At 39.8% G+C, this 135,836-nt stretch overlaps 5 protein-coding genes across 5 annotated transcripts; 2 read left to right on the top strand and 3 right to left on the bottom strand.

Annotated features, from left to right (window-relative positions):
* Nucleotides 1-34,479: 34,479 nt before the first annotated feature.
* rpa1 (replication protein A1) lies at nt 34,480-89,539 on the bottom strand. The gene is made up of 17 exons (XM_056271075.1): nt 89,378-89,539; nt 88,869-88,916; nt 88,220-88,298; nt 87,713-87,821; nt 86,980-87,068; nt 85,571-85,651; nt 80,616-80,733; nt 80,403-80,505; nt 80,260-80,328; nt 79,951-80,143; nt 79,254-79,390; nt 75,452-75,600; nt 51,021-51,150; nt 41,604-41,780; nt 40,896-41,003; nt 40,498-40,584; nt 34,480-35,145 (listed from the first exon to the last, which is right to left on the bottom strand). Exons 1-17 carry the CDS (start codon nt 89,408-89,410, stop codon nt 35,041-35,043), a joined length of 1,815 nt encoding a protein of 604 aa, XP_056127050.1. The 5' UTR covers nt 89,411-89,539; the 3' UTR covers nt 34,480-35,040.
* A 1,090-nt stretch (nt 89,540-90,629) lies between these two features.
* serpinf2b (serpin peptidase inhibitor, clade F (alpha-2 antiplasmin, pigment epithelium derived factor), member 2b) lies at nt 90,630-94,522 on the bottom strand. Its single transcript, XM_056271081.1, has 9 exons — nt 94,395-94,522; nt 93,494-93,565; nt 93,327-93,404; nt 92,948-93,239; nt 92,676-92,819; nt 91,888-92,076; nt 91,571-91,713; nt 91,282-91,486; nt 90,630-91,087 (listed from the first exon to the last, which is right to left on the bottom strand). The coding sequence occupies exons 2-9, from the start codon at nt 93,548-93,550 to the stop codon at nt 90,756-90,758; spliced, it is 1,440 nt and encodes a 479-aa protein (XP_056127056.1). The 5' UTR covers nt 93,551-93,565; nt 94,395-94,522; the 3' UTR covers nt 90,630-90,755.
* A 562-nt stretch (nt 94,523-95,084) lies between these two features.
* wdr81 (WD repeat domain 81) lies at nt 95,085-111,418 on the bottom strand. Its single transcript, XM_056271069.1, has 12 exons — nt 111,195-111,418; nt 109,733-110,141; nt 105,736-109,274; nt 105,491-105,598; nt 105,179-105,372; nt 104,783-104,964; nt 104,497-104,662; nt 100,301-100,466; nt 99,387-100,214; nt 98,567-98,712; nt 98,248-98,430; nt 95,085-97,021 (listed from the first exon to the last, which is right to left on the bottom strand). Exons 2-12 carry the CDS (start codon nt 110,089-110,091, stop codon nt 96,695-96,697), a joined length of 6,198 nt encoding a protein of 2,065 aa, XP_056127044.1. The 5' UTR covers nt 110,092-110,141; nt 111,195-111,418; the 3' UTR covers nt 95,085-96,694.
* A 4,181-nt stretch (nt 111,419-115,599) lies between these two features.
* slc13a5b (solute carrier family 13 member 5b) lies at nt 115,600-123,194 on the top strand. Its single transcript, XM_056271082.1, has 12 exons — nt 115,600-115,778; nt 117,183-117,311; nt 117,400-117,536; nt 117,652-117,863; nt 118,693-118,864; nt 118,955-119,077; nt 119,158-119,370; nt 119,591-119,697; nt 119,814-119,935; nt 120,609-120,770; nt 122,373-122,510; nt 122,842-123,194. The coding sequence occupies exons 1-12, from the start codon at nt 115,677-115,679 to the stop codon at nt 122,962-122,964; spliced, it is 1,740 nt and encodes a 579-aa protein (XP_056127057.1). The 5' UTR covers nt 115,600-115,676; the 3' UTR covers nt 122,965-123,194.
* Nucleotides 123,195-127,712: 4,518 nt separating this feature from the next.
* Nucleotides 127,713-134,942, top strand: slc47a3 (solute carrier family 47 member 3). Its single transcript, XM_056271080.1, has 17 exons — nt 127,713-127,947; nt 129,617-129,718; nt 129,831-129,899; nt 129,986-130,134; nt 130,323-130,365; nt 130,576-130,620; nt 130,695-130,792; nt 130,889-130,986; nt 131,071-131,184; nt 132,299-132,366; nt 132,441-132,549; nt 132,695-132,770; nt 132,950-133,019; nt 133,231-133,363; nt 133,669-133,763; nt 133,866-133,908; nt 133,993-134,942. Exons 1-17 carry the CDS (start codon nt 127,831-127,833, stop codon nt 134,205-134,207), a joined length of 1,644 nt encoding a protein of 547 aa, XP_056127055.1. The 5' UTR covers nt 127,713-127,830; the 3' UTR covers nt 134,208-134,942.
* The last annotated feature ends 894 nt before the right edge of the window (nt 134,943-135,836 follow it).

Raw genomic sequence — 135,836 nt, 5'->3', positions numbered from 1 at the left:
GAACTCGGCTGTTCCAGCGGTACAGCGGAAGTGGCAGGCAGACGGAACGTCTCCGTTCCCTACTCAGGGAACGAGGGTTACATCCGTAACCGAGACATTCCCTTTCGTTGTCACTCCGAGTTCCGTCGGATGACGACGAATGGGGATACCAGTCTAATCACGCCACTTCTCAGCTGTCTTCCAGTGCCCTGCGTAAATCTGAGATCCCTGTCGTGAGACTAGCACGGACGAAGGACTCCTATTTAACACAGGAATACCAAGGTACACTGGGGAGCATATCCCAGATTTTGGGGGAATATGCAATTACTGCCAACCCAGAGGGGGGGACTTAAGAATACACATATGACCCGAGGGATGCATATGGGGAATCACTGGGGTGTCCAGCCGCAGGTGGAATATTTCAACCTCAGGGGTGGCAAGGTGGCTTGCCGAGGGAAAGACACATGCTCAAAGAGGCTTACAGTGGAAATACACATGTGGGGGTAGCTCAGAGGAGGTACCATGCACACGGAAGGCACCTAGCCGACGCGCAGGCAATAGACACTGGCGCCAGCGTCAGCAGTGCTGGAGGAGCTCAGGGCTTTCGGGGAAGCTCACCTGAGGAGAATATCGCACGTATCCAGTCCGTGGAGTGGCATGGCGAGCAAGCGAAGACACCTAACGGGTCCCATGTTAGCTTGAAAAAGACAGTACATGGGAGGAGACTGGCTCCACTCGGAGATTGAAAAATCTGCAAATGTGTTAGGTGTCGCCCAGCCTGCAGCTCTGCAGATGTCTGTTAGCGAGGCGCCATGCGCTAAAGCCCAAGAGGACGCCACACACCGGGTGGAGTGGGCGGTCACACCAAGGGGGCACGGTCGACCTTGCTGCTGGTATGCCAAAGCAATGGCGTCCACTATCCAGTGAGACAACCTTTGCTTGGAGAGAGCCTTTCCCTTCAGCTTCCCACCATAACAGACAAAGAGCTGGTCTGAGGTCCTGAAACACTGCGTTCTGTCTACATAGATGCGAAGAGCACGTACTGGACAGAGCAGTGCCAAGGCTGGGTCTGCCTCCTCCGGGGGCAGCGCTTGCAGGTTCACCACCTGGTCCCGGAAGGGAGTGGTAGGAACCTTGGGCACATATCCAGGCCGGGGTCTCAGGATCACGTGAGAGTAACCCGGCCCGAATTCCAAGCACGCTTCGTCAACGGAGAATGCGTGCAGGTCCCCTACCCTCTTGATGGAGGCCAGTGCAGTCAGAAGCGCTGTCTTCATTGACAGGAAGTTAAGCTCGACCGACTGCAAAGGCTCAAGGGAGCGCTGCGCAGGGCAGTTAAGACCACTGCGAGGTCCCAAGAGGGTACGAGAAGAGAGCGAGGAGGATTCCCTCGCTCCTCTCAGGAACCTGACGATCAGGTCATGGCTCCCCACAGACTTACCTTCTATTGGGTCATGATGTGCGGCAATGGCGGCGACATAGACCTTGAGGGTGGAGGGAGACGGCCTTCGCTCCAACCCTTCTTGAAGAAAGGAAAGCACGACACTGATCGAACATCTCCGGGGGTCTTCTCGGTGAGAAGAGCACCAGTTGACGAAGAGGTTCCACTTCCACGCATAGACGTGTCTCGTGGACGACGCTCTAGCGGAAGTGATGGTAGCCACCACCGCTGGTGGTAGGGTACTCAAACCTGCCTTGTCCCGTCCAGGAGCCACACGTGGAGGTTCCAAAGATCGGGACGAGGGTGCCACAGGGTGCCCCGTCCCTGAGAAAGGAATGCCCCGTCCCTTCCTCAGAGGAATCGGCCAAGGAGGTGCTGTCGCGAGGAGTATGAGTTCGGAGAACCAGGTCCGGGTGGGCCAGTACGGCGCGACCAGAGTCACCTGCTCCTCGTCCTCCCTGACCTTGCACAGGAATTGCGCAAGAAGGCTCACTGGGGGAAACGCATATTTGCGGCCCCGCGGCCAGCTGTGCACCAGTGCATCCGTGCCGAGCGTGCCCTCGGTCAGGGAATAATACAGGGCGCAATGGGTCGAGTCGTGAGAGGCAAACAGATCTATCTGTGCGTCCCCGAACTGGTCCCAAATCAGCTGAACCAACTGGGGATGGAGTCGCCAATCTCCCGGGAGGGGCTGAAGCCGTGAGAGTTCGTCGGCTGCACAGTTCAGGGCTCCGGGGATATAAATGGCACGAAGCGACCTCAGATGCTTCTGACTCCATAAGAGGAGGTGGCGGGCGAGTTGCGACATACAGCGGGAGCGCAGACCACCTTGACGGTTGATGTACGCTACGGTCGCGGTATTGTCTGAACGGACTAGTACATGCTGGCCCCTGAGCACGGCTCGGAAGCGGCACAAGGCGAGCTGTACAGCCAGCAACTCGAGGCAATTGACGTGCCATAGGCGGTGGGGTCCTGTCCAGGAGCCCGCGGCAGCACGTCCATTGCACATGGCACCCCAGCCCGTGGTAGAGGCATCTGTCGTTACGACAATATGCCGGGAAGCTCGTTCCAGGGGCACTCCGGCCCGTAGAAAACTGAGGTTCGACCACGGGGTGAAGGTCTGACGGCAGGTCGGAGTAACTGGTACTCGGAGAGTGTCGTGTTGCCATGCCCACCTCGGGACTCGGTCGCGAAGCCAAAGCTGAAGCGGTCTCATATGAAGTAATCCGAGCGGTGTTGCCACGGCTGCGGCTCCATACCGAGAAAAGAGATCCTCTGCACGGGGCAAAGTTTGCTCTTCTCCCAGTTGACCCGAAGGCCCAGACGGGCTACGTGGCGGAGCACCAAGTCCCTGTATTCGCAAAGCTGATCTCGAGAGTGAGCTAGAATAGCCAGTCGTCGAGATAATTCAGAATGCGAACCCCGTGTTCCCGGAGGGGAACAAGGGCTGCCTCGACGACCTTCGTGAAGACGCGAGGAGACAGGGCTAGCCCGAAAGGGAGAACTGCGTACTGATATGCCTGCCCCTCGAAAGCAAACCGTAGGAACGGTCTGTGTCGAGGGAGGATGGAGACATGAAAGTAGGCGTCCTTCAGGTCGATCGCTGCAAACCAATCCTGGTGCCGCACACATTCGAAAACACGTTTGGCGGTGAGCATTCTTGAACGGCAGCCTGAGAAGGGAGCGGTTCAGAACGCGCAGATCCAGGATTGGCCGTAACCCACCGGTTTTCTTCGGGACAATGAAGTACGGGCTGTAGAAGCCGGTCCTCATTTCGGCTGGAGGGACAGTCTCGATCGCACCCTTCGCCAGCAGGGTAGCAACCTCCGCTCTCATGATAGGGGCATTGCCACCGACCATAGTGGAGCGGACTCCCCTGAAGCGGGGAGGAGACCGCGCGAACTGAATCGCGTAGCCGAGCCTAATCGATCGTGCGACCCAGCGGGACAGGTTGGGAAGCTCTAGCCAGGCTCCCAAGGACTGTACCAGCGGGGTCACGCGAACCACAGACTTCCCGTCGGTGGAGCAGCGAGGCGGTATGGCTGACCCAGACGTGGACGGCATAGCGGCCCGGTGTGGGGGTACAGTCATAGACTGCGTCCTGACAGAGGAGACCAGGGAAGGACGAACGTTCCACGGGGGTCTGCTCTGCCAGGGGTCTGGCGACAGAGGAGGGTGAGAGCGGCACGGTCCGGGGACGGCGCGCACTGTCATCCGGCTCTGGGACAGAGGAGGACGAGGGGTGCACGGCCCGGGGGTGGCGCACCGTGTCGTCCGAGAACTCTGTGTGCTTAGAGATGGGAAGTCAGCTCTCTGGAAAAAGAGGTTCTCCCCCGGCCCTCCACCGGGGAAAGGAGTGGCCCTGCAACCACCTCCTGGAGAACTGCAACCCATCTCTGAGCTGCCCGTAACGGGAGCGCCGCTTTGCCTGGCATTTGGCAGGCTGCGGGGCTGGTACGGGCTGGGGCGCTTTCCTGCGACCACCTCCACGGCGCGGCCCGGAGCTGCTGGGGCCGGGCGGGAGGGGGCGAAAGTCGCAGGAGGGCGCGTTCGGCGGCAAGCTGACTGAGGCGTCTGAGCCGGCGGCAGCAGCTGGCCGCGGGGTCAGAACGTGTTTGGTAGCCTCAGTCTGCTTCTGGGCGGCCGAGAACTGTTGGGCAGAGTCCTCGGCCGCGCCGCCGAAGGGCCAGCCTGGGATATGGGGGAGTTGAGGAAGCGGGTTCGCTCAGCCTCGCGCATATCAACCAGGTTAACCCAGAAATGTCTGACCACACAAGTGGACATCACCTGACCCAGGGAGCGTGCGGTCACCTTCGTCACTCGTAGAGCGAGGTCGGTGGTGGCAGGCAGTCTCTTAGATGAGCCCTGAATCAGCCCTACCCTCGTGCATGTCATTGAGCACCCCGAAGGATGGCAATAACATGCAGTGAGACGGCAGCCTGTCCGCTGCTCTATAGGTCTTTGCCACCGGAGTAGACAAAAAACCTACAGGCATTGGAGGGCTGCTTAGGGTCGCCACGCCAGGTGGAGGCGCTGTGGGGGCACAGATGTGCTGCCACAGAACACTCCACGGGGGGAACCCCAGTGTACCCATGGCCGCGGCCTCTCGAGGGCAGAGAAGGTGGAAGAGGCTGCTGAGCAGTCGCGAAAGTCAAAGGAGACTCTCACGATCTCATGACCTCTTCATGCACATCCGGGTAGAAAGGATTTTAGGTTCGCCTCCCCAAAACCAATCATCAGCCTTGAGTGCTCGAGACATGGCAGAGTAATCCACAAATGCCAGATACTCGCGGCGGCCCGGGAAGCATAGCTGTCAACTCTGGATCAGACTCTCTATGTTGCACACCCGAGAGTGGCAACATAGACGAGCCCTCACTTCCAAAGGACTCCAGCTCACCTTGTGATGCGGCGATAGACATGATTTCATCAGCCGGGGAACTGAATGAGATGCCGGCCCGCCGGCGTCCTCTGGACGCGGCTCTGACAGAACCGTGCGGGTTGCAATGTTAAAGAGAGGGGTGTGGACCGCGGATATTAATCGGCGGATTAGTTCCACAACAGCCATCTCAGGTCACCCTGGCCACCAGCCAAAGTATTCTCTCATGTGGAGAAAATAGATCGGGGTGTGGATGAGGGGACTCTCACTCAGTTGAGTCTTGACCGTTACATTGCGATGGTCATGTTCCTTTTAGGGAACGTGACACATCCGCGAGCGCTGTTCGAACGTGATCGAAGCCCAAACACGTCAAAACAGCGCTCGTGCCCATCAGCTGAATCTATCAGACTACCGCACTCAGAAATGCACGGGCAGATCGTCTTTAAAAAGACACGCCGCGTGCACGCTCTTTTTGTGTGAGAAAAGCTTGCAGCAGTGCTGAAGCGCCCAGGGAGAAGCACACAGCTGTTCAGATCAGCAGGCAGGAATGTGAAACTCGCTGGAACACGCCATCACACCAACACCGACTGGAAGCTGCTCGTCTTGAAGATTCTCGAAGATAGTCAGAGAATAGACTGCAGGAGTGAAGAGAACATCTTGGCTCCGAAGCAAAAACATATCTGCATATTGCCGGCTTTCTCCTTTTATTCCCACGAGGTGGGGCGGAGTTGCGCCATGCAAATTCCGCAGACCCATGGCATTTGTTTGCCATTGGCTCGTTTTGTATACTCGAAGTCGATAGGCTTTCTAAGCGAAACCCCATTCGTCGTCATCCGACGGAACTCGGAGTGACAACGAAAGGGAACAGTGAAATTACATGTGTACAAATATGGCACTAGTGCAAACTGCTGACAAAGGCCTTTGGTCTAACTCCCAGTTTGTACAACATACTGAGGCAAAACAATTTTTTTTTTTTTTTTAGGATTTAAGATTTGTAATATTTCTATATAGATTTTCCCTCTGCCATAATTTTTTTTAAAAGGGAGTGAACTTTTCTGCTACCGTTGCTTTTTTTTGGAGTCAGAAATCAACTTTTCTCTTACAGCGAAATATTTGCCCACTGGATTTGATTTCCAGCGGCATTTTTATATTTCTGATAGCAATTTTCTTTCTAACCCTAAAATAAATGTGTCACCCTCATGTCAAATACTTCAATTAAATCAGTTCCTTAAAATAAATTCTCAATCTTGAGAATTATAAACTCTTATCCATAAATTAAATCAATTTAAACTTACATACAGTATATATGTATAACCAGACATATAACTATGCCTATTTAAAATGTTATGAATAAAAAATGAATTCATTAAAGTTTTTCACTTTTGGAGGCATTTCTGATCCCACATTGTACATAATACGATGCACTTCCAGACTTGCCTGATATTGTTCTTCGATTTCTAGAGCAGCATACAAAAGAGACAAATTATCTATGAATCCAGATCTCATGTTACAAATGCTTTTAACTTGTTTAACAGATCGAGCTTCACTGCAAAAATCTCATTAGGAATTTTATAACTTTAATATTTGAAGTTCTCCTAATGCTGTCACAACATTTTTTCCACAATAGCCTAATTTGCATCATAAGTGATAAAGGCGTGCATAATGACTCTCATTATACTGATATGACAGGAGAATTCAGGTTCCTTTCAGCGCCTCCTTTATTACGAGACTCGAGCAGCCATGATGATGATTACATGATGATGATGCTGACCTGTACAGTTACCTCTGAATCACACGAAGGAACACACAGAGGAATATACAGCATCAGCAATGACTGAATTTACTTTCGAAAATATGCCTCAGAAATACTTTCAATAAGTGAGTGATATCTTCATGTTTTTGGGACTGAGTTTTCTATTTGCTGAGATGTTCATATGTCTTGTCTGACCTTGTCCCCCAGGACAAGAGAGCCTTGACGCAATGACACATACAAGACACCTCATTTTGGAGAAACAACCACCAGTGCTTTGGCAGAGATCAGGTCAAACGTCTGCCGCTCTCCCCACTTTTTACTTAGCTAAGCATTTTGTCAGGTTGCCAACAAGCCGCACTTTGGACATGACAGAAGGTCGACATTTACAAGGGACCCTGATGACCCCGCTGAACCCCGAGAAGAGAGGCCACGACGACGTCACTCACTAAACCAATGATTCTCTAACCATTCTCATCAGCGCAGACGCAAGAAGGTCGCGCAGACCTTGTAACGGGATAGAGACTAAACGTAATCTGATGAACTGCCATCCAGCCTGAACGAGAGCAGCGTTGAGCTCAGAAAGGTGTCAGAGGGGAGCAGATTCTGACATTAAACAGTAAGAGCATTATCATCTTCACCCTGACAGAGCCAAAGACTAGTTTAAGATGATACCTCTGAGAGGGTTTAATGTCACTCGGTGGGAGAGCTTAACAATACCACCAGCTGTCAGACAGGATGTGCAAAGATCCTGTGAGGGCAGTCAGATGTCCTACATCAGAATCTAGAGGATGTTTCTCATTTGACCTCCTGAAAGGTGGGGGGGTTCATGCACTTCACAAGAAGAAGGATTAACCTTCCATGCAGCAGCAGGGGAAAGAATTAACAACGGTGAGGAAGAAATTCACTATTCTGCTTCACACTGATATTATTAGATCAGCAGTGAGTAATTCTACGAAAATAGGGACCATGAACTTGAATTAATAGTCAACATACTGCAGAATTGTAATTCAAAATTCATTTTATTCTGAATAAAAGAATTAATTTCTTTCTAAAGTCAAGCTTACTTTCCCTAAACTTTTTAAACTTTCACCCCATAGAACGTTTTACAGAATTTTACAGACTTTAAAGTCTTTTTCAAATAAATGCTGTTCTTTTGAGCTCTTTATTCATCAAAGAATCCTGGGGAAAATATTATGGTTTACACAAAAAAAAATATCAAGCAGCACAATTGTTCTCAACATTGATTAAGAAATGTTTTATTTGGCAGCAAAACAGCATATTAGAATGATTTCTGAAGGATCATGTGACTCTCGAGGACTGGAGTAAAGGCCGCAGAAAATTCAGCTTTGCCATCACAGGAATCAATTACATTTTAAAATACATTAAAATAGAAAAGAGTTATATTAAATAATAATGATATCTCACATTAATGCTGTTTTAATGTATTTTTGATGAAATATATACATGGATTTCTCGGCAACGTCATCACTGCTTGCGCACGCAACCGGGAGGCAGAAAAAAGACGTGTTTCGTGTAGTAGTAGCATAGTGGTGGTGTCTTTAACGTAAACAAGCGTAACTTAACTTATATAAAAGCAAATTCGGGCTGTCCAGTAGATGCTGCACTGCTAACATTGGCTATTACATTACTAGCCTAACATGATAATTTATACATATATCACAGTAACACTGCAAAATTAAAGACAGACAAACAGATCCAACTAAAATGAGTCGGCAGTTATATAAACAATACAAACAATAAGGAAAGCTTCAATAAGGTTGTTGCAGTAGCAGACCAGCTCACCAATCTGGCCTTCTGCCTCTGGTATGCGCACGCACCCTGTAATGTTTGTAAACAGGAAACGAATCGGTTACCTAACGTAACCTCGGTTCTCTCTAGATGAGGGAACGAGAATTGCGTAAGCTAGCTTACGCTACGGGAAAGATTCATCTAGCCGGACGTCTTTGCCACCTTCAGCCGTCCTGCAAACTGAAGGTGGCGAAGAAGGTGGCGAAGAACCTCTCGTAAGAGAACCCGTGTATGTAGCATTGGTGAGCATAAGAGACTTTTTTTTTTTTAAAGCTACCTGTAACATTTTGCCAATATATTCTCTCAAATATACTGTAGTTGTTTCCCCAACCTTATTATCATCATATTTGTTCTCTTGTAAAGTAATGGTTTATTCAATAACTGACAAAACATGTAAAATAGTTTTCTATTTAAGGACCAGTTCAAGTGTCCCCTCTTTTTGTTCACTTTATGTTATTTTATGTCAAGAAAATCACCATGATTTTGTACAGTAAAAAAAACTAAAGCACTTTGTGGCCCTGAGTTTAATGCCTAACCTAAAAATTGTTAGAAAGAAACCATTGGCTTCCATAGTTCCAAAAAAAACAAAATTTCTCAAAATATCTTTTTTTATGTTCCACAAATACATACTGGTTTGGTAAGACATTAGGGTGAGTAAATTATCATAGAATTTTCATTTTTGGGTGAACTATCAATTTAATACTCAAGAAAAGCCCAGAAAACACACACTCATATTTTTGATAGCGTCCACACTAAAAAAGCAAATCAACCGATCGATATTTGCACTAAACATAAATACACAGGCTCTTGTAAGCTAGCTGTTTCTTCTGCAGGCCATAAATATTGTGCTTAATGAGGGGGCATTTATAGCTCTAGTCTGGACACCGCACATCACTAAAGCTCCAGTTACACTGCAGATCTTGATGCCCAATTCCAATGTGTTGACTATATCCAATTTTTTTTACCACCAGTTTACATCTTCTTTTAAAAGTGACCCATATCAGATATCTGCATTTACTCTGGCGAAACAACCCAAGGTAGACTTACTGACCCAGAAATTTGCTTAGGCTGAAAAGAAAGTAAAAACAGCGCAATTTGCAATGGACAGACAAAATTATAACACAATCTTTTGCTTTCCGCACCATCTTTAAGGTCAACAAAACATTGGTTTAAGCCTTCGTCCTCCATTGCCGCATTGAAAAGAGTCACGCGATCTGGGTTTGTGTCCAGAGTTGACATCATTCGCCAACATTGCTTTTTTTAATGACGTATGACTCGCATTGACAGCCGAATATCCAATCTGTCCACTTGCATGGCAGATGCAAATGCACATAGCTGATTCATATCAGATTTATTTCCACATATGAATGAGGCTTAAAACCGATCTGAGAATATCGAAATCCATGTGCTTTTTTCCTGCGTTTGTGGGACATGTCCGATCTGTGCAACATGGGAGAAAAAAAAAACAGAATTGGGTCGCTTGAACATGTAATTTAAATGTGGCCTAACTGACAGAGACTGAGGCCAATAAAAAGTCAGCGCCACATCAACACATGAATCAGCTGAACCAGCCGCACAGCATTCACTTCACGATGACCAGACACCGGGTTAAATATCCAAAGAGCACCGTGGAATGAATGACTGTAATTGCAGCGTAACCTGGCCTTGTCTTACTCACTGCTGAGGGAATTTTACCCGTGTTTTTTTCCTAGGCGCCCATGAGGTTATTTAGAAAAACGATTTCACCGACAACAAGGGTTGTGGTGTCCGGGGAATCATTTGATTCCGTGTCAGACTCTGTGTGCGAATTCTTTGATCACTGGGCAGAATCTCTAAGCTACCACTGGTCATGTGATTATCCTCGAACAACCTGTTACTCTCAGTTTCTGACCTAATCCTATCTTCCCCTCACAGTCCTTTTATCTGGCTCCCATCTCCCATCTCTGCTTCATCTAGAAGCACTTTCATTCCACACCACCTCCCAATCTTACTGTCTTACTTAGGCCACAGTCCATTGAAAAGCCATCTGAAGCCATAATCAATTCCAGCTGAATCAATAACACTTGGCTAGGAGGAGCAGGAGGTGACAGAGTGCTCATTGAGCTGTCAATCAAATACTTACTCCAATCTCAAAGTCCACAGCATCCATAGCCCTGGGCAGGGTGGATGCCGAATGAAGAAAAAACTGCAGAGCTCCCTAGCGCAATGTTTGAAATTCCAGGCGAGTAACGAAAACACTTCAATTCATGCCATCAAATGCAGAGTAATCGAAAACAGTTCTGTTGGAGTGTAATCTTTATTACCCCTTGTATATGTTTATCAACGTAGGATTTGAAGCGATTTGATGGAAAGTGGCGTGATTTTTAACTTGGATGAGTGTTTTTGTGAAACATGCCTGTTGTCAGTAAGATAATTGCTTGGTGTTTTTAAGCTTACTAGCCAGTGCAAAGTTTCAGGGAAACAGGGAAAAAACAGGGAGAACAGAACAAAGAGTGCCAACAATGCATTTGTTCACCTGAATTGGTACTTTTGTCTTCACTAGACAGAACAATGTGTCTGGTGGGAATATAAAGCTAACTTTTTCTAAGGTGCACACACACACACACACACACACACACACGGATGACTAAATTATGTTGTTCTTAACAGACTGTTAGCCTTGGTTCTTTTTCCAAAAAAGGCTGCGAAAGGACCAACCACAGAGTCAGAAAATCGCTGTTATAAATCTTCTTTTTATTCAGTGAAATCTGAAGCCTGTGGATACTCACATCTAATGTTTATGTCTAAAATAATTACCTTAAGGAAAGAAAATCTTCTTTTCACAAAATGATGAATATTGTCACAAAAACTTGAAATGCTCTAACCAGGGTGCAAAAATAGCTTTTTTTTTCTTGCATTTCAGGGACAAACAGCAGAGGTCACTGTCACTTGAGATGAGGCAGTCTCTTCATATGAAATCTGGCACAAAAACATAAAAACACCATGTTTTGGTGAGGAATATTCAATAAGTTTTTCCACATAGAGTTCTGTGGGTAAAGGAAGTGATGTTTTTATGATCACCACAGTCATGAATCTGATCTGAACTACACTATTAAAAAATAAGGGTTCAAAAGGGTGTCATAGAAGAACTGTTCACCTGTTTTTGGTTGTGCTTCATCTCTGCATGATTGTGCAGGTGAATATGCTTCCCTACTGCTCATAAAACATTCACTTGGATTAAGTGATATAACCAGTTTAGATGGAAAGGACCTCAAGCTGATTAGCTGAAGATGTTACTGTTGCTATACCTTGACTATGTACTTCCTACATAAATTCCAGCACAGCACTACAACACCTATAATAAAATGACCCTTCATTCTCAAAAATTCTTTAATGGCATCTGTGGTTCCTTGAAGAACCTTAAAGTAAACCTCCATAGAACCTTTTTGTTGCACAAAAGGTTCTTTATTGGAAAAGGGCTCTGTAAATTATTAAAAAGAAAATTGTTACTTTCAGACCTGTTCACTGAAAGGTTCTTTAGGAAACCAAAACTGCTTTATCTGTTCACTAAATACATCTGAACAGCTCTCAGTTCTCGCCATCTCTAATAAAGCCAAGCCAATGTTGATTCTTGTTTTATTACGAGCTCTGTCGCTGATCTTTTTGTCAGCAAACTCTCCTGTTCTGCGTTTTTTTTAAAACAGGTGATTCCCCGGAGATTGGAGATTTATGTGCTTCATGTCACCCTTCTCGCTCGTTGTAATATCTAACCTATGCTAATCCCACACCACACACTCGTCAAAGTAGCCGGAGCAACTTTTCTCTATTTGCGGATATGATGAGAGTCTGAGACACACATGGGCAAGTGACATGGCGAAATCCATCCCGCCCCATCTAAAATATAAAAACTTATAATAGGCTTTCCATAGTGGATCAAGGTAAGACAAAAACAAGTTTTGGAAGAAGGAGTGATGAAGTTTTTTTAATTAACAGATTGAACAAAAAAAGTTAAATAGTGTAGTGTTAAAAAAAAAACTCTTAGTCTGAAGAACATTTTAATAATCTAAACCACTATAATTTGTGTACTGGAAATGTTCCATGGGTGTAAAAGGTTCTTCATATTTTTGTTTATGAATATTATTTATATATTTTTATCATTTGTTTGTAAATATAATTAACATAATGTAATTAAAAAATGTTTATTGATTGATATAAGTCTAGAGACATAATTGAGATCATTTAGGAAAGGCCTTTTTGTGGGGACCATGCTGCCTAAATATGCTGCTGTTTTGGAGCAAAGCAAATGTGTTAGACATTATTATTTCCACTCACGATAGCTTAAGATGAAAGTGAATGACTGTGAGGTAGGCTATATATTATTTTAGAACAATCTGAATTTTTCATTATAACCCTTCTTAATAACTTAAATGCTCTTTTGATTCTCAAGCGTGTTGCATTTGACTAGAAACTTTAGGCAATCTACAATAATTGTATATATTTATGTACAGGGAGAAAAAGAAAAGGAGACACACTAATGATGCCAAAAGATGTTGCCCTTAGCCTAACATATCCCACCTCTCTTTATCTGTGTAATTCAGGTTTCAATGATAGCTGCTGTTTGTTTTTCACATTATGTTCTGCCAGATCTCCCACACGGAGCCACAGGAGAATCTGGGGACAAGACCTGGAAAGAAAACCAACACCGTGGGCTTGAAAGGCTGGATTTAGTTCAGGGCTCGCCTGCTGCTCAGAACAGCTTTGAAGCCTCGAGTCGGCCCTTCGTCACACTGCCCACAGCGTCACTTTCTGTGGCAGAGCTCACAGTAAACCTTTGCTAACAAGACATTGTCGCGGCTTCCAAACAGACATATCTCTTTCTTGACAGGTCTGTGCAGTCCTATCACGTTCCAGAGCAGACTGCAGGACAGGCTGTGCTTCTGATCTTACAGCGGTCTGCCAACAACATCAATTGGCCACTAGGAAACAGAGGGTCACCAGTGGGCCAATTTAGGACACAATGTTTCAGCATAAGATGGGAGATTATTACTACAGATGTAGTGCCTATGGCTGTGATGGTTAGACCTTGCCTCCTCGCTGTCTTATCTCTCATTTTACAGGCCTCTATTTTTGGTATTGGTTGCTTTCCAGTGATTATATCCACTCAAAGTTATGCAGTGGCATAACTTTGGTTTTTTCTTCCTTGATGCTTGTCGCAAAGACACAATAAACACACCATTGCTCTCAACACCATGCACAGCCTGGGTCTGTTAGCTCATTTGGCAGTGAGCTTACTTAGCCAAGCGGGTCTGTAAATAATGCTCCACAACAAGCAAAGTATCTGCCAAACAAAAACTAATTTGCCCAACTGCATTTACATTGATAATTAAAAAGATTTCTGGATTTGTTGGGCCACTGCCTTTTGTCTCTGTGGAGAGAAAACAATGGCAAAAAAACATCATGAAATGGCATTTACAACCAATTGAACCTTATGAACTTGGCACACTTCTGAGTGTTAAATGAAATGCAGTGGCAAATAAATATATATACAAGGAGGGATTTGAGTGGATTACAATCAAAGCAATCAGCTTGATACATGAATTAGGTGGTGCCCAGTAGTCCTAACTGGGGGAAAATGGAGCACTCGCCATGGCAAAACCATCTTGAAAACATCTTGGGATTTACAACCAATTTAACATTAATTCAGAATTATGTCAAACTCATAATGTCGAGAACAGGCGCGCTCAACTCCCAAACCGTTTTGTCGGCATGAAAGTTACAATAGTTTTTCTTCCCTGTTGTGTCATATCTGAGTGAAACGGCTTCTCGGAAAGAGAAATCAGGGCAGGACTTGATTTTGTCCATTGGGAATAGCGTGGTGCAGGTATGATGTCAGAACCTGGAAGACTAATTTGCCACTGGTTCCTCCAAAATTTTCCTATGGGGTTTTTTAATGAGGTTTTTACATTTTTGCGTAAAATAAAACCTGTGGTAAACTTAACTTGACTATACTTTGACGTTTTGTTCAACGCCGTAAATTCCACACACACCCATAGCGAAAACGAGAATTTTGAAACAGTTATGTTCATTTTTGAAAACGTACGTTTTTAATAAGTAACTAGAAAAGGCAGCTTGGGGTGTGAGTGTGTGCAGTTTACATTTTAGAACAAAAAGTCAAAGTATAGTGAAGTTATGTTCACCACAGGGCAGGCTTTATTTTACACATAAATCCAAAAAACCCATTATAAAACTTTTTTACTTTTTCATTATAAAACAATTAGGAAAATCGAAGGAACCAGCTACGAATTAGACTACCGGTTTCTGACATCATACCTGCACCACTCTATTGATTGGATGGTTGAATCATTGTGGGGATCTCATGTGAGTGACAGGTTGTCCCACCTTCTGTCCAGTAAAAACTTCATCGGAGAAGAGAATAGGGCTGTGTTCAAAATCACCTCCTATATAAACAGGGCCCTATTTGAGGGAACAGCCATTTGGTATCCGAAACCATAGTGGATGATGTTGAGTGCACTCATTCATTCCCATAATGCACCACAATAATGAGTGTACAACAATGTAAACTCAACCGTTAGAGAAGAACCACAATGTGTCTGTGTCTCGCCAGAAGATGGGAGATACAGTATATCCAGCTGCGGAACCACAGGTCCGCTCCTCACTTCTGTCCTGTGGCTGCTGGTCTGAAACTGCTGGTGCTGCATTTCTGGTCCAATGTGGGTACAGCGTAATATCATACAGGTGTAAATTAAAATTTTATAAAAGTGATAATTCAATTTATAATTAAGGTTTATATATAGTTTCCATGACAGAGTTCAAGAAAAATCTTATCTTAAAATTTTATTACTACTGGAGTTCCCAGTTAGCTAAGTTTCAAATGATTTTTAAACAGCAAGTACAAACTATGCAAAAGCTAGACAGAAAAAGGGATTTTACTGTGTATGTTCTTTAGCAAAGCAAAAGTATAGGCTTTCTGGCAATACTGTCTAAAACAGTGGTCTAAAATGTTAAAGCTGCAGTCGGCAGTTTTTCCTCTTTGTCGCCATCTCTGTTCGAAATCTGCAATTGCAGTCATTCGCGGAATTGTCAACTTTACGTGAGTTGTACCTCGGCACCGCACAGCGCGGATGAATCCAATGTTTTGAGGAGAATGTGCAGCTGTCAGTCACCGTGCCGGTGTGGACACTGTCATTCAGAATCACAGATTCTACTTTTTGGAAGAAAGACCAACGTAAGAATTTTCACCCTAAAATGGCACCTGAACAAGTAAGTAACATCCACTTTTGTTCTTCTGACCAACTAACTGAAAAAAAGCATTGCAGTAAATCGAGCTGATTAAATCTAACGATCGCTTATCATATCACGTCAAACCGTGCAAATTATACTTTGTTCTCAAATTGTTAATGTTAACAACATCAGCATTGCATGACTACATTTAAAGCCCTTCCGGTATTTATCCTTGTTTTCGCATGGGCCGGTTGCAGTCTCTTTTTCCAAACTCTCAGTCCAAAGTCTTTTGCATTTTACAACGGGTGAATCTCCAGTTGTCACTGGTGATTGTCGTTTGAACCTTTCTGGATCCGCCATCAAATTGAAAAGTTTAATTATATCAAGTGCTGTGAGAAAAGGCTATAAATCTCCACCTCCAACATCCTCACTCGCAATATAGCTTATACTAGCCGAGACTCCTTCTTTATGTGTACAGATGTGACGTAATGACGCAAAGACATGCTCGAATCTCCCGCGGAAATCCACCAGTACCACTGGAATTAAAAACATTATTACAAGCTTACCGTTTTGAATCGAGCTAAGGCAAGCAGAGAGTTTTGAACACTGGCTGGTTATGTACTTGCTCAAAAATGTATTTTGGATCATTTTTAACCCAAAAAAGTTACGGACTGGAGCTTTAATTAATATTTACCTCTTGATTTTCTGTTAAAAAGCAATATCATACTCACAATTGTGCTGTTCGTCTTAAATATGTCAATATAAAACCAACTTGGTTACGTTACCTAAAATAGCAGTAGAGAGATTGTTGATTATAGGTAATTAAATCAAACTTTTTCGTTAGAAAAGAATGCACTTATAAATCGTTCACAATAAAACAATTGACATTTATTTAGAAAGTGCATTTTGATGTCATAATTTCTTTTCCACATATGTTTGGTGGGACCCAAGGAGGATCGTGAATTCATATATTAACTGACAGATGGAGTGGAAACAGAGGAGATAAGAGTAATGTCTGACAGCACTGCAGAGGATTCTGTCATTGTAGTACTCCACGTTTCAACTCAGTCATCATCTGTCTGTCTTCTCCCCGGCCCACTCTCAACCATACTCATGAGTGACTGGAGGGATCCTCTCAAATCTGCCTTTGCTTTTAAAATCTAAAATCAAATGTCAGATTCTCTCCCACTGACCTGGAGTAAAGATATCTGAGTGTGCTTTAAGTGAGACACAACATTCATAATAGACATAGACAGATTTCCCCACTCATCTTGAGAAGGTTTAACTGACAGAGAGAAAATGAGCCCACTTCTTTCAAGTGTATGAGGTGGTCATGAACTAACGGCGGGGGGATAGAGTGCAGAAAAATTGCACTGATCAAACCATAATATCACACTAAGATTAGACAAAAGTACAGAAAGTGAGAATTCAATTCACTTCAGACATGTTCTTTTGTGATTGTACCATCTTTATGATTTTTTGAAGGGGAAAAAACTATCATGGAGCCAAAGGAATAAATACTGAACTATATGACTCCAGGCGAATAACGCAGAAATCATCAGTGTATCAAACGAATGCGAAAGAAAACCGGTTCAAACAATCTTCAAACATTTTTGGGTGACCTATAGGCCTTAGCATGTTCTGATGTACAATTAAACTGTATGAATAGAGGGGACAGTTACATAATCATATGTCTGTAGAGAAGCCTGCAGAGCTGTTTTAAAGCAGTTTACTGAAGTCCATAGATGTTAAGAGCTTTTCTGGATGGTGTAACCACTGCAGCAGGCAGTCATGAAAGTGAAGCGAATAAAAATTGAGAAGAGAGAAATTAAATGAAGTGAAAACATTTCTTCCATTGAGCCATTCTGCCAGTTATTGTCAATATGAAAAGGCCACTATTTTCTTGTAAAAATAACCTTTTTTACAATAAATAAATAAATATACTGTAAATATTTATATATTATATTTCAATAATACTTTTAATATTTTATATATATATTATAAATTGTATTATTTTTAAAGCTTTAATCTTGTCATTGTTTCATCAGTTGTGTAAACCTTTTTTATTTCTTATATCAAATTTGATAAATGTGTTAAAATTGTTTAAAAAAACATTTTAAAACCTTAGTTTTACTCTCAAATACTCCAGCTTCCCCTTCCGTCCCAGTTTGAAAACCTTTGTCTTATGATAATATAGTTTCTTCTTATTCCACCAGCAAGATTATGTCTGAACAAAACTATTATATTTTCTGATTTCAAAAGTATACTATTGATCTTGTACAATGATATTACCTTTCATTCAACATCCATGGAAAAAAAGCTCATGTAAACTCAAATAAAAGTTAAACACACATCATCTACAACATCTGCATACATCTAAAAATAAAACATCAAAAGATTTTTTGAGATTATCAAAAGTTGGACTATACGACTTCAAAGTTAGGTTTTAAGGAGAATGTAGACGCGCCAGTGATGTGACACAACTTTGATGTTCTGCCTTTGTATTATGTTTCTTTTATGATTTATCTCACTTTCCAAAGCCTTCACCTGCTTAGGGCAAAGAAACAAAACCTCTTGACAAACACATTTTTGACAAACACAAATCCGTCCACATTCTCCAGACACAATAAATAACAACAGAATAGGTGTTTTATCATAATGGCACTATTAGTCTCCATCTCATAAACTGCACCCTGTGTCTATTTATCTCTGTTCAGGACAAGGCAGTTTAGCTCGGTTAACTGAATTGCAATTTGAGTCACGTGGTCTAGTGCTGGAGGACCAGAACAAAAATGATCAGTCTTGGACTGAACTCATAACTCAAACTCTGGGCTGTCAGATAATTTTGTAACCATTTAGCGGATATTAAATATTCATTCATTACAGCGGCACACTTTAAATTGCTCACTGCAGTCTCCTCATCCATACATTACAGTGATATATGCATTCTAATAGTCCTGCAAGGGTTTAAGGCAGCTGAACATATGGTAAGTCCTCAAAGCCTTTTTGTTTGAATTGCATGAGCCTATTTTATGATAATGCATACAGACTTTTACAACATTTTGTGACAAAATATAAACAGCTAAATTTAAATAGTAATTTTAGCATCCCATATTTTTATTACATTTTTAAGCAATGCACAGCATGATCGCTTAACTTTATCTTGCCTGTGTGTTTAGGGGCAATTGTAGCACTATTTAAATACAATAGTATTACTGAATAAAAAATTGAATCTGTAAAATATGTAATGAACATTATTTAAAGCTGAAAATTCAGCTTTGCCATCACATGAATAAATTACATTTTAAAATGGTGAAAGATTTTCAGTGTCTTCAAATACAAGCTGTTTGAACACGGTTTTGAAAAATTTGTGCCTCTGTTGCTACAAAATTCCATCCACATTCAAATTATTGTCACAAGGGTTGTGGGGATGGGAAGGATGCTCTGTGAAATTTGATTTATTTTCACAGACTGACACTTACACAAGGATTTACAGACTAAAGCTGAATAAAAAGGAATGATCCACATTTGGAGTAAAAAAGCTCCTGTGTGACAGATATAGATGCTGCACAGGGAAATAACAACGCTCACCCCTGTTGCTGCCAAAATGTATTATTTATTGGCATGAAAGAAGACATCTGAGTAATCCGGTGTCTGACAATAGAAAACAAAAACACTATCTAGAGCCTAATCCAATTACAGAAGAAAACAGGAGAGGAGTCACAATGTCATTTGTATCTGCAAATTCAATCTCAGCCACTTTTTTCGCAGGATACGCAGACGGTTTTCTTTTTATCTCAACAATTATAAAAAGTATCTGCCTTGCAACTGCCAACCACGTAACAGTCTGTGGAATTTTCAAAATCTAATTGAAAGGACAGGACAATATAACTAAGTTACGCTAACAGCATAAATGTTTTGTCTATCTATGGCGATGTTGATGTGTGCATCTCAAACCCAGCTCAGACTATAAGTCTTACTGACACCCGCTTTCTCTCTCTCTCTCTGATTCCTCTTCTCCAAGCCTCCGCATCTGCAGCAGGCCCATGAATCTTAAGTGAGACGCCCACATACTGTTCTCCCCTCTCCATTCATTACAATTATGGTCTCCCATCTGAAGGCTATCTCTGCATTTGTCTCGGGCATGCTGCCATCATCAGTACTGCTGCTTTACAGTCTGTTTAAGAGTCAAATCACATGAACACAAACGGAGGCAACCACTTCCAAAACACATGTGTGATTCTATTTGCATCATTATTATTCCACTAGTGACACCAAACTATGGAAGCCAGTTTCCACCTCAGAGTAAAAAATAGAAGAGGACAGTTAATATATAATAAAATATCAGTTTTGCCTTTAAAAATAAAAGAGGAAAGTTAAATAAAATAATAATAAAATGAAAATGCCGCTAGTGGCACCAAACTATGGAAGACAGTTTCAACTCAAGAGTAAAAAATAGTAAAATAAATAAATAAAATAAAAACATAAATAAATGAAAAAGTAAACAAATAAATGAAAAGTAAATTAATAAATTACTACAAATAAATAAATGATAACATTAATTAATAAAAATAAATACAAGAAACAGTCACTCGGTGAGATATAAATTCAGTTTAAAGAAACAGCCACATTGTGAAAAGTAATTATGAGAAATAAATTTGTAATTTGTGAGATGTAAAGTCACTTTAAAAAAAAGTTGCAGTTATGATATACAAAGTTGCAATTACCTTTATTATCTTTTTTAATCCTATAAACCTGGTTTATAGGATTACTTACTGGTCCGCACATTAAACTGGGCTGAGAGAACATATTTTAACAGTACAAAAAAACACAAAATCCACCTTTAAGGGAAGGCAAGTGGAAAAGATGCCATTAGCTGAATTCCCACAACGCCCTTCACAGTTAAAGGGATAGTTCACCCAAAAATGAAAATTCTGTCATCATTTACTCACCCTCAAATTGTTCCAAACCTGTATGAATTTCTTTCTTGAACTATCCCTTTAAAGTTAAAGTTTGGTGCAGAAGGTGTGTGCATCAACTTCATTTGATAGAATGAAAACACTTGGCGCACTATCTGTGCTTCTCAGCCTTGTCACAAGAAGCAGGGCTAGACCAGTGCAAGCCTAAAAGATAATCTTCATCGCTCCCCTGAGCCAAATCACTGTTTAAGGTCTTAATCAGGGTGGAAGGCCTCAGCGCAATGCAAAAAAACAACTCCAAGCAACCAGGCAACGGGCATCTTCATTACCACACACATCTTCCTTTATCTGCCGTTCTGAGACCTGCCAAGAGCCCTTTCGTAGTCTGGGTAATAGCAGAGTGCATCTCTCTCCAAGGAGTCTCCGATAATCCTCCTGCAGAAACTTCTTCACCACTCTCTTCTCAGCGGTTATCACTTCAGTGGATTTATAAGACTTTTCATGGTAGATTTTGTTAAGTGCAGCTGACAAACCGTTTATCTGTTTGGCTTCATCAGGAGATGTCACTGAAGAATACAAACATGAACGAACAATATAATGACGCAATATAGAGTACAAAATGGTTAGAGATTCTGTCAAAAATTTTCAAATATAATGTAAAGAAATGTAGACTGATATAGAAGAATAAAAACGTTTTATTTGTTTATATTGAGGTAATGGTGCCTTTGTTTACTGTTTTTCCCCTTTGCAATTGAATTGTCATTATATATGAACTACTGTGCACAATCAGATATTTTCAAATATAAATGTAGGGAAAGGTGGATTATTTATTTAGTTGCTTTATTTATTAATTGTATTTATTATTTTATTTTATTAGTGTTTTATATTTTCATAATGAGGTATTTCAGTTGTCATTATATTTGAACTTAATATATTGTGCACAATTAAAAAATAAATGCTTTTATCCACACCATGCTTGAATACAAATTAGACCCAGAGAAATACAAACAATTCCAATTTTTCATTTTAAATTATTGTTTGATGTTCATACTAATGTTTATGCATGTTAAGTTCATAGCCTAATGAGTCAATTAAATAAAATACTCTGAAAGCATAATGATCTTAAGGCGAGACACTACAGGGAAAAACACTTTTTTTCATGCATCTGTAAATTATGAGATTTTGGGCTTTTTATAAAGTTGTTTTTAGATAAGTGGAAAGAAAACATCCAAAATACACTTTTAAGTGTATCTTTTAGCACTTTATCTATTTGCGTCTGCAGATTTCATTTACAGTACATATCTTTAAAGGCTGTTTTCTCAAAATGAGTTTTCTCCTTTCTCCTGAGTCAGAAATCTCCACTCCAGTAGCATTAACATACACCAAAATTTACAGTTTTATGCATATCTATATTCTGAAGGTTTTTACAGAGGGGTTGTCACGGGATGGGTAAATCAGGAAGCGAGGATCCAAGTGCAGGAAGGATATTTATTAAACAAACAAAACAAACTACAAACCAAAACTATCCCATAGGGGAAAACAAGAGAGAACTTGGGTATGCACTGAAAACACAAGGGAAACATAGATAACGAACCAGCACAGGACTGCAAACACAGGGAGACTAAATAGGTAACAAACAAAGGAACATAATGAGGCAGGCAGGTGAGGGACATTAAACAATAACGAGATAACAAGATGGGCGGGGTTTGACAATTGACAGGAGAGCACATGGCACAAGGAAATAACATGACAGCCATGTGCTCACAACAGACCAGACTAACACAAACACATGACAAACCGGGAGTGTCACAGCTCTGTCACTATACCAAGAGAAAACACAGACAAGGGTGACAGAACTGTGACAGGGGTTTGTTCTTATATTTGCCTGGTTTTATAAATTTTATTCCTATTTTTTATTTTTGAAAATGTCCAAAATCCCCTCAGTAAAAATCTTTGACTCTAATGTCAACACAATGAAATAAGAATTTTGAACCTGGCTTTATCCAATGGTCAAATATTTGCTCTAGAAATGTATGCAAATTGTTGTATTTTTAATAAGATAATGCCTCATTTGCATATTTAAACAGAACATTTCAGAAAAATTGTAATACAACATTTTTGTTGCACTTATTAATGTAATCAATCAACTGGGGTGTCAGGGTTCTGTCACTTCTGTCTGGGTTATATTCTGGTTGGTGACAGAGCTCTGACATTCCCAGTTTGTCCTGTGTTTATGTTTAGTCTGGTTCATTGTGAGCACATGGCTTGTCTTGTATTCCTTGTGCCATGTGCTCTCCTGTCAATTGTCTAGCCCCTCCCATCTCGTTTCCTGATTATTGATTAATTTGCCCCACCTGCTTTTCTCGTTACCCTCTTTTGTATGCTTCCCTATTTAGTCTCCCTGTGTTTGCAGTCCTGTGCTGGTTTGTTGTCCATGTTCCCTCGTGTTTCTTGTTTAATGCCATATGCCTGTTTTGTTTTCTCCCACAGGGAGTTTTGGTTTGTAGTTTTGTTTTGTTTATTTATTTAATAAATATCCTATCTGCACTTGAATCCTCGCTTCACTTTTTGACCTTCCGTGACAGAACGAACCAGCCACTATGAGGATTCAGCGGAAGGATTCACGTCAGCCACCAGCCTCTCCTATTTCCTGCCCGCGTTATGAACGCATAATAAAGTTCACCGCCTTGAGTTCCCTTCGTCAGAAGGGGACGAATGTAAGGGACCTTGCCCTGGATTTCAGCTTCGCTGCAGAGGGGCTGGGGCTAGGTGAGATGGCCCTTAAAGACCTTTTTAACTACGCCCTTGAGGAGCCCATCGATGTTTGGACAATGGCAGGACTGGAGCACTTGACGTTCTGGAATTCCCTTTCGTTGTCACTCCGAGTTACGTCGGATGACGACGAATGGGGTTTCGCTTAGAAAGCCTATCGACTTCGAGTATACAAAAACGAGCCAATGGCAAAGAAATTCCATGGGTCTGCGGAATTTGCATAGCGTATCTCCGCCTTACCTCGTGGGTATAAAAGGAGGACGCCGGCAATATGCAGATATGTTTTCGCTTCGGAGCCAAGAGTATCTCTTCACTCCACAGCCATTTCTGACTTCGCTCTACGAGACGAGCCACTCTCTCCGGTGTTGGTGTGACGGCGATCTGCAGCGAGTTCACATTGCCTGCTGATCTGTGTAGTGATCTGCCAGTGAGTTTGTTTCTCCCTGCTCGCTTCAACATCGCAGAGTTTTTTCTCCTCTCACAAAAGAGCTCGCACGCGGCACTTCTTTTTAAAGACGGCTCGCCCATGCATTTCTGGTTGCGGTCGACTCATTTCCGATTTTGATGGGCACATTCTCTGCTCTGAGTGCTTGTGCTTGATCACGCTAGAGCAGCGTTTGTGGATGACTCACGTTCTCCCCGCGGGAACGTGACCATCGCGTCATTACAGTCGAGATTCCATCGTGTCATCTACTCGTCTCCATACCGGCGTGATTACTTCGACTTCCAACCAGATGGAATTGGATAAATACTCTAAATGTTCCGATCCAATCTGACTTGTAATGCTGCCCGAATCATACACCGTTCCTTCGTTGGCCAGAGGAGAACTGGCCCCCGACTGAGTCTGGGTTCTCCCAAGGTTTTTTTCTCCTTTCTGTCACCTGATGGAGTTTTGGTTCAGCTTTGGCTTTGCGACCGAGTCCCGAGGTGGGCATGGCAACACGGCGTGCTCTGAGTACCAGTTACTCCGGACTGCCGTCAGACCTTCACCCCGTGGTCGAACCTCAGTTTCTACGGGTTAGCAGGGGAGCTAGACGAGGAGCAGGTCATTCTGGTCGCGCCGCACCGGCCCACCCGGACCTGGTTCTCCGAACTTGTACTCCTCGCGACAGCACCTCCCTGGCCAATTCCTCTGAGGAAGGACCTCCTTTCTCAGGGACGGGCACCCCATGGCACCCTCGTCCCGATCTTTGGAACCTCCACGTGTGGCTCCTGGGCGGGACGAGGCAGGTTAGAGTACCCTACCACCAGTGGTGGTGGCTACCATCACTTCCGCTAGAGCGTCGTCCACGAGACACCTCTACGCGTTGAAGTGGAACCTCTTCATCAACTGGTGCCAAGAAGAGCCCTGGAGATGTTCGATCAGTGTCGTGCTTTCCTTCCTTCAAGATGGGTTGGAGCGAAGGCTGTCTCCCTCCACCCTCAAAGTATACGTTGCCGCTATTGCCGCACACCATGATACGGTAGAAGGTAAGTCTGTTGGGAAGCACAACCTGATCGTCAGGTTCCTGAGAGGAGCGAGGAGACTGAATCCTCCTCGCCCTCCTCTCGGTCCCTCTTGGGACCTCTCAGTGGTTCTAACTGCCCTGCAGAGTGCTCCCCTTGAGCCTTTGCAATCAGTGGAGCTTAAGTTCCTGTCAATGAAGACAGCGCTCCTGGTTGCATTGGCCTCCAAGAGGGTAGGGGACCTGCACGCATTCTCCGTTGATGAAGCGTGCCTGGAATTTGGGCCGGCTTACTCTCACGTGATCCTGAGACCCCGGCCTGGATATGTGCCCAAGGTTCCCACCACTCCCTTCTGGGACCAGGCGGTGAACCTGCAGGCGCTGCCACTGGAGGAGGCAGACCCAGCCTTGGCACTGCTCTGTCCAGTACGTGCTCTCCGCGCCTATGTAGACAGAACGCAGTGTTTCAGGACCTCAGACCAGCTCTTTGTCTGTTATGGTGGGAAGCTGAAGGGAAAGGCTCTCTCCAAGCAAAGGCTGTCTCACTGGATAGTGGACACCATTGCTTTGGCATACCAGCAGCAAGGTCGACCGTGCCCCCTTGGTGACTGCCCACTCCAACCGGAGTGTGGCGTCCACTTGGGCTCTAGCGCATGGCGCCTCGCTAACAGACATCTGCAGAGCTGCAGGCTGGGCGACACCCAACACATTCGCCAGATTCTACAATCTCCGAGTGGAGCCTGTGTCCTCTCATGTACTCGCTTCAACCAGCTAGTTCTGGACCCGCTCAGGTTTCTTCGGTTGCTCGCCATTCCACTCCACGGACTGGATACGTGCGATATTCTCCTCAGGTGAGCTTTCCCCGAAAGCCCTGAGTTCCTCCAGCACTCCTGACGTCGGCGCCAGTGTCTATTGCCTGTGTGTCGGCTAGGTGCCTCCCGTGTGCATGGTCCCTCCCCTGCGTGACCCACACATGTGTATTTCCACTGTAAGCCTCTCTGAGCATGTGTCTTTCCCTTGGCAAGCCCCCCCCTCTGGGTTGGCATTAATTGCATATTTCTCTGACATATGAGATATGCTCCCCAGTGTACCTTGTTATTCCTGTGCTAAATAGGAATCCTTCGTCCGTGCTAGTCTCATGACAGGGATCTCAGATTTACGCAGGGCACTGGAAGACAGCTGTGAAGGTGGCGTGATTAGACTGGTAACCCCATTCGTCGTCATCCGACGTAACTCGGAGTGACAACGAAAGGGAACGTCTCGGTTACGTATGTAACCCTCGTTCCCTGAGTAGGGAACGGAGACGTTACGTCTGCCTGCCACTTCCGCTGTACCGCGGGGATCGCCTTAGCTCAGTCTTGGCTCCTCAGCGAAGAAACATATCTGCATATTGCCGGCGTCCTCCTTTTATACCCACGAGGTAAGGCGGAGATACGCTATGCAAATTCCGCAGACCCATGGCATTTCTTTGCCATTGGCTCGTTTTTGTATACTCGAAGTTGATGGGCTAAGCGAAACCCCATTCGTCATCATCCGACGTAACGTCTCCGTTCCCTACTCAGGGAACGAGGGTTACATACGTAACATACGTAACCGAGACGGTTCGTAGCTTTTCTGGACCGACGAAAGAGCCCTCCAGTGAGGCAGGCTGCAGTGCTCTCAGGGGGTTCCGAAGAAGCTGCAGCGCCCGCAGAGGCGGTAAGCTTGGTGCCACCACCTCGCCATCAGAAACGGAGGAAGTGGAGGAAGCAGACGTCCACCGTTCCGGAGTCCGTCCCCGAGCAGCCCGCTGTTGTCCCGAAGGCCGTCTCGGAGCAACCCGCTATCGTCAGGGAGGACGCGACTTCGGTGGTCCCAAGCCCGGTGGTCCGGGAGGACCCGACTTCGGGGGTCCCAAGTCTGGTGGTCCGGGAAGACCCGACGTCGGGGGTCTCAAGTCCGGTGGTCCGGGTGGACCCGACTTCGGGGGTGTCAAGTCCGGTGGTCTGGGAGGACCCGATTTCGGTTGTCCCAGAGCTGTCCATTCTCCCTGTTGCACTCCCAGTGGTGGCAAAAGAGGCTGCAGTAACGTCGCGACCTCGTAAACGGAGAAGGACGAGGAGGAGGAAGGCGTCTTCTATCCCACAGGGCCTGGTGGCCATCCCCAAGCTCCTTGCCCTGCCGGCACCGCCCAAGCTCCTTGCCCTGCCTAAACATTAAGTCAGCTACACTGTTTACTTCTGAAGTAAAAAAGTAGCGATTTTTTTTTTTAGAGAAATGTAGCGATTCTTTTCAAGGTTGTTATTATGCATTTATTACAATGTAATTATACGTTTATTACAATGTAATTATACATTAATTACAGTGTTATTATACATTTGTTACATTATTATTATTATACATTTGTTACATTATTCTTTTTTTAAAAAGTAGCAATTCTTTTTGAAAAAGTAGCGGTTCTTTTTGAAAAAGTAGCGAATCTTTTTTGGAAAAGTAGCAATTCTTTCAGAAAAAGGTAGCATTCTTTTTGAAAGTAGCCATTCTTTTTGAAAAAGTAGCAATTCTTTTTGGAAAAGTAGTGTAAAAATGTTTTATTATACATTTATTACAATGTAATTATACGTTTATTAAAATGTAATTATACATTACAGTCTTATTATACATTTATTACAATGTATTTATACGTTTATTACAATGTAATCATACATTTATTACAGTGTTATTATAGATTTATTACAATGTAATTATACATTTATTACAATGTAATTATACATTACAGTCTTATTATACATTTATTACAATGTATTTATACGTTTATTACAATGTAATCATACATTTATTACAGTGTTATTATACATTTATTACAATGTAATTATACGTTTATTACAGTGTTATTATAGATTTGTTTTATTATTATACATTTGTTACATTATTATTTTGTTACATTCTTTTTGAAAAAAGTACCGATTCTTTTTGAATAAAGTAGTGATTCTTTTCTGAAAAAGTAGCGATTTTTAAAAAAAAAGTAGCGATTCTTTTTGGTAAAAGTAGCGATTCCTTTTGAAAAAAGTAGCGATTCTCTTTGAAAAAGTAGCGATTCTTGAAGAAAGTAACGATTCTTTTTGGAAAAAGTAGCGATTCTTTTTGAAAAAGTAGTTAAATGTAATTATACATTTGTTAGTCTTATTATACATTTATTACAATGTATTTATGCTTATTACAATGTATTTATACATTTATTACAATGTTATTATACATTTGTTTTATTATTATTATACATTTTGTTACATTATTATTTTGTTACATTATTCTTTTTGAAAAAGTAGGGATTCTTTTAGAAAAAAGTAGCGATTCTTTTTGAAAAAATAGCGATTCGATTCTTTTTGAAAAAGTAGCGATTCTTTTTGAAACGCTTAACGTTATCGTTTTCTCAGAGTTTAGGCTCCTGTGTAATAGTAGCCTAGGCTATTCAGCAACTCAAACATACCAAACCAACAATTACTAAAAACACACAAAAACTGATTTTGCACGGGCATTGCACTATTCTATCTATAAATTACAGGAACGTCTGTCTGTCTGTCTGTCTGTCTGTCTGTGTGTCTGTCTGTCTGTTAATTGAATATTTCTCGAACCGTTAGTCAGTTGGATTTCAAACGTGACAGGTGTCTTGCTACAGGCACGAGTAAGTGCAGTGCCGAGTTTGACTTTGTTTGGATTAGAAATGCAAAAGATATCGTTAAATATATCAGTAAAAGAAGCAAACATTGAAATTGTGGTTTAAAAATAAACATTCTGACATTAGAGTGGGTTGTGGTTTAAAAATTGTGGTTTAAAAATAAACATTCTGTCAGCTAAACATTAAGTCAGCTACACTGTTTACTTCTGAATATTGTAGTTATTCAGAAGTAGTTAGTTGTCAGTAGTTAGTTATGTAGTTCAATTTTCCATATTTATTGTATGGCATTATGTCAGCAGTATTTGCTTTCAACCATGCACAAATAAAAATGTCACTGAACTTTGGCTGTGTAATTGTAACAATGAGCACTCAAACACACCAAACCAACAATTACTAAAAACACACACAAAAACTGCTTTTGCACATACATACTGTCAAATCGATTAATCGCGATTAAAAAAAATTACAGTACACACACACGTATAATATACAGTATATATAAATATAATATAGCCTATACACAGACACATACATCTATCTATAAATTACAGAAACGTCTGTCTGTGTGTCTGTTATTCGCATATCTCGGTAAAAGAAGCACACATTGAAGATGTTTAGAAGGTTGTGATTTAAAAATAAACATTCTGACATTAGAGGGTTGTGGTTTAAAAATATCTGAAAATTATATTTTATTCTGGTGCGCTTAACGTTATCGCTACTGTGTAATAGTAGCCTATGCTATTCACCAACTAAACATAAAAGACGCTAACTGCCTTTCATTGTCTCTATAATTGGACAACAAAGTTGACACTAATGTAAATCTAATCTAATCTAAACTCCTGCTACCTGTACACAGATACCCAAATACTGTACATGTAACCTAATATCACCATTATAAATTGTTTTGCAACCATGTAGTTAAATTTTCCATATTTATTGTATGTTATTATGTCAGTATCAGTATTTGCTTTCTACCATGCACAAATAAAAATGTCACTGAACTTTTGCTGTGTAATTGTAACAATAAACACACCAAACCAACAATTACTAAAAACTGATTTTGAACGGGCATATCTGTTATTCACATATCTCTCGAACTGTTAGTCTGATGGATTTCAAACTTGACAGGTGTCTTGCTACGAGCACGAGTAAGTGCACTGCCAAGTTTGACATTGTTTGGATTAGAAATGCAAAAGATATCATTAAATATATCGGTAAAAGAAGCATACATTTGGCTTTTGTCACTCTAGCCGCTGGCCACTCTGGCTCACACTGCACACCGAGGCCACCCCCCTCTCACACTGCACACTGAGCCCACCCCCCTCTCACACTGCACACTGAGTGGCCACTCCCCCTCTCACACTGCACACTGAGTGGCCACTCCCCCTCTCACACTGCACACTGAGTGGCCACTCCCCCTCTCACACTGCACACTGAGGCCACCCCCCTCTCACACTGCACACTGAGCCCACCCCCCTCTCACACTGCACACTGAGTGGCCACTCCCCTCTCACGCTGCACACTGAGTGGCCACTCCCCCTCTCACACTGCACACTGAGTGGCCACCCTCCTCTCACACTGCACACTAAGTGGCCACTCCCCCTCTCACACTGCACACTGAGTGGCCACCCCCCTCTCACACTGCACATTGAGTGGCCACTCCCCCTCTCACACTGCGTGGCCACTCCCCCTCTCACACTGCACACTGAGGCCACTCCCCCTCTCACACTGCACACTGAGGCCACCCCCCTCTCACACTGCACACTGAGTGGCCACTCCCCCTCTCACACTGCACACTGAGTGGCCACTCTCCCTCTCACACTGCACACTGAGGCCACCCCCCTCTCACACTGCACACTGAGTGGCCACTCCCCCTCTCACACTGCACACTGAGTGGCCACTCCCCCTCTCACACTGCACACTGAGTGGCCACCCTCCTCTCACACTGCACACTAAGTGGCCACTCCCCCTCTCACACTGCACACTGAGTGGCCACCCCCTCTCACACTGCACATTGAGTGGCCACTCCCCCTCTCACACTGCGTGGCCACTCCCCCTCTTACACTGTACACTGAGGCCACCCCCCTCTCACACTGCACACTGAGTGGCCACTCCCCCTCTCACACTGCACACTGAGGCCACCCCCCTCTCACACTGCACACTGCGTGGCCACTCCCCCTCTTACACTGTACACTGAGGCCACCCCCCTCTCACACTCCACACTGAGTGGCCACTCCCCCTCTCACACTGCACACTGAGGCCACCCCCCTCTCACACTGCACACTGAGTGGCCACTCTCCCTCTCACACTGCACACTGAGGCCACCCCCCTCTCACACTGCACACTGAGTGGCCACTCCCCCTCTCACACTGCACAATGAGTGGCCACTCCCCCTCTCACACTGCACACTGAGGCCACCCCCCTCTCACACTGCACACTGAGTGGCCACTCCCCCTCTCACACTGCACACTGAGTGGCCACTCCCCCTCTCACACTTCACACTGAGTGGCCACCCCCCTCTCACACTGCACACTGAGTGGCCACTCCCCCTCTCACACTGCACACTGAGTGGCCACCCCCCTCTCCCACTGCACACTGAGTGGCCACTCGCCCTCTCACACTGCACACTGAGGCCACTCCCCTCTCACACTGCACACTGAGTGGCCACTCCCCCTCTCACACTGCACACTGAGTGGCCACTCCCCCTCTCACACTGCACACTGAGGCCACCCCCTCTCACACTACACACTGAGTGGCCACTCCCCCTCTCACACTGCACACTGAGTGGCCACCCCCCTCTCACACTGCACACTGAGTGGCCACCCCCCTCTCACACTGCACACTGAGTGGCCACTCCCCCCTCACACTGTGTGGCCACTCCCCCTCTCACACTCCACACTGAGGCCACCCCCCTCTCACACTGAGGCCACCCCCCTCTCACACTGCACACTGAGTGGCCACCCCCCTCTCACACTGCACACTGAGTGGCCACTCCCCCTCTCACACTGCACACTGAGTGGCCACCCCCCTCTCACACTGCACACTGAGTGGCCACCCCCCTCTCACACTGCACACTGAGTGGCCACCCCCCTCTCACACTGCACACTGAGTGGGCACTCCCCCTCTCACACTGAGTGGCCACCCCCCTCTCACACTCCACACTGAGTGGCCACTCCCCCTTTCACACTGCACACTGAGTGGCCACTCCTCCTCTCACACTGCACACTGAGTGGCCACTCCCCCTCTCACACTGCACACTGAGTGGCCACTCCCCCTCTCACACTGCACACTGAGTGGCCACTCCCCCTCTCACACTGCACACTGAGGCCACCCCCCTCTCACACTGCACACTGAGGCCACCCCCCTCTCACACTGCACACTGAGTGGCCACCCCCCTCTCACACTGCACACTGAGTGGCCACTCCCCCTCTCACACTGCACACTGAGTGGCCACTCCCCCTCTCACACTGCACACTGAGTGGCCAATCCCCAAAATAAACATTCTGACATTAGAGGGTTGTGGTTTAAAAATATCTGAATATTATATTTTATTCACAGCCATCATTTGTAGAAGCCTATTCACAAACTGTTTGCTCAAGCATAACGTTTTCTCGGAGTTCACTGTGTAGCCGCTCCCTGAATTGTCGTGCTTATTCATTTGTGGATGTTAACTGAATCTGTAAGTCAGCTACACTGTTTAATTCTGAATATTATATTTTATTCTGGTGCGCTTAACGTTATCGTTTTCTCAGAGTTTAGGCTCCTGTGTAATAGTAGCCTAGGCTATTCAGCAACTCAAACATACCAAACCAATAATTAATAAAAACACAAAAACAGATTTTGCACGGGCATTGCACTAGTAACCCTTAATGCATGAATGTTTCGCCAATTATTATTACATATTCTGGTCTTTAGCAAACCGGATCTATATCTAACACTGATGGATGAATCTCTACCTGTTGCGATAATATAAAACTCTTCTGATATTATAGTAACAATTACAGAAGAACAAAATAAAGCATATTTTGTTACCTTTTGGAGCTTGGAAGGGTTCAGATTGAGCAGATGTTTTAACATCACTGTTATCGAGGTTATTTCAAAGTAGGCCTACATTCAGCATCTGGCTCATATTCTTCATCTCAAACATATTCTCAAAACTTATTTTTCAACATCTTCACCAGATCCACTGTTGTGACAGTGGCACTATTATTCAATTGTGTTCATACTTGCTCTGCAGTAAATCGCTGAGCCATTTCAAGTTTTGCTGATGATACTTCTTTTGTTTTCTGCCTGCGGTAACTGAATGAAACGTCTCTTCATCATTTTGTATGACATTGCCACCTTGTGGAATAAAGGTGGATTGCACTTATTCAATCATTGTGCAGAAAAAAAATCTTTACACGGTCACACATCTCGGATTGTTAGCGACCCTATACGATTTTTAAAGAAAATGAATGGGAAAATGGGCATTCTTTTAGAATTTTGTCATTTTTTTCTTGTTATATTGTTTATAATTAATTGATTGAGGAATACTAATAAGGTTGATGTCGAACTTAAAAAAAAAAATGAATGAGAGGGGGGTAGTGAATGACATCCGGGGTCACTAAAGACCCGAGGTAAGCGTTTAAGGGTTAGCAGTTTGTGTGAGCCTTAGGAATATAAACGCAACTGGGAATTTAATTCTTAAATTGTAATGTGAAGAAACACAAGCTCAAATACCACTTTGCCAGTACAACGTAATTGGATTTGAATGGAATATACAGACTTCAGATGGAAATATTCATATTGACTAAAGTGAGTTCAACATCACATAAAAAAAAGAGAAATTAAGCCATTTTTCAATGCTGTTCTTAACAGCCAGGGGCAAACTTAGAGGCGCAGACTTGCACCGTATGCGCCCGCCTCCATCCCAAGCCTGGACTTGCCCTGAGGCTTAAACAAAATACATATCACTCATTATGTCTCTATGCCTCATGAAAACCAAGTTGCATTGATACGAAGCATTAAGTGATGCTATGGATGCAGTTTTTACTCAAATGTCTTTAAATAGTGCGCAAGTCGCCGTGACGCTCGCTTCTCTCCTCGCGCAGATTGTTACGCGTGAATATCAGGAATTAATATGAGCAGGCCTTAGTATTCACAAACAGATTTGTCAACTAGACCTAAAGAACAGGAATAATACCACTAAAAACTACAAATCACAGCAGGCTGGTGAAGGATGTGCCAAGGTGAGGTGACGAAGAAAGAAAAAAATAATAAAAGGAAAACAGGCTGTTTGGCCTTCACGCAGGATACAACAAAGTACCTCTGATGTTAACAGTGTGCCAGAACGATGTTTATGTTGTGTGGTTTGCTGCTGGGGGATTTTACCAGCGCAGGTTATCATCAGACAGCTATAGACAGACAGAAACCGTTTTAAGGGGCCTTTTTAGAGATGTCTTGTCTCCAAATAAGAGATTTTGTATTCATCAGATATACTGTAATAGGAGGAAAAAACAAGTCTTACTGCTGCTCCCCTCAGAAAGTCCAGAAAACCAGACTTAAATAGATGCACCATGCACACAATCTTTAAACATAACTTCCAACAATACAGGTGAATGGCGGACAAATTTAAAAGACAACACTTTATAAAGCAGTGTGGAGGAAGCATTATAGCTTCCAAGGTCTGCATAAACACCATAAACTTGAAATGTGGTGACTGAAGGTAAAAAAAAAAATGCACCAAAATGTATAGATTTAACTCATCACCATGATGCCAGGGTGTTGCAATCCAGAAAATAGGGTATTATGATTCTAACTAAGTTAAACTTTTTGGTTCTTATATATGGCTGGCCTTCTTTAATCAATAAGTATCACACTACTTAAGGTGCATGTAATACGGTGTTTATGTTAATACTTAGTGTTTGTGCTGTAAAGTCCGTCTCATACACCTTTAAGAAGGGGTTAAATAAATAATTAAAGCGCAGTTAGAGTTAGCCTGTGCACAAAATTCACAAGTGTGGATACCCTGAAAATTCACAAACACATTCACAAAATGTGACTGCACATTTAAGCTCCCAACCCATTTTATGAAGCAGAAAATTCAGAACGTAAAATAAAGCCACAAAAATAGACTCGAGAACACAAACAGCTTTATTACTTGTACAACAGAATTAGCAGACGTACAGTGCATCTCTATATAAATACAGTGTGTGCAATGTAAGCACACGAGTATGAATAGGCTTATCAAGGTTCTGCAGGCTTGGTCCAGACATTCTTACACAAAAACAGGGGTTGTACTTTCCTCTAGCCAACCTAAGATCACAGCAGCTGACCTCTGAATGTACACGATCTATGATTCTCCAAACTCCAAGTCCATTTCTTTTTCCATTTGTCTCCTACAATTCCGCCTCTACTTTATCACAAACCGCATCAGCATTTAAACTTCAGGGCCTTTTCAATCAGTCAATTCTGGTGAACAACTGCACAAGCTAATCTGGTCCTGCAGCATTTTTAAAAAATGGGGGGAAAAAAGTTTTTTTTTGTGAAATTAAATGGCAGAAATACAAAATGGGGAAAAACAGCAACAGAAAAGAAAAGAACAAAAATTAGTACACACGATACTGTAATAAACTCAAAAGAAGCCACACAATGGCTGTGGGATTTGTTCTATGTAACTATAGCAGTTCTTCTACTGTGCAGCCATCTTCCTTATGTTGATGATCAGCCGTTTGCTGTATTCTCGGTGGTCCACAGGCTTGGCATCCACCACTGTCACTTTAATGCGAGATTCATCCTATGAAGACAAAACAAAAGGGATTACAATCCATGTGCCCAAATTTTACAACTCAATCCCATTCAAGAGTAGTTGTAAATAGGGATGTCCTGATCGAGTTTTTTGTGCCCTCAATCCGATCCGAGTCATTGAATATTGAGTAGGCATATTGAATATGAAAATTTTGGCCGAGACCAGCAACAGATAATTCTTTATATTTGAAAGCCGATAACCGATATATTGGCCGATAAATCTAAATCCTAATTTTTATATAATTTTTGAGCCTGATTACAAAAAAAAGTCTCACCATTAAAAACCACGTCCCAAACACACAATTATAATCTTCTCATATGACAGACTTGCGCTGCACATGTTGCACTGAACTGTATTTTAATTTTTGCAGTAATTTCAATCATATTTCAAGCAATTTAAAACCATCATGTTGAACAGTGCGCATCTGAAGCATCTCAGCTGAAGAAAATAACCCATTATTTATCAGCTTTAATAGGCCAAATTTTCTTATCGGGCCGATAACAATAACATTAAAAATTAACATATATCGGCCGATACCGATATATGGTGGCCAATATATCGGGCATCTCTAATATTGAGTATCTGCAAATACAGAGTCCCGATCCCGATTGTGAATAATATGAGACTACTGATATAAACTTCTTGTAATTTATTTGAACAATAAGCAAAATTGCTAATTGAAAAGAAAGTGGATTTAAGGTTAGAAAGCATGAAGCTCGCATTGCCAGAATGCCAGTCTGTCAGCCAATGGCTGCACGACAGCTGGCGTAAAATAAATGATTTGGCTTAAGATAGCCGAAACGGCTCAGTTAAATAAATGCTTAAATCGCCCCGATACCAATCCTTGAGATTGGCTCGGGATATCCCTAGTTGTAAGCTCTCTCAAGGGAACAAATGTTTTCAGTTTGAATATGATTTATGAAGCAAGTAGAAAAAGCTGAGATTTACCTGTAAATATAATACACTTTTTTTTTGTAAAAATGATGAGCATCTTCTAATAACCCCTGTGGAAATTCTTACCATCATTTGTTTAACCTAAAAACCCATTTAGCCACAACTGCAGGCATTAAACATCTTTAAATGTGATATTGGCTTAGAGACAGAAAGGGCAGACTAAAAGCAAATCTGCCATACATTAATAAGCTTTAATAAAGTTATTTTTATTAAAAACCATAGGATACAAAAATAAATCAAATGACATGAACCTGAATAAGAAGCATTTAAAAGATTCTTTTTTTTTTTGGCACTGCAGAACTAGGGTTTGCACAAGCTTTATTGCTGAATGCAGATGATGGGCAAAAAGACAATCCACTACCTGTATTTTAGCAATCTTGATGTAGTCATTTGTAGATTTAAACTTCCTTCTTGAGTCCTTGATTACATGAAACCCAACCAACCATATTAGAGCTGGGTATTTGCAAGGGCCTCGCGACATTTGTGTTCTTCGCTGAATTCAAGCGCTTCTCACTGGATCTCGTAACCGAGACCGATCCGAGTAAACGCATCTGCTCTAGTGAGTAGAGGCCTGCATTTCAGCCCGAGCCCGACGGGCCCCGACTTATTTATGCTCCTAGGGCCGGGCTTCGGGCCAATTTTCACGTCATAGTTCACACGCGGGCCGGGCCTCGGGCCTGTTTTAGGCTTATCTTTTTTATAGCCTATTTTAGACATTAATTAAAATAAAACATGAGAAGATGACGATTGAAAAGCAAACATAGAAAGACGTTTTATAACCTATCACACTGACATAAGACTGACACATGACAGTCTGCTCATGCTCACGCTCACGCACACACACACACACACACACAGGTTTCCCGGCGGCGCGATCTGAGATTCGCGCGACCGGCTCGTTCTAGTGTCCCGCTATGGTAGCGAGCGTGACTTCAGCGCAGCTGGAAAAAGTACGACTGGATTAAAACCTTCCACTGTGGATGCTGTGCTTTTTCTTCACGATGCTCTGAGACTGTTCTTAGCCATGTTAGGAGGAGGTTGTTTTTTGTTTGATTGGACTTTATTTTCATGAGTCTGTTGGAAACTATTGGAAATGGCCATGTTCTGTAGTGAAGACTTGATTTTTGAGGTAAGATAACCTGCATGTTTGTTTTTAATGTAATTTATTTGATTTGTTTAGATTGCATTCTCTGTATTGTAGCCTATATTATAAATTCATTTAGTTTGCGAGCGCTGTTGCGACTGAGCAGCAGAGCAGTTTGCCTCAGCTTTTCAAAAATGACAATAAACGTTTAAACTAACGTTAACTGTCTGTGTGATATGCTTAAGTTGTTTTATATCTATGGATTTTATTGTAGCCAAGTAAAGTGTTGATTTGAGAGGCTATAAATCAATCAATGGATCAAACATGTTTAACTCGCTGTCGGCTGCTTGGTCGTCATAAATTTTGTTTTTTGTTTTTTCTTAATTAACTTTATAAAGAAATGAAAATAAACCTACCGGTAAATACTTTGCCATTGAAAACAAAATATATCTGGTTGGTTTACTGACTGCAACATAGGTCAGGCTGTTTATCTTTTTTTTTTTTTTTTTTTTTTTACGGGCTCGGGTCGGACTCGGGCTGATCATTCTGATGAGCTGTCGGACACGGGCCGGGCTAGGGCCTGAGCGTCTCGGGGCAGGGCCGGGCTAGGGCCTAGATTTGAGGCCCGTGCAGGGCTCTACTAGTGAGCTCGCGCTGCGCTTTGGACTTTGAGCAGAGCGGATAAATGGTCGTGTGGCGCGCATTTCAAATGAGCTTCGTTCCGCTTTTGGCGCATAAACATTAATCGAACATTTATCGAACTCTTGAAATCATCGTTTTATCGAGAAAAAATGATATCGCGATAATTATCGTTTTATCGCCCAGGGCAAATTCATATTGATTAATAATTTCCACTAATTTTCCAGGTTTTTAATACTCCAAACAAACTCATGTCTGTATCTGGAGAAAATCCTAAATCGGATAAAATCCATATTTTTTTATACACCCAAGTTAAAGGTGACTTTCACGAGTGCTGATTGGCCTTGTATTCTGATTTTATTACCTGAACATGCAATTTTACGATCTCCAGCAATCTGATGGCTGGAAATTTGGATACTGATACAGCATTTCAGACGCATACTAATTTCCCTGCAGAATAATAAATCGCATTACACAAAGACCGACTGCAGTTTCGCTATATGTCCAACTCGATTAAAGAAATAAGCTAGCCAATTTAAGGCTATACATTATATGTAGCTAATATGGAATGTTAAAATTAAGTTGATTTGAAATTTGAGAAGTAACATGAAAATCAACTCAAGATTATCAGAAGGAAAAAAAGGTGATGGAAAAGAAAATAGCCCTGAGATGTTCTTTGCATTGGGTTTTGTGACCAGGTGTGTTTGAGGAAGGCAAATGAAGTAGGTGGGGGTTTTGGCTTCAGGTTCACAGAAACGATACAAACATCCTTAATATTCACAGCTAATCTGTCAATGGAGTTCTTACGCCGATCTCATGTAGCACGTCATGCGGAGAAAGAACAAGGCACAGAGCAATTTTCATCAGCAACGCTGTGATGGACAGGGTGGCAGAGATGCTGTGTCAATTTCCATAAATCTCAATCACATGAAAGGTGCAAAAAACATTGTGATACACGTTTTGTTGAACTTCAAAAAAAGATTCCTTCCACCCTGATCACTATGCAATTTTAGCAAATATTTTGTCTTGAAAAGTAACAATGAAAATAGAAAGAGATACAGCATGGGTTTTCAAAAAATTTCAGGCCAAGGACCCCATTGGTGAAGAGAGATGGAGCAGTTTGTTACAGTGTGCATAAAATGTGTTGCATTTTACATCTAGCTTCTAACATTAGGTCAGCACCAATATGAACATTTTGGCCGATACCACAAATTCTTTATATTTGAAAGCCGATATCCGATATATTCAAACTGAACAATACAGTTGCCTTGTTTGAACCAGTGTAAGATTCCTTAGCTTAAAAATAATTTTACACTGCGTTGGACAATTGTTTTTTAATAATCTATTGCCTTACAAAAAAAATTAAATAATGCCTAAATAATGCAAACATGTGATTGGAAAACACGCATGAAGAATAAAAATGCATTTGCCATGGATAAATAAAATGGAATAGCCTACGCACGGACAATGACGACATTATTTTAATTAAACCATATTGTTGATGAAAATAATATGAAAAAAAAGTTAGTTAATGCATCAATATTTTTTGAAAAAGAAACTAAATCTAAAATTAATATAACCGTTTTAAATGACAGCATTGCTGTTTGAGCTGCGCTGAAGTACTGAAGTGCTGTTAGCGGGTTAATTAACTCAAAACGCATCAGATATTTATAAAACAAACATAAAATCTTAAGTTACATGCTAGTCAGAATGTGTAATTCTCGATGTGGATGCGCTCTTCCCGTAACAACCCACTGTATGCAAACTAAACCCAAATAATTTACGTTGTGATGTTTAAGCTGCATTCGCTAAAGATGGTCATGCTTTACTACCACATGAACTAACCTTACCAAACGCATCCTATATAAGATCAGATATAGAGATATATATATATAAAATGTATGTAACTTATATGGCAGACTTGTGCTGCAGATGTTGCACTTAACTTTTGCACTTAATTGCACAGAGTGATTCCAATAATATTTTAAGCAATTCAAAACCAGAACAGAAGTGAAGTGAATCAGCTGAAGAAAAAAATCCATTATTTATCAGGTTTAATATATCGTCCTAATTTTCTTATAGGGTTGTTAATATTAAAAATGAACATATATTGACCAATACCCATATGATGGCCGATATATTGTGCATCCCTAAATAACATGCATATATTTATGTGCATTACTTTTCAAAAGTTTTAAAAGAAGTCTCTTATGCTCACCAAGGCATTCATTTGATTAGAAATGTAGTAGTATTTTGTCAAATATTACAATTTTTAAACTTCAGAAATCATTTTAGTATGCAGATTTAGTGTAATACAAACAATTCTCATTATCACTGTTTTTGCAGGATTCTCTGAATAGAAAGTTTTTCTTAAAAAACTAGACTTAATTTAAATATTTTCTAAAACATTATGAAAGTATGGTACTACTGTCACTGAATACATCTTTTCTATATACAATGATGACTTTATATTGAAATAGTTATATTTACTTTTACTTAATACATTTTAAAGTTTGAGGGACAATGAAACGAGACAACTTTTTTGGTTATTTTTTTCCTTAAAATATTAGTATTAGGTCAAACTGTAATTGGCCAACACCCAGCTGTACCTATATAGACCACATGCTGAAGGCCCCTGAGATGTTTTTATCAGCTAAACTTACATTGTAGGTCTCCAGCTTCACTCGGTTCCGGAAGACAAAAGTATTGAAGTTTGCATGCTGAAAGACCTCGTCAAATGCAGCTTCGTTCTGTAAAAGCAAGGCAAGACAAGACAATATTACAAGAGGCTTATAAACAAAACATTTTAAAATAACAATTTTTGTCTCTTAATATAGGACCACTCCATGAGAGATTGAATCAACCTCTCGGAGTAAGATCTCGTTAAAAATCCTTGGGCTTGAATGCCTAGATCCTAAACGCACCACAAAAAGAACTCCAAATTGATACACAATGTGCTGCTCTTCAGAGTGTCTCGAGGCCAATCCTCAAGGCCACACTTTTATGTACCATCAGGATGGAAAACATGGGAACGAAAAAAAGACAGGAAGAAGAAACTCACCGAGTCCTTGAGTTGGCCAAGATAACTTGAGTTTTGGCCCAGAAGGGTCTCAGCACTGTCCTGAAAGCAAGTCACCCATTGGTTGTCTCCAAAATCAGCGACGTTGGCCTGACAGAGAATGAGGGGACAATTAATAAAAAGCACAAAAGAATGAATTCACACCTAATTCATTAGAAGTCGCATCCAACAAAAAATCAGTAGATTTGGCAGTGAGATTCAGAAAAGTGAGACAGGCCCTTAACATCAGAGCCTCTAGCGTTAAAGACAGTGATGTGCTTTGTAGAAGAGACAAAAACAACAACAAAAAATGACTTTTCAACATCTCTGGAAGCCTAAATGGAGTTAATAACATTAAACGTCTATTTTTAAAACATTTTTGGCTGCAGACCAGCAGTAAGGATTTATTTGCCCATTCCTGCCCTGTCCCAGAATTCAAGATGCAGCTTTAAATACAAAAAGGAGCAATTAACAAAACACTGAGCTGATTAACAGCAAAACAGAAACAAAGTGGCCTCAAATGAGCGATGCATTTAGAGCCGGAAAACAGCAACAAACTCTGCTACCATTCATTTCAGAAATTACTATTTTCAGAGAGCATAAAGAGGATGGCAGAGATATTTATTTTATAGGACAACCAGAGAATACTAACTGGAGGAGCTCAATGTATTATTTCAGAAGGGGCAAAAGAGCCAAGGACAAGTCCCTTACCGAGAGCATGAGGCGATATTTGAAGTCTGGGAACTCTTTGTCACATTTCTCACAGCGGTACATGCCATTCTGCTGGTCCACCACCTTCTTGTTGCAGTCTTTACTGGGACAGGCCTGATACATGCAGTTCTCTTTTCGGATGTAGACTATGGTGGCGATGCAAGAGAAATAATCAGCCTGGGAAAAGACAGAAGACATCACAATTTAAGTTTATAGGATTTTTTTTTATAGAAGCATAAAAGGAGACATTAGTACTGTTTCTATTACAGTACTAATGTTTAAAGCCAATTCTATTAAACACAGTAGCAATTTATTACTATTTTGCACATAACGAATAGTAAAGACAGAGAGGGTGTGTCTAAACGTTTGACTGGTAATGTATAAAATCTTAAAAGTTTTAGTGATCTATGCAGGACTTGCATAACATAATATATAGAGTAAAAAAAAAAAAACACCTAGTTGCAAAATGGGTCAAGTAGAAAGCCATATAAAAACCCTATAGTTACATTGATATATAGACTTTTAAAAGTGGGATATGCAAAGCAGAGCATAATGCATAAACATAAAAAGGGCTTCTGAACAGGACTGGAGTCAGAAAGAAAAGAGCAGCCGTAGAGCACCTGGAGGGGAGGTCAAAGGCTCTGCGCTAAATGTATGCAGAAGAGACAATAGGAGTACAGGAAGTTCAAAGCCATTGGGGCTGGAGATGAAAATGGAGACAGCAATACTAGGAATTATTTTGTGCAGTTGCCACTTTCACCGAATACGGTACACTTTGGTGTCCCAATGACTTTTCTGAAAGCCTTAGAGGCACACCATGTTTTTGTTGTGACAACTATTAGATGAGCCAAATAAACTATCATCTAAAAAAATAACACCATAAGAGTTTTGCATGAGACGATTTGAAATCTTTTTAAACATTTAGTCATTGTAAGAAAAAAAAATTCAAATAATGCTCCCTTTAATATCTGGGAAATTTGTTTATCAACAACTACAAACCAACATTTGGTCCTAAACATAACCCCCAACTGATAGCTTAACGGGTAAAAAGATTAGAAAATTTGTACACCAAAAATAAAATCGCCATTTTTGGCCCTATTCTGTAGCCTTTTCCAGTCGATTAATTGGTCGATACGTTCTGGTTCGACCAAAATTCTGATTGGTCGATTTTTTGCCGCGTTCATTTCATCAGTTTTGCCGCGCTGAGGCACGCTCATTTCATCAAGTGGAAAGCACTAACTGCTAATGGGGGTGTCAGAGTATCCGTGTTTCACAGGTAACCGTCTGTCTTCAGAACACCCCCCTTGTATTCACCTTTTTTGGATTAGCCCAACCCAAGAAAGAACGATAAGTAGGCTATAGAAGGTTTGATACTGTATATTATTTATTTAATTGTGAGAGCGTTTAATAGTCAGTCCTCTTCTAACATGTCAACAACAAAGAAATTGACAGTGTGGCAGCATTTTGTTAAAATTGATAACGGGAAAAAGGTCGAATGCAAAGTTTGCAAGCAACAGTTTTCCACAGCTCGATGACAAACATGACATATCATCTAAAAATGGTAAGCTCACTTGTCTGCGTTAGCTTGCCCTGTCTGTTTTGAGTAGGCTATATGAACATATCAGAATTTGCATATTTCAATGTTTTAGTGTGATAACCTAACTTTTTTTTTTTTTTTTTTGGAGCCTAATGCGCAATTGCGCTGTGCTTGTGTTAGTTTTGAGCCTAAGATGCTTTATTTTTCAGTTATGCACTTTATTTCGTTTCTGCTCTTGATCTGGTTTGTTTAATAAATATTCTTTTTTTATTAAAGTGGACGTGCCTTTTGTGTTTATTAAGAGTAAAAGCTTTAAGTTAATAGTCTATTTGTGTCTCAGCCGCGAAGCTGAGCTCCTAAAGCCCGCTCGGTGCGAGGACATGCACAGAGCGGCTGAAATGATAGTGTCTGACAGTTATAACTTATTATTATAACATATGACATAAATAATTGTCTAAATTATGTTGAATATTCCTCAACAGTTCTTGTGATATCACTAGTTGACAACATAGTACTATTTTCAGAAATCATAGGCTATGATATTGCGCAGGTGCACATTATGCAACGCTGTCAGAGCCGACAGACTCGTGTGTCAGACTTATTTCAGTGCAAAATAATTCGGTCAAAAACGATTTAATATACTGCAAATAGCCTACTAGTTTTTTATGTTTATTTATAATTCATTTAGGTGTTCAACAAGGCTACCAAGTACTGCGCACTGTGCGCAGCTAATTCATTTAACGTTTTTTTTTTTTCTAACGTCATTTTTAGTCGATTTTCAGTCGAAAATTTCAGGACTTCAGTCGACGAAGATTTTCTTTGGTTGAGTACAGCCCTAGAAAGTACCTCATCTAGCACAGTAAATGGAGGATGAGAAGAGAAAGGAGGTGAAACAAAGTCTTAAAGAATCAGCTAAGGGCACCTTACTATTTTCTACACATCGCACATTAAGAAAAAAAGATGGAGGACAGAAACAGGAGACTGCGGATTACAAGGTGAAAAAGGGGTCAGCGGCTGGATCTGAGCATGACTCTGCTCGTCACAAGGCTCTGGAGAAACACATTAAATCAATTTTCCTACACACACAGCACCCATGTTTACCCTGGTGACAACGGTGCTGATGAGAGCATTAAGATAAAAAACCCTGCAATGACGAAAAAAACGTTGCTCAGAAACCCAGGTCTTGATTCATATTTCTGCAGTAAAACGGACTCTTTAATGAAATGCAAAAAAAAAGGGCACTCTGCCTTTCCATGGCGGACTGAGAATTAAGCTCGCAGTGGATTTATCATCTCTCTTTAGACCATAATCTATACAGAGCCTCTGGCAAAGTCTTAACCCCATATTTTCTAAGGAAATGGGATAACAAAAGCAACAACAAATGGCAAAAATGTGTTACTACTGACTGTAATTGATTTCTCTTCTAACAGGTTTAAAGCTGACCACCCAGTTGTTTCGCTTTGAGAATTTAACCCCAATTAACTTCTCAAAGGGCTAGAATTGATATTCCATGTCACTTCAAATAAATAAAAAGCCTATCAGGAAATGTGAACGACAAAGGCAGAAAGCATAGAGAAAAATAGGCTTGAAATTCAATAAGTGAAATATCATCATAAATTACTGTCATGTCACTTAGTGACAAAAAATACCTCTAAACATTTCTGCATCTCTGAAATACAATAACTAATCCAGTAAATTCCTATGTAATTATTGTCACATTTGATTGGTAAGTGAATGGGTCCTCACAGACGGTGCAGAGAAGAACACTATTTCTAGTTTTCTGTCAATGTGGCTGACAAATTAACTTATTTTATACAAGATAGAGTTGCTGTTTGTGAAGTCAGAGCAAAGTTGTTTCATCAATCAGCATAGAAGGAAAAATGCATATGTACCATTAACTGAATCAAACATCATGAAAACCTCTTGTTTCCTATATTTCTTTTAAAAACTGCACTATTTTCAATAAGAACCTGTTTTAAAGCAGCAGTCCATACCTTTTTTTGAGTTCAAAATGTACAAAATTTATATAAGGTAGTACATCATGAATCCATTTTTGTCTTATCCTGAGTCACAACTGTACACCTATATTAAGTGTTTATATTCAGGCTATTTTAGACTGGTAAGGTAGTACCACAGCGGAGTAGCCCAGTACCTGCATGACTCGTCATAGATATAAACAGAGAAGTAACTCCGGCTACAATGTTTCTCCGCAAGATGCATGCAGTTCTGTTTATTTAAAAGTTACGGACTAGCTTTAAATTCCCAATTTGATTTCCATACCCTTTAAACATTTTATTTCCACGATTTTTCCTGATTTTTGATACTGGATAAGAACGAAAAGGATAATATCTTCATAAATATTTCTCAAAGTGCAATTCCTTGCTGATATATGAAATATTTAAAAAATGAATGCGAAATAACCATGACTTCTCCAGGCCTGGAAATCAATTTTAAAATTCTTTTCAAATAACTTTGACAAGGAGTTCCATTATGGCAGCATGGGACAGAAAACTAGGACAAACTTTTTTCGAGGAATGTAGTTAATTACAAAGAACTGGCTGTGAGCTTTTAGCGACCTGACCTTATGTCCCAACAGAGCAAAAAGGATTAGATCAGGGTGAAAACATGAGAGGTTCTTATCTCAGAGAAGAAACTTTTATGAGGTTAACGCACCTCATGTGATAGGCTGTGGTCTATCACAGCCAGGTATTTAAGCAAGTATAGACTTAAAAAACATCCAGTGTCTCTGTGCTAAATCAAATACTTGTTCACAGTACAGAAAGCATACATCAGAGATTTACAATGATGAGAACACAGTACTCCCATTTTTCACTCTCTCATCTGATTGAAACAATGGAGTCAATATGGCAATCGCCATCTCTTAAAAAAAAAAGTCATAGATATTAACATTACAATAATAAACTCTCTCCAACCAAACAAGACCAAGTTAGGTAAATAAAACTAAATAAATAAATATTAATTTGTTTAATCATTTAATTTAGAAAAATAAGTTAAATTATTTCTAAACTAAAATTATTTTGCTGCGATATTCAAATTGGCATTTACAATTGTGAAATTTCTCTGTTACTGGTCTCATCCACAACGTTGGTATTGTGACAACCGCACTCCCACATACATGCCAGAAAAAAAAATTGAAATAGGCAGCAGACAAGGTCAGACTTATTATGCAGCTTATCTAGTATAATCTCTTAATTATTAGGCTCAGTAAATGGAGTCCTGCTAATCTCCATTCTTTATCTCCAGCGCTGAATGTGAGTAATGCTTAAGCACACACCTTGTGAAGATGGGAAGGGCATTACAATGTGTGATTAATGAGCAAAGAAAAAAGTAACAGTGTAACTAAATGACTGCATCCCTGTGTCTTTTGTTTTAGAACATGCACCACGCAGGACTGACTGATTACCAACTAATCAGATGAACAGACAATTAAGGTGATGCTCTACAAGACACTTTAGAGGGATTCCTAAATAGGCTCATATTTATGTCTCAACTATTTAATTTTCTGCTTTTGGCACCAAAAAAAATTGTTTTTATATGCCCATTTTGCACCCGCGCGGGAGATCAGCAGAAGAGAAAAGAAAAAACTGCCGTTGCAATGGCGTTCAAGTGCGTGAATAGTGGTTAGCGCTCCACTTAATAAAGCAGCATCGAACGGCAATTACACTGAATCGTTCTTCTTCAGAGCGTTGACTTGTCAATGTTGGAACAAGCCCAACAGAAGTTGCTCGCTATAGAAAAGCACCTCATCAGCGGACCGAATCACAAGCTGCGATTGTAAACGCGCAAACAACTCCGCTGCTTTGCGTGTTCCGTTGAGAAGACGAACAAGAAGCTGAGCTCGTGACGTGAGGCGCTGTCAAAAGCAGTTTATATATATATATATATATATATATATATATATATATATATATATATATTTATTTATTTATTTATTGTTCATCCAAAGCATCACTGAAATGTTTAAATATTTTTGTTTAGTTAAATTAAAAGTTAAGTTCTGTATTATTATTCTCTTACTGTTATATGAAATAATGACATTACAAAGTGAAACTATTGCAGGTGTTTTTACATCTGTGCAGTTTTGCATATACTACGTCGTTAAAAAGTTAATAACGTTATTATTATTAAAACTTCCTTGTGTCATTTAAATGTATGTAGCCTATACAAATCAGTTAATTTGAACCGTTATTATTATAGTAATGTACCAACTGGGGCTCCCAGTATAGTTTACAGCATTAGTTAAAAAATGTGTCATGTACTGTAACTGATATATACTTATCGAATGGAAATCAGAATTGAATTAAGCTAGTGAATCGAAATCGAATCGTAAAATGTGTATACCCAGGCACCCAGCCCTGATACATTAAGGCTTGATCTAGCTCAGCACTGTTTTGAATATTGTGACAAAATAAGGTATTATAAGAGAGGAAATGTTGTGAATTACAAAATGAATAGTTTATCCAAAAATAAAATGTCATAACTTTGCATTATTTTGTTCCATATTCATGACTTACAATAACTGTTTGAATGATGCATTATTCTTATATCTTCTTACCTATACAGTTACATAAATGGTGAATGTCTCTCTGCCTGTTGTCTCATTTTGTGTGCAAAAATATTTATTTTGTATTGTAAAAAATAATTGTATAATAAATGTAATTGTAGTGCTGCCACTAACGACTAATTTTCTAACGACTAATCTTTCGACTAATTTTTCGATTAGTCGACTAATCTAAACGACTAATTTAAAAAAATTAAATTAGAAATTAAAAAATTAAAAAAAGTCCATTTTATTTTGAACTCAACTGAAGGTCCAAAATATAAAATATCATCTGTTGAAAAACATTATGTATTAACAATCTAAGCATAAGTATCTGCATTTCCATTAGGCTATACCATATTAGTCAGTCAGTCAATCAATCAATAATTTATTTATAGAGCACATTTACGACACAACCAAGGTTGACCAAAGTGCTTTACAAAGATTAAAAGACACACAGACCTAGCATTTATAAATACAAACAAAAATAGGTAATCAATAAAAATTCATTTTCAAACAAAAGGTAGCTATATAGTGTTAAAAGCCAAAGAGAATAAATAAGTCTTAAGCTGAGTTTTAAAAGTGGAGATAGATGGAGCATGCCTAATCGACAGAGGAAGGCTGTTCCACAGCCTCAGTCCAGCGGCGGCAAAGGAACGGTCACCACGTTTTTTTAATTTCACTTTAGGGACAGTTAGAAGGCCATGGTCACTGGATCTCAGGTTTCTAGATGGGGTATGTGGTACCAAGAGATCAGTTAGGTATTGCGGTGCTAGATTGTTAAGGGGGCTTTGTAGACGAATATCGTAGTCCTTTGTAGTCCTAATCTAATCCTCTATTAACAAACATGCATGTATTCATTACTTAAATTAGCTCTTTGTTCTGCCTTAAATTAATACATACATTTTTATATGTACATTTCTGAATGCATAACTGATAACATCACTCTGAATTGTAGGCTAAAGTAGATGCAATGCATGCATTTTAGGTAAAGCTGCTTTGAAACAATATGTATTGTGAAAAGCGCAATACAAATAAATTGGAATTGAATTGAAAGAGTGGACTAGCCTACTACGCTTAGCTCTGCCTTATAATGAATCGTGCTGAAAGCAGGCAGGCACGCAGCTATGCAGCTTGCGTTTACACTTGCGTGCATGCCGGGCACGTGCCGCGGTTCGCGTGAATGTGAAAGCAACACGGACTCGGGTGCGCGTTTTAGCTGATTATGTATTTAATTAAATAAAACACATGTAAGGGATGATAGTGTTGATTATTTACCTTGGAAACGAGCGAGAGCGAGTCTGCAGTGTATTCGCGCTTAGCGCGTGGAATAAGGGCAACAAATTTGGAAAAGTCTCTCCTCAAAAGAGTCCGTTTGCAAGCAGCAGAAGGCCACCTTATGCGACACACGCACCTGTGTTGTTCACTCAGCTGCGCATAATAGCACAGAATAATAAAAAATATATATATATTGACCCGCGTTCTGTTTTCTATCATGCGGCGTTCACGTTTGCGATGGCGTAAGATGCACGCAAACACACAAGGGTTCGGTAGAATTAAGTTGAGTGTGAAACCAGACCAATGCTGCGGGGGCACCGGGAACAATCGTGCTCAGACCGCAGCAAACGAGCCCAGTGTGAAAGCACCGTCACCTGCCTCCGCAATTTTTCATATCAAAGCAGTGAAGGCGGGGGAGGGGGAAGGAAGAGGATGGCAGATTAACCAGCAGGGCGCACACAGACTGGTGTGTGGAGGTGAATTACAGTGAGCCGTTTGAGACGGGAGACCAAAAATAAATATGCGGTCAATAGTAAAACGACACGTCGACTAAAAAAAAATTGGCGTCGACTAATTTGCATGGTCGATTATGTCGACTAATCGCGGCAGCACTATGTAATTGCATACAATAATTGTTTGTAGATAACTATTTTAGCCTTCTATGTGTCCTGAAGTAAATGCCCCTTTCTTTCTGTTTCAGTTCTAAGCAAAGCAGTTGGCATTTTGATGACCAGAAGGAGATTGGTCTGTTCAGCTGGCTCGAAGTTCATTAAAAAGACATTTTCAAAAGCTGAAGTTACTGCTTTGTGTTATTTATTAATTAGAATGGATATACTCAATATTTTAACTAACTGCAAAAGCTGAATAATCGATCAGCCTACTGATTAATCAGTGAAATAATCGACAATTCAACCATCGCGGGAGATTGATTGACAGGTGATCTGACCAATTATAACCAGACAGGAGAGTTAGTAGATTAACGTCAGTGAACTCGAAAAATGCAGTGCAGTTGAAACATACGTGTATCTTCTGATGTTTATTTAGGTTAATTTCGTGTTATAGCAAGTAGGAAGAGATGATTGTTCAAGTGCCGCTTGAACTGAAGCGCTACAGTGATCTGTCACGACACATTAAAGAGCCATTAAATGGCATTTATTGTCTGAATTTCTTAGGAAATTAGAGGAAAATTTAAAAGCAGATACTGTTTCATAAAAGTGACCTGCTCTGTCTAGTCTGTCGACGCGTTGTCAGTGTCCTCTTTGCTCTGGAACGTATTTTTCACGCCGTGAGAACATGTGTGGCAACAGTAACTAAAAAAGGGCGAAACTTTGCAAAGGGTCAAAAAAAAAAAAAAAGGAATACTGGGAAATTGTTACAATTTAAAATTCCACAAAAATATTGCTTTCAATATTTGGGACCCTCATTATGCTACCGTGTTAACGTGGGGCTATTTTGAGCCTTGTTAGTGGTATTAACTAGCGATTTTTATTTTTACTTACTCTATGCCCTATATACTAGCGTTATAAGCTAATCTGTGGTTCGAGCTAAAACTGGGTACATTCGATTATCATGAAACCACATCCCAGAGAACGGTCGACTCGGTACCCATTTGTTATTAACCCCTAGGTTCATTTTGCGCCGGAATTGTCCTTTAACATAAAAAAATCTTAATTATTCCAAACTTCTGACCAGTAGTGCACGTATAAAAGTTTGTTATGTTACAGTAAATGTACATAATGACCTTTAATACATTTTATAGTAAGCTTTGGTTATGTATAAATGTGTGCAACCATGTGTTTGGGGTTTCTGACAATAGAAATCTGATGATTTCAGAATGAGCCGCTTTAAAATTATTAAAAAAATATATATATAATTAAATATACATTTTAAATAAATAAAATATATAATCAAAGTTATGTAGATAAATAAATAAATAAAAAATATAATGAAGTAATTTTTTGGAAATGTATTCTAATGTAGTCTCTACACAGACGACAAAATAAATCTCTTTGAGAGTCAACTAAATGTTTGGGCAACATACTTTGTCTCCATGGCCCAAGTGCTCATTCTTGACTTCCGCCAGGGTCTTCCAGTTCGTGTTTCCACCACCACCAGGTCCTCTCAATTCAGTCATCGACTGTCCATCCAAAGCATGTCCTTCCTTATCATACCTGTTTAAAAATAAAAATAGATTTTAATGCTGTCAATCATCAGAAAAATAAATCAGTCAGACATCTGTTCGTCTCTACATACAAGGCAATACCTCGTCTGTTCAGGCAGATAAGTAGCTGATATCTTAACTAGATCTACAGAGACTGAAAGAGGCATTGACTAGCTAGGGAGATACAAGCAAACAACAGCAGCGGTGGATGCAGAGGTGCTGGGGGCTACTTGTGAAACGAATCAAGTGTAGGAATGGTTCAGGGACATGGGGTCAGGGCTGGAATGGTGAAATCAGAAACCCATTTTCACTGACGCTCCAGAGTGGCTGGGAAGGAAAAGAGAGAATAACAAAAAACAAAGCTCTCTCAGGATGAAGCCGTGTGTCTGAGGAATCGATATAGCATTATAATCTAGAGACCGTAGGACTGGGTACCAGAGGGGTAGGACGGGTGGATCGGTAAATACAAGGGTTAAGGGCTTGTTCTGGGATGCACGACTAATTGAAAATATCCACATTAAAAGACAAGCGTGTGGCCCTGGATGAATGGGCTGCGTATTTTTTCCAACTGAAAAATGGGCTTAATTGTAAAGCGCAGTCTCTCACCTATGCTTTCAGCTTCTTTGTTATATCACCACACTTGCGAAATTCCCCAAATAATTCCCTTAAATATAGCGCTAGTCGTGCGTTACAAAAAGGATCAACCTACTTATGATTAAAAATATTTTTTTTGTCCCCACCATTTCCAGCACGATTCAATGAATAGCAGATATTCAGAAAAGTCAGGCCTGTTGTCAAGTGTATTCATACAGTGAGAAAAGTGATACTATGCTGGAATAAAGACAAACTAATTGTGATTCATAAAAATAAACAATACAGCAGAATAAAACAAACGCTTTTCACATAGACAAGACCTGATGGTGTGTGGTAATTGGCTGACTGAGCTCGAATGTATGGATGACGGGCAGTGCCATCGAGGAAGGCAGAATGAACACCAGAGGAGCAAATTGGAAATGGCATGTGCTTTAGAGCAGTGGAGTGACAGGCTGGCGCTCAGTGCAGCGTGTCTGAACTGAGCAGACAACAAGAGGAAAGCAGCGAGATTGAGCACTGAACGGAGTGTCACATGTCAGAGGACATGAAATACTTGTGACTGGAATAGTAAGAGGCAAAAAAATAATAATACGCATGAATCTATCAGGGTCTGCCATTAATAAGGTCTTGGTTTAACTAGGTCCTTCACCTAAAAGAAGTAGATAATTAACGTACTGATCAAAACCAAATATACAATGCATGTCATAAAAGGGACCAGGGGCATTATGCACATAGTATTTTGGAGGGGGCAACACTCATGTGGGGGAAAAACCCAAATAAAAAAAGGGTTATTCTTTAGAATAAAACTTTACTTTAGCTTTCATTGTAATAATATCCGATTATACTTTTGAATTATCAAAGCGAGAACATACATTAGGCCTATTGATGCATTTACTGTCGCTATTCCAGAATATTAAGAATATTAGGACTATAAATCCTGCATCGATTCAGTCTTACATGTATTTTGTAGCTTATAGAAACAAACTAATTTAAAGCATAAGCACTGACACCACAAGGCAAATTATTCATGCAAAAATTCATTTTGCATGAATTATCTACTACGAAATTCGAACACTTTGGGGTACTATTAATTTTGTACTACCTGCAATATTAAGTTTAAAGTAAAGTTTCCAATGTGTATATTGGATATCAGTGAATATTTTACAAACTATACATGCTTTTTGCTAGTTATCTGTATTTAAATGTCGAAAACAAAAAAATAAACATTACATGGTTGAAAACACTGAACAGTTGTGATATATAACGAGACTTGAGCGTGTCCGCCTCTGGCTCAGCCAAAGCATGAAAGCAGATTTGAACTTAGTAATTGATAATGTGAAGCACAGCAGTGCGATTGTATGCTTCAAAGAGTTAATTATCGAATGTAAAAATAGTATTATTTGTCTTTTGGAAGCTGCATTCAAATCCATGAGGCTCAAAAATCTGAAGGGGGCGTGTGCCCCCTCGTCGGAATGGGCATGACACCTCTGCATGAGACCATTTTGTTTTTCTTCAATGGAGACAAACCTGACATTACAATCCAAAGCCATAATTTCAATTGAACATTAGTGACGTTTTAGATTTTTAAATAAGATACCAGTAAAACAAACTACTTGCGTTTCAGTTTGATTCTCACACAAAGGCTTCAGAAGAGAATATAAACACACCAGACGTATGGACTGCTTTCATGGAGCTTTGCAGTATAAATCCTCTTCTGCTGTATGGAAAAGAATAAACATTCTGCCCAAGATCTCCTTTTGTGTTTCACAGAAGAAAACAACACTGGGTTGGAACAACATGGGGGTGAGTAAACGATAACGTTTTCATTTTGGGGTTAAAAATTCCTTTGACCTGGAAACAGCACGGCAGCCAACGTTCTCTTAAAGCTTATTGTACAGTACAATAGCGTTCCCCAGGGAGAACTTTGGTCATGACAAGTGAGCCAAGCGGACACCACCCAAAATTCCTTTAAACAAAACGGAGTCACTGAGACTCATGACCCTCGCTTAATATCTCACATTGAGTTTGATGGAGATATCTAATGTAGGTACGGCAGGTCCAAGCACAGACAGACTCCTGGGTGTGCGTTAGGGCTGTAACGATACGCGATATAAAATCGAAATCGCGATACTCAGGTCCACGATCCTGTATCGCGATGTGAGAAGGCAGAATCGCGATCACACCCCTTCCAACTCCCAGAATTATCCTTCCTGTCCAGAACCAGGGCTCGAATTTCGGCACGGGAATGCGGGTGCATAATTCTAATCATTCCCGCAGGTCTCCCATTTATAATGCGGGAAATTCCCGCAATCGTAATCCACACAGATAATAAAATCAAATCATTCTTTTAACAACTATCTTCCAGACGCAATTTCACAAACAGCGTGAGTGTTCAGCGGTGCCGCGTCTTCTCTTCTCATAATGTGTTGTGCAAGGCAGGCATCAAGCGCTGCGGCGATCATACACACTCGCGTTTTGGAGTCGGGACCATAGACTGTAAGGTCGGGACATGACGGAATATTCACTTGCACAATCGGGCCAGCAGTGCATCGTGACTGAAGTCTTTTTAAGTCTTACCAGTTTAAACATTCAAGCGATTTTAAACTAATCAGTGCTCGCGCGCTCTCTGAGATTATTTTCTATGCGCACATTCATAGAAAATCCGCCTCAAAAACAGCTTGCCAGTAACTATTTTTCGCAGATTATATTGCTTTAACACGCAAAATTGTCAATTTCGGTCTTTGTGAGTAGGCTATACTCTAAATATAGTCGGTTTTGTCTTTAATAAGCATAAAACGCATGCCAGTATAATGAACACAGGATCCGTGCACTAGCTCTTAAAGTGACGGCAGCCATATGTGTCTGTCATTAATTTTGTTGTCAAAACAACAAAAGATGGCTTTAAGTTAAAGGAATCAGGATTAATAGCCTATGTATTTAATTTATTCAGGACTAAAATACTACCCAGTGTTATTTTACATTTGATTACTTTATTCAGTATCTGTATATGAATACTAGTGTTAGACCTATTCAAAAACTTTTCTCTTTAATTGTCTTTATTTGTATCTTTATTCTATTGTATTTATTTGTGCTACTTTTTTCAATTTAATTAAACAATTTAAATCAAGCTTCCTTGTGATGTGTAAATTCTTAACAACAATAGGCTATTACCCCATTGTAAAAATGCAATGAGCGCAAACATTTAGGCAAGATAAATGTAATAATTTTGTTTGGAAAAAATGCCCCCCCTTTCTCCCCCTCAAACAAAAAAAATCCCCCCCATGAGAATCATCTAAGGGGGGATTTAGTATAGTATAATAATTTGCATAGTTATTATTGTTCTTTGGTGTTTAGATTATACAGGTTTTCCTAATGTTATTTAATAAAAATACCGGTATTTTTTTTCTTCTCTCAAAATCTCTTTTTTCCACCACAAGCCCCGCCCCCTCAAGCCCCGCCCCCGTGATAGAATCACGATACGAATCGAATCGTGGGTCAAAAATCGTGATACGAATCGAATCATGGGTTTGGTGTATCGTTACAGCCCTAGTGTGCGTTGCTTTATTCCGCATGCTGGTTTGAAGGCTCTGACAGGTGGGGTGGAGGCAGGAGAGGTTTCACTGACTCTGAGAAGACTGTCGAAAATGAGCCAGTCAGAGTAATTGGCAACCTATGAGTAAGAGTGCATCAGTGAACGAGAAAGAATGATAATGAACAGGGTGAGAGTGACGGGAGGCATGACCGATGGTGGAGTGTGAAGTCCACTCAGCAGGAGCAGCAGATTGAGAGTGTTTCTAATCTCTGACGCCATCTATTGGACAAAATAATGTTTGCATCATAATGCTGAGATATCCATTACCTAGCAGCATTAAGGGTTAGTTTATATGCTTATGGAAGCTTTGACCAAATGTGTAAACTGACTGCTAGACTAAAACCAACCGAGGCAAGCAGTAATGACCAACATGGGTTTTCCCCAATTACCGATATAAGAACTGGGTCCAGGTGCAATGTGCATATTAAGACAGACACCATTTGACCAATGAAGTTCCAAGCATTTTTCTGTCATTACCGATGACAAAGAGCAATTGTTTGCCAATTAAATATTTTAGAGCTGAGCATAAAAAGAAATATATATATTTACTATAGAAATGACTATGACTTTCCCAGGCTCGGAAACCGCAAATTTAAAATGTCTTGATATATCGGGGAGTGACCAAAAGAGAATTACACAAAACTGACATTTATTTACTCAAAACCATATTTACACATGTGTGTAAACAAAACCATGTGTCTCAACAGACATTTGATCATTAATGGATTTTTAACATTAAATAAAAATCACAGAAGTAGGCAGGAACATGCATTAAACTACATATTCCTTAAATTCCTGCACTATAACTTTCGAAGAAATGAAACGCATTGTCTTGAGTGTCAAATTACACAATGGCAGAAATTCTGACAGTAAAGCAGCACAGCGACGGCACTACACTGAGCTCCGGAGCGTGAGAACGAAGGATCCTCAATCAATGTGATTAATTGGATTGACTTTAAAATGGCAGGCAACATCTGAGTGCCCCAACATGTTCAACTCCACGAGGACCAGACTTCAAGGGTAAATCCCACTGGGCCTACAGCTGAACAGATCAAAGATGGACACGTCATTTAGAGTGAAATGTGTTACTAACACTTTCATTTTGACTTAAATTATGTAATGCATTTCCAAGTAAAACAGGAGACGCAACTGAATAAAACTCAAGAGGAAAAGGAAAAAAAGAACAAAAAAAACCCCAGGATGTGTGACAGATGGTTGGATGGGAGGGGCTAAAAAACAATCGTACTTGGTGATGCTCAGTCACAGGAAATAAAAAAATTCAAAGCAAAGTATTAGACAAACTTTCCTTTGGACTACCGTGCACAATAAGACTGGGAATGTGTATAAAGCAAACATAATTTGGATCATATAAGCTGAACAATTACAGAAGCATTAACAGTAAATACTGTAAAAGACATATTTAGGCAAAGTAATAGTTTGATTATCCAGCAAGTGACCTTAACAGATGAATATTATTTATGGACTTAAAAACAACAACAGTATTTATTTTCTTAGCACATTATTTTAACCACTTATAGCAGTCAAATGGACCGCTACAACAGCTGCAAATTAAAGTTACAACTTCGAGAGGTCTCAGAAGTAGAGAACTGGCACAGTGTGTCAAGTGGCTGAATGAGTCCTTGTACTGCAGACCTCAACACCTCCAGGTTCAAAACACCACTTACTGCAGCTCTGCTAATTGAAGGACATCTATTGATTCCACGGTGGCCCGCTGGACCTTCAGAAATATGGCCAAGAGGCCGTGCACTGCGCAATGGCCCATGATTTGAAAGCTCATTATCACTGGCTTTCCAAGTGAAAAGAGGACAGATGTGAGCCTAGAGACTAAGCGGTTGAACTTACCTACAACTGGATCAGCAAAATTTAAGTTCTGAAACGCTGACAAAGAGCATTTTTAGTCCTTGAAACAATGCAAGGAAATACGCAGTCCAAGTCCTACGCACTGCCATGCAGAGGAACCAGATGCTTTGAGCTGACACTCCAAAACTGTAAGGAAAGCTGATCTACCTCACCCTGTGTTCAGTCACATTCCACTACACTCATTATGTAAATGAAGCCTTCAGATCCCCCCAAAAATAATTACCCTCTCAAAATAGTAGACTAGAGGCTGGCGAAACAGGTTTTAATCGCTTGTCAAAATGTCCAAGAAAGTGGTAGAAAATAAAGTGAATTTCAGTTCTGCAGCCCCTCTTATGCACCACTTTCATCTTATTTCCCTTCAAGGCTGGGGGTCTGTGTTACTGGTAGGTAAATAAATGGAGCACATGGAGAGAAATTGATTGAAACCTGCAGGGAGAATGAAGAGAGACACTCGTGGACTGCTTCGGCCAGGTGGGCTGTTAGGTGGCAAGTATGGATCGTAAACACAGGTGAGAAGTAATTAGTCGGTTTGGCCCTATAAAAAAAAACAGGGTTCGAGGCGGAGTAATACTTCATAGGTAGCATACCAGGGCTCCAGACTGCGACCAAATGGTCACATTTTGCGACCTTTTCTCCTGCCCGTGGGACTAAATTTAGTTAGAGGTCGCACTGGTGCCGCCACTACACTGCCCAACTAATAAGAGCTGCCATTTCTGTTGCATATGAGAAACACGAAACAGCAAACGAAATGAAAGCAGAACGAAACCGTGCTACTCCTTTGAGCTGTGCAGACCGTTTATCAGCTTGGACCAATAACAGACAGTGCAGCGCAAGCTCAGAACAGGTTTACTAATGGTGGGCCAATCTCCAACACGTGACAATACTACATAGTGCTGGGTAATCTATTAAAGTCACACTATGCAAGAATTGTACCTTAAAGGAGCACTTCACCCATTTCAACATTAATCTTTATTGAAAGTGGGTCATATATGTAGTCGAAATGTAAAAGAATTTTTGAATTTGGTGCCCTCTTGACTGAGAAAAGACAGAAAATAACTTTAGGGCGCATTTGCATGTAAGACAACAACTCCCACAATGCACCACATAGCACAGCTCCACAAGCCACTCTCACTAATCCATAACAGCGCAAACATCAGAGAAATCACTCTTTCGTCTACAAGGCTAACGTTAGCTGCCACCAGAGTTAGAAATTCATTTCACACAAAATTTCTAGTTAGTTGGCTGTGGCGAGCAGGACGAGGGCGAGGGACGTGAGAGGACGGCGCGAGGCCGGTGGCGTGAGTGATAATGAACGACACCTGTGAACGACGCCGGTCTCGCATCTCTCACGGAGGAGCGGAAGCATAAAAGGAGGAGCGACGACAGGGCAGATCGAGAGAGGAACAGGCCTGATTTTATGTTGTGTTTTGTTTCTGTTGTGTCCGCGAGGGGCTGCCGGCTTATATTTTTGTTTTGTATTTGTTTATTTTACTATTAAAATGTTTAAATGTTCGCCGGTTCCCGCCTCCTCCTTCCCACAACAACGAACCCCGTTACATTGGCAAACTCATTAGTGAATTAGGGTACTCCTCGTTTGTATTTCTTTCTATATGGTGAATTATTGCACGATACCTGGATGTTCAGTCAGAACATATGCGGTGCGACACTAGGATGGTTCACATCACAACACAAACGTCCGTGTCCTCGTCTGATTCAGAGATTTCGTCCAGGAAATTGCCATCGTTGAAATTCTCTGCAGCAGACTGACTCTATCTGTGTCCGTAGCGCACAGCGAGAGCACAGGCACCATCAGTCTGCCCAGCTCGAGCCACTCCGGGCTCCTCGTCCGCGACAGGCAGCCGCCTCCTGTTCCTCCATCAGCCTCAGCTGCTCTTCACTATATTGCGGCTCGTAAAGATAGCCACGAACATCGGATTCGAGCAGCAGAATTTCAAAATCCTCTTCTTCCATATCATGTTTAGTTTCTTCCGTCATTGTCGTAACTTCCTATCTCCACAGAGCTTGTTAGCTTAGATTCCAAACAAGATGGCTGATATTGATTTCAGTATCTGCAAGTGAAGTCCCACCCACTGATCTGTAATAGGTCTGTAGCGTGAGTGGGTCCCACACCCTGAATAAATGATGAGCTAGTGTTTGTAGTATCTACACTTTTCAATGAAATGTGACTTCCTGCATATTATGACGTAAAATGACGATTTTTACGTCATAATAAGCAGGAAGTAAAACACTAAAATCCTTATTTCTCCCATCTCAGGGAAAAATAAAGGAAAAATCCACGATCATTATAATATATGACTGGGTTTCTAACAATACAAAGCTTAATGCAAATGGGTGAAGTGTCCCTTTAATATAATAGCTTCAAAGTCATTTCGGTGGTAAACAAACTCATAGTAGGGCAAATCATCCTGGTAGTAAAGCTTGGGGGGACGCCACTGGAAAAAGCAGCAATGCAAGTTTGAGAGGAGCGCCCCCGACAAACCTTGCGAGAATCACGACATGCTTTACGGCAACGACGTCACACACATCAACAACAACATATGAAGCACGAAGACACTTGCGCGCATTTCAGACGTGATACTCGACGATGGAAAAAGCAAAGAAAACGCGGTCGGAAGAGACTAGGAAAAGGAAAAGAGAATCTGACCGCGTGAGGAACCGGACAAGAGTCCCACTCGGTCAGGCTTTTCACTTGTTGGTGCGAGCTAAAAAGCAGCACTGGATGCAACAGTGATGCTGACCTGGCGATCTTGTTGATGGACTAGTAAGTAAATCTTTCTAAGTTTGTGTGCATTTTATTTTGTGATTTCACCGGAATGAATAGAGAGTCTCCGCAACGTCGATAGATTGAAGAGCAGGTCCGAGTGAAGACTACGCGCGCGCCGCCACAAGGGACACTATGTATCCATGACACTGATAGCAGCGGACACGAGCGCTCAGGTTGAGTACAGAAACACATCTCTTATTTAAAGGCACACTATGCAAGATTTGTACCTTAATATAACAGCTTCGAAGGGGTGTCAGGCCGTGAGTGCAGAGACGCTCTGCGTGAGTGGTATTTACGACAGTAACGTTAAATACAAGTACTCCTCAGCGACTCTAGGGGTCGCTGTTTGACAAAAACGGAATTCCTGCATAGTGTGCCTTTAAGAGGCATTTAAATTCAGCGTAGATACAGAATTCTCTGTTACAGATATTAGATCAAACAGCGCTGACGTGGAAACCAGGAGAAACATCATGCCATGAACGAACAAGTTATAGAAGGCTTTTCAATCCACAAATCACTAGGAATGGGTATCATTAAGGTGGTATTACTGCTCTTACCGATACTGCTTATCGATCCAGTACTTTAACGGTATTCTTATCGTTTTTTGGGGGTTTTTTTTTTATACAGATAAAAACAAAAGGCTAATTAAGAACATAATTAACATTCCTTTATAATATGAAATGTAAAATATCTAGAGCAAAAGAAACAGCATTGTTTGAACAAAACAAATCCAAAACATCTATTTGTAAATGGACCAGTGCAGGCATTTTTGTGTTTTATATGCATAAGATACAATAAAAACATGAACAAAGAAACAAAGTACAAACAAATGGTCAAATATATATACAATAAAACAAAGATACAAATGAAATGCAGTGCTTTAATTTCAGAAAAGGTCTACTAACATTTAGGGGTGGGAATCTCTAGGTACCTCACGATTCGATTACGATTCAGAGGGCTGCGATTCGATGCTAAAGCGATTATCTGAATCTTTTTGTGTGTGACTATAACTACTTTGCTTCAAAAGTACAAAGTAATGACCCATAAAGAATTAACGTACAATATATTTTATTAACATTGCAAAGAATCAACAGGAAAATAAATGTGTGCCTGAACTAGCAGCATACTTGTAATAAATTAATAATATAACAACGACCGGTTCAGCCGAGTGTTTTTCCTCCTCTGGGTGGAAACGTGTCATGTGGCTTCTCATATTTGTCGTGTTTCCGAAATATTTTAGTTTTATTCTACAAAGCTTATAAATAGTGTGGCTCTTGTCCAGCTCCTTTCCCCCTTCAACTTCATAGAAGCCAAAATATTTCCACACGTCAGCTTTTAACGCGGACGGTGTTTGGATTTCGCGCTCAGCCATCGCGTCTCAGTTATGTGCACGCCACAGACGGTCCGGGCACTGCACTTCTGCGCTTCAGAGTTCCGTCTTTTGCGTTCCACACTGCATAATTTTCACTGTATAAATGGATATATTAATGCTTATTAAAGGCAAAGGTGCAATCGTCAGTAGGTTTATTATGGCACATTTCCACTGCACGGTGCGGTATGGCTCGGCTCACTTTGTGGTGCTTTTCCACTGCATGGTACGGCTCGCTTCGGTTCACTTTAAATGGTACCACCTCTGTTAAGGTTCCAAGCGTACCATACAGATACTAAAATGTGACGTGAAAACACTACAGATCACTGATTAGTCAGAGAGAATTGTCACTACCAGCGTCATTGGATTTGCAACATGAGACACCAAACCCGCTAGATTTGTTTGCACAATTTTTATTAAACGACTTGCTTGAAAAAATAAAATAATAAACTTGAAAAAATAAATGGCTGAATCGTGGTGACTGGTCAGTAGATGGGGTGCAGACAGTCTCGTCGTTGGTAGCCAGGATATTGCGACCAGGAATGAAAAAAACATTTTTCAGCAACTTCAACGAGCAGTCTACAATCCCACCCACTTTGAAGCGGTACTAAACTACAGTGGAAAAGCAAACCGAGCCAAAGCGAGCCGAGCCAAATCAAACCATGCAGTGGAAGAGCAAAGCGTAAAGTAAGCCAAAAGTATAATGTGCTTGTCCATTTTGGAGCGCACACCAGGGCTCCAGACTAACTTTTTTCACCTCCGTCCTGGAACCGTCCTGAAAACCAATTTGAACCGTCCTAAAGTGAATGTCAACCGTCCCAAAATAAAACTGTTGTTTCTGTACTTTGTTATTATGATCTATAGTTATAGTTGGTCGTTTTTTTGTATTCATGCAGAATAATTTGTTTTGTTTTTTTTACATATAGGCTACGAAAATTAAGAGAAAAATACATACAGCTCAAAACGTTTTTGAGTCGGTTGAGTTGGTTGGATTAAACAATAACAAATAAATACTGGTGACTAAATATCTCAAAGTGGTAATGTGTCATAGCTGATCATCTGGAAACGTGTTAATAAGAGAAAGGGCTTTAAAAAGTGTAATATGACTTCCCTAGAACACAGAATTTGGGGGAAATTCTGTTTTCATCTCAGTCTTTGTACTGAGATCTTCGTGCCGGAGAAAACATCTATTAACCTGTTAATATGAATGATTTTAAAGTTTGAACATGCAATACAGATACAGATTTAACTGCTTAAAATATCTTAAAATTAAATAAAACCACTTTTCCTAAAATAGAACAGTCTTCTTTTCAATTAATGATATATGCATTCTTTATAACTACTTGCATACTTAATTTTTTATTCTTTCAAGCAACAGACAGTTATTTGTATGAACTAATTATATTAAATATAACATTAAAGCTATTAACGAGCAGTGAATGCTTTTCTCTTTTTCTTTTGTTGCTTGATCAATATTAAGGACACTGACCGCATTAGGTTTATTACGCACTGTCACTTTAAGACGTCGGATCATGTCTAATGACATGCGGATACAATTGCACTGATGCACATCCGATTCTCTCACAACTGTTTAAGACATAACCAACATAGTTTACATGAATACTCTCCAAAACGGACATTTAGACATAATGTTGTGTGTATTTGTCCACTCAGACACGAAAGAGAGCTTAATCAGTCCTCGCGCGCTGTATAGGCGTCTATGTGCATGGCTGCACGCTTCGGTCGGGTGTGTGCGCACAGAAAACCGAATAAAGCTATTTTTTGCGTCGTCACTCTTATTCAGATATATATATATATATATATACACTCACCGGCCACTTTATTAGGTACCCCATGCTAGTAACGGGTTGGACCCCCTTTTGCCTTCAGAACTGCCTCAATTCTTCGTGGCATAGATTCAACAAGGTGCTGGAAGCATTCCTCAGGGACTTTGGTCCATATTGACATGATGGCATCACACAGTTGCCGCAGATTTGTCGGCTGCACATCCATGATGCAAATCTCCCGTTCCACCACATCCCAAAGATGCTCTATTGGGTTGAGATCTGGTGACTGTGGAGGCCATTTTAGTACAGTGAACTCATTGTCATGTTCAAGAAACCAATTTGAAATGATTAGAGCTTTGTGACATGGTGGAAGTAGCCATCAGAGGATGGGTACATGGTGGCCATAAAGGGATGGACATGGTCAGAAACAATGCTCAGGTAGGCCGTGGCATTTAAACGATGCCCAATTGGCACTAAGGGGCCTAAAGTGTGCCAGGAAAACATCCCCCACACCATTACACCACCACCACCAGCCTGCACAGTGGTAACAAGGCATGATGGTTCCATGTTCTCATTCTGTTTACGCCAAATTCTGACTCTAACATCTGAATGTCTCAACATAAATCGAGACTCATCAGACCAGGCAACATTTTTCCAGTCTTCAACTGTTCAATTTTGGTGAGCTCTTGCAAATTGTAGCCTCTTTTTCCTATTTGTAGTGGAGATGAGTGGTACCCGGTGGAGTCTTCTGCTGTTGTAGCCCATCCGCCTCAAGGTTGTGCGTGTTGTGGCTTCACAAATGCTTTGCTGCATACCTCGGTTGTAACGAGTGGTTATTTCAGTCACTGTTGCCCTTCTATCAGCTCGAACCAGTCTGCCCATTCTCCTCTGACCTCTGGCATCAACAAGGCATTTCCGCCCACAGAACTGCCGCTCACTGGATGTTTTTTCTTTTTCGGACCATTCTCTGTAAACCCTAGAGATGGTTGTGCGTGAAAATCCCAGTAGATTAGCAGTTTCTGAAATACTCAGACCAGCCCTTCTGGCACCAACAATCATGCCACGTTCAAAGTCACTCAAATCAACTTTCTTCCCCATACTGATGCTCGGTTTGAACTGCAGGAGATTGTCTTGACCATGTCTACATGCCTAAATGCACTGAGTTGGCGCCATGTGATTGGCTGCTTAGAAATTAAGTGTTAACGAGCAGTTGGACAGGTGTACCTAATAAAGTGGCCGGTGAGTGTATATATATATATATATCTGCACTACTCATTCTCCCAGACGTTTACATATTTTAACGTTTTATGAAACATGCAGCGCATGTCAACCCGTGTCCCGCTGGGTAGATCAGCACGTTACAGTACAAATGTGCGCAGCTACACGCAGGACATCAGTTATGACTGGATCGCTTCCCAAATCGTCACTATCTAACATTTTTGTCTAGTTTTTATTCGTTGAATATCTGTTGTTTAACCAGCGCAACATATTTACGATGTCATTAAGCCATTTGATAGATGTACCGCGGAACAAGTCTCTGGGTGAGTAGCCGGTGATAGTAACGTTAGGCTATATTATATAGCATGATAAGACGCGCTCCGTTGTAGTCAGCACTTGGTCGGTTAATTTTGACATTTTCTAAGTAAGTTAAGTTAGCCCATAGGCTAGAAATAAATGAACACACCTGGAGAATATTTCTGTTCGTCCTAAACACGTTTTCTATCGTCCCCAGGACGATAGGACGCCGTTAGTCTCGAGCCCTGGCGCACACATACAAAGCTTTGAAGTTGGAAACAGCGTCTCTTGCGCAGTTTGTGCTTTTATTTGCTCTTTTTATTGTCAAACACATTCCGCAATTTAGCAACCATAGAGACTGCATTTTACAGGATTCACCGATTGTGCGGATTCTGACGTAAAGTTTGGGGTTTAGAGAGAAATGACAGCGCACTGCCGTGAAGGGAAGGAAGTTGTGCTAGACGGAACGCAGCTAGTTTTTAATAGTTTTACCTCAAATATCTTTTTTTATAATCATTGGAACCCAAAATCAAAAATAAAATTAGATTAATATCAAAGCACTAAAGTGTAACCAGACTAAATTTTTGTAAAGTTATCTCGGCCATCGTCACTGTTGTTGTGCGCACTGTAGCTCCGTGAGAGAGATCTCTCTTATGGATTGTGAATGGCAAAAATGTATCACATACAAATGGTTTATCGCATATAGAAACAGCTGGCCATACCGATCCTGCTGTCTTTCAATTTAGCACCGGGGCTCATTTAATACCGGGTTTCGGTACTTAATGTAGTAATGCTAACTGTAACCATGCCAAAATAGACAAATGTTTTTACAATATTCATTTCAGGGTTCATGCAAACTTTTAAGAGTGAAATTAAAGCACTTTAAGGACTTTTTGAAGAGCTTTACACTTTTTCCCAGAACTTCAAAGCTCTAAATATCATCCCATTTTAATGTTATTTTTATTGTGATGATTTGTAAAACTAAAAGTTTAAAGATGTAGGAAAACTAACACTGTGGCAAACAAACACTTTAAAAAAAGTCTCATGAAAAACAAAACCTTTTTCAAATTGTGACTGAATTAGACAGAAAGCAAGAGCGTTTCTTTTATAATCACTGAAGCTGTCAGTGATTCCGAATGGTACATTTAATAAGACTAGAATTGTTTTTGCACTTTACTGTAGTTAATAAAAAAAAAAAAATTATCTGCATCTCAATTCAAGCTCTGTGTTTTACGGTCAAATTTCCAGTAAACAAACATGTAATATTTTTAGTGACTGCACTTATTGCAAAAACATAGTAATGAGCCCTGCATACAGACCATTTAAATAGATAGCTCACCCAAAAATTCTCATTTTCATTTACTCACCCTCATTTTGTTCCAAACCTGTATGATTGTATTCTATTTTGAGGAACGTTAGGGTTAACCCTCTAGGCGCCACGGTCGAGTTTACTCTACAAGATGCGGTACTGAATAAAACGACCGATTTTGTCAAATAGGGTGTCAAATTTCGTTCGACCTCCCCTCCACTAGATGGCAGACATGTCATTCTTCATCCCCGACTCAAAAAAACGTCATGCTTCTATACAAAATCTTCGAACTAGAGCACAATGAATCAGTGCGAACAAAAGCGGAGCTAGTGTGCGAGTAAGCCATTTTATCAGAGCCTCTCCGCAATCGCGGCGACAGTATTGTGGTGGAGACTTTGTCTAATGCCACTGGGTATGTTAGATGAGGTCGAAGCATTCATAGGACAGTTAGGGGGCAACGTGGAGGCAGGGTGGGGAGTCGCAATGACAATGACAGTAGTCCGAGCTGCCGCGCTGCTCGTATCATCTCACTCATGATCTGTGCCTTGCCGTGGCGAGTGAGCTTTTGAACTAAACAGGTCTTGTCTACTTGTGTTTGTGTGTCATATGAATAATATATACAGTATGTGCCCCATACTAAGGATGCACCGATCCGATACTCAGTATCGGTATCGGCTCCGATACTGCCATTTTTGCCGGATCGGTTATCGATCAGACGAGGCCGATCCAAATCCGATATTGTGCGTACTAGGGGTGTAACGGTACACAAAAATCAAGGTTCGGGACGTACCTCGGTTTTAAAGTCACGGTTCGGTACGTTTTCGATACAGCAAAAAGAAAGAAATGCCAGAGAAATTTCTTATTTGTTAAAAGAAAAAATATTTTTAAATAACTGAGTTTTCCTACATCTTGAAACTTTCAGGTTTATAAATGGGGGTCATCTTTGAAGGATGAACAAATAATGTTTTGGTCATCACATTAAAAATAAAATTTAAATATATATATATATATTTATTTATATATTATTTGAGTTTTGAAGAGCTGGAAAAAGATGTGTGAAGTACTTGAAAGCAGTTCACTATTCCAGCCAAACTGGTTACAGTTAGTGTTAGCCTACTATATTAAATCCATGGTGAATGTTGCTGCTCTGTGGACGTAAAGTATTACTAGTTCATTCACGGCACAATGTTTCTCCTGGTTTCCACGTCAGCGCTGTTTGATCTAATAGAGATCTACGGTTAATAACGGAGAAATTTGAATGCTTCTCACTAGATCTCGCAGCGATGTTATTACTTCAGTGGCGAATTCAAATGTTTTCTTCACTGGATCTCTTAGCGCTGTGTAGTAACAGTGTCGTTTGATCGAGATCGGCACGCGCTGCACAGATGTTGGTCAAACGATCCGTGAAGCACAATATAATGAGTAGCGCAGTTTCGTTCCGCTTTCATTACGTTTGCCATTTGATGTTGCGCAACGTTGTGGTGATCGCGCCAGCGCGAATTTTGTCGGCAAGAAAAATGGTCCAAGGAATCGTTCGGTTTGTATGCGTACCGAACCGGAAGCCTCGAACCGAAACGGTTCAATACGAATACATGTACCGTTACACCCCTAGTGCGTACACTATTCTGTGTTAGGCTATTGTTAAGCCCCACAAAAGGCACAAAAACATTCTAAAGTACCATAAAGTTTCCGTGCACTCGTGCACCATTAAGTGTTCTGAAGCCATTATGTGAGATAGAAATTAATATTTAAGTCATTAAATTCAAGATCACGTAAACTTTTCCCTCCGCTGCGGCTGTCAGTCATTCTCCATTCAGCATTCAAACAGCGTGTCGCGTTCGGTTACAGTCAACGATGAAACTCTCTTCAAGATGATTAAATGTTAATATTATTATACTTGATCTGTAGATAAAGGTCTATGGTTTCGCATAAAACAACTTTATCTTGCTGGACTTTATTGCTGTAACTTAATCATGTTACTTTCTACCGGGTGTCTGTTAGATCACAACACTAGAGTAGAGTCAGAGCACTAATTGTTCTTCATGCGCACAGTAACTGAAATTTAAAACTGTTAAAAGAAAAGGCTCAATAACCGATTGCATAGATAGATACTGTATAATACACTACGCATCAATATGCATTTCCTTTGTGCTTTGAACTTTTCAATGCAGACTCGACGCGCTGCGCGCTGTGACTCCATGTTGCTTCAAGCGCATCATTCTGCGCTCGGGATGCGCATAAGCGCTTTGTGCCGCAGTGTATTGGAGCCTTTCATATCATAATGCAGTGATGCAATAAAAGATTATTAATAGTCTTTCTTGTTCTGTCCTATCTATCATATGTTGCTGCCTCATTAAACAGCTGTACTATACATTTAAAACATGTCTCAATTTTATAGTAGCCTAGGCTATATCTAAATTAATTTATCTTTTTGATTTTTGTCATCTTGTTTTTCATGAATGTATTTTACAACAATACAAAGAGCAATGTGTATTGTCCACTAATCTAGTTTATAATAGCATTTTTGTCATAGATTATGATCATATATTTTTTTTGATTTGTTGTTTTTCTTTATAATGAAGTTGTCTGTTTTAAGTAGATTGTGTTTAACACACAAAAGAGTGATTATCAGTTCAACACACAGAGTTATAAAAATTCTACTTTATTTAAAAAAAAACTGCGCTGGTATCGGATCGGTATCGGTAGATACTAAGAATTTTTGGTATCGGATCGATTCTGAAAAAGATGGTATCGGTGCATCCCTACCCCATACATGGAATCAGAGTGCCTACTGTATGTAGTAAATGGAAAATCTCTACAGCAAAAGGCCAACCGCTACATGCATTCGGTTTGTTTCTACCATTTATTAGTAATGATTTACACAGTTTGTTTACTACTTACTATTTACCTGAGCATTCAGTATTGTGCAATATAGCATACAGAAGGTGAGGGACATTTTGGGGGAAAAGAAGTGCTGCATTTCATCATTTAAACGTGACTTCATGAAAATTCTATAATCCAAGATTGCCGCCACCATATGACGTCATAATATGCAAATTAGATGGGAAAATGTAATCCCTGCATAAACTTTGGGTCATCCTTAATATTTCTCTAATTTACAGAAAGTCTATCTTATCACTTTTAAGATATAGACTTTTTAAATTAAGATGTCAAAATTAGGGATGCACCGAATATTCGGCCACCGAAGATTTTCGGCCGAAAATAGCCCAAAAAAGCATTGTTGTGAAATGTTGTGATGACGCAAACAGAAACCGCGACCTGCACGTGCTTATCTGAAGCAACATGTCTGCGGTGTGGACGCATTTCAGTATATCTGATGGTGTCACACCAAACGCTAATAGAGCGTCTGGCGCGAATGATTTCAATGTTAAGTCAATGTAAAGACGCATTTACACGCGTCTAGAGGTCCTGCGGCGCGGTAGACGCAAATCAGAGTTTCCGCTAGAAAAAAATGGTGCCGGTCAAGTTTTCGTTTTACGGACATTTTGATGATATGCCGGTCAAATATCGCCTCTTAATTAGTCAAGTTGAGGAAAACTGGAGGCAGGCTATGTAACTTAAAAAAATGACATAATCAGGCCGTATAGAATGCAACATGTTTATTAGCCTACCTTTCAAATAGACGGAAAAAAAACATGAACGTCCGATTGGCGTCAATCAACGCCAATTGTTTTTACTATGGTTTCACATTCATAGTTTAACAAACCAATCCCCCTTCCCCACATAAAATATCTGAATAGTAGCCTATTGTTTTTACTCAAGCGAACTTAATTATACACTCTCAGTATGCGTCTCATTTAGCTGGTGAACTGAACTGGAAAAAAACAAATGACTAGGCCTATAACATTCTCGCGTCATTTTAGGCTACTTTTTACACTGTTTTGCAATGCTGAATTGTGCAGCTGCAGACTAAAAAAAATCCAAACTTCCCAGTGTCTCTCCACAACTTGCAATGCGCATAAGCCGCGTAAAGGCCTGTTCACATATCGCGTCTTTTGTGCACTCAATTCGTTATTTCAAATGTAGGCGCGCGGTATGCGCGCTCATAATGGAAGCGATGCGCTCGTTTTTCCAAGCGCGTCCGCGCCGCATCGAGATAAAAACATCTCTGTGTGGATTGAGGTAGGGCTGCTATTTTTATTTAACGAAAAATCTTAGTCTAACAGAAAAAAAATGCCGGTTTTTGAAAGCTTCGTTCAAACGGATTCGGTGTTTTCTTTTTATCATCTTAATTTGTTAATTATTTAGGTAAAAAAAAAAAATTTAGTGTTGGCCAATTTTGTGTTTTTTTATTTGTATTATTTTATTCTGTTTTTATCTGTTGTCAATGTCAGAAAAGCTGCAGGTCCGTGAAAATTTGATCTGAATCCAGGTTCTGTTGTTGATCTGTTCTGTATGCTGCTGATTGCAATTTGCACGTTAAAATAAACCCTTTGATAAAAAAAAATATAGATATATATATACAGGTCCTTCTCAAAAAATTAGCATATTGTGATAAAGTTCATTATTTTCCATAATGTAATGATAAAAATTAAACTTTCATATATTTTAGATTCATTGCACACCAACTGAAATATTTCAGGTCTTTTGTTTTAATACTGATGATTTTGGCATACAGCTCATGAAAACCCGAAATTCCTATCTAAAAAAATTAGCATATCATGAAAAGGGTCTCTAAATGAGCTATTAACCTAATCATCTGAATCAACTAATTAACTCTAAACACCTGTAAAAGATTCCTGAGGCTTTTAAAAACTCCCAGCCTGTTTCATTACTCAAAACCTCAATCATGGGTAAGACTGCCGACCTGACTGCTGTCCAGAAGGCCATCATTGACACCCTCAAGCAAGAGGGTAAGACAGAAAGAAATTTCTGAACAAATAGGCTGTTCCCAGAGTGCTGTATCAAGGCACCTCAGTGGGAAGTCTGTGGGAAGGAAAAAGTGTGGCAAAAAACGCTGCACAACGAGAAGAGGTGAACGGACCCTGAGGAAGATTGTGGAGAAGGACCGATTCCAGACCTTGGGGGACCTGCGGAAGCAGTGGACTGAGTCTGGAGTAGAAACATCCAGAGCCACCGTGCACAGGCGTGTGCAGGAAATGGGCTACAGGTGCCGCATTCCCCAGGTCAAGCCACTTTTGAACCAGAAACAGCGGCAGAAGCGCCTGACCTGGGCTACAGAGAAGCAGCACTGGACTGTTGCTCAGTTTTGCATGTCATTCGGAAATCAAGGTGCCAGAGTCTGGAGGAAGACTGGGGAGAAGGAAATGCCAAAATGCCTGAAGTCCAGTGTCAAGTACCCACAGTCAGTGATAGTCTGAGGTGCCATGTCAGCTGCTGGTGTTGGTCCACTGTGTTTTATCAAGGGCAGGGTCAATGCAGCTAGCTATCAGGAGATTTTGGAGCACTTCATGCTTCCATCTGCTGAAAAGCTTTATGGAGATGAAGATTTCATTTTTCAGCACGACCTGGCACCTGCTCACAGTGCCAAAACCACTGGTAAATGGTTTACTGACCATGGTATTACTGTGCTCAATTGGCCTGCCAACTCTCCTGACCTGAACCCCATAGAGAATCTGTGGGATATTGTGAAGAGAAAGTTGAGAGACGCAAGACCCAACACTCTGGATGAGCTTAAGGCCGCTATCGAAGCATCCTGGGCCTCCATAACACCTCAGCAGTGCCACAGGCTGATTGCCTCCATGCCACGCCGCATTGAAGCAGTCATTTCTGCAAAAGGATTCCCGAACAAGTATTGAGTGCATAACTGAACATAATTATTTGAAGGTTGACTTTTTTTGTTGACTTTTTTTGTATTAAAAACACTTCTTTTATTGGTCGGATGAAATATGCTAATTTTTTGAGATAGGAATTTTGGGTTTTCATGAGCTGTATGCCAAAATCATCAGTATTAAAACAATAAAAGACCTGAAATATTTCAGTTGGTGTGCAATGAATCTAAAATATATGAAAGTTTAAAGCTGCAGTCCGGAACTTTTCCTCTTTGTCGCCATCTCTCTGTTCGAAATCTGTAACTGCAGTGATTCGCGGAATTATTATCTTTACGTGGGTTGTAAATCGGCATGAAACAGCGCGGATGAACACAGTGCTTTGAGGCGAGTGCTGCTGTCAGTCACCGCGCTGTGTGGATACTGGCATACAGAATCACAGATTCACTTTTTGAAAGTTTGACCAACATAAGAATTTTCATAAGAAAATGTCTTCTGAACAAGTAAGTAAAATCCATTTTTTTTCTGACCAACTAAGGGGGAAAAAGCATTCGACATAAGCTTCGTTAGATTTAATCAACATGATTTACAGCAACCGTGCAAATTATAGCCTACTTTGTTCTCAAATTGTTCATGTTAACAACATCAGCATTGCGTGACTAATGTTAAATTTAATGTGTTTTATGGTTACCTGCGTAGTTCAGAATTCATATTCTCCATAATAGCAAAACGAGAAAGGCACAACAAAGGAAACTCCATAAATGTGTGAATTAAGAAAACGTACTGTTACACGATTGAACTATTGAAATGTCTTACTTGTTCAGCAGAAAAAAGCCGTCTCTTCTTCCGTTTTGAACCCCTTCAAAACACGGAGTTCACGCACTTTTCAAAACCCCCGCCGATGTTTAAATCCTTGTGTTCGCATGAGACGGTTTCTTTCTCTAGCCACCTTAAATCCGAAGTACGAAGTCTTTTGGGTTTTATAACTGCTGAATCTCCAGTTGACACTGATGATTGTTGTTTGGATCTTTCTGGATGCCATAAGTTTAATTATGTAAAGTGCTGCGAGAAAAGCCTATACATCTAAACATCTCGTCACGCGCAGTATAGCCGGCTAGCCGAAACTCCTTCTTTATGTGTACGGGTGTGACGTCATGACGCAAAGACATGCTCGAATTTCCCGCGGAAACCCACCAGTACCACTGGAATTAAAATCATTATTACAAGCTAACCGTTTTGAATCTAGCTATGGCAAGCAGATAGTTTTGACCACTGGCAGAATAAGTTTTTTTTAATATAATTATTTTGGATTATTTTTAACTTAAAAAAGTTACGGACTGGAGCTTTAATTTTTATCATTACATTATGGAAAATAATTAACTTTATCACAATATGCTAATTTTTTGAGAAGGACCTGTGTATATATATATATATATATATATATATATATATATATATATATATATATATATATTTGTATTTTTAACGGGTCACAGATACGCGTCAATTTTATTTTTTATTTAATGCCAATCCAATATTATAATCTTATCAGTTAACGGTTAATAATCGATTAACGAGCGGCGGTTGTCGGTCTGGAAAATTAACCGAAATGAGCATCCCTACTGGAAACATTTCAATGAAATCACATATGTGGACTTCGCAGGCTGTGGAGAAATGCAATCCTCCATAGCCACGGAGCGCTGTCATGACAGCGAGGGCATCACGTCGCAGGCTCACGGCATCGATAAGAGGAGTGGTGTCCGCAGACTCAATGCCTGTAAAATGGCAAATAATCCTTCTGATCGGTCGGTGTATTTTTGCTTTATACATTGTAGGCTTATTCTCAAATTCAGATTGTGTTAGGGGGGCGGGATTATTAGGCCATTTTAATCGGACAATTTGACCGGAGAGATTTAATTTTGTGGGACATTTCATTTTTTTCCCGGCCAATGTCCGGTAATTACCGGAACACGGAAACCCTGAAGTCCCGCGAATTGAGCGTCTGACGTGTTACGCGCGAATGATTTTATTTGGTGCATTCACGCGTTTGATGCGAATTCGCGTCTGACGCCCAAGTTGAAAAATTCTATTTAATTAATAAAGCAGAGAAGCTACTCTTCATCAAGAGAAACCTGCCACTTTACCTCAAAAAGTAGAATGGGCTTGTCTAGTCTTTAAATATTTATTATCCACTTTGCACATCTGCAGATAAAATATGGGCTATGGCAATCTTTGTTTTGATACACTATTACGTTGAAGGCCTACAGAGAAAATATTGTTGTATCTTTAAGCAGTTGCATTTGTTCTGAATGCACTTTCTTGTAGTAGTCCTACAGAGAAACAATTTAAATGTACTTTGTTTTTATGAGAGAACATTTCATTTTAAAACTTTTCGTCAGGCCAGCATGCCAGTTTACATTATTATTTAATGTACACATGAGTTGGGTCAAGTTAAACATTTTAGTTTGAATTTTATTTTATACTGTGCATAGTTGCAATGTGGTAAATAAATATTTGCATAATTTGTTATTGATTTATTCTTTGAAACTTTAATATTAATTTATATAATTGCAATGCCTTGATTTTAGTCAAGTTAGTACACAGTCATAGCCATTAATGCAATGGTACTAATAATTGGCATAATTTATTTCAGTGTTTCGGTTTTCGGCCTTGGTTTCGGCCAAGAATTTTCATTTCGGTGCATCCCTAGTCAAAATCGAACGTTTTAGGAAAAAACCTCTGGCGCCTAAAGAGTTAAAACAACATTAAATTACTATTTGCAGGAAATAAATTATTATACAAACAGTTAAAATTAACTACCTAGTTAAAATATTACACTTCTACCTAGTTTATATTTAAAAGTGGAGCTGTAAAAACAGAGATGATCCCAGTTCATCCGCTGAATTCACATAAAACCACTGCAAAGGGAAAAGCAAATTATTACATGGATTTCAATATTTAGATGACAATTTATGTTTGCCACTGATAGTGCACAATGATTGTGGCTTACTCAAATCATCACAATCTGGTGATTATGTAATAACTGTGACAGGTCTATTCGAGATATTTTAAGACGCATAATTTATTAATTATAAATTTGGCAGCCCCAACACAAACCTAAATTGGCATGAGAAAGCAGAAGAAAACAAGAGTTATTGAGTCATAACAGTTTTTTAATTCCTTCAATAGCCAATAAGAATCTATGATTAGGACAGCCCCTGTGCTCCAAAAACACAGGAAGCCATCATATACTCATTGCTGCTTCCTTGTATGCACGCATTTATAACATCATCTCTCAACAAGGCATTCGGCGCCGTCGTTTCCCCATCTTCCTTGTTTCACATCCCCAGAGCAGAAATAAACATTCCTGTTCTCAAAGGACCCGAGTCACACGAGTTCACCAAGGAAATTGAACATCTTGGCAGGGGATTAGCCATAATTTGCATTCGTTTATCAGCCTGAATGCAAAGCCCACCAGAGTGCCACTGATAGAGTTAATCTTGATATCAAAGGCATGAGCATGCTCACCCTCTCTGAGTTCTGGAGTGTGCATTTTAGTGTCTGCTCTCTGCTCGTCCCAATTCTCACAAGTGGAGAAATAAAAACAGGGGAGCATCAAAACGCATCTGTTTCATCTAAGACAAACACTTAACAACAGATGCAGCGTATATTCTGTATTGTACGATTTGAGAGAAACAGAGAGAAAAAAAGAAGAAAAAAAACACTCACCAGCCCCGCAGTTTGTATGCCTCAGGAATATCGGGGTTGATCATGACTGTGCTGCTGTAGAGAGTTGAGAGAGAACGCCCACCAAAGTCAGATAATCTTGCCCCCTTAATGGCCATGATTGGCTGCCCACTGCCATCAAATGTCTCTGCCTGCAGAGCGAGGAAATAAAATGCGAATAGTTCAGCACTGAAAAAGTGCATATATTCCTTCTACGGTGTAAACATCTTTTACTTGCTAGCAACAGTGCATCAAAAGATCCATAAGGATTTGCCATCTAATTGTGATTTTATGCATTTGGTCTTTCATGGCAAATCCTGATGAGATGTGAATAGCTGAAATGCGAAATAGAAGCTGAAATCTGGCAAATGTAATGGAAGGAGGAAGTTTTTCTCCCAATGCTCGAGAACCTCATCTGGTACAAGATCCTCAGTGTTTTGAGGATTCCAGTCAGCTACCGTCACACTACCGTAGGGGTGGGCGATATGAGCAAAAATTAATATCACGATATTTTTCACTGTCCGGACGATATCGATATTATATCGCGATATGAGAAAAAAAATTGGAATCACATTTTAGTACACCTTAGTTAAATTGCAGGCAAAATATGTATTTTAACACTACATAACTAGAAAAAGGTGAGGCATTTCATTGGACATAGACCTGAAATGTGTTTTTTTTTATTGTGCCATTTTTTTTTCTCAAAAAGTGCAAACGTGCAACATAAGGTAGGCCTGAATGCACTTGTTATGTCTTTCCACTTTTTGCTCGTCTTGTCATAATAAGAACCGGCAGCGAATGAAGACTTTATTGATTTCTGAGTAAGAGCCGTCTTCAAGTGTGCTCTGTCTCCGGGAATATCTGTTGTTATAGTTTTGCTTTTTTAAATTAGTTTTTATTTTAATATCGTTTTCAATTTTGCTTTAAATTTCAGTTTAGTTTTAGCTAGTTTCATTAATGGTTTTGTTAGTTTTTATTTTGCAAACACATTTCTATATAGTTTTTTTTTTATTATTTAGTTTCAGTTTTAGTAATAATAGTTTAGCTTTAGCAGAGCGAGCAGAACACTTCCAGTGTAGACCAAAGCGAAACGTTTCATTTAAGTTTAATGTTTGCACAGATTACAGTTAACTCTTGTGCAGACATCTTAATAATAAAAATAAAATAATGGTTTGAGATTGAACAAAGCACCAAATAAATAGAACTTAAAAGTATACAAGAAAAAAACAATGAACATTTTCATACAAACTAATTCATTAGTGTAAGGAGACAGAATAAAGGCCTACAGTTTGTACAGTATAAACCCCATTACGTCTATGGAGAGTCCCCACACAGATAGTGGACCAGTGTGTGTGTGTATGCGCGCGCTTATGTGTGTGTCGTGTGTATGCGCGTGCTTATGTGTGTGTCGTGTCCTGTTATTCATAGCCTAACGTTACATTGGGGAAATGTCACGTGGATAATAGTATTAGCAGTAAATGTTTTGTAAAAACAAAGTCAAAGATAATAATAGCAGCTTTCAACCTTCATGAAAACATGACGTCTCAAACATAAAGTAGCCTAGAACTTTAATGTTTTTTTTGTGCTTGACGAACTTGTTTTGGCGTTGCACCCGCATCTCGCAAATGAAATGGCATTCTAAAAATGCTGCGCTCAAGTTAAAAGTCAAACTTGCGTCTCATTACCTTGTTGTTTCCCATTCCACCGCAAAAGATGCATCCATCCTTTATGAACAGCCGCTTAGCACTAGCGATGTGTCCGACGTTAAACGGTCCTTCATTGAACGCGTCACAGGACAGCGGTTAATCGCCTCAGCAACTTCACGCGTATGAAGCGCCAAATCAGTCATTTCCTTAAACAGCGCATTCGATTCTGTATCGTCATTAGTGTTCAGTGTTTCCCCTAGGATTTTTTTTCAGGGGGGGGGGCTAACACTGCTAGTGTTGCGGAGCGGGCGTGTTACGGATACGTGGTGTAATTTTTTAGCAATCAAAAAGCATGTCTAATTAACTGAAATAGTGTATTATGAATTATTAAACGTATACAACATTTAAAAAAAAAAATATATGAAAAATTTCACACTAATTCTGTGTTGTGTTTTTTCTGGTAATAAAATGAAGACATAAAACACAAATTTTATCATTTATCATCAATTTTAATCATATGAAATTAAATAAACTTTTTGTCAAATAACGTGCTGCACAATGAGCTTTACTGTTAAAATTAAAACATGGATTATTCCTTAAATTCAGTTTTGATGATAATTTATTTGGATTAGTGTTAGTGTATTATTACATTGGGACATATCTAAATTCTACTGTACAACGGTAATATATCTCTGTCAAGTTAAACCGAACTTTTATTTTGACGGGTTGCCGTGAAGACCTTTTGAGTTTGTGTGTTTGTCATAATGATAGTTTTTCTCAAATGAAGCGGTGAAATGATCACGAAGTGACTTTCGGAGTGGATCTAGAGCCTAGAGAGGAAGTTTATGCATTTGTGTCTTCATATAGGCAAAAAAACAGCGCAAGCGTCACACGTGCTTCAGTGTGTGTGTGTGTGTGTGTGTGTGTGTGTGTGTGTGTGTGGTAAATGAAACTGCGCGTCGGCGGCACCATTCATTCACACAGAACAAGCAGGATTCGTATTTAAATTGTCTTTGTGGTTTAATATCCACACACACTTGTCTACATCGCGATTTGATTTCAAGTGTAACGTTATACTGAACTGCTTTCTATTTATTCCTCAAAAGATTGACAAATTCCATGAAATTCCGCGTTATACAGTAAATTTCTTTTTTATGACTGGATTTCGTCAGCAATTTAGGGGGGGCGGGGGGTCGTTTTGGGGGGGCGGGCCGCCCCCCCAAAACAATGGTAGGGGAAACACTGGTGTTCGTTGTAAAGAGTACCAAATTGAACAAAACAATTTAACTGCAAAATTTGAATTTATGAATACGGTATCCTCGGTATCGCAAAATCCATATCATGGCACAACATAATACCGGTATTCACGTTCCTACCGGTATAGCGCCCACCCCTACACTACCGTTCAAATGTCTGCGGCCAATACTTTTTTAAAAAGAAATTAATACTTTTATTCAGCAAGGATGAATTGAATTGATCAATAGTTTCAGTAAAGACATTTTTGTTACAAAATATTTTTTACTTGAAATAAATGCTGATGTTTTGAACTTGCTACTCAAAAAACACAAAAATATTAGTTTCCAAAAAAAAATTAAGCAACAACCGTTTTCAGCATTGATAATAAAAAAAAACTTTTTTGGGGGGCACCAAATCAGCATATTATAATGATTTCTACAGGATCATGTGACACTGAAAACTGCTGAAAATGTAGCTTTGCAATCACAGGAATGAATAACATTTAAAATAGAAAACAGTTAAACTGTGCTCACATTTCACAGCATTACTTTTTTTTTTTTTTACTGTTTTGGATTAAATGCAGCTTTGGTGAACAAGAGATTTCTTTCAAAAACGACCCCAAACTTTTGTGCAGGCAATGCAATCTGTCATCCATATACATACATATGGTAGAGCTTGGCAATTAGGCTAGCTTTTAAAAATTAAACATTAAAAATCTATACGGTTTTACACTTTTGACAGTATTCTGACAGTCGTATGAAACTTTGTGGTCCAAAAAACTAAATATAAAAGGTAATGGAAAAAAAAGATCACAATATTGATTATTACAAAATCCTAATTTATATTGAGAATATTTGACATTTTACTGTACTAGAAGGCACTGAATAATAATGTAAAATTATTAAGATTAATTAATTACGTACATCATTGCCCCACATGGTGAGCTGGATGACTCTGCCGGACATGTCCATCAATTGGATGTTTCTCTTGGAAACCTCACGACTGTTCTTGGTTGTGATGCGCATCACATCTTCTGTGTTTTTACATACTCCGATCACATCTGTAAACACATGCGCCACACAGGTTTACAACACTGCTACTCCCACAAATTTACCAACAGCAAATAGCTATTGGGAACACTCATCCAAAATGTAATTCCACAACACCCGTCAACGCTCCATTGCAGCGCGCCATCTTAATCCTCTCACATCAGACGCCGTTATGAATCATTTAGCTGCCATTAGGAGCGTTTCACAAATCACTGCCAGCACCTGACTCAAATCTCGGATAAGAAAAATGCCTGCCGCACCTAGACATGCTCTGACTGCTATTACCATAATTAGAGGCATGCTTATTGACTCTTCAGTCTACCAGTGACAGCATCTTTCTCCTCTGGTTCTGCTAGAGCCCGACAGGGACACAAAGTCAATCTGCGCCACAGGCCATTACTGTCATAAGCATTATTAATATTGCGTTCATCATCAACGTTATAATTACCACAACCTCCTGGGCCTCAACACATTTGTTACGCAGAGCCATGCTACTGTCTCCACAGCAGTTAATTATTAAAATGCTGGTTATTGATGATGCCAATCGCACAGGGCAGGGGGAGATGCTCACCTACGATGGTGTCTTTCTCCCGGGACTCCAGGTCAGCAATAGAAATAAACTCGCACTGCAGCATGGGGACATCATGGCTGTCCTCACAAGGGATGATGCTTGTCTCTCCATTGAGAGTCATCTCATAGTCATTCTTAAGTGAAGAGAACTGTTTGTTAGCAATCTTCAGGGTGCCTTTGGAGATGTAGTAGACCTGACGACAACAAGAGAGAAAGAAAATCAGGTCACGTGATCAACAGCTGTTGCGACCTTACATTGCTTAGCCCCACATTATTTGATAACAGCTAACAATTGAGAAGTAGGCCTTACTTTTCCCTGCTCGATGAGTGAGTAGAATTTATCCACCTCGTTATTAAACCCAGTTGCTCTGATCTCCCCCTATAATAAACAAAGCGAGATGTCATTGCAAATTAATACTCTTACAAGTTTCTGATCTGCTGATAAATGCTTACGCTTTCATCCACTAGCTCCATGGAGAAAAGCTTCCCGTCTCCCCTGGAGTTACTCCATGTGCGGATGGCACTCTTGTTGGTGACCCGAGCTCTAACAGTCCACCTAAAGAAAACGCACTCTTATGATCTATGCACAACACAATGTGATATGCAAAGGTCAATTGGACTGAAAAGAGGGAAGTTCAGGAGTGTGGATGTGAAATTTAGACTGACTTTGACTGGTATGGATTGAGGCTGGCAATAGGCACAACTTTAGAGCTGCCTCCAGGGGTGTTGGGGGCAGCCATGGGCTTTTTCCCGAAGCTCTGAGCGGGAGGTCTGTTCATTGAACCTAATGAGAGTAGAGGAGAAAACAACAGATCATCACAAAGAACTAAAACAGAGTCACAAGATAATCAAGATAAAATAGACTGGAACTTTGCATTTATGACATGTTGTCGTGAAAAACACCTCTAAAACAATCTTCGGTGACAATCTTTTAAGTGTGAATTAAAACGGCTGTTTAACACAGCTTGAAAATCCTCACTGAAGTTAAAAATCTCACCAAGAAGATTAAACTGTGCCAAAAATACATGAAATTAAGAAGCCTTCAAATGCTTAAATAAAAAAAATGGGTATATACATGTTAAAGGGAATGAAATAAAGACTTTCTACTAGAGATGCAACAATGCTAAATTTCTCAGCCAATACCAACAGTTTGATTTTCTCAAGGAGGATGCTGTAGAATACTAATGCAAGTAGGGGTGTGCAAAAAAATCGATTCACATTTGAATCGCGATTCAATCTTTACCGATTCAGAATCGATTCATAGAATTCCAAAAATCGATTCATATATTTTTTTTTAATGGCGTGCACGGGCGGAGTGGCAATCGGGTGAGTCGGGACTTTTACCGGTGGTCCGGTAGTGTTTCGAGGCCGCGATCGAGGGCCGGTCTGATAAATAGTTACATTGCAAGTTCTTGCCGCCCGCTGGTCAAACTGTGCAGCCTTTCTGATCAACCCGTAAATAAATGCATCGATCCGAAGATCTTATGTTTGAGTTCTGTAGATCTTTTGCCAAGCGTGTCAGATGTTACGGGTTCTAAACCGCACTCGTATAGTTTTTTCTCTCTCTCATCAAAACCGAATATGTTCATCACGTTTGTGTGCATTTTATTTTGTGATTTTCACCGGAGTCTCCACAACGGCGATAGATTGAAGCGCGCGTCCGAGTGAAGACTGCGTCGCGAGCCACAGAGAACACTCACGCAGTCTCATGAAAGTGCGTATCAATACCACGAATGTTATTTCTCGTGCCATTTATACGCCCAAAATGGTTTTTGCGTGTATATGCTACGCACTGAAAACCCCTTGGGTAGGATTAAGGGGGAGGGGGGAGGGGGATGCGTGTGTATTACACGCCATAAAGTGCGTATCATATGCACGCGAAAACTGCGTATCATATACACGCAACAACTATTTTTGGCGTATAAATGGCGCGAGAAATAACATTCGTGGTATTGATATGCACTTTCATGAGATCGGGCTGGAACACTGTATCCATGACACATAGCAGCGGCAACGAGCGCTCAGCTTGCACTGGATCTAAACAAATCAATCTAACCATAGATGTTACCAGTAGCGGTGGCTTTTGTTAAATCTATTTAAAATAATTTCGCATGGGTTCTATGATATTAGTATATATTTTTAGGAAGTTCAATGTGTCCAGTCGAGTTCACATTTCAACAGTCAACCTGGTAGCTGAAGTAGTCCTTAAACCACATATCTATAATTGTTTGTTTGATCGGACTACAGCACTTAAAGCTAAATGTAAAAGCTTTTTATTTAGGTAAGTTTTATTTTAAACTTGAATTGAATGTATTTGAAAGCTGGCCAAAGCTTGGCACTTTGCACTTTTTAGTTGCAAAAGTTTTTATTTTTGTATGAAGACATATAGCCTAAAGTAATATCAAACTACATGTACATTGTGTCTACTGCAATCAATCACATAGGAAAAAGTAAACTACATTTATATACGGCGAATCGTTTTTTGAATCGAGAATCGTTTTTGAATCGAAAATCGATTTTGAATCGAATCTTGAGACAAAAAAATCGGTATCGAATCGAATCGTGACATTTTCTGAATCGTGCACCCCTAAATGCAAGTGTAGCGTAAACTATACAGGGAACCCTCTCACTTGATACATTACTTTATAAGAGGTTAAAATTAACAACAGAACCCAAACTTTTATATTCTGCTAACTGCTTTAATCATTTATTTTCAGATATAATAATCATACACAAATAAATACCAAAATATTTGCATACAACTCAGTTGCATGTGTAGTTTTTGTAAACACTTGTCTTAATGACAATTTCAAAACAAACATACATATTTTTTAACAAACATAATAAACAGTAAATAAGCTCCTCTATAGTGCTTTTTTATAGCTAACTAACAAACTAAACATTGGAAAACTTTCCTGCGGTAAATGCAACATCAAGTGACATTGTTCACAAGCTGTTTTATTGAGATCTTTCCACGGTTGAAACACAGATTGAAGAATTAAATGAGACATGATACTAGGGCTGACTTCTAATAGTCGAGGATTCGACGATTCGATTCGGAGAGGTCTGATTCGACTGTGAACCTCATAGTCGAATAGTAGGGTAGTGTTATGTAACCAATAGGGGTGTGACGGTTATTATATAACCGTGAGACCGACGGTTATAGTTGAACACCGTCATTAGAACTCTATAACCGCCAAAACCGTACTATTCAAATATTTTTTACAAAAAAAATTTATCATAGAGAATGTTGAAATACTAATATCATCTTACGAGGGAAGCGGAGGCGGAGTTAGAGGTGCGTCGGAGGCTGAGTGCTGGAGATGATTCGGGAGAGGTCTGTGCACCTTTACCGATCAGAGCGCGCGCTGACACGGAGTAAAGCCTTGTTTATACTCGACGCGTCCGCACGAGCGCAAAGGTGCGCACGGCAAAAAATGACGCGTTGGGTGCGCAAGACCGGCAAGACCCCATTTCTCTTGGCTGTGTGCACAGCTTTTTTTGTAACAGCGCGCGCGACACCGCATCCGAGGATGAACGACTTCAAGCCGAATCTGCCCGAGCATGTAGGCTACGTCTCACCGCACCGGCTCGCAGTTTGCGCGTCTAAATTGCAAAGTTCATTGCAAAGTTTTTTTGTTAAGGTTTTGTTTACTGTGTGTGATTTATTTAAAACAAAGCACGTTCATTGCAACGTTTTTTTTTTGTTAAGGATTCATTTAATGGAAAGCACATTCACTTCTAGTTGTCTTGCTGTTCATTTTAAATAAACGTAGAGCGAGTTGTCCTATAACAGACGGACAGTTATTCAACCGAACGTCTAGCTGCTATCTAAAAAAAAAAAAGGTTCGACTATCAGTCGACTACGGCAAAATCTAACGAATCAGATTCGACTATGAAAATCCTTAGTCGAAAACAGCCCTACATGATACAGATTTTGGTAAGTTATACTGTATCTTTTAATATACCTTCTGATGTTCAAACATGTTTTTTCGTGTTATAACTTGTATTAAAGGGATAGTTCACTTTGAAATTAATTTTTGGTATGTTTTAGCTTACCTCAAAGGCATCCAAGATGTAGGTGTCTTTGTTTCCGCAATAGTTTCAATTTTGATATTTTTAGGTCAAACCGTTCTTGTCTGTCAGTCATATAATGCAGGTCTATGGTCACCACCTCAAAGAGCATGCACAGAGAAGTCCAAATTAAACATGATTTAATGACTCGTAAATGTAAGTACACATTGATGGCCTAAGACACAAAACGAGCGGTTTGTGTGAGAAAACGAACCGTATTTATATCGTTTTTACCTCTTGTAACCACAGCCACGACCAAGGGATCTGAGGGCGCGGGCGCTTCGGTCTGCGCAAGCGCCGGAAGTGATCTCTCGCGCGTGTACGTCACTCATTGTTTACACAGAGATTTCGGAAGTGTTACCTTTCACTGTGAAGATCTAAACATATTTAGATATACAGGAAATCGCAATGGAAGACGATTTCGATATATCAACAGACAACGTTGAATTTTTCACAACCATATTTAGATCACTTCCGGCGCTTGCGCAGACCGAAGCGCCCGCGCCCTCAGATCACTTGGACGTGGCTGTGGTTACAAGAGGTAAAAACGATATAAATACTGTTCGTTTTCTCACACAAACCGCTCGTTTTGTGTCTTAGGCCATCAATGTGTACTTACATTTACGAGTCATTAAATCATGTTTAATTTGGACTTCTCTGTGCATGCTCTTTGAGGTGGTGACCATAGACCTGCATTATATGACTGACAGACCAGAACGGTTTGACTTAAAAATATCAAAATTGAAACTACTGCGGAAACAAAGACACCTACATCTTGGATGCCCTTGAGGTAAGCTAAAACATACCAAAAAAAATTCAAAGTGAACTATCCCCTTAAAGTGGAAGAAATTACTCGTGCTCCACGCCGCTGTGCGGCGTTACAGCAATCTGTCACTTCACATTTAAGAGCATCAAAACTCAAAAACATCACAAAAAAAATTTATTGTTTGAATATTATGATAAAATGGACAGAATTTGAAAGCTGAGACGTTGTTTCTTATCAGAAGTTACAAAGCACAAAACTCTTTGCGATTTTTGGATGGAAGTAATACACTACAAATAATATTTGGTGTAGGGAAAAAACTTGGCAACCCTGGCTTGAACTGATTGTGATTCAAAGGTTTAATATGGTTTCTACTTTACTCCCAGTATTCCATGTTTCAAACTGATGCTTTAAAGTGTTTTTTTTATTTTTTATTAACAGGTTGTTTGTCAGTTCACCTTAGAAAACCGTTGGTCAGTGTTTATTTTCAAATCAGTTACCATAGTGAATTTTAAGACATCACTACGTAACACTGCACTGTGTACACCTATGTGTATCTTGAAAATGTGTCAGCTTTCAACTAAAATATTTTAGTAACTATATGGCTATAATCTATAATAATAATATAAAATCTGATAATTTAGCAATTCAGAACTTCATAACACAGCAGTCAGCTAATGCATTACAGCTCAGTAGCACTGTATGTTAATGTAAACATTTGAGGGGTTTTAAACAAACATCTACACTAAATAAATTAAATATATATTTGTGTTCATTTCTTTACCATCACTTCCATTCTGAGACTGTAATGGACGTACAGATGGAGATGGAGCTGGAGCTGTACTCTGTTGTGCCCTCGACTGACCTACAAAAAAAAACATGCCAGGAACATTAAACATTTGATCAAATTAAATCCCTCTAGACAAGGTTACAGACATGCATCAATGCTCAAATGAAACTGTTTACTAGACATCCCACCCTGCAAAAATTTCAGGGAGATATATACAGACCAAAATTGAGTGTATAAAATAGTCTCAAACATCCATTTCATTACAAACGTACTTGTTTATTTTAGCACTTCTGTCAGTGAAACAACACACTACAGACATTAAACTAATGGTAACACAAATAATAAAATAAAGTTAACTATTAAATAAAAAAAACATTTGTTTTTTATTTCCCCACAAAGATAGCTGCGTCGTCAATCATATATAGCACTCTGCGCTCTGAGAGGGATGTGGGACACGAGCAGGACAGAGATCATCTCTTGTCTAATATCTTCATGTCTTTGGAACCCGATGTTCCAAAGCCACTGACACTTGTTGAAAAAAGTCTGAAAAGAAAATGTCATCTTCCGCATGTGCAAGACATTTAGGCAATATTTGATGCTGCACTGTCAGAGAAAGCAAAACCAAATCAGCACCGTATAAAATGTGCTATACAAATAAACTTGACATGCCTTATCAAGTCTAACAAGCACAATCAGTGCTATATAGATTTGACATCCAAGAAACAGGGTCTGTCCTACAGCCTTTTTCTACTTTTTTCTACAGTGAAGGATGTGAATATCGTAATTAAATGTAAACGAAAGGAAGAAACTAATAACCCACTGCGGAAATGGGAGATTTGAGAGTGAGGATTTGGGAAAAGAAACAAGAGATTTCATGTCCAGTGGATTAACTAATGAATTAAACAAATTTTTTGGAAAATCAGGTGACCAGATTGCAAAACAATACAAAGCTGACAAATGGCTTAAACTTATGGCCTTGTGTACCTCTCTCACTCAGCACAAATCCAGATGTTTCCATGTGTGTGATGTAACATTTAATTTCACAAAGTAAAAGAACATTTAAAAAAATAATAAATAAATAAAAATTGGCGCTCTACCACCATGGTGGGGCAGTTGTCAAGTTAACCGGTATAGCCCTAGTCACAGGAGACGCAAATGAAATGCATAATACCAGGTGTAAACGGTAATGCCTCTTGACTGACCACCTGTGATCAGATTACTGAAAACACACATTAATACCAGGTTGAAACCACCTCACTCGATTGCTGGGATATTCTACATAATTTGCGAGCATCAGGGAGCCGCTATCAATTTGCGGGAGACTCCAGGATGTCTGCTTTATATGAGCAAAAAAAAAATGAAGTTTCCATTAAATTTGACATGGGTCAAATGTACTCTCTCACCCTCTACATAAGGAGTTGGGTCTCCAATTTTTCCTGGCATCTGGTCGGCAGACTTGAGTACTTCCATGTCCAGTATAACCACCACACGTCTGTGTAGAACAAACACAAAAGCTCAATAATATGCATTAATGAAAATATACTACTGTTCAAATGTTTGAGGTTAGTAAGATTTTTTGATAGAAATTAACACTTTTATTGCGCAAGAATGCATTAAATTTCCCAAAGGTATTCATAATGTTACAAAAGATTTCCATTTAACATCAATACTGTTTCTTTCTATTCTTCAAAATATCCTGAAAAAAAAAATGCATCCAGATTTCCACAAAATATTATGCAGCACAACTGTTTTCAACATTGATAGTAAGAAATGTTTCTTGAGCAGCAAATCATCATATTAGAATGATTTCTGAAGGATCATGTGACACTGAAGACTGGAGTAATGATGCTGAAAATACAGCTTTGCTATCAGGAATAAATTACATTTTTAAACATTTTAAAATAGTAAACAGTTATTACTATATTTCATAATATTGTTTTACTGTATTTTTTATCAAATAAATGCTGCATTGGTGAGCATAAGAGACTTCTTACAAAAACATTAAACAAATCTAACTGCTCCCAAACTTCTAAATAGTAGTGTAAACAAAGCAGAGAGCCACAGAGAAATTTGCTAATAACAACAACTGTTAGAAACAAAAAAAAATCAGATCAAGACCTGGAGACGAATGCTTACCGTCCATCCTTGAGAACATTAGTGACGCTCCTTTTCAGCATACACACACAGTTAGAGGCCAACTGGTTTTGCTCAGCCATGGGATTGAGCTGTGTGGAGAGCATGAATGCTGCATGCAGGGGACAAACAATATTAAAAAATACATGGTTTAGGACTGCCTTTCTCATATTTGCATGTTTTAGAAAACCTGGGGTTTACATCCCAATGACATGAGCAAAAGACTACTTTAACAAATATCACTTACTCGTACCTTTAAAGTCACACTGCTTATCCAAATTATCTCAAATAGACCATTCAACTTTCAAACACATAAGCACCGAACATGGACATTTAAATGCTTATGCAACAAAAGTATTAGAGAAATATATGGCTTTGGTGCTGATGATCAATAAGCAAACAGACGTTTCAAGACAACATCCAAAAAAACATGCTCCTGCTGCACATGAAAATTACTATGTATTTTAAGGACAGACACCAAATGAAATACACAAATTTGATCAAACTTACAGGACATAGTGTGCAGCCCATCACTCATCATGAGACGGAAACGGGATAGGCCATTTCCCCCATCAATCTTGCGGATGTTCTGGAGAGAATATTCAACATTTTACAGTCTAATACTAAAGATAACTAGAATGGAAATAAATGGTCTGGTGTATTAAAGAAACACAAGTGTAAACTTTCAGAAGCTAATAAAAACATTAAATTACTAAAAACACTGATAAAGAAGGCAAGACTTTTTAAGGTTTAACTTGTTAACATGAACTAAAATTTAAAAATTATTCTACAGCATTTATTCATCTTAGTTAATGTTTATCTCAATATTTACTTAAACATTTTTTAAGATTAAAAGTTGTGTCTGTTAACATTTGTTAATGCACTGAACTAACATATATTGAGATTATTGCTCATATATTGCTCATTGTTACATGCATTAACTAATGTTAAAAAATGAGACCTTATTAAAATACATTATTTTATGCATTAATTTAATTAAATTTATACATTAACATTTTATTCCCCTTAGAAATCACAGAATCTGATAATTGTCATTGTCTACAATATTGGTCTTCACGTCACCATCCCTAGAATATAAGGTGATGTAACAAAATAACTTTAATAACTTGTAAACAGTGTGCAATGAATTGACAGTTACCACACATTGAAGAACAGGGTTGCTGACTTCAACTCCTTTAGTCAGGGACTGGGGGGAAAAAACAAGTACACAATCCAACACTTACTCTCATATAAATCAGATCAACAATATTAGTGAATTCAGATATCTGACTTATTCCACACACATTCAAAACTCGGGGGAAGAAACCCGACCACATGATGAACCATTTTCCATCTACAATGACTGAGACTGTTGTTATATGTTCTGCTCAGTATCCGCTGCTGCAATCGCATTTAACGGATTAACGTTAACGTTATATAAAAACTCTTGGGTCTCTGCATTGCGTCGACACGTTTCATCCTCGAATTTAACCTTGTTACAGTTCACACATATAATTATCGAAAAGGGTGAGTAGAATAAACAGAAGGCAATGGTAAAAGTTGTTATCTCACTGTCACAGTCCGAAACCGAAGAAAATCTTGCTGGCTAACTCACTTAGCAAGCTTTGGTCTGCAACGGTTGAAATAATGCTGCGGTCTTATTCTTACCTCAATTGCCCCTTCTGACAGTCTAACAGTCATGTTTTCACAAAAATATGGCGAACGAAAGATTAAATGTTGTATTGACAAAAGATCACAACCGTCTCTGGTCCTCAGCACTTTCCTGTATCCTCGCGCCAACTCACACCAAACGCGCGAAAGTGCGACTCGCGATGACGCGTTTCCCGTTTCGATCTACTTCCGCTAAACGTCAAAAATAAATATAACAGACGAGCCTAATGTTTCTTGAAGCGGACTAGTTTTATTCCTTTTTTGATTCAGTAAGTTTTGCGAGTCTGAAAAATATTTTAATAAGTGTGTTTTGAGGTTGTGAACTATTTAATGTGGCTAATGTTTTTTTATTTAAAACAAATTTTGTAACAAACAGTTGTATTCAATGCCACAAGAGCAATTCACAGTCACATTATTGACAACATTAACTGCCAGACATTAGCTCCCTCTTTTTGTTGTATCAAAATATTTATGTATAATTTAATTTAAAAATAAGAGCCATGTACAGTTTGGTATTTTCTTAATAAACTAAATAATTGCAGGTTTTTTACATTCCAAAATGTCGTTCTGAAAATAAAAAAGCATATCAAAAACATACATTTCATACACCCCAGTTTTATGTTAAAATAGGTTTCTACATCCTTTCAAAATAATGATATAACAAATGCACAATCGTTTCTTTTTTTCCAGTCCACAATGTGCTCTGTTTAAAGCGGATAACTGTGATAAATCATATGATGTATTATAATTAAAAAAAAATTCATTTGAATTTAAAAGAATGTTGTTTCCCCTGCAGCATACTATAAAACTGACACTCAACAAACCTACTTTGTGTTCAGTCATGTGACAAATACAATTTAATTGATCAAAAACAGTTGATTATTGAATTGTGTGCAGTACATTTTTACCAGTATTTATAAAAAAATAGTAATAATCTGAAGCACGTTTGTAAAATCGCATAAAATGCTGAAATGTGATTTCTCTGTTAGTAGAACAGATTGTTATGTTATCGTACCTGAAACAAGGCAATATTTCACTAAAATAAAATAAAATCAAAATGATAAGGTTTTCAATAACATAAGAGTGAGTAAACAATTTTCATTTTTGGGAGAACTATTAACCCTTTAAATAAATACACTTATGAGGCACTTAGGAATTTCTGTTAAAATGTCTTTAATTTAAAAAAATCATGACTTTTTAACAAGATTAGCAAGGACATTCATAACAACATTAATTCACATAGGGGGAGTAATTTCAAATTATCTTATAGACCTCAATGTACTTTTACAAAATATGTCCTTAATTTGCTTCCCAGTGGGGACCAACTATGCAGTCAACAATCACTTATGGACTCATTCTGCTAAAAGTATGAAAACTACTTTGGATGAACTTCAAAAGATACTGGCTTGTCATTAGTTTTATCTGAATTTCCAGGGTTTGTGACCACAGTGGATGCTCCAGGGTTTGGGTTGGAAATTACTCCCAGAAAAAATGGCGTTTGACTCAAGTCATCCATTAGGGCAAAGAAAAATGGCTGATTGACAGTAAATGAAGGGTTGGAACGTGAGATGACCACACTTGTTGCTGCCGCTGCCTCTGCCCCTTCTTCGTTTATCTCAATACTGGACATATGCTGCACACTGGACACAAACAAGGGGCCCTCTGAGATGCGGTCCAGCTTCGGGTGACTAAATAGCATTCCTAGACCTGGACAGTAGAATAATATATTTGTTAGCACACATAAATGGAAGAAATATTAAAATGACTGTGAATCCAAAGTGATCTCCTTGATCATGAGGTAACTGAAAATACAGTAGATAGTATAGATGCTCATAGCTGGTTAAACTATATTTGCCACTAACGAGTCATAATGTGCATGCACTGGATTCAAGACATCTTACCCATGCTTGTCATGGCCTCTTGGAGGTCCTGGTTGAAATCAAGTTTGAATTTTGGGAGTTTGACTTGCATGTTTCTTTCTCGTGGTAATCGAATATACAGATCTGAGATATTGAGCTTAGCTGCAATGGCTGACACATTCACATGTCCAGATGTTGGCATTACCACTAGTAGACTCCTGTCGCCTTTAAAGGGGAATCGAGCAACCTGCAGAGGTCAAAGCGGAAGAAAAGGTGAGGAAAAGAGATTTAATCAGTGCTATTTATGAAGTAGCATCTTAAAGGCAGTAACCTGGGCATCCAGCTCATGGTGGGTGAAAACGCTGAGAGGATACTTTGGCCCAAGCATCATGTCCACATTAACAATCTGGTTTTCATCTATGTAGAAGAGCTCAGTTGAGGTGAAATGAGGGTCAAAGCGGGTGAGCCACTCTCCTGTCAGAGAGAAAATAAGACTTGGATTATATGGTCCTTTTTTGATTTACACTTGTGAAATAACAAGGGAACGATAATGCAACGGATCTGAGTAATGTGAAACCTCTGATGTGACTCACTGAAGCACAAGAGGAAATTGCTAAATACTTGCTGGTAACAGGTGTTTGTTCTGACCTTTGTAGTGCATAGCATTGATCAGCATCATAACAGTGCTGGGAGGAACACTGGACAGAAACTCTGAGATGTGCCCATTTGTGGCTTTCTTAACCCATTCATTGATCTCATTAACATCAGTCAAAGTGGCCGGCTCTGAGTCATACAGTTTCTGAGAATCTTCCATGAACTCCTGTTTTGCTTTAAATCCTGAGGGGAAGAAAAGAAAAAACATTCATAGCTTTGCATAGTAATTAATTGTTCCTCAAATATCAACTAAGATTCAGTCCCCCAAAAAATGCCCAATCCTAACAAATGGGGAAAAAAAATCAAATAACCTATTTGCTAAGATTTGACAAGCTAAATTATGACATTGGGCTGCTCAGGACTCAAGTTTTCCATATGTCCATGGTTTAAAATACGATTCATTTTTTAACTATCTATCTTTTTAGCTTTTAAAACTACTAAACTAAAACTTAAAACTATTTCAAACTTAAAACCTTCAAACTTAAAGCTGTTAAAACTATTTTAAACTTTCTGGCTTTCTCAAGCCAACATCAAAATTGGTTTATAGACTTTTCAATCTAGTTTTAAATAAATTAATATATCTTGAATGTACATATTAAATATGTAAATGTGTGAACTTCAGGAGAAATTACTTCATAAATGCACTAATAATGCATAATACACATGATTTTAAGTGACCTAAATATACACACACAAAAACTTTTGGGGGCCACTGTATAGACCTGCATGCAATTGCTGACAATGTATATGTTTTGTGTAAGCTACATGTGCGTGTCTCTCACCAGTTTGCAGATAGATGCGGCTGGCGAATGACAGGCTCCTTTTGCGGAAGTTGCGCAGGAGGCTACTGAGTGCAGTGTGGTAGCAGGGCAGTGCGTCTGCATGCAGGTGGTGTAGAAGCAGCTCTTCCGTCTCATTTGTTGCTCCTGAGATTCAAATAAACAACAAGATTGTCTCAGTGTTTTTAATATGTATGCATGCAAAAACAGAACAGAAACCAAAACATTTTGCTATTCTATGAGTTTTTTGTTTTTATTGTAAATTTCAAACTTACCCAGCTCTAGCTGTGAGAGTGCAACGGACAAGCTAAGAGGGGAAATGATGAGATTGGGCTGCTCAGGACTAGGCTTCAGGTTTTCCAGGAACCAAAGGCCAAGCTTCATAATGCCATTGCCTATGGTCCATTTAATCTGTTGGCTAGACATTTCCCCATCACAGAGCGAATCAAGGTCCTCCTCAGAGGAGCCCTCTTTCGAGGGAACCGTGGCTGAAGGATCTGCTTCCAGGCCATCTGGAGTACCCGTGTGTGCTTCTGTTACGGTGGGGTCAAGAGTGCCTTTCAAATCCTAAAAGGGGACAATGCGATTGGAGTGTCAAATGTCTAAACATGTGTATACCCTTAAGGATGAGCACTGAGCATTGTGGGTTCTTACTGATATGGGTTTACTTGGCATCAGTGGGATGAGAGGAATTACAGGATCCCTTCCATCCTCTGGTTCAATCGCATCTTCCTGCAGTGAAAAGGAGCAATTCATGGCATTTCATTGGAAAAAAATAATTTTAAAATAAAAAATAAAATAAGATCTGTTGAGTGCTTTACCGTCCAGCCTTGCTTGGCATAACAGAGGAGGAGGAATGCCAGAAAACACAAGTTCATGTTCTAAAAGATTGTCTAAAAACCAAAGAACAGAACAACAAAGTATTTGGATTTTTTTTTTCATTGATCACTGGTCATTTGTTCAAAGGTACTCTTAAGTTTTACATATTATTATGGATAAAATACACATTACATCCATAAATACAAATTTTGGGATCTATTGTTAAGATGTTAACACAAGAAGCACCCTCACACATATCATTTATTGATGACAGAAAATATTTTCAAAATAATTCCTGTAGGTCTTCCTCACTTGCACAGAAATCCATAATCCAGCAACTGGCATTAAAATCTGGCAATAAATTACAAATATAGACGTGAACTGATTAACAGCCCCAATTTCAGGTGGATTATTTTTAAATTCACAGATTGTCGAATAATCAATAAATGCTTAACATGGCTAAAGGTCTGTCAGCTGTTGCATAATTCCAGGGTTAAGCCTTTTAATTTTGTTTAAAGCTACAGGTTAAAATAAATTGAGATCACAGGAAAAAAATATATACACCTATATATAGCCTATATATATATAGCCTATATATATATATATATAAAAAATAAAAATAGATATGGAAATGTTAGCATTTTACCACTGATACTCCTCTTGTGCACACAAAATTTGTATTTTCAAAAACGCTTTTTATCAAAACATTCTTATGGGAATTAAATGATTATTAATTTAGTATACTTCAACGATACACAAAGATGAAATGTACATGTTTACTAACCCAAAGAGCTGGCAACAGAATCAACTTCTATATTTCAACACATCCTCTTCCAAATACATTGCAAACAACTATTTACAGAGAAAATGTATACAAGACAACAAACAAAACTGTGTGCTTACCGCGCAAATCTCCAGTTGTGGGATCCAGCCCTGATATAGGAAAGAAACGCACAAAATAGGCAATGGGAAAATTCTTGGCTTGGGGGTTGGCACTCTCCGAGCAGGCAGTTACATTTCAACTTTCATTGATCTTTACCTCATATAGTCTTAGTACCTACCTCTTCATAGATGTAAATATTGAGAGACCTTGGGGTCAAACATCAAACTCGAGTGTGTAGATTTGTGGATCTGTGAAGTATGAATAGAGTATAAACTAAACTGGTACTGTATAGTTTGCTGAGCTGCTGACAGTGAATGTCAGACACTGAGTTTGAGTAAACATGCTGCATAAGAAAAACTGCACATAAATGAGAAGGAGATGACAAGTCAGCTCTGCCAATGCTGATATTAATAAAGACTGTTATTGGATAGAGAGGGCTTTTATATTGCTTTTTTATATGCCACAAAAACAAACCAGTGGCATCTGCCAAGATCTCCAAATTGAGAGCAGTTGAAAAGCAGTGCGTTGCAAACAATCAAATGGACTTTGTCCTATCAGAATAACCTCTCTGGTGGGTGCTCTGGTTCTAAGCACGAAAATCTACAGAGCGAACCGGACAACTGATCATCCCACCCATTCATCAATGAGGAGGTCATTCAAACGCCCCATCCGAATTGTTATTCAGTTGACAAAAGAAAATACAAGACACATTTATTATCGGTTTCTTTTACTTTAAATCATTGAAAAGTTTCATTTTAGTGAGAATATAGAAAAAGGTCACATTTTAAAAAAGAAAAAAGAAATTTACTCACAATGGAATACAAAAGAGCAATGGCCAATGTGGTTTCAGACAATGTGTTGCTTGTGTTATATCAGGCAGATGTTTGTCAAATCTCAAATGGACAAGATATTTAGCATGAATTATAGGAGCATCAAGCTGTTTGAGTAAAATACAACCTTGTATTTTTAAATACTTATAAGGAGTCAGATATAAAGCAATATCCACTTTTCCAAATTGTCTGACTGTACAGGATTCACTGAAAACCTCTACTTTGTAACATAAAATAATGTGCTTTACAAAATGAACACTAATCAGTCTATTTCAACACATTATAATAAAGGCCTGAACTTCTATCAGAACACATAATTCTCAAGCCAAATCTCCAAACCTGGCAGCTAGTGGGTTTCAGAAAATATAGTGGGGAATTAGAGTGTCAGTAACGTATGTTTTAGAAATCTGAATAAATTCTCACTACATATTCTAACGTTATATATGAAATGTCAAGAGACAGTAATGTTTTATATATAGCATTCCAGTAATAAATTAAATAGGTGTGATTCTAGTTCATATCTATTCAAGGGTGTTGCAAAAAAGTATTCTTTTAGATAATAAGCATTAGGCTCAACAAAGATATACATCTTATATATCAGTAATATATAGATGTGTATATACAAGCATACATTATGTTGTGTGTAAAATGTAACATGTCACTTGACCTGGGTTTGATGTGACAAACAAATGAATGAATACATCATCAAGGTTAATAAGATCTAAATAGTCGAGATACATTTTAAATGTCAGAGGGCCCAAATTCAGGATTTAGGACCATCCCATTGCATATTAGGTGTTTACACTCTTAGTCAGTGTACAGTAACAGAACGAAGAGTCATCTTAAACTTGACCAAGGTCACATTTTGATCACATTTGTTTTGTTCATTATGCTCCAATGACGTGGATGTAAAAACGTACTGCGTAGTATAGAAAAGAGTGCCAAACATGGTGCACTATAAACGTCTACCATGAATACTGCATAGTTGCTGAGCAAGTCTGGTGAATCGAATCATGATATGATCAACATAGTCTAACCTGTGATTCTCACAGTGTTGTTTTTGGTGATTTCACTCGTCTAATGGAAAGTGTAAATGCTACACTAGAACCACACTTGAACTTTCCTGAGCAGCTCATCTCATGCATGCATCTAAGAGTCCATTCATTTGACTTTTTGAAGAGAATTTACAGAGTCGAATCTTACATACAAAGCAGCTAGTGCAGTTATATCACATGAACCCTAAAAATCATAAAAAAAGACAATTCTTATGATTGTATGAATCAGAGGCAATATTCAGTTTTGGTCACTTACTAAAGAGCAAAGTTGCAAGTTCTTTTTCAGTGAGGTTAATATGGAAATATCAGGCTTGCTCCTTCTACAACTAAAAAAACGATTTCTTTGTGCATGGTTGGCAAGATTGTTTCATTCTGGGGAAGGAGCCAAAAGTGGCACAAGGAATATATTAAAAAAGCAACACAACACTAGTTAGTTTAAGCCAGCAGCCTGATGGCACCGTTGTCAGATCCGAGCAGCAGAAGCCTCTTGGTGGGCAGCACAGACAGACTTGTGAGAGTCCCACGAAAGTTCTCTGAGCTGAGCTTGGTGGATCCCCCCAGGTTGGCTGTGCTGTCCAGAATGGAGTACACCCCGATCTTGTTGGCAACAGTTCCTGCCACAATCTCAGCACCGTAAAGATCAAATGCATGTATGGGGTCGGAGGGAGTCCTGTACTGGTGTAGTGGCTTGTGCTCCACATCTTTCCAAACGGTCAATGTGTGGTCAGATGAAGAAGTAATGAGCAAATTTCCATCTGTTGCCTACAAAATAAAAAAAATCACGGTCAAGTAACAAACAGGTGGGGAAGAGTCAGCATTTTTTAAACGGCCCAGTATCTTTACTTGCCGTGTCAACATTTTCACTGGCCCAACTATAAATGAATGATCAAAAGTTTGGGCTCAATTAGATTTGTAAATGTTTTTGAAAGAAGTCTCTTCCAAGGCTGCATTTATTTGATCTAAAATATACCTTTTTCAGTATTCTTTGATGAATAGAAAGTTGAAAAGAACAGCATTTATTTGAAATTGGAATCTTTTGTAACATTATAAATGTCTTTACTGACACTTTTGAATTTGAATGTATCCTTGCAGATTATTTAAAATTATTAATTACAATCTTACTGAGCCCAAACTTTCCAAAGACCATCCCAAGTCATGTTTTGCAAAAATCTGTTATCCAGCCAGACAAAATTATCTTGTTGACAAATCAGCAGAAATATGAGAGTCTAAAAATTATAAGAGTGTCAGAAAAACAAACTTTTAAATTCATAAAGGCATAAAAAAATGGATGTACCAGGTCCATAAATGTGAGATTATTAGTAGCAACACAGCAGCAGCCCAAAACTCCCTTACACTTGCCCCGGGGCAGCAGGAACCCAGCTAAATATTGTTGAACCCTGCTAAGGTTCATGCATTTCCTAATAGAGTCAAGAATAATAAAGTAATTGTGCGGCAATCTGCAAAGCTCATAGATTTTGTCCTAATGAGTAACTCATGTCTATATTTGCCCAAACATGGGCCTCTGGTGGCAGAGACAGACCTTTGACCCCACAAATCAGGGTTAAATAAAGTTTGCCTAGTTCTAGTCGCTTGTTGACCGCATCTGAACAAACCAACAATGTACACGTTTTACTCATCATACTGAAATTCTAAATATTGATGTGAATCAAGACACTGAAACAAAAGAAAACACAGGAATGTAGTCCATTTCCCATAATCCACTCGACCCTCGTGATTTCTGGTTCATACAGTAGATGTAATCCTGTACATTTGGACTAATAACTCATGATGTGTGCTAGAGAAGAAAACAATATGATTCACAGTTTTTATGAACAGTCTGTATCCATTTTACATAAAATTCCCTAATATCAATACAGGTGCAATTATTGTTTACAAGCACGTGAACTGCGAATACATCAAAGGACATCAGAGCATGCAGTCGCATGCACATCGTACATTACACATTAACCAAGGACATGCATACTCACTTTCATTTGCAGTATATCTCCCTCGTGACCAGTCCAGCCTCTTAGCACCAGACCCGTTCTTGCATCCAGCAGCACTATGAATCCAGTGGAGAAACCTGCCGCCACAGTGCGTCCCCCCGGACTGACAGCCAGGCAGCGGATCAGCCCAGCACTCATGTTACTGTAGGCTAGACGGAACTCATGCTGTCAACAGAGAAATAACATAGTCCTAACTAGCAAATAATGAGCATTGCAGGAGGGAAAAAAACAACAGCCTGGCCACTATAATGACTGATAATAATAATCTAAAATGACTGGATGACAGAGGACTGAGCAGTACCTGCAAGCCAGGTTTGCGCGGGTCTATGAAACGCAGCACAGAATCAGCGCTAGCAAACACTACACTGCAGTGAGGAGCAGGCATTGTGGTGACAGCTGTGATTGGGTTCTTCCCATCCAGAGGTTCATTACAGCGTATATTCGTACCTAGTCATATGAGAGAGAGAGAGAGAGAGAGAGAGAGAGAGAGAGAGAGAGAGAGAGAGAGAGAGAGAGAGAGAGAGAGAGAGAGAGAGAGAGAGAGAGAGAGAGAGAGAGAGAGAGAGAGCCAAACAAGGAATCATGTTAAATCTGTTGGTCTGACAGACACAGTCAAAACACACAATCTGTACAAGAAATGTAAACTTCTCTGTAATGGAAGTTGTAATGTATACGTTTTGTAAATTCAATGATTATATTAATAATAGCATTCTGTGATGGAAATGACAGTTGTCTGTAATAAAATGGCATACTCCTTTGTCTTCCTAAGGCTAATTTAACAGCTACCATTTTATGTATGCAACATGCGGGAAATTAAATATTTTCATACTTTTTGCATCCTTTGTCAAAATTACAGCTTAATTGGAAATTATGCAAAAAATATATCACATCTCATATTTCACTGGTGTCACTAGAACAATCGTAATTTAAAAAACAAAGTGGTATAAAACTATTTCACACAGTAAATATTTGAATTAATTAATTAATGAAAATACATATTGAAATATTAATAAATGTATTGTAAAAATTACACAACAATTAATTATTAACATACAGTATGCCACAAAAGGTTAGTAATACTACTATAGATGCTCAAATTAACAGTATTATTACTTCCTCACCTGTGAATTGATCCCACAGATGCACAGTACCATCACAGCTCACCACTTCCTGTAAGGCCTCTAGCTGGCCAACATAAAATACAGATTTGCGGTGCTCTGCATATGTGAGTCGGGGTTCAACCTCTCGTGTGCCATCACCGTGGTTATAAAGCGGCCACAGCTTTACAGTTTTGTCTTTACTCCCAGACAGGAAGTAGTCCTCCCCTGCTAGTGGAGCCAGACATTTTGCAGTGCCGGAGTGACCCAAGAAACTCTGAAGACGGATCTGGTGGAAGTGGAAGTGCAAGTCCTGCTGGTTAAGGCCGATCTCATATTGCCAGTATGCAAGCCAGTTACCTTGCAGGGAGCGGCTGCTGCGTGGGAGGTCCTGTTTCAGTGCGCTGTCCTCAGGAGTGGGTCCCAGGACCCAAGAGTATGAGGAGTGAGAGAAAGAAGGTCCAGCTGAGGAAAGCGCAGTGGTGGCTAGACTAATCTGGGGAGCATTGCTACCGTAAGGGCGTGTCCATGTTTCCAAAGAGGACAAGTTTGGACTCCCACAGGCTTCGGTGTCCCGGAGTACCTGGATACGGTTTCCCACCAGATGACTGCCAAAGGTTCCTGACTCAGGCAGGATGTCTCCACCTAGTGGTGTGGAAGTGGACGAGGGAGCAGGGAATGGACTACGACCCATATGGCGGCTCAAACTAGGAGAGAGGCCTGTAGCAGATGTTCTTTGTCCTCCAACTAAGTTGGCTTCTGGGCTACCTGGACTTGCTCGTTCATGATATGATTGGGCAAGACTCCAAACTAGCTCATGATTAAGAACCAGTTTGCGAATTGCTGCATCACCTTAAAAAAACAACAAATGAATAGAACACCTTTATCAATGCTTACAAGATGTGCTTGTTAAGCTAACCAGTAGAAATGTGTTTTACCAATGAGACAGTAGAAAGGAATGTAAGATGCATAAGCCATTTCAGGATTAAACACAGCCTGAAGTTCCTCCAAAACCCCAAGCTCACAAGTAACCTCTGTTCCATCTGGAATGCACACGTCTAGGTATGTGCAGTCTCCAACCTCCCTACGTGGGGCACTTCCCATCTGCACATAAAGAATATTCATTTATATCACTATATATATATATTTGTAGTTGTTTATGAATCAGACCACAAATTGTAATGGCCAAGTATTAAAGGGATAGTTCACCCAAAAATTAAAATACTGTCATCTGTCATACTGTCATATATACTGTATATATATATACACTCACCGGCCACTTTATTAGGTACACCTGTCCAACTGCTCGTTAACACTTAATTTCTAAGCAGCCAATCACATGGCGGCAACTCAGTGCATTTAGGCATGTAGACATGGTCAAGACAATCTCCTGCAGTTCAAACCGAGCATCAGTATGGGGAAGAAAGTTGATTTGAGTGACTTTGAACGTGGCATGATTGTTGGTGCCAGAAGGGCTGGTCTGAGTATTTCAGAAACTGCTAATCTACTGGGATTTTCACGCACAACCATCTCTAGGGTTTACAGAGAATGGTCCGAAAAAGAAAAAACATCCAGTGAGCGGCAGTTCTGTGGGCGGAAATGCCTTGTTGATGCCAGAGGTCAGAGGAGAATGGCCAGACTGGTTCGAGCTGATAGAAGGGCAACAGTGACTGAAATAACCACTCGTTACAACCGAGGTATGCAGCAAAGCATTTGTGAAGCCACAACACACACAACCTTGAGGCGGATGGGCTACAACAGCAGAAGACTCCACCGGGTACCACTCATCTCCACTACAAATAGGAAAAAGAGGCTACAATTTGCAAGAGCTCACCAAAATTGAACAGTTGAAGACTGGAAAAATGTTGCCTGGTCTGATGAGTCTCGATTTCTGTTGAGACATTCAGATGTTAGAGTCAGAATTTGGCGTAAACAGAATGAGAACATGGAACCATCATGCCTTGTTACCACTGTGCAGGCTGGTGGTGGTGGTGTAATGGTGTGGGGGATGTTTTCCTGGCACACTTTAGGCCCCTTAGTGCCAATTGGGCATCGTTTAAATGCCACGGCCTACCTGAGCATTGTTTCTGACCATGTCCATCCCTTTATGGCCACCATGTACCCATCCTCTGATGGCTACTTCCACCATGTCACAAAGCTCTAATCATTTCAAATTGGTTTCTTGAACATGACAATGAGTTCACTGTACTAAAATGGCCTCCACAGTCACCAGATCTCAACCCAATAGAGCATCTTTGGGATGTGGTGGAACGGGAGATTCGCATCATGGATGTGCAGCCGACAAATCTGCGGCAACTGTGTGATGCCATCATGTCAATATGGACCAAACTCCCTGAGGAATGCTTCCAGCACCTTGTTGAATCTATGCCACGAAGAATTGAGGCAGTTCTGAAGGCAAAAGGGGGTCCAACCCGTTACTAGCATGGGGTACCTAATAAAGTGGCCGGTGAGTGTATATACACTCACCTAAAGGATTATTAGGAACACCATACTAATACTGTGTTTGACCCCCTTTTGCCTTCAGAACTGCCTTAATTCTACGTGGCATTGATTCAACAAGGTGCTGAAAGCATTCTTTAGAAATGTTGGCCTATATTGATAGGATAGCATCTTGCAGTTGATGGAGATTTGTGGGATGCACATCCAGGGCACGAAGCTCCCGTTCCACCACATCCCAAAGATGCTCTATTGGGATATGATCTGGTGACTGTGGGGGCCATTTTAGTACAGTGAACTCATTGTCATGTTCAAGAAACCAATTTGAAATGATTCGAGCTTTGTGACATTATCCTGCTGGAAGTAGCCATCAGAGGATGGGTACATGGTGGCCATAAAGGGATGGACATGGTCAGAAACAATGCTCAGGTAGGCCGTGGCATTTAAACGATGCCCAATTGGCACTAAGGGGCCTAAAGTGTGCCAAGAAAACATCCCCCACACCATTACACCACCACCAGCCTGCACAGTGGTAACAAGGCATGATGGATCCATGTTCTCATTCTGTTTACGCCAAATTCTGACTCTACCATCTGAATGTCTCAACAGGAATTGAGACTCATCAGACCAGGCAACATTTTTCCAGTCTTCAACTGTCCAATTTTCGTGAGCTCTTGCAAATTGTAGCCTCTTTTTCCTATTTGTAGTGGAGATGAGTGGTACCCGGTGGGGTCTTCTGCTGTTGTAGCCTATCCGCCTCAAGGTTGTGCGTGTTGTGGCTTCACATATGCTTTGCTGCATACCTCGGTTGTAAAAAGAGTTTATTTCAGTCAAAGTTGCTCTTCTATCAGCTTGAATCAGTCGGCCCATTCTCCTCTGACCTCTAGCATCAACAAGGCATTTTCGCCCACAGGACTGCCGCATACTGGATGTTTTTCCCTTTTCACACCATTCTTTGTAAACCCTAGAAATGGTTGTGCGTGAAAATCCCAGTAACTGAGCAGATTGTGAAATACTCAGACCGGCCCGTCTGGCACCAACAACCATGCCACGCTCAAAATTGCTTAAATCACCTTTCTTTCCCAGTCTGACATTCAGTTTGGAGTTCAGGAGAATATCTTGACCAGGACCACACCCCTAAATGCATTGAAGCAACTGTCATGTGATTGGTTGATTAGATAATTGCATTAATGAGAAATTGAACAGGTGTTCCTAATAATCATTTAGGTGAGTGTATTTATATATATATATATATATATATATATATATATACACTCACCGGCCACTTTATTAGGTACACCTGTCCAACTGCTCGTTAACACTTAATTTCTAAGCAGCCAATCACATGGCGGCAACTCAGTGCATTTAGGCATGTAGACATGGTCAAGACAATCTCCTGCAGTTCAAACCGAGCATCAGTATGGGGAAGAAAGTTGATTTGAGTGACTTTGACCGTGGCATGATTGTTGGTGCCAGAAGGGCTGGTCTGAGTATTTCAGAAACTGCTAATCTACTGGGATTTTCACGCACAACCATCTCTAGGGTTTACAGAGAATGGTCCGAAAAAGAAAAAACATCCAGTGAGCGGCAGTTCTGTGGGCGGAAATGCCTTGTTGATGCCAGAGGTCAGAGGAGAATGGCCAGACTGGTTCGAGCTGATAGAAGGGCAACGGTGACTGAAATAACCACTCGTTACAACCGAGGTATGCAGCAAAGCATTTGTGAAGCCACAACACGCACAACCTTGAGGCGGATGGGCTACAACAGCAGAAGACTCCACCGGGTACCACTCATCTCCACTACAAATAGAAAAAAGAGGCTACAATTTGCAAGAGCTCACCAAAATTGAACAGTTGAAGACTGGAAAAATGTTGCCTGGTCTGATGAGTCTCGATTTCTGTTGAGACATTCAGATGTTAGAGTCAGAATTTGGCGTAAACAGAATGAGAACATGGAACCATCATGCCTTGTTACCACTGTGCAGGCTGGTGGTGGTGGTGTAATGGTGTGGGGGATGTTTTCCTGGCACACTTTAGGCCCCTTAGTGCCAATTGGGCATCGTTTAAATGCCACGGCCTACCTGAGCATTGTTTCTGACCATGTCCATCCCTTTATGGCCACCATGTACCCATCCTCTGATGGCTACTTCCACCATGTCACAAAGCTCTAATCATTTCAAATTGGTTTCTTGAACATGACAATGAGTTCACTGTACTAAAATGGCCTCCACAGTCACCAGATCTCAACCCAATAGAGCATCTTTGGGATGTGGTGGAACGGGAGATTTGCATCATGGATGTGCAGCCGACAAATCTGCGGCAACTGTGTGATGCCATCATGTCAATATGGACCAAACTCCCTGAGGAATGCTTCCAGCACCTTGTTGAATCTATGCCACGAAGAATTGAGGCAGTTCTGAAGGCAAAAGGGGGTCCAACCCGTTACTAGCATGGGGTACCTAATAAAGTGGCCGGTGAGTGTATATATATATATATATATACACACTATGGAAGTTAATGGGGTCCATCAACTGTTTAATTTCCGTCACCTGTCCTGAGTGTCATTCACGCTGGCCCCAACAAATATATATTGTTGAAAATAAGAATTCATTGTGACTTGCTTGGTTAAATAAAGGTTAAATAAAATAAAATAAAAATCGTAAATTGTCTTTGATTACCTGATTTTGCAGACAGTTCAGGAAGGAGAAAACATGGAAGAACCTACGGAGAGTTTCTGCCATGTGCTGCTGTACCATCTCTCGGCCAATACGCAGGCAGATCAGTGCCATAAGGCTCAGAGTCTTCAGACACAATGCGGAACGAGTCTGCACTCCACTAGGAAAGCTGAACACAGAGAATAAGCCATTTTAGCCCACGTGGAGCACATAGCAGAGGGCAGCTCTGATTCTCATGGGAAGTTTTAACTTCTTGACCCTGACTGATGCACTACAAGTAAGCTTTTACCCCATCTTAGTTGATGTTAACAAATCCAGCAGAGGCAGCAGAACCTCCTGGTTGATCTTCATCAGCATATCCATTAGAGTGGTGTCTGACAGGAACACTATAATCTTCTGAGTGAGTACTGCAGCACCCAAAAGCCCAGCCTCCTTTCGAGTGTTCAAACGGCAAGAAGAAGGTGGAGAGACCTGCAAGTTTCAAGGGAGCAGAAATTTAAATAAAAACTATGAAGAAAAAAATTACCAGCAAACTCTTTACTATTGATCAGTTCAAAAAAATTATTGAAAAATAATTTCTCAATTACAATGAATTCTTCAAGACATCAATAGAGTTTGCCAGGCTATTTTTTCCAAAACATTATTTTTTTTTCCATAGAAATTTAGATTCAAAAACTTCAGTTACCAGGTAACCAATGTAAGGTAGATATTGGTATGTCAACACTGGTTCTCCGTAGAGATGCGCTATGTAAATAAGACACTCGAGAACTGGTCTTGCAGTCTGGTCACCAACAACTGGTTTCTTTTCATATACACTTCCTATGCTCTCAAGGCTATTTTCCTCATTCGTAGAGAGAATGAACTGGTGTTTGTCAAGACCTTAAAACACAAAAATATAATTTTTTAACAGAGACCATTATGACAAATGTTCAAAGCCAAAACGACCAAGAATCTTAGAATACAGAGATAAATGTCAGTTAAGAAATTGTAGATGTACCTATATAGCATGAAGTAAGTAATCGCAGCAGGTTCCTAGCGATGAATCGAGATGTCAGTGTCGGACCAAGTTTTGCAGACAGCCATCTGACAGTTTTGCAAACAGTGTCTGGAAAAGATAATGTATTTGTATTGCATAATTCAGGTGTACTGTTGAATATTGTAAAATATTGTCTGAATATTAAAGATGTACAAATAAACCAAATGCATAAAAATGACCAAAAAGATACATCTGTTTTAACTAACCTAACAATATTTTGTGTTCTTTTTCCTCAGAGTCCTCTAAAGTGTCATGTTCAGTCTCTTCTTCCTCCATGTTTTTCTCTGCATCTTCTTGCACAATTCCATTCATGATGTTTCCCTCAAGTGTGGCCACGGTTGCCTCAGACTCCTCTGTGCAGACTGAAAGAGACATCTCTAGACTGGGCAACCTTTGCACTGTAATCTCTCGATCTTCCACTGTCTCCTCCTCATCCTCAAGCTCTCCACCATCCTCACCATCACTAGCTTGCTTCAGGTCCTGACAGCTGTCAGCTGATTTTAAACTTGCCCGGTCTCCAATGGACACCTCACTAGCGCTGCTCTTGTCGCTTAGTTTACCCACACTGAGAGATTCCTGGTCTTGGTCTTTATTTGATGGGCTTTGGTTCTGCTGTTTGGCGGCAAGCATTATTGTTGCTCCAGATGCATTATTATTATTCACATAAAAGCCATTCTGAAAGTCCTCACCTTCAGTCAGAAAAACCTGGTCATTGAGACTGATGCCTGAGGAGTAATCCACAAGTCCTTGGTCTCCAACAACCCCAACGCCTCCACTACCACCTCCACTGCCTCCTCCTACTTTGCCAGAAGATGTGGCAGTAGACGACCTCCCATCCTCACACTCATAGTCCTCCTCTTCTTCATCTAAGGCACCAGCAGCTCCCCTTAAAACTTTTAAGCCCTCCCATTCAGTCCCTCCAGCTGTATTGCAGCTTTCGAAGCCAGTGATGACCTGCAGAACATGTGGAAGAAGGCTGGAAAGAAAGGCCTGCAAACCAAGCCTTACAATAAGCTGCAACACAAAGCAATCTGTGTAGAGGTAGAAGCGGCCTCGTAGGCATCTGGGATTCTCGTACACCTCTACCAGAGGCTTTAGTAGGTACTTGGAGGCATTGCGAGGCCCAAGAACCCTGGACACAGGCTCAAATAAGTACCAGGCTGCATAAACAGCAGTGGACTCCTCTAACATCAAAGAAAGCACAAAGGGTAGAAGAATTTCAAGCCCCTCTGCAGTTATGCCACCCTTTAGAAGTGTCTCCAACTGTTGCCATAAGTTGAAGACAATGTCACGGCCCTGAGCACTGTTAATGAACTCCATCTTGGAGTGGTAAGAGAATATGAATCTATGCAGTGTTGGGAAATATGCTGGAAAGGGCAGAGGGGACAGAACAGGACTAAGCAGTTGCCAAGGGTTTGGTGGTGGAAGACCCTCACAAATAGGGTCATATTTGAACAGAAACGGCAGGCCTTGTTGGTGTATTGTGAACATTTCTGTCTTGGAACAATGCTTGTGGACCTGCAGAAGAGTCTCCAGTGCATGATGGAGTGGTAGTGGAACATCTCGAAGGTTTGTAAAGCATAGCTTCAATACTGCTTGAAACCGATCACTCAGATGTGTTCCAGGACTCAGTCCTCGCAGTTTGGAGGAATAAAAGATCTCAGCGATGAGAACACCCAAGGCTTGCATATCTCTCTGAAAAAGATCTGTGAATGACAGAGGAACTTTCAGTACAGGTCTCAGGTCTTTCTTGTTCATGTCAAGACCTATTGTATGATGGACTTGGGAATGTAGACCTTTCACCAAGAAGTTGTTGAGCTTTTCTAACTCTTCCAAAGGCTGCAGAGGTTTGAATCCCTCTGGCAGGCTTATCTTGAAATTCTCAAAATTAGAAGCTTCTGGCTTTTTACTAATAGAGGCTGCTCTGTTAAGCATAGATGCTCTAATTCCTGATCCTAGGGTATTCGTGACATTTCCAGGTGTTTCACCAGGGAGAGAACCATGAGAAGGAGACACAACCAAAGAAACACTCTCCCCACTGGTTTTTCCACCACCAGAACCAACCAAAGGGATTGGAACAGAAGAAGATGATGATGAGCCACTTAAGTCAAGGGCTTCCATTGCGTGTTCAAGCTCCTCATCCCTGCCTACCACTGACCAGCCACTGGATTCACATCCTGTTGCCTCTGGGACCAATCCATCCACACCATCCAGCGTGGTTTCAAGTGGTGGAATCTGCCATGTTGTTACGTTCACAGGACCAAAATGAGGAGGTTCTGGAGTTGAATACTGGTAAGGTGCAAGACGAGGTGGGTGAGGGTGTTCAAACAGTTGCACAACTCCGTAGCTGGTGAGATGGGTGTGGTTATCCACCAAGTGCAAACACACATTCTTAGCTTTGACTGCTTCTTTACCTGATAGCTTATAGCCAAATGTTAGGTCGATCCAGTGATGCAACTGCTGAGACACTTCTCGACTCTCTAACAGTTGTCTATGCACAGCAATAAACTCTTCATAGGAGTTACACCATGGAGGTACTTCAAGGTCTGGCATGTCTGGGTGAATGGAGTGGAATATAGAAGGATCGGTGTAAAATTCTGGGATACATTCATCTGGGGTCCAACTCTGAATACGTTCCATACTAGCTGGATATTCATTGGGCTCCCACTGGGAACGAACATGGCTACACAGTACAGATTTGGGCGTCTGTCTAGCTTTGTAGACATAATAAGTGATGTCTGACAGAACATCTGAGATATGATGGGGAACATGGAGGTGATCCGACTGTCCTGAGCCACCAGGTACAACAAGTCCACCAATATCTGAGGCAAAATTGCTTCCCCCACTTCCATTAGCTGCTGCTAGTGCTTCTTTGGTCATTTCATATGTGAAATCCAGTTGTTTATCGCCCTTATTCAGACGAAATTTCGACTTCCTGAGATCCCGAAACCTTCCATATGGCACAGTAAAATCGACCACCCAAGGTAAAACCGGGTGATAGTTTGGGTCTCCCTCACGCCTCCCAGCCAGTCGATTTAATTCCATCAAATATTGGAAGTTGCTGACTCGACCGTTGACCCAGTCTAGGACCAGAGACTTTAGCTCATCCAGACAATTTTGACAAAGCTGTTCACTCACACCACTGTTATGACTCTGATTGTCTTTTGCTGTAACACTTGTTGGCACTCTACTTCCTAATGCATACGGCACATCACCCCTATATTCTCCAAACTTTTCATAATGTGCCAGTGAGATCTTTAGGCGACTGCAGAGCTGCTCATCAACTGCAATGTCAAGTAAGGAGAGTTCACCACACAATAGCCCTGAGGCATGACATTCGCGCATTGCTATGAGTAGTTGGTACAAAATGAACAATATCTTAGCGTGGCTGTTAGCCAGCTTAGCTGGACTGTAGGTGACAATATCATGAACAGTGTACTGTGTGTATGGGAAAACTACATAAAGAACCTCCTCTGACTCCAACAAGCATTCTACAGGAAGCACATTTGGACACACACTGTCAGTACTTTGTTTGGGGGATGAGCTGCTGGATGGGAATGGGCAGTCTTTCTCCTTCTCTTTGGCTGGAGAGAGCGACGGTGACACTCGATCAGTAGAGATAAAGGCGGAGCAAAACAGTTTCTGCAAGGCTTGGCGAACAGCATCTATGGCCAAAACAGGTGTCTGCTCAATCAAATCTGCATATGGTTGCACATGATTCATGTAAGCTTCACGCCACAGATTTCTGAAGAAAAGAAATGCAGAGAAAAAAACTCAACATAAGATATGGCAAGTAAACACTAATTCACCAAATGCTTATTGCTTGGCAAATAGTATAAAAATTAACACCACAATATATCTCACGACATCATAATATAGAGCATGAAAAATGGATATTATTCAATTTGATATTTGCTTAAGATTACATTGAACATTGTTATCAAATTATTACTGCTTTTAAAGAATAACTTGAATTGAGCATTAGATATGGCAAAGGCAATCTAAATGTAAAAATAGTACAAATGAGCAAGCAAAATTAAATATCCAATTCTAATATCAGCAACAAAAAAAACATATAGTTTGTTATACATCACAATAAAAGATGATTTTTAACAGATTAATTTAATAAACAGAATTAAATACAACAATTATGCAAGCATATTATTCTCATAAAAAAAACATAGGAAAGACAGAGTACTGTACCTTAAATTAGACTGGGATACCCCCTGCATCAGAGTCATGAAAGAGTCCTGAGAGAGTCCCTCCCCATGGCAGCCTGGCTCCCTGGCTAATCGGTATCCCAGTTTACGCTTTCTAAGGCCTTGGATACAAACACGTGTCCAACCAGATGGCAATTTCATCTGAGAGCGCTGGAGAAGAGTGCATATTTCCCCCTCACTAAAGCACTCATATCTTGCACAGCGAGTAACTCTCCTGTTTCTCAGGGCCATTACCCAGCGAGTTGGGACCAGGACCACCAGTTCATTGGGTCGCTGACTGGGTCCAGTCTGCCGCTGATCAATACCCAGGTCCCTCTCCAAGGCTGGTGCTAACCACTCCATGATCTCTTTCAGTAAACCAGACTGTGGCCTTTGTACGCCCCTATAAGAAGCTAAGAAAATGTCAGGAATGACGGGAAGTAAAATAAAAAGCATTAAAGATACTATTTTTTGTAGACATACACTCACTGTATACCACATATGCTCAATCTCATGGCATAAAATAATAACAAAAATAACGTTATAGGAGACAGTGAATTGTGAATTATATGTGAATTATATCCACTGCAAACTTGAGTAATATACTTTGGTAAACTTACGTAATGCACGGTGTGCAAGTCCGGTGACACGTAATAAATAAGTTACTGTAGACTACTCTAGATGATCTTAAAAAGAATATTTTAAAATTTCTATAGCGCCATTTGACATTTCAGAAGTAATCCACTCAACACCGTATGACAATAATGCATAGTACTCAAATAAACAAAAAATATTAAAACATTTAAATGTAACGCTTATGACGTAAGCTACAGATGTAAATTAGTGTAAAATAAAACTGTAAAATATTGTGACATTTACAATATTTTACAAACTTGAATCATTTTATAAATATTGTATTATACAAATAATGTTATTCATATAAAAATGTTAAATATGTGATATTTAATACATTTGGGTGTCCATATGTTTGCACCATAGACTGGAAAAAGGTTTGCACTGTAGAAGCTTGCAGATCAAACCATCTTCGCTCTAGCAACAACTAATGATTTGTCGAGGGCAGTAACAGTTGCTGATGTCATCACGCAAAATGTCATGCATTACCCCGTGACTGTTCTACAATACTTCAGCAGAATAACTAAAATTATAATCACAACATAATCCATAATTCAGCAGAATAACTAAAATTATAATCATAACATAATCTACTGGAAAGATCGAGCGATAAAATGTATTACATAAATTCTGTAACATTTTCAGTTCCTCTTAAAACTGCCCAGAGGAAAAGGAAATGGTGCACTTCTGTCAGTGCTCGCCTGTAAAGTTACTCAGAGGAGCACTGCTCTATACATTAAATCAAAAGGCAACCTGTTTGGCTGATGTAAATATACAAGCACTACAAACATTTGGAAAGGAGAACAGTGTATCTAGCTGTTGTTGTTGCTCACCTCTGCACTGTTTGCTGCTTGTCAGCAACTGAGCTCTGGAACAGCTGCCGTTACAATGGCAAGTCCCATGTTCGCTGGATGTATAAATTGTATTTCCAGTACTTTAAGAACCGCAATAACCGCACAATAATTTCCTAAGAAGTCGAGAGTATGTTGTTGTCCTCAGAAGCCATAGTGTTGAGTTCAGAGCCTCACGTGACTCTCATCTCTGTGCGTGCGTGCGTTCCCAGACCGTGTGATTCTCAACAGAACTGTGTCATAATACAAGTCACCGCAATATATTACAGAAAAAAAAAAAGATAAAAAATGAAATGACCATATATACATGGTTTAGTATTTTATATATTTTATAGCAATACAACATTTTTTTCGAAGAGAGGTTAAAGTTTTGGAGAGAAATTCTCAACTCAATTGATCTGCTTGCTAAACAATCGTGTACTTGGTGCCGTGGGAACATGCGTTGCAGACTCTAAAAATATTTAGGCTACTAGCTAATACAAATATACAAAGACAGAAATAATAAGAAATAATAAGAAATAGCGTGCTCCTTATGTCCCTAAGTTCGTTGTTGTTGCTGTCATTTTCTCTTAGTATGTGAACTGTGGCCCTGTAAGATCTCCAAAAGAGACCAAATATTTAGCTCATTCAATTTCCATTTAGATCATCTTGACATTTATGCAGAGCTGTTCAAGTTAGAAAACAGTCAACTATAATGTAAAAACAAGCTCTTTTTGACACTGATGTAATATGTGAGACAAACATAACATCACCATCGAAATCATTCTTTGTGATCTTTATCTGACAGATAGCCTACAAATCCAGTGTTTGTCATTTCTACTCATGGTGCCCCCTAACGTTACACATGTTTGGTGTCGTACTAATTTGACATGATATTTCCCGCGGTTTCACAGACAAGGCTTTAGTCCCCGACTAAAAAAAAATTAAAAGTGTTTTACCTGAAAGCAACTTGGCATATTAAAATATGTCAGTGCCATTGTTTTGTATCAAGATGCACACCAGTTGGCCTAATAATGTGTCTAAGGCATAGGGATAAAAGCTACTTAAATGCCTTAATTGAACAAAGGCCTAATCCTGTCTGTGAAACCAGGTCTTCAGGTCCCAGAGTCTAATAAGTATGAGGCGAAGCGTTCAAAATGTACAGTGTTGGGCGCACAAGAGCAGGAAAAACACTGGGATCGAGAAAATTGAAAGGCATAGGCCTAGGCCTAGTTGTTAGTTGTATGTATCCACAAACAGAATGATAAAGTAATTAGAAGTTTTTTATTTATTTAAGTTTTGAAAGTTAAATGAAAGTTTTTTTTAATTTACCGAGCAGCTAATGATAGATACACCATGTGCCTATGGAGGGATTATTGGGTCAGATTGAAAACTAAAAGTCTAAAACTAGAAGTCTTAAACGAAAACCAAAAGTCTAAGTTTGAAACTAAAAGTCTAAGTCGAAAACTAAAAGTCTAAGTCGAAAAAGAATTTGGTAGATTGAGCATTTGGTATTTAGGATTGGGCATTTGGTATTTAGGATAGGGCATTTGGTATTTAGGATTGGGCATTTGGTATTTAGGATTGGGCATTTGGTCATTTAGCCATTTAGGATTTAGGATTGGGCATTTAGGGATTTAGGATTGGGCATTTAATCATTTAGCCATTTAGGATTGGGCATTTGAGGATTGAGGATTGAGGAATATATGCAAATAAGGAGGCGTGGCCCAAATACTGGAGGCTGAGTTTGAAATGGCTTGTGCAGATGCACCTTATGGACAGCAGAGGGAGCTCCAGTCAGTCCAGTGCTAAGGAGCACACTGTAATGAAACCAAACAGAGCGAGTGAGCAGGTCTGGAGCGAGGACTGTACTTTATAATGTGATAACTTCAACTTAATGACAGCGTTGTATAGGGGTACTGGAACGGTACATGTATTCCTATTGAACCGAAACGGTAGCCTACGGGCGTCACGGTTCGGTGCACGAATTTACACGGAGAATACACGGTATAAAAATAAATAAAACTCTAAATAGCGATACATTTCGCTCTATTCGCACTTGGTGTGAACGCAGCATAATAAACAGGCTGCGACGTCAAGGTTGCAATGTTGGAGTGTGTGCTGCAAAGTTCAAACTGCAAAGTGTGTATATTTGTGTACACTTGCAATAAAATACAACATTGTGATTTTGGTTGGGTGACAGTTGTAGGTTACAGTTTGACAAGATTTTAGAGTGTGACAAAAGCACATACACACACACACACACACACACTCTCTCTCTCTCTCACACACACACACACACACACCTAGTTCGTTCGCGCCCACGCCTCCCCCTCTCTCTCTCGCGCACACACACACACTCCAGCATTGCAATCTTGATATCGCAGCCTGTTTATTATGCTGCGTTCACACCAAACGCGAGTAGAGCGAAATGTATCGCTATTTAGAGTTTTATTTATTTTTATACCGTGTATTCTCCGTGTAAATTCGTGCACCGAACCGTGACGCCCGTAGGCTACCGGTTCGGTTCAATAGGAATACATGTACCGTTCCAGTACCCCTATACAACGCTGTCATTAAGTTGAAGTTATCACATTATAAAGTACAGTCCTCGCTCCAGACCTGCTCACTCGCTCTGTTTGGTTTCATTACAGTGTGCTCCTTAGCACTGGACTGACTGGAGCTCCCTCTGCTGTCCATAAGATGCATCTGCACCAGCCATTTCAAACCCAGCCTCCAGTATTTGGGCCACGCCTCCTTATTTGCATACACTCCTCAATCCTCAATCCTCAAATGCCCAATCCTAAATGGCTAAATGATTAAATGCCCAATCCTAAATCCCTAAATGCCCAATCCTAAATCCTAAATGGCTAAATGACCAAATGCCCAATCCTAAATACCAAATGCCCTATCCTAAATACCAAATGCCCAATCCTAAATACCAAATGCCCAATCCTAAATACCAAATGCCCAATCCTAAATACCAAATTCATTTTTGACTTAGACTTTTAGTTTTCGACTTAGACTTTTAGTTTCAAACTTAGACTTTTGGTTTTCGTTTAAGACTTTTAGTTTTAGACTTTTAGTTTTCAATCTGACCCAATAATCCCTCCATATGTGCCAGCCTCTAGTCCTTCCCGGATAAACCTGCTGCCTGTAGAAATCCACTAGAGGGCGTCATGCTATTGTTTCTGTTGTGGATCAAGACCTATGATCAAGACTTATAACTGACAGTGAGCTGTTCTAATGTTCAAAGACAAAAATAAATAAATAATAATAATAAAAGGACAAATTAAAATGTCCTCTGCAATCCTAATTTTCAGTTTGGCAATCAATAAATGACAAACGAATTTCCACCAACTAATTTCTCACTTAAACTACTTAAAACTCTTTATGGAAATTATGGGATAGTTAGTTGTCACATGGGAAATTTGTCACAAACATTTTTTTCATAAGAATCCTGTCCTCTCAATCTACAATGTCATATTTTATAGATGTCATATTCATAGCTGTCAGGAGCAAGATGTCACATGTTATTTAAACATTATACAATTTAATGTTGCAATAGCTGTTGGATATTGTGAGGCCTTTCACATTTTTTATTTCAATTATGTGATGTTTTAAATTAATTTACAAATATAATGAATGAATGAATGAGGCATTTAAATAGCGCTTTCATATGCCCTACTGTACACCCAAAGCGCTTTACAAGCGCTGTACACCCATAAGGCTTAATGGCAGATTGAATTGTGACATGCCAGAAATTTACATTCACCAGAAATTTACATTCAATAATACACACTGAGAAATATTCACTCACTGTAAAAAGTGATCAGTTCACTTAACTTTAAAAAGTGAGGAAAACCGTTGCTTTAAAATGATTAAGTAAATAAACTTAATGCATAATTAAAAAAAAAAAAAAGTTATGTGGAATTGTCAAATTCACACAACTTAACTTTTCAATTATGCATGAAGTATATTTAATAATTTGAAGGCAATGTTTCCTCACTTTTTTAAGTTGAGTCAACTAAGGTCACAGAACAAGGTGTCCTTTACTTCGATTAAATTCATCAATGTACATCCAACTAAACATTTGACTACATAAGTTCATTCCATCTAAAACAATGCAGCACAATTTTTTTTTTTTTTTTTTTTTGGCCATTTGGCAAAGCTGTTAAGCTCAAACAGGCACAAGTCTGTAACTGTGTTAAATAGCATCCACTTTTCTTCTAAATCTCATCAGCCCAGAAATAGCAACTGATTCCCTAGAGTATCATCAAGTTCTAAAGATAAAAAATATGATTTCAAATCTGGTTGTGTGCTGGAGTCTGTAATAATAATTGCTTTTTCTCTCTCTCTCTCCCTGTCCCTCACTCACTCACTCTTCATCTCTCTCTTTCTCACTCCACCCCATTGAGCAGGTTAAAAGGACGAGTCCAACAGTGTTAAACTTACTTTATATGCAAAAACGGTCTTTATTTTGAGATGTTCCCAACACTAAAATCCATATGGAACTTGAAGAATGGGATGGTTCTTTTCTTCACTCCTTTGATTCTTCTCCCACTTCCAGTAGTCATCAACACAAGGGTATGTAAATTAAAGCTTTTATCTGAATTGAACAAAATGTTGGCAACTTTTTACTTACTTCAATGCTGAGAGCTTAGACTTATCGAATTACTTCTATAGTGTAGATTTTGCATGCTTTTGTCAGAGGTTATGCTTGTTAGTGTTTATGCACCTGTCAAATGCTTTAGTAACGTAAATGTAAATGTATTCTGTTCAGTACATAGGACTACATTCGTACCCTGAGGCCTCCATGTACAATAATTCATTGTGCCTCAAAATTGTTTTTTTAACCCTTTGTCATTGTGTATGTTCAAGCGTGGGAACACATAGTATTCTAAATTCCTGACTCTGAGTCAATGTGTTTTGCGGTCATGACTGTCAGGTGCACATGAGACAAAGTTCATATAAATTGCTCCCACTGATAGTAAATGAAATGAGTATTTTTGCCTCATCCTCTGCATTGCCAGGCCCATTGAAGCTATTTTAGAGATTTTTAACAAGATATTTAACACATTTGAAAAGGCAATGCAATTACACTGGGGTCCAAAAATCTGAGATCACATTAAAAATCTGGGATTCATCACTTAAAAAAAAAAAAAAAACCAAAGGTTTTGGATTTTTTAACAAAGAAACATTACAATATAAAATAATCAACAAAACAAAGATCACATCACTATTTGTTACTAATCAAATAAGTAAGCGTGTGATCATCATCATTAGAACTTCTTTTTACAGATGATCAAAACAGATGTTCTTACATCAGAAGATGCTCTTTAGATGATTCTCAAATTATGCTGGACAGCATGAGTGCTGCTGTCATTAAAGCGAAAGACGGACATACCAAATGCTAAGACATTTTAAATTTATTTTAATTAGAAAAAAAAGAAAAAAATTAAACTTTTCAATCAGATTGATTTGTAAAATAATACAATTATACATTATAAAATAAAATAAAACAATAAAATAGCATTAACTGTATTCATTTAGTAAAATATGACTTTCAGACTTTTGGCCCCAATATGGTTGCAACACATTCTCATCCCAAGGCGTCATCTAACTGACACTTTTGACCATGCGTCAACATGCCGACGCACATGGTACCCCTCAAGCGTCAATATGAGACGCTCATCCTCGGGCGTCATCTAACTGACGCTTTTGACCATGCGTCTAAATCCGACGCACATGGCACCCTTTAGCGTCAGTTAGATGACGCTTCCGTTATGGGTAGGTTTAGATCTGGGGTAGGGTTAGGGTTAAACCACTAGGAGGCGCGTCTCATATTGACGCTTAAGGGGTACCATGTGCGTCGGCATGTTGACGCATGGTCAAACATGGTCAAAAGCGTCAGTTAGATGACGCCTTGGGATGAGAACGGGTATATGTGCCTAGCTTGTAGTTTTTAAAGAGCATGTTTCCATCTTCCAGGAGGCCAGCTGTGCCTATGTAATCATTCTGATGGCAGTATACTGGTGTACTGAGGCTCTTCCTTTAGCTGTCACATCACTGCTACCTGCTGTTCTCTTTCCCATGCTTGGTATCATGCAGTCCAAAATGGTAAGTTGTTCCTGTTAAAGGTATGAATGACGAGAAGAATAGCCCGAAAGCACACATCAAAAGCTAAAGCTTTTATGTTGTTCTCTAGGTGTGTATGCAGTACCTGAAGGACACTAACATGCTGTTTGTGGGTGGACTGATGGTCGCTGTGGCAGTTGAACACTGGAACCTGCACAAACGTATCGCCCTGAGAGTGCTGCTCATTGTTGGTGTGCGCCCAGCGCTGTAGGTTAAACCCTGTACCAGGCACAATCATTAGTAGATTGTTAAATCCAATCTTTATTCATGTAGATTTCACACTTGTATTCACATTCTGACTGCTTCCTCTGTATTAATACAGCCTGATGCTGGGTTTCATGGGAGTGACAGCTTTCCTCTCCATGTGGATCAGTAACACGGCTACCACGGCCATGATGGTCCCTATAGTGCAGGCTGTGCTGGAACAGCTGAACAAACAGGAGACAGAGCCTTCACAGATGACCTGCGGTGAGGAACGGCCCCAGGCCCCTGAGGCGGAGTACAAACAGACGGCAAAAGACAGAGACAAAGAAGGTCAGGCGAAGAATAAGATGTAGTGCATTCACTACCGTTCAAAAGTTTGGGGTCATTAAGACTTTTGAAAGAAATAAGTACTTTTGGTAACACTTCCGTTTAGGGTCTATTAGCATGCACTAGATATTGGCTGTTTATTAGTACTTATAAAGCACATATTAATGCCTTATTCTGTATGACCATGTTCTACATCCTTAACCCAATACCGAAATAACAACTACCTTACTAACTAAGTAATTAGGAGTTTGTTGAGGCAAAAGTCGTAGTTAATAGTAAGTTAATAGTGAGAACTGGTGTGACCGTACTTTTATTCAGCAAGAATGCATTAAACTGATCAAAAGTGACAGGAAAGTCATTTATAGATTAATGTTTCAAAGATTTCTATTTCAGATAAATGAGCTTAATACATCAATGAATCCTGGAAGAAAAAAGGATACACTAAAATCAACTGTTTTCAACATTGATAATAATAATAATAATAAAAAAGTTTCTTCAGCACCAAATAAGCATATATTAGAATGATTTCTGAAGGATAATGTGACACTGAAGACTGGAGTAATGATGCTGAAAATTCAGCTTTGCCATCACAGGAATGAATGACATTTTAAAGTAGCTACATTAAAATAGAAACCAGTTATTTTAAACTCTAATAATATTCCACAATATAACTACTTTTTCTGCATTTCTGATTAAATAAATGCAGACTTCTTGAGCACAAGAGACTACTTTTAAAACATTACAAAGTCTTTCCAATCCAAAACTTTTGAATTCAAGAGAATGTTTATTTTTGAATGAACTATCGCTTTTAAGTATATTCCCTATTTCTTAGTGGTCCTACCCATGTTGGATGTCTACGCAGAGGCCAAGCAAAAGGAGTCAGCAGAAAAGCGGCTCATGGGTAAAGGCATGACTCTGTGTGTGTGCTATGCTGCCAGCATTGGGGGAACAGCCACACTCACAGGCACTGGACCTAACCTAGTATTTAAGGGTCAGATGAACCAGTGAGTATTAACCCTCTGATAAAAAACAAACACTTTACTACTACCATTCGTGTTTCAAGTAACTGAACCCATTGCTTTATTTTCCTCCAGATTATTTCCTGAGAATGGTGATGTTATCAATTTCGCCTCATGGTTTGGGTTTGCGTTCCCCAACATGATCATCATGCTGACGATAGCTTGGTTATATCTTCAGTTCGTTTTCATGGGATTCAAGTATGATATTTAATCACTTTGGTAGATTTCACCTTTGCTTTTAACATTCCTTTCATGAAGCTTTTTGTTCATGTCTCCAGCATTAGGAAGACATGGGGATGTGGGGTGGTAAAGTCCGAAAAGGATATAGCCGCCTATAATGTGATCCGGGAGCAGCATCTTCTGCTGGGACCGATGTGTTTTGGTGAACTCAGCGTTCTGGCTCTCTTCAGTTTGCTTGTGGCACTGTGGTTTAGTCGAGATCCTGGATTTGTGGCAGGCTGGGCAACACAGACCTTTAACACAGAAGCAGAGTATGATTTGGTCTTGGATCATTTAATTTATTGCAAATTTGCAATTTCTTGAAGTCACTATGTTTGATATCCATCTAAATGTAAATTATTTAAGCCATTTTTCATAGACTAAACTCAAAATAAATTATTTGATATTTTTATTATATTGTATTAAGAATATATTTAGGACATTTTGGAATAATAATATTACTTTTTGATGTTTAATATTCCATACATTCAGATATGTGACAGATGCTACAGTTGCAGTCTTCATTGCCATGTTGCTCTTTATTCTTCCATCAAAACCACCTCGGCTTTGCTTCTGGTCATCAACTGGCTCTGAAACAGGTAAAGTAATATTTCACACAACAAAAAGGTCTACACTGAAAACACCAGAGCCTATTAGAGCTATATGTCAGATGGCTGAGAGTTTGGATTCTGTTGGATTCTGCTTTCATTCACAGAGCCTCAGCTCTCTTCTGCACCCAGTACAGCCCTGCTGTCCTGGAAAATAGCTCAAAAGAAGTTACCCTGGAACATAGTTTTGCTTCTAGGTGGAGGATTTGCCCTGGCCAAAGGTAGTGAGGTGAGTTTTATGCACTCAATGAAAAAGTTATTTGACAATTATTGTGTTTCTCCAAACCGTTGTCAAGATATAATCATTTAAATGGCAGCTGTCATAAAACTGGCCTCTAAACATTTGCAAACATTTTTCAGATTTTTTTTGATATGGATTTATTGAAACATACAATAATTAAGACATCAATAACAGAATAAATAAAAACATAATGTGTTTAGAGCATATATTTAACAATGTATTTAGAATTGTGACAATATGCCATAAACATCAGCCAAGGTTGGTTGTCTACTGTATAGCACAGCAATGCATGAAGCATGGCTCACGTAGAGGTCACTTTCCAACAAAGCAGATTTCTGTTTGTCAACGCAGCCATTTCGCTTGACCAACTTGATCCCTGCAATGCGAAATCTATGTAGGGAAATGTTTTGCCCTCACACAAATTCCTATTAAAATTACTAGATGATTTCGAACACAAATTTCCCCAAGCAACGGTAAATGTGACCTTTAGGTCTCATTTTGATATTGTGCATCACATGTCCAAAACCTCATAATTTACTCTGATAATAAAAACATAACTAATTAGCTTGACCATAATGATGGATTGATGTAATCATCATTGTGATTAAAATATTTTGACCTGCATTTGACTTATATCTCATCTATCTCTTTTGTATCTCAGGAGTCAGGTCTATCCAGATGGATTGGAAACCAGTTGACTCCCCTACACAGTATCCCTCCCTGGGCCATTGTTATCATCCTGTGCCTCGTGATTGCCGTTTTCACTGAATGCACCAGCAATGTGGCCACAGCAACTCTTTTCCTCCCTGTTCTTGCTACTATGGTAAGAATTGAATGTAACACAGGAGCAAAATTGAAAGGCTTGGGAAGGTTTTCTCATACTTATCAGGGAATAGGTGCTGGAAAAGCCTAAAAGTATGTGTACGTGTACATGTACATATATATGTACACTCACCTAAAGGATTATTAGGAACACCTGTTCAATTTCTCATTAATGCAATTATCTAATCAACCAATCACATGGCAGTTGCTTCAATGCATTTAGGGGTGTGGTCCTGGTCAAGACATTCTCCTGAACTCCAAACTGAATGTCAGAATGGGATAGAAAGGTGATTTAAGCGATTTTGAGCGTGGCATGGTTGTTGGTGCCAGACGGGCTGGTCTGAGTATTTCACAATCTGCTCAGTTACTGGGATTTTCACGCACAACCATTTCTAGGGTTTACAAAGAATGGTGTGAAAAGGGAAAAACATCCAGTATGCGGCAGTCCTGTGGGCGAAAATACCTTGTTGATGCTAGAGGTCAGAGGAGACTGGGCCGACTGATTCAAGCTGATAGAAGAGCAACTTTGACTGAAATAACCACTCGTTACAACCGAGGTATGCAGCAAAGCATTTGTTAAGCCACAACACGCACAACCTTGAGGCGGATGGGCTACAACAGCAGAAGACCCCACCGGGTACCACTCATCTCCGCTACAATTTGCAAGAGCTCACGAAAATTGGACAGTTGAAGACTGGAAAAATGTTGCCTGGTCTGATGAGTCTCGATTTCTGTTGAGACATTCAGATGGTAGAGTCAGAATTTGGCGTAAACAGAATGAGAACATGGATCCATCATGCCTTGTTACCACTGTGCGGGCTGGTGGTGGTGGTGTAATGGTGTGGGGGGATGTTTTCTTGGCACACTTTAGGCCCCTTAGTGTCAATTGGGCATCGTTTAAATGCCACGGCCTACCTGAGCATTGTTTCTGACCATGTCCATCCCTTTATGGCCACCATGTACCCATCCTCTGATGGCTACTTCCAGCAGGATAATGCACCATGTCACAAAGCTCGAATCATTTCAAATTGGTTTCTTGAACATGACAATGAGTTCACTGTACTAAAATGGCCCCCACAGTCACCAGATCTCAACCCAATAGAGCATCTTTGGGATGTGGTGGAACGGGAGCTTCGTGCCCTGGATGTGCATCCCACAAATCTCCATCAACTGCAAGATGCTATCCTATCAATATGGGCCAACATTTCTAAAGAATGCTTTCAGCACCTTGTTGAATCAATGCCACATAGGATTAAGGCAGTTCTGAAGGCAAAAGGGGGTCAAACACAATATTAATATGGTGTTCCTAATAATCCTTTAGGTGAGTGTATATTTATATGTGCCCAAAGGGCGCAGGTGCTCAAATTCTTGAAATAGCATCATCAGCCATGAAGTTGTATTGCTCACCAGCTGTGCAATGCTTCAATGAAACGGCGGCCTCTGTGCAGACATGACTCACAGTTTGTTCTAATCTCTAAGAATTACAGCCCAATTACAGACACTTTATGACGAGCTTAGAAAACACACACTTAGATCAGAGACACGTGAGTCAGCGCTATCCACAATTAAATCTTGTTTAAACATTTCTGATTCTGTTTCACAGTCTCAATCTGTTGGAATCAACCCTCTGTACGTCATGGTCCCATGCACACTCAGCGCATCCTTTGCGTTCATGTTACCTGTGGCTACTCCTCCAAACGCTATAGTCTTTTCCTACGGATACCTCAAGGTTTCAGACATGGTGAGTTTCACAATTGGTTTTATTCCAGACAAAAAATCATCACTTTCCTTGGTTTGCTCAGCCCAAACAGCTATTTCAGCTCATTTTCATATTCAAAATGTATTTAAAAGCTCATCATAACACAAAGGAACATTTTTACAAGATCAGATACCATCAAATGATATATGTAGTTATGTCCGTGAATGTTAAAACAGAAAATTGTTCAAACAAATGTGGCTCCATATTTAGACAAACCATAAGTTGTTTTACCACTTCTAAAAGACGTTCCTTCCCAGCTGCTCCAGTGACCAATAAACTCACTCAGTGACATTTAACTTTTTGTTTTTCTCAGGCAAAAACTGGCATGATGATGAATGTCATAGGGATTTTCTGCATCACCTTAGCCATCAACACCTGGGGCAAAGCCATGTTCAACCTAGATTCTTTCCCTGCATGGGCCAACCAAACAGTATGATGGACAGTACGAGGCCGAATAAAAACCAGCAAGCTGCTCGTTTTCTTCCCATTATTCTCATAAACTTCATGGATCCAAGCTGTAGTACAGAGAAACTGAAACCTGCCATGTCTTGCAGGACTATTTTGCACATTGATAACCTCTTTCACTTAAGGGTCTGACTAAATAAGCAGCCATATATGCTATGTTAAAATATTTGGGGTCAGTAAGATTTTTTGAAAGAAGTTTCTTATGTTCACCAAGACTGCATTTATATGATCAAAGATACAATAATAACAAAAATATTGAGAAATATTATTATAAATTAAAATAACTGTTTTCTATTTTAAAGTATTTAAAATGTCTTTTTTGTTTAGATGGGAAAGACAAATTTTTAGCAGGCAATACTCAGTCTTTTGTCCTTTTTGAATAAAAGCATTATTTAAAAAAGAAAAACTGACTCTTACTGACCACAAACTTTGAACAGTATGCAGGATCATCACATTTTGAGTAGACATAAATTCATCTAACAAATTATATATTGACTCAAAATAAGAAAGCATTTTAAGCAGCAGGTTACAAACATTATTTTCAGAAGGCATGCTAATCTGTCAGAACCACAACTAGTTGAGCAATCCTTTCCTCAACTAAATAACAAGGCAGCATTATTGACATTAACTCCAATTATAATTACCCATTTGAAATTCTCATGACTGAGATACGAAAGCCTCATCCACAACTGCCTTAAATCTCAGGGCATTGAATTGGAGAGACACATCGGGCAACTACATTAAATGAAACAAATACCTCATAGTTCATAACAGGTGTACTGAAACTTTTGAACATTTATAAATTTGGGCAATCAGATTATTAAAATCTATCTATGTTGTTGTGTTTTAACAGTTTTTACAGTATGTAAATATGCAACTTCAATACTGTGTGTACATCTACGCTTCAAGTTTTTATAATTCCACTGAATCCACCAATCAGTGATTACTCTACCTATAGCATCAAAATGACTTGAATATTTTTAAATTAAAGTACTGCACAATTGTAAAGCATATGACCTTAGTGTGAATGAGGGACGGTCTTAGTTGCACCTATTATTCCAGTGTGATGTGTGAGTTCACTGATTCATTGATCTTGTTTGATTGAATACAACAATGTTTACTGAATACTTATTTTGGAATTTTGGAGAAATTATTAGAATAAATAAATCTGTTTATGAAAATAAAGCACTGGGCATGACTGTAAATGAAATATGCCCTCAAACTGCTGTTCTGTTATGTTAAAGAGATAAAACTGAATAAAACCATATCTTTCCCTACGACAATGCACATTCTGTTCAATGTTTATTGTGGTTATGTTATGCTGGTAACATGCCCAATGTTAAATTTAGCGTTGATATATTCTGTTATATCCTAATAGGAAAAAAACTGACACCTGCTGCTGTTTAAAATAACTATAATTTTGCAACTTAAACTTTGCACACCAAGAAACACTAAAAGGACCACTTTCATTAAGTTCAAAGTTATCCCGCCAGTACAAATTAAATGTGAAGCAAGGACTATTTGGGGAAAAGGCATAGCACAGAAATAATGACAGCAATGACAGTGTTCTATAAACATTGAGTCCTATAAAATAGCTCAGCTGACTCTCTCATCCAAGCACAACAGATATGGTTCACTTAAAAATAAAGAGCCAGTCTGTAATATAGAAAGAAAGCTAACAGATTTTCTGCACACAAAAAAGGCAGTTTTTTATATACCGGTATGATGGATCAGTAAAAAAAAAACACACACACAAAAAAAAACACTGAGACTGACAATTCGATATTTTGTTCTACCCTTTTTTCTTCCAAGCAAAAAGAACGTTAGCATATGGTTCCCAGTTGGTTCAAACAATGAATGAATTAATAAATCAATAAGTAATTCTATAACTTTTTCGGTTAAACCAAAAACTTACCTTAGCTACTTACCACTGAGTTATACTGACAGCCTAAAGTGAACGTTCACAGAACATTCTCTAATAGTTATTTTTACATTCACAGAACTAAAAGTTGTTAGCTGGGCTAACCCTTTCTTTGAGAAGAAAGTGTGGGAAAATTCTGGTCTCAAGCAGGAACATGATGCATGCTTAATATCAACATAAAGCAGGGGGTTCCGCACAAAAATAGTGAAAAGCGGTTAAAACAGTGATGGCTTTAAAAGTCCATGTTTGGTTGTGACTGTGGCTCTCAATCACAATCTGGTCAAGTTAAATCCTAAGGGTAGACAGTGCTGCACCACTGCAAATCCACCTGATAATTTCACAAACCTTCCAAGGTTAGAAGCACTGGATTAATGATAGCTCATGGTCTTGCGGAGACAAAAGACTAGACTTCACAACCATGTGTTTATAGTCTCATGCACAGTGCATAATAATCCTCAATTGCTGAGGTATGACCAGGTTGAAACCTCATGATAATTTCTTGCAATTGTTGCAATAACTACAGAGAAATGTTGCAATTTTGGTCAGGTTTAGATCACATGCATGCAGCCAAATGGGCTGCAGAACGAAAGAAGTGTGCCAAACAAAGAAATCCTTTTTAAAAATAGCAGTCACATATAACACAAAAAAATCTTTGGCATAAAACAAAGCGATGAAATTGAATTACAGAAAGTGATTCTCAAAAAAGTTCTGCCTTTCACCACAGAATGCATTTTTTTTTCTATTTAAGAAATGAAATTGTTATAGGACTAACAAGTAAGCAGCTAACAAGCGGTTGGGTGTGCTGTGACACTGTGATCACTATGATCTTAGATCTTTGAGGGAAGGAACAGATATAATTACAGTGCCTTTTTATGCTTTTTGGCATCTCCAACACCCACTCATTATCCAACTGAACCAAAAGCGCATATGCCTCAGCCTCCAATTTGGCTGTATATACATATAAGAGCCCCCCAAAAAACAGTAAAGCATTTTTGCTTGGATGTTATTCTTGTCTAAGACTTTTTGTTGAACTAAGTGAATATTCTGGTAAGTAATATGTTGGATAAAAGGCTAATTCATTTTCTAGTAGCCTACCCTGTATTAGTGACACAAAGAAGTATGCTACTTTTGGGAGAGAGCGGGGAGAGTTTTCTCTAGCAAAGGTTTTGGTTAAAAGCTCTTCAATTAAAACATTAAAATATTATATTATTATATATAAAATATTATCATTAGACTGTCTCTGTGCTTTCAACTCGTAGTTATTTATTGCATAATTGTTTTACAGCTTAAATTTTGAATTGTGACAACTTGCCCTCCTCAGTAAGAAGGGGGGAGGGGGTCGAAACCTATATGTAGTCAAGGTATGTGCTTATAACATATAGATCAAAACCCTGACTCCCTGAGAAAAATTCATTGGAATAAAAAGTGTATCCAAGACGACAATCCATTATAATTTTAGGACAAATAGCTCCACCAAACGGCGAAACAAGTAGTAGTGCACACAAACAATCTGTTTCACTAAACATAGCATAGCAACCAATTAGAAACATCAATGTCAGTTTTGCCATTGTGAGGATAGCGATCAAAATTTGTCAGTACTTTTATGAAAGGTACAGCAAGCTGTTGCTTTGTGGACTTTCTCAAAATAGAGCAGACTCCGTTTATTCCAGTATCCAGCTGCAGACCCGCAGCACGAGCAGTTTCAGAACGCAGTCACCGAACTGGAAGGGAGGGGCGGGGCTTAAACAGTCATTGTTTGAGACTCTTTGTCTTTGGCATAGACAGACATCATAGTCTCTATATGATATCTATGCTCTTTGGTGCCCCTGGGCACTGATACTGACCTAGAGTCAACCCAACTTTCATTTCCAACCAAAATCCATAGACTGAAAAAAAAAATCCAACGTCTGTCCGGGGCACTCTAGGTGTCAGCCCAGGGGCACCAAAGAGTCTTAATCCGCTAGTGCAAATAGTAGCCTACTTAAAAATACGGAGGTACAGTCAATTAATGTCAAATTAGGCCCTTGTAACAACATGAACGTAAAGGAAATATCCTAGGCTAATGTTGCTCATTAGGCCTACATCATGATATTTAATGCATATTATATTCGTGACTTTATTTAAAAGTATTGTTGTTTTTGTAATAATATTGTAGATATAGATCCGATCAAAACCCATGTAATGTGAAAACAGCTATTATCAAAAGAAAATTACGTGTAGCCTATGGGTAGCGCAACTGTGACTTTTTAAGTCCCGCCCCTCATTTTCTGTTTTGTGACTGAATGCGGTTCTGAACCGACAGGTTCAAACTGCTGGTGGTGCTGCGGGTCTGCACCTGGATATGTCTCGTTTATCTGGCTTCTGGATTATGTAGGAAATTCTGAGGGTCACATTTGCTATTATATAGCCTAGCCTACTACAAACTATTAAAAGTAAATGAAGTTACACAAGACGAAATATGTGCTCTTGCTCACTATGAAAGTGCTGCTCTATTTACTGCTGCTGTTGTTTCAGTATTACTGTGCGTGTTGAAATAAGCAAAATAAGTGGTTCCTATCATTAAAAATTTAAACTTAATTTCTTTTTCTTACTTCAGGCCTTACGATACGCATTAATTTGGACGATAAACAAATAATAAAACCGTATGGCTAGGCTACTAGTTTGAAAACTCTCGACAGTCGCCAAAGTCTTTGCCCAAAATTAATCCGAAATATATATTTCAAGATCGATCCGCCCATCTCACGTGAGCTGGATTGGACTACGGATCTGTGACTCATTTATGACCAGGAATGAAAAGTGCGGTTGAACTTTATATTCAGCATAGCCTACAGATAAAAAGTGAACAATCATCTGAACGCCTTTTTCACGGCTCGTGTTTCAGGTTTCTGTGAATCAGCCATCAAGCTATTTTTCAAGATGAACGAAGCAGAAAATACATCCACATGTCAAGGATACTCGAGATGTTTTAGAAGTCTTTTACCTGTGGACTTTACAAGAGAAATAATAAACTTGTGCTATATAGCTCTGCCCGTGGTAAGCCTGTACAGTATTTTATTTTAACTCTAAATTGTTTTTAACGTCATGGTTTAATCGATTAACATCAATTTGTCATCCTTAAAAGGTGAAGTGACGTAATTGTTGACCCCAGCGGAAGCAAACGGAATTGCAGCGGTTATGTAAACCGCACATTATTTCTGCTCCCAGAAAAATAGCTAATAAATAAATAGAAAACCTGCTTTTTTGAAAACCCATAAGACATTCCAGAGGGAACCTGCTTTTCCTGGTTTGGCCCACAAATTGACATCACATTATTGCTTCAAGCAAGCCAACAGAAGAAGTGTAATTCATAATTTTTGAGAGATAATTTATATACACTCACCGGCCACTTTATTAGGTACCCCATGCTAGTAACGGGTTGGACCCCCTTTTGCCTTCAGAACTGCCTCAATTCTTCGTGGCATAGATTCAACAAGGTGCTGGAAGCATTCCTCAGGGAGTTTGGTCCATATTGACATGATGGCATCACACAGTTGCCGCAGATTTGTCGGCTGCACATCCATGATGCGAATCTCCCGTTCCACCACATCCCAAAGATGCTCTATTGGGTTGAGATCTGGTGACTGTGGAGGCCATTTTAGTACAGTGAACTCATTGTCATGTTCAAGAAACCAATTTGAAATGATTAGAGCTTTGTGACATGGTGGAAGTAGCCATCAGAGGATGGGTACATGGTGGCCATAAAGGGATGGACATGGTCAGAAACAATGCTCAGGTAGGCCGTGGCATTTAAACGATGCCCAATTGGCACTAACGGGCCTAAAGTGTGCCAGGAAAACATCCCCCACACCATTACACCACCACCACCAGCCTGCACAGTGGTAACAAGGCATGATGGTTCCATGTTCTCATTCTGTTTACGCCAAATTCTGACTCTAACATCTGAATGTCTCAACAGAAATCGAGACTCATCAGACCAGGCAACATTTTTCCAGTCTTCAACTGTTCAATTTTGGTGAGCTCTTGCAAATTGTAGCCTCTTTTTCCTATTTGTAGTGGAGATGAGTGGTACCCGGTGGAGTCTTCTGCTGTTGTAGCCCATCCGCCTCAAGGTTGTGCGTGTTGTGGCTTCACAAATGCTTTGCTGCATACCTCGGTTGTAACGAGTGGTTATTTCAGTCACTGTTGCCCTTCTATCAGCTCGAACCAGTCTGGCCATTCTCCTCTGACCTCTGGCATCAACAAGGCATTTCCGCCCACAGAACTGCCGCTCACTGGATGTTTTTTCTTTTTCGGACCATTCTCTGTAAACCCTAGAGATGGTTGTGCGTGAAAATCCCAGTAGATTAGCAGTTTCTGAAATACTCAGACCAGCCCTTCTGGCACCAACAATCATGCCACGTTCAAAGTCACTCAAATCAACTTTCTTCCCCATACTGATGCTCGGTTTGAACTGCAGGAGATTGTCTTGACCATGTCTACATGCCTAAATGCACTGAGTTGCCGCCATGTGATTGGCTGCTTAGAAATTAAGTGTTAACGAGCAGTTGGACAGGTGTACCTAATAAAGTGGCCGGTGAGTGTATATATATATATATATATATATATCATTCTTTTGAGTTTGGCTAGCATCACAGAAATGACACACTTCACCTTTATTAAAAGCCATGTTACCCATTAGACTGTCTCTGTGCTTTCTTCTCAGTTTTTGTCTTATCTTTTCGACTATTTAATCATTTTTGTAAGCACTGTGTTTTGTGGACACTTGGGAAAGATAGAGCTTGATGGTGTGACGCTTGCCATAGCTGTGAGTTTTAAATATTTATCTCCTCTTCAAATGTGTAATGTAATTTAAATATAGGCTATTTTAAATGTAGCCTAGAGAGTAATAATAATACATTTTTCTATGTTCTCACCAGGCCATCAGTGTTATGGGTATTGGTATTGGCTATGGCTTGTCCGCAGCATGTGACACGCTTATTTCTCAGGTAGAGGCTGCAATGCATTACTCCGTTCATTCACACAAAAACAAATACAGCGTTATTTGTCTCACACTCTCGCTCTGTCTTTGCAGGCTTATGGAGCTGGTAACTTGCATCAAGTTGGTGTTATAACTCAGAGAGCAATTTTAATTCTGTTACTCGCATGTTTTCCATGCTGCGCCCTTCTTGTCAATACAGAGTCAATATTGCTGGTTGTGGGACAAAGCCCAGAAGTTGCTAGGTGAGCACCACTATTCAGGACTGGCATCAAACAGGGACTAGAGACAAAAATGCAGACCAGCACAGACTACAATAGTCCATGCAATGCTAGTAATAGCTTTATGGAACATATTTGTGTACTTCACTGGAATTAGCTATCAAAGAAAGAACAGGCTAGAACATAATATCATTAACCTTATTCTGTTTCAGAGTATCTCAGCAGTATGTGAACATTTTTTTGCCTGGTCTTCCGGTATGTTTTTCATATACACCTTATCTGAAAAAGTTACCACACATCAATGTAACACACACTTATTCAGTCACATCTCAAATCTACTGAATGCCTAAAAGGATTTTGCACCACTTATGGTCTAATGCTTGTTATTGCATAAACTCTAGACTAAAATACAAAATTCTCACTCTCAGTGTAGAAAAATAATACCATGTTATTTTTATCTCATAGGCTGCATTTATGTTCATTATTGAAGCGAAATATCTACAGAATCAGGTAGGAGAAAAACATGAAAATGAACTGCTCCTAGAAAGCATGAATGTGAAACTTAATGAGATCTCTCATTTCAGGGAATAATTTGGCCCCTGGTCATAACTGGAATACTGGCAAATGTCCTAAATGTTTTAATCAACTATATCCTCCTCTTTGTTCTGGACATGGGTGTTCCGTGAGTTTCCATAACATTTGCTCTTAAACTAGGACAGAAAGGAACATGGAAATCAAAGACGTGATAGCTTACTGACCATGTGTATTTCAACTTCAGAGGATCAGCAGCTGCTAATACCATCTCTCAGTACAGTTTGGCGATCGTATTGTTTATCTACATCCGATGCAAAGATCTTCATAAGGACACTTGGGCTGGTCAGTTCAAAATCTGTATATATTATTATGTGCATGTGAAAGCCATTGAAAGTTGACGGATATATTTTCTTTGTGGCCGTATAGGTTGGTCGATAGACTGTTTGCAGGAGTGGGACTCATTCATCCATCTGGCCATTCCAAGTATGCTCATGTTGTGTGCAGAGTGGTGGACGTACGAGATTGGAGGGCTGTTGTCAGGTTAGAGCGCATGCTTCTCAAACATTTACAGGTACAACAAATATTATTTTTTAGAACATGTCTAGTCATTTAAGTATTATTAGAGTTGATATAAGAGTTCAATAGGCCACAACCCACAGGATGTTGAATTGGGATTATAGAAAGAAGAATTAACTATAAACAGCGGCTATTTGCACTAAGTGTAAATAGTAGTTAGATGCTATTTGCATAAAGTTTATTGTAGTATATTATAAAAAAGTATGCCGTAATAACAACATATTCAGTGTATATGATTATATTTAAAGGGTTAGTTCACCCAAAAATGAAAATTCTGTCAGTAATTACTCACCCATGTTGTTCCAACCCCGTAAGACTTTCGTTCATCTTCGGAACACAAATTAAGATATTTTTGATTAAATCTGAGAGCTGGATCACTCCTCCATAGGCTTCTTAAGGGATCGAAACTGGCCGTGGCCGGCCCAGAAAAGTTATTAAAGACATTGTTAAAATAGTCCGAGTGACTACAGTGGCTCAATCTTAAGTTTATCAAGCGACGAGAATACTTTTTGTGCGCAAAAAACAAACAAAAATAACGACTTCATTCAACTATTCATTTCCTTCCTGTGGGCCTTGAAATTTCACGTAGTGGAACTGCGCAAAGCTTCTAGGTTGTACGTCACACGCATCACACACATGACCAGCGTCGGCCAATAGTGAGCCTACGTGTGACGTACAACACAGAAGCTTTGCGCAGTTCCACTACGTGAAATCTCGAGGCCCACAGGGAAGACACTTTGACATATAACATGTAGATAAAATGTAAATAGACACTTTGACACTTTAAGTATATTGCAATGACAAGAAATTCAACACAGATGAATTTTGAAGAAACATAAATACACCATTAATTAAGTGTAATTGTGCATTTTGTATGTTTTTTTATTCCATTTTTAAGGCTTTGGGATAACATTCTGGAAAATCAATTCTACTTTGTTATATTCTAAATTGAATTACAATTCTGCATTCCTTCTCAATTCCAATTCAGGAAATGATTTGAAATTTAAAAGGGGGTTTCAATCCAGTTCTGAATTGCACAGAACCCTGTTCCTGACCTTTGATTTTTTTTTTATGGCAGGTCTGATAAGTGAAGTGGAGCTTGGAGCTCAGTCAGTTGTGTATGGACTGGCAAATATTGCTTACATGGTATATATTCATTAGTGTGAAAGTGTTTTATTTCAAGCTTGTATGAACACTATAAGTGAGTGGCCTGTGTTCAGTTCCCTATAGGTTTCAGTGTGGCTGGCAGTGTGAGAGTGGGGAATGCCATGGGAGCAGGAGATGTTGCTCAAGCCAAGCTCTCTGCTAGACTCTCTATGATTTGTGCAGGTAATGCTAAGAAAGAACAAATGGCCCACTGTATTATATGTTCTTTGCAAATAGGTTGCTTATCCATTTTTCTTATTATTTATTATCCATTTATTCTTATTCTTATGAGAAATGTGTAAATTATGATTTTGTATTTTATTTACAGTTTCTGTTGCAGTGGTTTTGGCAACTGTCATTGGTTCCTCAAAGAATGTAATTGCTTATATCTTCACAAATGACAAGTGAGTGTTCTTCTTCCTTTAGTTAAAAACATTTCAGTCATGACAACCTGTGTTTAAAAATAACATATTTTCAAAGCCCCAAACTCATAAAATGAATAGCCTCAAAGTCATAAAATAGCTAAAAATGTTTCTTGAAAACAGCATTTTGACAAAAATAATAAATGTCCTTCTTCTCACAGAGACATCAGAGCGAGGGTTGCCACGGTAATGGTTTTATACGCTCCTTTCCATCTTCTTGATGCCACAGCGGTAAGTCATTAGCCGAATTGTGTTAGAGCACTCACAGCCCTCATTAGTGTTAATAACAAAACTGACAACAACACAATGATTATGAAAGTTGAGTTCAAACCTTAATTGCATTGGATGTTGTCCTTCATGCATAAATAAATCTGAGACTGCACTGGAATGGGTCATCTGGGGAGATGATGTTAATTATTGTTTCTTCCTTTAATCCAATCAGGCAGCAGGTGGCAGTATAGTGAAAGGCCTAGGAAAACAGAAAATGGGGGCAATCTGCAACCTTGTGGGATATTATGGTGTTGGCTGTCCAATTGGAATATCCTTGATGTTTGCTGCTAAAATGGGAATTTTTGGTGAGACATATGTGATATAATACATTTTCTAATTTTCTATTCTCAGTATTATGTATATACTTACATATAATATAAACATATAAATAATAACAAATTGTATTTAAAATGTTAAACATTTTTATATTTAACAATCCATGTAATTTGTTTTCACTGTCTTACATTTTATGTAAATCATTCATCTATAAAGTTACATATGGAGAGAGAGAGGGGGGAAATATATATTTCTAAAAAAATATAAAAAATAATATTTTTTTCTGTTTCACAATCTTGCATTCTATGTAAATCATTGCTTTAATCTCCTCAAGGTCTGTGGACTGGCCTGTTAATTTCAGTCTTCCTTCAGTCAGTGTTCCTTATTGTCCTTCTTTTCAAACTGAACTGGAAAAAAGTATCTGAAGAGGTGAGGGATATAGGATTTCCTTTTATTAAAAGCTTTATAACTTTAAATTGCTTTAGTTCTTTTACAGTGCATTTGAGCTTGATCTAAATATGAACTTTTCAGGCACAGATCAGGGCTGGTGTGCTGCCAAGAAGGACGGATGATGGTAATATGTTTGTTTAGACACTAATAACTCAAAAGTCTGATAATATTTAATGAGGCATGCTAATAAGAGTCATTTTCTTGACAGGTGCACAAGAGGAAGGCGGACATATTGAGGACTGTGCTGTGAATAATGCTACAGATGTGGATGGGCTACTGGATGATCAGACCGATGCGATAGTCGCTACAGTGAGGATGCAGCTGCCACTGAGGGTGTTAGTGCTGCGCCGTGGCCTGGCTCTGGTAGCTATGCTTTTGCTCCTCGCAGCTGGACTCGCTGTTAAATTCCTACTTAACAGATGACAGCCTAATAACAGCCCGAAGGACTGCTATTGGGGAAATGTCTTAAAGCAGACAGACAGTCCACCCAGATTATGGAGGGTAGGACGCCACCCAAAAGGTGCGCACCTGTGCAACATGTCCACTTTGTATCTGAAAAGCAGGTACAAAGCGGGGCACCTTTCCGGGATTTCAGATGGTGTCCATGCATTAAGTACCAGTGCATTATTTTATTTTTACATGACATGGGGTGAGTCATTTTGTACTTGCTCATAATTTGTGTTAATGTTTATATTTATTTATATAAATATATTTTATTAATCTGACTCTGTGAAACAAAAACAACCTGTACAATCCCAAGTCCTACAATAAAGCTATACCACTTGCTCTCGCATCTTTATCATCTCATGAATTTATATTTAAAAGAGCAAATGTGTTGCAGCAAACACGAATGTGAACAATGGAAAGTTCATGAAATAACATTCAAAGTCGAAATGCACAAAAAAATACTTTGTGCATGCTGATGCAAAAAAATATACACAAACATTGGTTGTCATTAAAGTCAACATGTAAGGCGAGAGAGCGAGACAATAATTCCTTTCCTCTAGCAGCCTGTCACTCACATGGGATTGCAGCAATTAGTAAACAACAGTGATCCAATTAATTATCGATGGACAAAATCAAGCCCCACACCAAATGTTCCTCATTCGAAAAGTCATTTCACTTGTATATATGCCACAATAAAGAATCAAAATTTCAGTTTTATGCTAACTATGATTGCTGAGACCATGCCACATTTTTTTAGAAAATGCATTTTTCGTCTTCACGTGAAGACGATTAGAAGACGTGGCTCTAAATATAGCTGATGAAGAAAAATACCCCCCTAAAACACTCTGAATAGTGATTTGTTGAACCAGTGTTCGATTTTGCTGTATTTGTCGCCAATTTATTAGATCTCTCTAATCCATAAAATAAGTAAGCATGACCAGAGTTCTTGTGGGGAGAATTTATTGAAGGTAGTACTGTAGCAGTTCTTCAGCAGCGATGTTAGCATGTCAGTCTTCAAAGAATCTAAACCCTTCTAAGAATCTTAACTTCTCCCAAAGTTCTGTCCGTGGGACAGGACTTTATACCTGAAGACAAAAGGGCTACTAACAATAAATACTGTTAGGACTTCCGACTGGAGATCCTGCAATCTACAATAAGTTCCTGAGGAATGCTGTTCCTTTGTTATTCTAACTGTATGAACCATGTGGTTCACACCTTTACATACACAGTTTCAGTGAAATTGCATCTGAGACACAGTCATGTAAATGACAGGGCATAAAAATCATGTGCTTAACCACCAAAATTATTATAATATGTTAATCCTGATGGCTTATAGGTGCATCAAACATTTACATATAACAAGTTAGCAACAGACACTATGAGTATGACAGCAAAGCTCTGGATGGACATATCAACATGGATATATTTAAATATAGTGTAGGCTTAGACAGGAGGCAACATTTCGTCCCCTTGGAATTATTAGGTTCTATCTGACATTTTTGCCAAAATTTAGTTATTCACATATTCTTATTCTGTGACCACTTCTTTACATTATGTGATGTTGTTTTTTAAGTTGTGTAGATTTTGGAACTTTTTATTTAGAAA

Source organism: Rhinichthys klamathensis, unplaced genomic scaffold (genome assembly GCF_029890125.1).
Source record: "Rhinichthys klamathensis goyatoka isolate OS25496 unplaced genomic scaffold, OSU_Roscu_1.1 h1tg000311l_1, whole genome shotgun sequence".
NCBI lineage: Eukaryota > Metazoa > Chordata > Actinopteri > Cypriniformes > Leuciscidae > Rhinichthys > Rhinichthys klamathensis.
This window is presented reverse-complemented; position numbering and strand designations above follow the sequence as displayed.

What these genes read in the sequence shown, in the direction of transcription:
- rpa1 (XM_056271075.1), bottom strand. Translation starts at nt 89,410, where the DNA reads ATGACTGTTAGACTGTCAGAAGGGGCAATTGAG. An exon ending in TGGGCTGCACACTATGTCCT is followed by an intron (nt 87,822 to 88,219) that starts GTAAGTTTGATC and finishes CCCTGCATGCAG; the next exon opens with CATTCATGCTCTCCACACAG. An exon ending in CTCAATCCATACCAGTCAAA is followed by an intron (nt 80,506 to 80,615) that starts GTCAGTCTAAAT and finishes CGTTTTCTTTAG; the next exon opens with GTGGACTGTTAGAGCTCGGG.
- serpinf2b (XM_056271081.1), bottom strand. Translation starts at nt 93,550, where the DNA reads ATGAACTTGTGTTTTCTGGCATTCCTCCTCCTCTGTTATGCCAAGCAA. An exon ending in TGCCAAGTAAACCCATATCA is followed by an intron (nt 93,240 to 93,326) that starts GTAAGAACCCAC and finishes GTCCCCTTTTAG; the next exon opens with GATTTGAAAGGCACTCTTGA. An exon ending in CAATGCTATGCACTACAAAG is followed by an intron (nt 91,714 to 91,887) that starts GTCAGAACAAAC and finishes TCTCTCTGACAG; the next exon opens with GAGAGTGGCTCACCCGCTTT.
- wdr81 (XM_056271069.1), bottom strand. Translation starts at nt 110,091, where the DNA reads ATGGAGTGGTTAGCACCAGCCTTGGAGAGGGACCTGGGTATTGATCAG. An exon ending in GTATCCCAGTCTAATTTAAG is followed by an intron (nt 109,275 to 109,732) that starts GTACAGTACTCT and finishes TCTTTTCTTCAG; the next exon opens with AAATCTGTGGCGTGAAGCTT. An exon ending in TCCTTTCTACTGTCTCATTG is followed by an intron (nt 100,215 to 100,300) that starts GTAAAACACATT and finishes TGTTTTTTTAAG; the next exon opens with GTGATGCAGCAATTCGCAAA.
- slc13a5b (XM_056271082.1), top strand. Translation starts at nt 115,677, where the DNA reads ATGTTCCCAACACTAAAATCCATATGGAACTTGAAGAATGGGATGGTT. An exon ending in GTATCATGCAGTCCAAAATG is followed by an intron (nt 117,312 to 117,399) that starts GTAAGTTGTTCC and finishes GTTGTTCTCTAG; the next exon opens with GTGTGTATGCAGTACCTGAA. An exon ending in TTCGTTTTCATGGGATTCAA is followed by an intron (nt 119,078 to 119,157) that starts GTATGATATTTA and finishes TCATGTCTCCAG; the next exon opens with CATTAGGAAGACATGGGGAT.
- slc47a3 (XM_056271080.1), top strand. Translation starts at nt 127,831, where the DNA reads ATGAACGAAGCAGAAAATACATCCACATGTCAAGGATACTCGAGATGT. An exon ending in TTTTTTTGCCTGGTCTTCCG is followed by an intron (nt 130,366 to 130,575) that starts GTATGTTTTTCA and finishes TTTATCTCATAG; the next exon opens with GCTGCATTTATGTTCATTAT. An exon ending in GGAAAAAAGTATCTGAAGAG is followed by an intron (nt 133,764 to 133,865) that starts GTGAGGGATATA and finishes TGAACTTTTCAG; the next exon opens with GCACAGATCAGGGCTGGTGT.